This window comes from Agelaius tricolor, unplaced genomic scaffold (genome assembly GCF_023055355.1).
Source record: "Agelaius tricolor isolate 1412-34295 unplaced genomic scaffold, bAgeTri1.0.p SCAF_2, whole genome shotgun sequence".
Classification (NCBI taxonomy): Eukaryota; Metazoa; Chordata; class Aves; order Passeriformes; family Icteridae; genus Agelaius; species Agelaius tricolor.
The window spans coordinates 41,097,839-41,242,017 of NW_027269262.1; the positions used below are offsets into that span (position 1 = coordinate 41,097,839).

The following is a 144,179-nucleotide window of genomic DNA, read 5'->3' on the forward strand; positions in this document are numbered from 1 at the left end:
TTTTTGGAAGATCCCCCTTTTTACCTCTTTTTTTGGCTAGCATTATTTAAATTATTTTTTGACATTATAGCCTAAAACCAATACAAAGACACTAAAATATCTAAGACAGTTTCTTCGCAATGTAAAAATCTACTATTTCCTTAATATCTAGTACAGTAAATTAAAAGGAATATGAATTATCATGGGCACCAGCACTAAGAATAGTTTAAAATCTAAAACACAGAAAGAATTTGAAACCAGCTTAAAAGGGGAATGGTCTTATACAAATAAAAACATAAATTTCTTCTTAAGGATTGTAAAAGAATGCTTTGATAATTTCAAACTTTCAATTTTTTCATTGAGTTTTTAATCAAGGCAATATCTTTCTCGGAATTATTTCAGTTTTAACAATTCTTTTACTGTCAGAAACATATCAGTGAAAAAATTTCCAATCAATCACCTCATAAGCTGTCTTCTAAATGCTAGCATCTAATTTCCCCATAATATGGTGTCCATCAAAAATTTAAATGTCGTTTCTCTCTTTAAATATGGAGCAATTTTTTTTCTAATAAAACTTTCAAGATTAGATGAAGAATCTCTGAAAGAAGATGGTTTGTTCACTTTTCATGGAAGACTCAATCCAAGATTTGGATTGCTGTTTCCTTTGTGACAAGATCCCTATGAAATTTTTGGGTAAAAAAGTACTGCTTTCTTTGATTCTGCCTCTTGACATCATTTCTGGATGGATGGCGGCTTGATCTTCTTTCTGGTTTCTGAAGGTTTGTGGAGTACTTCTGGTAGCACTTTGTTTTCCTAGTCCCTGAGGCAGAATTTCAAAAGTTCTCTCTTCAGAAAAACCTGATGACTTTATCCCATCTCTCCTTCCTGCACAAGAAAGAGGGAAAGGAGAGCAAAAAGTGCAAGTCTTTGCAAGTCTTAGTTCTGTAATCATCTGAGCGACAGCTGATCTTTTTTCTGAAACTGAATTCAGTGGATCTATTTCTATTTTCCTTTTAGCTGATAAAAAGGAAGGGTCATAACTCGTGTGTAGCCTGGCTCCAACTGCAAGAGGAAGTAAAAAGAGATTTGTGAAAAGATGGGCAGCTTCTCTCTACCAGAAGTATTTTGCATACTCATGGAAGCATTAAAATGCTTCTCCTCCTTTCCTCTTCACTCTTGAAAGTGTTCTGAGTAACTGTTAAGATTTTTTTTTACAACTTTTCCACTAGAGGAAAAGCACCACTATCAAGGAAAGAGAAAAAAGAAAATATTTGTCAATAATATTTAGGAAGTAATTTGAATTTTGGGAATTGATCAGACCAGAACATTAAGAAAGTGGACTGAGAACTACAAAATCATCAATCTGAGTTCCTTTACTTGCAATATTCCAAAACTGGGTGGAAAACTGCCCATTTTCTAAGAGTCAATTTCAAGAATACTTCTTAAAAGGACATTGGAGACTGATGTCTGAAAAAAACATGTAATTTTTAAAGTGTTGGCATAGAATTCTTGGGATCTTGACTCTTTTTCTCTTTTTTTTCTTTTTCCTCATTGTTGTGTTGAGAGATAAACTTTATCTAGCCAATATTCTTTGGACTGCTTAGACATTATTTCAAGAAATGCATTATTCCTTTTTTTTCATGCTCTACAAAAAGCAGAAGCAAATATATGTGGACAAACACTTTTTTTTTTGTAATTGACAAAGTAGGAAACATGAACCCTTAAAATTATATTTTTGAAAACCAGCACCAAAATCAGTGGGCAAGATTCAGGTTTACAGAATACAAGCCACCTATATTATCAAGCGCAATTAATTATTTTATTATCTTAGAACATGCGTCTTATTGCATTCATAACAATATTTTAGGTATTGCTTAAATATAAAACAGTTTCCACTTTGAGTGCATAAAGGAAAAGGTTGCTGAATACTGCTGATTCTATGGCAACCAATTTTTCTCTTAATTAAAATGTTTGGATTTAATGTTTTAAAAATACTCTTCACAGAGAGAATACGAGAGCCATGGATGGCATTTCTGCTGAGATACCATGAATAAAAGAATTTTATAAATGCAAAGGAGTATATAGGAATTTATTTTAAAGTCTCCTCTACATTTCTCATAATTGGAATGAAAGTGTTTGGCAATATTATGCTAACTAGTAGGCAATGAGCCACTATGAGATGCCTCTATGATATGATCTGTAGTTCATATTCTGTAGCTTATCTTTCTATGAATATTCCCTGCAGTAAAACCATATGATTCTATTTATCATACAGTAAAATATTAATTAAAAACCCCCTTATATTCTGCTGGTATCCCTCAGTGTAAAATATATTTCTTTTGATTGATTGCTACTGCAAGCCTTGAATTCAGGTTTCATTCTCTCTGTCTGTGCTGATCTCCTTCCTTTTATACGTAGGTGAAGTTCGAACTATTAGCATGACACTGACAAAGATGCTGACATGAGGTGTTTGAAACAAAAGTTTTTGAATTATTAATGAAACTACAAGGACAAAATCAGATGATTCAATGGAAGCTAAGATCTTAAAAAGACCAATAATGGGTACTAAATTTTAATGGAGTTCCTAAGAAACACTGAAATGCACCATTTCATTTGCCGTTAACCTTTTTGATATGCTGCTCTTTGGACTTTAAGATCTTTTATACAGGGTGTCTCTTAGTGATAAGGACAGGTGACTGTTCCATTTAAGTGAACATGCTTAACTCGAACGTGGCAGAGGAATTAAAATCAGTGTGGGCTAAATATGAAGGGATATAGCAGCTTTAGAAGATACCACCAGAGACAGAAAGGGGAAGAAGGAGCTGTGCAAAAATAGATAGCACTTGGTATCCTAAAAAAAAAAAAATTCACTCAGAAACAGAACAAATGTAACTTTAGAGATAATATAGAGGTCTGTATGTCTTCTCTGAAGAGGTGCTAAGAGGATCATTCTTAGAGCTCATCATGCCCAAATAGGTCTAATCCTAATGGAGGAAGGGACCACACAATCTCATGTCACTTGAAGCCTTGAGGATGAGCACTAATCTTATGCTGTGATGCTGTGATGCAGGACCTGGGTCCACTGAATCACTGAATCACAGAATATGCAGAGTTGGAAGGGACCTTCATCGAGTCCAACTCCTGGCCCTGCACAGCACCATCTTCAAGAGTCACACCATATCCCCAGGAATGTTGTCCAAACAATGCTTGAACTGTGCCAGGCTGGTGCTGGGACCACTTCCATGGGGAGCATGTTCCAGTGCCCACCCACCCTATGGGTGAAAAATCTTTTCTTGATATCCATCCTAAACCTCCCCACACAGCATCAGACCATTCCCTCAGGTCCTGTCACTAGCCACCACAGAGAAGAGATGCATCCCCCTCCTCCTCTGCCCCTCATGAGGAAGCTGTAGACTGCACTGAGGTCTCCCTTCAGAGTTCACTTCTTCAAGCTTAACAGTCTAAGTGACCTCAACTGCTCCTCATATGGCTCCCTGTCCAGACCCTTCACCATCCTCATGGCCCTCCTTTAGATATTCTCTAATAGTTTAATATTCTTGTATTTCAGGGTCAAAAACTGCACACAATATTCAAGGCAAGGCTGCTCTAGTGCAGAGCAGAGTGGGACAATCCCTTCCTTATTGCTGGACTTCTCTCTTACTGACTGAATCCAATTTGGTTAAGTTTTTAAAGCAAAACTGTAGGGGTTTTAATGAAGTTTTATAAGTGAAATTAATTATAATTATATAATTATAAATTAATTATTATTATAATTAATATAATATTAATTAATTATAATTATATAATTATAAAAATTAAATTTTTTATATTTTAAGTGTATATATAAGTATATATAAGTGAAATTAATTATAATTATATAATTATAAATTAAATTGTAAAGGATATTTCAACAATTGGTAGAAAAACAAAGAATCTTCACTGCCTGAATTTTCCTGAACAAAAAAACATCTAAAGTTTCTTCTGCTCCTAAGAGACTGTTTTATGGTTCTCTGATTTCTACTGGGAAGTTTGTGAAGTCTGTGATTTTGGGAACTTTTGAGATGTTACATTTCTTAATGAGAAAGGCAAGAAGAACTGACTGATGAGAGACCACTAGGAGGTACCTTACCTGATACTAACCTTTAGCCTTCAAAAATGTACGCACTGCAGGAGAGTTGCTTCTGTTCTTTCAAACCATAGGTGCATATGCATAGCTGTAACCAGAAGCCACAGAAGCAGCTTATTTTCACTTTTTAATCACAGGCTTCAAAAATACCCTATCACCATGGTGTGCTAGAACATTATTCAAAGAATATTTTGTATTCATTCACTTTATATTTGGGTCGCTAACTCCAAAATATTTTTGTCTGTGGTCTTTGGGGAGAGGTTTTAAAACTTCCTTAAAAACATATTTTTTAATTCCTCTAAATCAGTTTGTTGGAGTATGGTGCTAATAATGCCAAGGGTGTTGGTTCAATGCATGTATGGGCCACTCACTTAAGAGCTGGACTCAATGACCTTTGTTGGCCCCTCCTGACTCAGAATATTCTGTGATTCTGTGTCCAGACAACAGTTAGCATTATTCTTTGTTTATTCACCAGGTATTTTAGGACGGTTATTTGTTGTTTTTGTGGTTGTTTTTTGGGGTTTTTTTTCCGTTTGTTTTTTTGGTTGGTGGTTTTGGGATTTTGTGTGTATGTGTGTTTGTTTGTGTGCATGTGTTTATATTCAATTTTTCCTCTTTTCTTCATTTTGAAATACTTTAATGATTCAGAAGATATATTGGAACAGTCTCTGACTAAAATGTTAAGAAATTGTGTTCAATTTTTATTTTCTCCATTCAATAATTTCAGCCTTTCTGCCTTTGGAGAATCATAAACCCTTGACCTATATTTTATATGTATATATATGTATATTTTATATTTTATATATACTTCATAGTCTTGTTGAAGTATATATTGTATATATACTTCATAGTCTTTAAAAAATGTAGTTCTTCAAAAGAGGCAAATAAAATTAAATTTTCTACAGTAGATGTAATTAAGAAGAATCTCAGTTTTGACATGTGTAAAATTTCTTACTCAATATGAATGAGGAGAAATAAGAATAACAAGGAAGAGAGTCTCCGCTGCAGCTGTGTGGGGTGATTGAGAGAAAAATGACTATGAAATGCATTTGGAAACAGGAGTGATCAAAGTGTCTGTTTCCTGAAGTCTCCTCTTCTCTGTGATTCCTTTTTTAACAGTAGATTGCACAGAGCAGCTGGAGACAAGAAGCTCTCTGCTTTGTATTAGTGTATGTATGGATTAGTTAAAATGTATAAAATCAAGAATGCATTCAACAATTAAATTATTTTAATTTTTTTTTTTATCTTTTTAGGAGCACTGAATTGAAGAGTTAAAAATTTATGACTAGATCTGTGTAACTGATACCAGAGGGGAATATGTTAAAAAGGGAGAGGTTATGAGTTCAGAGACTGACTAGAGGAGGGATTCAGTCACAAGTATGAACTTATCTTGGCTGAGGACCACTACCCACCCTGTTCAAGATGTGTCTTGAAAATGTTTTGCTTTTTTTTAAATAATTCTGAACACTTATTAATTAGGAGAGATTTGATAGGAAATCTGTAAAACTTTCTGCTCCAGACCTACCACTGTTAATACTTAAGGTTGGTGGTTTTGGTCAGTAGTCACTTACATAAGTATTTCCTGCCGGAATTTTGATGAATTTTAAAAAGTAACTCTAAACTTTGATTTATAGGTTGGTCCCCAAAGAAGTAAGTAATGTTCTTTCAGTATCTCTAGGGCTTCTAAAGACTTATGCATTCAAGAGAGATTTGATTGCTTGGCAAAGATAATGGTAGAAAGGACTTAAAAAACTTGCAGAAACATGAAGATCAAGGTATAAAAGAGGAAACTTGGTGCAAAACATACCTACTGCATTTTCTTCCTAGTTACAGCACCTTCAAAATTATGAAGTTTCTATGTCTGATGTGAAGAGAAATGAACAGAAAAAATCAATAGCTTGTTAAGAAAATTGTTGGGATGACAGTTAGCTCACAAAAGGATATTTCTTTGTGAAGGATTTTGTGAATGACAGCTGTTCCTCTCACCAGTAACTGATGAAATGGAGGTGACTGCTCACAGAATAGTAATAGCAATATGAGGGGCAAAGGAAGAAATGTGACAAAATGTCCAAGTAATATAATACTTGGCAATAAGAAGAAAAGGATGATAAATATACTAATTGTTGTTCAGATTTTATTTTCTTATGTTACTTTATCAGCAAAATAAAGCAAGGTATAAGATTAAATACCAAATAGAATTCAATTGACTCATTTAAAACTTGAGATAAAAATAAATTCAAAATGATGAAGGGTCATGAGGTTTTTAGAATCAACATTAAATTCACTACTGAACAGAGGCCTGTCTGCATCAAGTTCATTGTAATTCATAGAAGCACAGATAACTTTAGGTTAACACAAAACTCTGAAGCTCACTGAGCCAAGCTTTCCACTGAAAGCAGGGTTAAATTCAAACTGAGATCAAATTGCTTATAGTCTTGTCCACCTGAATTTTGAATAACTATCAATAAAGATAGCTGAGGGACTGGGAGATTCCAAACCTATAAACATGAATTTCAACAGCTTGAGCTAAAAAGCCAATCTTTTGGCAAGTCTTATGTACTTATATATATTCATATTTTTTTCTGAATTGAGGAAGGTTGAGTGTTTAGCCCATATTCACCAGTCTGCTATACCATAAATCATCTTTAAAAGAGATTAGGTTAGCTCCAGCCTGTACTGTGAAATAAAAAGTCTTGTACCATACAACTTGGGCTTGTAATGCTCAGAGTTATGCTGACGAGGGCAACTTTAAGTGTGTCTGTACCTGACACAATATACAAAAGAAATAAAAGCCCGGCAGCATACCAGATGATTGGAGGAAATGTTCTGACTCAGAAGGAAGTTTCAGAAATAAATTAAAGGAATCAAAGGAGAGCAGAAAGTAGTTTACATTTTAAAAGTGAGGAAGACTTGATGAGGCAGCAAATATCCACTAGAGAAAATTCATTGCTCAAATATCTCAAAAAAAGCAAGACATAGAATATAAGGTACTGCTAAGGGATGTTCCATATTCTGATTCCAACACAGGCATAACTTTAACATTAGCAGCAGCTGGGGAAGATATTGTGTATAGAAAGAAAAAATATTATTATTATTATTATTATTATTATTATTATTATTATTAATAACAATAATAATAATAATACTATTATTGAAAGTATTATTAAAACTAAAAGGCTCAATAGGTCTATTCTTTTCATGCTCCATGTATTTTGCCTCATCGTTCCCTAGGGCAGTTCTTAATGTTTCTTAGGTGAAAATCACTCCTCCCTGTTCTGCAGACTAAAATACCTTTCTTACTTCTCCCATGCCTAACATTTTTTTCTGCTTGACAGAAATGAAGTCCAAATGCCCTAAAACCAATAAACAAAAGTTAAATTCAGGGTGCGTTTTGATGTAGGACTTTCCACATTTGTTAGTTCCCAAGGATTGTCATTATCCCAGATCATTTTACTCATCTGGTATATACCAGTGGCCTACTGTATTTACTTACTTACAAAAAGCATTTACTGTAACAGCTGAGGCCCCCAAAACTTGTATGAGGGACCACTCAGAAGAAAAAGCCAGGGATATAAGAAGCCAGGGGAAGGTGTATGAATTCTGGCAGTCACTATCAGCCTGGTCTTAGTTTGAATTCAGATGCAAAGAAGTGGCGGTGGATTCAAAAGTTTAGTTTGCACAAATACACTATTTTTTTAGGTAAGAATATTACTTGTCACTACAGCCTTGTCTCAATTTCATCCACTATGTGTTTTTTGTTCTGAGTTCTCTTCATACATTTTAATTTCAGAATAAATATTTTGATTTTCAGTTGCTAAAATCCTATCTGGGAAACAGAAGAAATGAATAATGGTTTCTGAAAGCAAGGAGGACAGATTTCTTCTTTCTTTTTGCCTTTTGCTTGTATTCTTGAGAAAAAGATCATGTTTGCTATCAAAACTTCATGAAACATACCTTCTCAGAAAGCTTCTGTTTTTCCATATGTGACTTTTCTGGAAGCGGGGATGGCCAGGCTGAGATGATGATCAGAAGCAGCGCTGTCCCTGTTCTGTCTGCATTTGTCCCCAGAGCCTTGGCATTGGGCTCCAACAAGACAGAGGTGCCCAATGCCAGGGGCTGGCACTGCCCCAGTGCCCTCCTGGCTGCCTTCTCCTGGCTGGGGTGGTGGGGTGAGCCCCGGCTGCCAGGCTCTGCTGTTTCATGGCCCCAGCTGCCACAGAGCCCCAACACCCTCCTGCCGAATAATCAGGAATGAAACTGCAGATCATTTTCCACATGTGTTCAGCCTGTGTATGAACTTACCATAGTAGCGTTACAAAAATTAAGTAAACACTGAATACGAGAAAATGAGAGGTCCTTAATTATTTTCAATTCATTTTAATTGCTGACATTTTAAGCAGCAATTTAGATACCTGAGTTCTTCCTTTCCCTGTCTCTGGATGACATTGTGACTTCTGCTAGTTTTTATTGCTTTAGGTTCTCTCAGAGCTGTTTAAAAAAGAAGAGTTTTAACAGGTGAAAAATTTATAATCCATTTTGGTCAAGTGACTACATGGAGACAGGAGACAGCATTTGAAAGCTTAGCAGTTTATTTCAAGGAGGTAAAAGGGATAAAAGGAAGCAGCTCATCAGCAGTAGACTGAAATCCACCTCATCAGTTTTGTGTATTTGTGTTATATATAGCCACTGCTGCCACACACACATCATGCACTGTACAAAAACAACCTTTGGAACCATTTGGACTGATAAAAAGAGAGAGGTTTTTCTGACATAAAAATGGGGTTGGTTGTTTTTTCTTCACTTTGGCTGGTGCTGCTGTTGTTAAAATAGGACAAACATTTTAAGGTAAATCTTATTAAACAAGATGGAAGAAGACCAGCAGCCCAAAGTGACAATAAAAGACATGTGGAATTTTAGATACCATAATCCATTTATAAGTATAGTCATTTTTCAGATGAATATTTCTTAAGATGCCACTTGCAAACACTTGCAAAACTCCCTGCAACTGTCAGCTAGATTTGTCCCTTGTACTTTCCTCTCCTTCACTGTGTAAATGCTGACACCTTGCTCTTTTCTTAAATCCACAAGCCATTAATTACTGACAACTTGCCTTCTGCTTCTGAGGTACCTTAGTGACTATAAGATCTATTCCAAGTTCAAAGTTAACCATCTTATGCGATGTCAGGGGTTTGCTGCTGCTGCAGTTGTTTGCAGATAAATAATTGAAGTGTTCCACCTATCTCATATGAATCAATGTCTCTGTCTTATTCTACCTGTGCAGCTCCACACCACTGACAGACTTCTTGGTGCCAGTGTTTCCAGAATTATAGCCTGCATAGTCATTTTTTATGCACATTAGCCATTATGATCGAAAACTTTGATAATCTGCTTGTTTCCTGTCAAGACATACTGCCAAAAAAAATCGTTCTGTAGCCCTCATGGTCAAAAATCACTAAATGATCAGTGATGTGTTCAATGAAAATGGGAATGAGTCAGATTGATTTTCCTGAAAGGCAGAATTTTTATGTATTATGAATAAATAATTTAAAATTCCTCTAACTTTATCCTGCATTTTAACAATTAAAATATGCTTCCACCAAATGTCCATATTTATAGAAAATGGTTGCATATTGTGCTTAGATAAAGGTGCAGCTGGATCTTTATGAGGTCCCAGTTTTCTATAAATATAAAAATTTAGCAATTATCACTGTTGTGCAGCAGTAATAGGCTCAGCTGGGGAATGCTGCTGCAGTTGTTTCTTTGACTACAAATTTCAGGCTTACAGGTTCTCTCCAGTTTTCATCTGCTTTTTTATTCTACATGGAAAAAAACAGCTTCAGCATATCAGACTTAAACCTGTGCCTGGTCTGTACATCTGGTTGTCAATGGCATCTTCCAAGGCCGTGAAAATGGAGTTATTATGACAGGATCAAGAGACAGACATTATTCAGAACTGAACCACAGATATGTTTAAGCATAAGATAAAACTAAAAACAACAGCACTTGACTCCCTTTCTGCCCTGCCCTCCTCCGTTGTGAATTTCCTAGTTGTTAAAATAAAAAACTGGAATTATCTCTTAACCCTTTCATGCTTTCTTCCTATCTTTGTCTCTTTCCTTTTCTCCTTCCCTATTTTTTATTGAGTAATCAAAGACTGGCTCTGTTTAAACTAATGGCCAGTATGGAAGAATGCTAACTATGCAATGATAGCTAAACTGAACTAATATATAGGAGGCTCCAACTACTTTGAAATTATCTAGACACACAGGCACCTGGTTGCTAACATTCTAAACTGTCACTTGCTAATTAAATGTGAGACTTTCACATACAGACTTCATTTATAGCTTGTAGAGCTTGAACTATGTGACTTGGTAGAAATTGCAGTTATTTCTTGGCTTTTTTAAAAAAATAGGCATTTAATTGAGGTATTTCTTTTTACTTACTCTCACTTTGTATTCCTGGAACCAATATGGAGCTGTTTTGTCTACTTCCAACGTTAAGAGTGCCAGACAGCCCAGTTTTGGAGTGCATCCTCCATGACCTCATACAATTATTCTTACTATAGAATTTACATTATCTGTGCATCTGCCTTTGGAAACAAGATGTCCACAAAAGCTGATTGGAAGAGTGTCCTTTGCTGCCCCTTTGCACTGGCCTTCCAAGCTGGCTGGCAATGCAGAGGAAAACTGCATTTCAAACTGTGAAAGCCATTGTAGATGTATTTCATTCCTCATCCTTTTCTGGTTTTAAAACCAAGAAGTAAATACTACTTTATGAATCTGTGCCTTTGTATCAAAGGCGCAGATTCATAAAGTAGTATTTACTTTTTGTTTTTACTTCTTGGTAGTTACTAAAGTATTTAAAGTAATACTAAAGTAGTATTTACTTCTAGGTAATTTTTTGCAAATTACATTGATAGAGAAATCATGTAACAGCCAAGTCAACCTAACCCCTAAACCTTTACTGAATTCCAGAGAATTTTCAAGGGTTCAAGATCTATGAAGCACAAAAAACCAAAGCAAATTGTATACTCTTGACAGAAGGTATTTGTTCAATTTCTGTTAAAGGAGTAATCTTTGAAACTTGTTCATAGTCTGGCTTCAACTTCTGACAATCTTTCTTCTAAACACCTATGGCTGTAAAGTATTATCTGTGATAAAAAATTTAGGGTCTGCATCCTGATTAGTTTTTTGGGTTTCTTGAGGGAGGGAAGGTGGGTGTGTTTATTTTGTCTGGTTTTGTTTTCAGCTCATACAGAAAGAAAATATGTGATTATATAGAAAATAGAAATGAAACAAAAACAGAGAAGGTAGGACACAATGTCATAACTTAGTAGAAAAATTGTAGCAAACTTTCATGCAGGCCATGTAGAAAAGAAAGATGATTTTATTAAAAATGAAACAAATTGTAAATAAATAAATAAATAAATAAATAAACCCAACTACATTAGTTCACATTGACACCCATGCTCACATACTCACAGGCACCAAGACTTTTGAAGTTTAGCATCCCCTTCAGTGTGCAATGACCAAGGTTCATGTACAGTAGTAGTTGGCCCCAAATGCAGATTCCAAAGAACATCAGCTCATCACCTCTTCAGTTTTTCTTAGGTGAGTGACTTATTTGTCCATTTTTCATGTGTCTGTTGGACTCTTCAGAAATTAATCTCTCCATCTTGTTCAACCTCTAGAGTCCTTCAGAATTTACTCAGATTTTTGTCTGTTGAATGTTTTGAAAATCAATGCTACATGTTATTAGCACATGCTATTCTTATAGGCTTAGTGTTCTGCTTTTTCTTCCATTGCTTCTATAGCAGAAAATTCCTGTTAATTCTTCATTCACACCAATCTTAACGATTTTACTGCAGTTCCATAGAAATGAAAGTTGCAGAACCAATTTCCTCTCAACTATACACATCAACTAATAGATTAAAGTCATCTCTCAAAATGCAATAGCCTGGTTTTTGCACAGTTTGTAAACAAACTATGCCAACAAGTAAGAATTACTGCCTGATCAGATGTGGCAGCTGAGGAATATGCATGAACTCCTAATGGTCCTTGGTTCTCTGATGAGTAAGCTTATCATTACCAAAGAATATCAAGTCTCTGAAGTGAAGTATGTTTATACAGCAATGGGTAGTTTGTTTTGAGGAAAACAAGGTATGCGTGGGATAAAAGGCAGGAAGAACATATATGCCTAGAGATGTGAAAGCACTTTCCATTGTCGTCTTCCAGCTGGGTAGAACAGACTAGGACATACCATCTGCCTTGTGTCCTGGAAATACAATTCCCATCTCAAGCCTAGGAAAGTTTTTTGAGAACCTTTCAGCATATCGTCTACTTGCTAAATTTCTTCTAAACCAATTTTTCACATTTGATTACAGGACCTTTAGTCTGAACTATAGCCATTCTTAACATATTTGTGGAACGTTATCTTATCTATCTCTTAACATACCTCTCCAGATTTTCAAGGTTTCCTTGAATGACAACATCTTCTTATCTAAAATACTGATGTAGTATTAGAAATTATTCACATAAATATATTGTCATTTATCAAAATTAGAGCAGAACCTGGATATTTTATATTTGCTGCAGTTTCATCCAAACTGCAGTTATTACCTCATATGAGTAAGACTGTGTGAGGGAGAAGGAGAACATAAATGATGGATGATTGCTCTCCATTATACTGCTGAAAAGCCATCAGTTACATCCTTCTTTGCTGTACACCTCTACTTTCAATCTGTGAATAAAAAATCTAAGTATGAATGAGAAACACATAGTTGATCTCATCTTGTAAAAGATTTTGTGGGATGATATGGAATAACAAGCATGCAAACCCTGTTGAAATTGCAAACCTGCAGTCTTTCACTGTAAACCTCCTTTTGAGAATGTGACAAATTGATTAGGGTGCAGCAAGATGTACTCAAGGACCATAAAAGATTAACAGATCTTTTAATTAGATGTTGTAGAATCATTCCTAGCATTGCTAGATATTTTAGTCCCCTAGCACTCTAAACAAAGTACTGAGGGGTACATTACAGCACCCCAAAATCACACAGAAGGAGTTTTGCTCTCTAAATATGTGTCTAGGTTTTAAAAAGGACTTCTGCAGAGATGAGTAAGTAGAATTTTATACAGGTATGCTACAAAAATGTAATTTTAAATTGATTTGAATGCATTGGTAATCCATTGGAAAATTTTATACAGTTTGAATATTTTAACACCTGTCTGAATTCATAATTAAAAAATGCTTAACGCTATTGCAAACAGTAGGGGAAAAAAAGTGAGTACTCATGAAAATGCATGTGTTACTTCTTATTCTGTATTTTCTCACTTAAATATTGATCATAAGGAAGGGTCCTCTTCCCTGTCTTTCTTGGTCTGATTCCACACTGCCTTAGGTAATCACTATCTTGTGTGCAAAGAAGTGTGGGTATGATCAGAATAGTAGCATTTTACATGCAAACTGAAAAGCTATAAGAAATTACAGAGGCTTCAGGCAGTAAAAAATTTGGATTCCCTGCCTATGTTGGATTGTGCACTGCTGGCTAGTATCCAGTTTTGCAAAGGTAAAAGATGCACAGAAGATTTATAGACAGCTGTTCTGTCTGGCAGTGAAACTTTAAAACTCTACTTCCTTTTGCTCCTCTTGGTTTCTTACCAACTTATTTTTGTTCTTGTTTTTACTAATATACAGAACCATAGATCACCCTAGAGAAAGCATATATAGAAGTTTGTCAGAAGACTGAACTTACTTTCCTGGCAAACTTATGCTAGCAATAATTAAAAAAGCCTATGTCAAGAAAAAATATCACCTAAAATAGATAACTGCTGCTGTTAGAAAAGTTATGGTTCTGAATGTCTCTTTGCTCTACTCATCCCTTGAAAGTTACACCTGCTTTGGGGAATTACTGTTCAGAAAGGCACATTGTGTTACCTCGGAAACAGCTGCAACTGCATGTGTATATTTAGATAGAAGGTATTTCACTTCCTTCACATTTCTGTCTGATATGCCATTTACTTTGTATTTAAGCTGTTAATGCAGTCAGTCCTTTGCTATCACATCTGCTTTCTTTTAGTCTTAAATCTACCCTGCTGAAAAAGATGATCTTGTAAGTATGTACCTCTGCTGACACATCCACATTTCTGTTATTTCCAAAATTTCTACAGAAGAAAGAGTAAAAGAATGTTATTAACATATTTAGGACCAGAAAGATAAATTCTATGCACCATCTTTAGAGGATTCAATATTTCATTAAGACAGGTCATCTAATAAAATCACACAAGGTGACTTCATTTCCTTTCACTTCACTTCACAATTTAGAACAAGGATACTTGTCTGTAAGACAGATGCTTGGCAGGAATGAAGTATAGCTAGGTACAAAGGAGACTGGAATTATGGAATCTGATCTTTGTTACTGGAATTGAATTGTTGTGTGGCCTTGGGTAAGTCATTTAAATTGTCTGTGCCCTGATTCTTAGTTTCCCATGTCAACAGGGTTTTAATAGCTGGCTAAATGCTACTGAGCTTCAAAAATACTTTGAATTCTTCACACACAGTACATAATATATATCTGAAATATTTTCACTTTAATTATTATTTTTATTCTACACTGACCTTTCCCTAATTAGGGGTAACAGATGCATTGCTGATTTAAATGCAGCGTGATTCCACTGTGAGTGAATCTAATATTTTAAGTCATTCTGCTTTCTGATATGAATGATATTTACTTCAAAAATATGTATTTAATAAAGCTGATATATAAAAATTAATGTTTTAAAACAGATAACAAAAGAACTGAGAAAATACATCCAGCAATTTCCTGCTACTCTCTTGTCATGATAGAGAAGAAAAAGTAGTGGAGAAGAAAAATATTAATAAAAATTATTAGCAGCATACAAGTCTGTTTCAAAACTAGTCTACATTTATTTTTGCATATAAATATAGCAAAACTGTTGATTTAAATTGTGTTTATTCTTTCGGTATTAAACATATGATTTTCTCCTTCCTTAATCTCAATTTACCTTTTTACTTTTATCTAACAAAACCTCTTTTTTTTGTTTTTCCTAATTTCTCTGTTAGAGTCCTGTAAAGAAAAATACTGCACATGTCTTCTGTATTTCTTGCTCTTTTCTGTTCAGTATATATAAATAGAGCAGCGTCAGTCATGAAAACTTAGTGATGAATACTCCTGCATGCAAATATCATGAGGCTACTGCTGCCAGCCTGAGCTGTCTTTTCCCAATTAACTCCTAGGAAAGTGATCTTGAGTGACATACAGTAGAGGAATGATAACAGGTAGCTTCAGATATTCAGCCAGAAATGAGAGAAACTGGAAAAGGTGAGATAAGTTTCAGTAAAGAGAAAAAAAAAAAGAAAATTTAGAGCAGCTTAACTAAAACTAGTGATTTTAGAGATATGTACATTTGCAGTGTTTAAGGCACTCTAGCTTCTAGAATTTTGTTCCTTGCAATGTCAAAATTGTAAATTACAGAATGGTTCTTTATGACCCCAACAAACAACGGTTACACAAAATAGGGTATTACTTTTGTAATCATATAGGGGAAAAAAGTCAATAACATAGCTTAAATGCATAAATAAATGCAAATAAGTAAGGAAAGAGAGCTTGCAGGGGGAAAAAAAGTTCTATAGCAATAGAGGTCAGTGCTTGCCAGTTGTAGATTGAATGGCGTCTTCTTGGACAGACACTGGGAATCCTAAACTTAAAAGTTATAATAGTGTTTTATTTCAACCAACTGAAGATTTCAGTATTTCAACATCAGATCAAAAGCTACAAAAATGCACAGAAATAAAGCTGAGAATATCAAGGACATTGACACTGTCCTAGATTACAGGAAGAATATGAGCATTTGTCAGACGAAACTATCTAGATAAGGATACTAAAAACAAATTGAAACAAATTTCCACTGTTTTCTGACAGTCTTTGATTACTTCCTGATTATTCCTCTAATGATATATGATGATCACTTCAGTATCTTAGTATGAAATACCATGTAAAGACTTGAAAAATTATCAGTAATGCTAGAGCTACTTTTGAACCAGTACTGTAGTCAGTGATCAGTCTCCAAATGCTTTTTGGGAAGAAGAATGAAAGATGGAACACCAAAACAAAAGCAAATTTATTTGTCAGGGATGCAGTCATGGTGACATATAAATTGGATGTAGTACCAAAGAGCAGGGTTGGAATTTTTGATAAATGAAGCCCTTATGTTTATTTCAACAACCTTTGAAAATTTAAATGAGTTGAATACATATAATCTTTCATCATGAGAATTAGGATTTTTATGTAATCCTTTTTTCTCTAATCTTTTCAATTTCAGTGTTAGAGTCAAAATCATTAGAAACACTATCCAAGACCTTACTTAGAAATACTTTTCTGATCGTGATGACATTATTCATGACCACCTCATATCCCTCTGGTCATGCACAGGCATTGTGTTCTAAGGCAGATTTTTATCTTCTTACATCTTCACACTTATAAAGAAGGTAATTTCCACTCCACATTTGGTTTACTATCTCTTCTAACATGAATTTGTAGGGATTTTTCCATTTTCACAGTCATCCTTACCACCTTTTCCTGTATCAAATTCAGGTAAATTTTATGCTTATCAGCTGAGTCATATTGTTTACAATATTTTGAGTAAGATCATGACAATATGTTCCAAAATGGGAGTACTATTTGCCTATGTGTAATGAGAATTTCTTGTTTGATGCACTCCGGGATATTATTATTATTTTCACAACCATGTCACAGTCATCCTGTTACTCACCAATGTATTCAAGTTTTCCTTTCCATTCTTGCATACAATTACATTTATAGGCTCAAATTCTCATTAATCAATGAGAAAAAAATCATAAATCATTTATCTTTAGAATTTGTATTATTTAATTTAATATAATTTCCATTGTTTTAGCTCCCAAGTTCATCCAACTCTTCCACTTACTGATTAGGTCTGGATAACACTTTCTGCTTTCTAACACTTCCACATTTCAGGATGCCCACTTAGTTCCTGCATGAAAATCTCCAATGAAAATATTAAACATATCTACCACAGGAGGAATGGCTGAGGGAAATCATTGTCTCATTTCTTTTGTCTTTTCTTGACATTCTAATGTCTTTTCTTTCTTCCAGTCTGATCTGTTCGACTCAACTTTTGCTGCATTCCTGTTGCCTGGCTATTCATAATTTCTAATGAATATAAGTCTACTTCTCTACAGGGAACTGTATGAAGTGCTTTGTAACTCTAGACACATTGGGATAACTTGTGGGATGACTTGACTATGATGATCTAATAATCAGCTGTCAGAAAATATAAATATATGTGTATTTCCAAAGAATATATATGGAGTGTATCTACTGTGCTAGATAATAATTTTATAGCTTACTCATGGGTCCACAGAGTTACATGGATTTGGCAATTTTTTTCTTGAAAATAAGTTCTAGGCCATTATGCAGCACCGAGGCCTCCTATGTGCATATTTCTGATGTGTTTACAGTGCTGTGTTTCCTTCTCTTCATTCAGAGAACATTTCCGTCATTCATTCACAGTACTGGATTCTCCATTTCAAATCATGATTCTTTAAAGGACTATATTCTTCAAGACAGACACTTCTAAAAGACCATTCTAATTTTTTTATAATTTGAAATCTAAGTTTTTGTTCCCCTTCAGATATCCTTACTTTTGCCACATAATTCTTTTTTGTTTTAATTTTTTTGGCGTGGGTTTTTTAATTATAAGTGGTTGCTATTTTTTTTTTCTGTATACAAGTTACATTGAAAAAAAGAAAGTCTGAGGCAAAATTATTCCTTTGGCAATTGGAATAGATTAACATTGATCTTTCCCTATCTGAGCATGCATTAGTATCACTTTTCTTCTGTTTCCTTTTCCTGCTGACTCTTTTCTATTTTTATCTTTGTCACTGACATATGTAATTTTCTTTAAAAGACTCAGCTTAACTGTATTTTGGCTATCTTCTTTTATTTTCTGTACCTCCTTACAATTTTGTCATAGGAAAATTTATTGGAGAGTGTTTTTCCATAGTTTATCATTGTTTTCCTAATAATTGTTTGGACATTTGTTATGTTTTTTTACATTGGTTTTCTTTTTATTCAGTAAGGCTTGCACTTCTTCCCTATCAGTGCCCTCCTGCTTTGAATGAAAGACCATGCTCAAAGTTACCCCTTTTACAGAAAATAATTATTTGCTCATTCCATTCCAATACTTGTGTTCAAGCCAATCAACATCATGAATTAGAAATAAAAAAGTCAGAGGCTAATTTTTGTCTTACATTTCAATATATCAGATTACTTTCTGTGGCTAACTCTGTTACAAGTATGCTTTCTGATCTAAAAGAATTTATTCCTCTACTTCATTTCAGCATTTGGTAGCGATATCTGCCCTCTCCATGTGCAAGAATATTTTGTCCCTAAAGTTATTATGATATCTATTTTTAAATATATGCCAAGAAAATTAAAGTGTTTCTGACATATTTTACTTGTAATTTCCAGGATTTTATTGAGCTTATTGCATAGTGAGCTTCTGCAATTTCTTATAGGTGAAAGGGAAAAAAAATGAGGAAAAGGGGAGACTCTGGAACTTTATCAAAACCTGGATTTAAAGTCTAGCTAAACACATATCTCTTTTAATGATTACTTTTGACATTATTTGAACATAATTGATAGATGTTTTGAAAGTTGAGCATGGTAGGATATTAAATATCAGAAAGGTTTTATGACTGACATTAACTTGAATTATCTTTGCTTAGTCAACAATCTTCTTCTGTTTCCAATGATAAAAGAAAAATGCTGAATTAACAGTTCATTAACATCTAAAGCTTTCTTATTCTTGCTTTTTGATGGCTAATACAGCTGGTGTGACTTAAAAAAAATGGCCTGAAGGAAACATTTGGTAATCAGATGGACAGAGAGAGGGTATTTTACTCAGTAGGTTGTTTTAGTTCTTTTTGTCTTTATTGAGATTGCTGAAAAAGTTGTTAAATTAATTGTCAGCAGTTATGTAAGGACTTATACTCTATGACCTAATTTCAAAACAAAAGTTATTTGACATAGGGTCCCTGATCATCACCTGAGTGTAATGTAATGTCTTTGAAATATTATTGACTAGCAACTCCTTCTTACTCAAGACTCAGTTCATACAGGTATGAGGTTTCCTTCCTAACTCACTATTAACCTCCTGAGACATGGAGTCCACTGTCTTACTCCATCCTTATGCTATACAGTGTCACAGCTTCTTGAAAAGCTTTTCTTTTAGAATTCATGGAATATGAAAATATTATATTCATAGAATGCACATGCAGAGAAAGAAAACATGAGGAAGTGTGTTGATTTTATGTCTTTTGCCTGCCTTTTATAAAAAGAGGAAAATTTTGACCACATGTAAATAGCGGTAGAGAAATTTGTTGAAGGTAGATCTAGAAGGCAGCACTACCAGAAGTACTGATTACAAAACCCGTCCCTGAAATCCAATTTTGCAACTCAAATAGAGAGAGTGCCACATATATCTTATCTTTTTAGAGACTGAGAAGTTGTATAACAAAACAGATTTATTAAAGGAGAAAAGAAATGAAGGGGAATTAGGAGATGAGAAACAACAGAAGAAAAGTAAAGGAGTATGGTTTTAACAGAAGTCTGTAAAATCATGTGAGAAGTCATTTATTTTCAAGATCCCAACATGGTTAACCTCCATAAAACTAGTGTACTATTGCTGCTAATTGACCTTTAAATTGTATGCTAATACTGTATTTTATGTATATTTTAGAAATAGGAGAAGGCTAAATTTATTTTCTTGGAGACTATAATTTATATATTTATTCTTCCATGTTCAATTACATTTTCTAAAGTGCTCCAAGTTTAATAATTCATATTTAACAGCTCTCAGATGAATACACTCAGTTGTAAACAAGATGTGCTGTTTCTAAGCTGGTTAAAGTTGCATCCTTTTAACCTAACATCATGTCATCTTGTACACAGTCTTCTGCCTGTTAGCTGTAAATAACACTTCTCTATGTCCTTGGACAATATGTATAAAACCCGTAACATTTGCTGTCTGTCTTGTAATGCAAAAGTCAGTAGGATCTCACTTAGAGAAAAAGCATTTAAAAAATAAAAATAACAGGTTGTTTCAGGAGCTATTACAGTTTTATCCTAACCCCAGGTAGTTTGCTAATCTTCTAAACAAGATACTCTGATTCTTCTGTTCATATTGTCAAAAAATTAGATTTTATAGAAGACTAAATAGTAAAAAAAGGGACCTCATTGATGTATGGTTCTTCATCCAGCACATGGAGTGGATTGGTTTAATGCTGTCTGGATTCTGGGTGCCCACAAAAGCTGGGCTACCACTCACCTCCAAAACTGGACAGAGAAAATATAGGAAAAGGTTCATGAGTTAAGGACTGGGATTCACTCACTGGTTACAGTCATGGGCAAAGCAGAATCAGTTTGGGGATATTAATGGAATTTATTGCCTACAAAATCAGAGCAGGATAATCACAAGTAAAACAAATCCTAAAAACACCATTCCCCATCCGTCCCTCCTTCGCAGCTCTACTTCCTCTGACCCAGTGGTGCAAGGAAACAGGTAATGGAGGCTATGGTCAGTTCATCACACGTTGTTTCTGCTGCTTGGGGAGAGGAATCTGTCTCCATAAGCTTCTTCAGTGTAAATCCTTCTCACAGGCTACAGTTCGTCATGAACTGATCAAGAGTGGGTCCCTTTCCACAGGGTGCAGTCCTTCAGGCACACTCTGGTCCAGCATGTATTCCTCACAGGTCACAAGTCTTACCAGGAAATCTCCTATTCCATGGACTGCAGGGAGACAGCTGCTTCACTAAGGTCTTCAGAACAGGCTGCAGGGGAATCTCAGCTTCAGCACCTGGAACAGCTCCTCTTCCTCTTTCTCCAACGATCTTCATTGTCTTCACAGTTGTTCCTCTCACATATTTTCACCCTGCTCCTCTCTGGTCACAACTGTATCTGCACAATAACTTTTTTTCCCTCTAAATACGTTATTACAGAGGAGACATCACCGTTTCTGATTGGCTTGACCTTAGTCAGTGGCACATTCATCTTGGAGCCAGCTGGCATTGGCTTTGATGGACTTAGAGGAAGATTCTGTCAGCTTCTCACAAAAGCAACCCCTATAGGTTCCCTGCTGGTCCCCTACTAAAACCTGGCCAAGCAAACCCAATACACAGAGAAAGAAAAAAAAAAGAGAAAGAAGATATAGATAATTAGAAAATTTAAAATACTTCCCTTTCAAATACTGAAGATTGCCAAGAATTAAGGAGACTTTTAAAATAATTTAGCTTACAGAGTTTTAGTATGAATTGTGCTGATAAAGGTTAATACAGTGCCTTGGTTATTTTTAAATTACACACTGGTAAGATCAATTCCAACACAATAAGAAAATTTCCCAAGGTGAAGTGTATATATGACCCTTTTTTCTCCTATAACTAGATTTCCTAAGGTAGAGACTTTTGTTGCATTCCACTGTCTAAAGGATATTGTCCTCAGATGTCTGGTGTCTGGGGAATTTGGAAGATGAGGGTTCAGTTCTGATCATGGCCCTTAAGAGGTCTTTAGCTGCCCCACTGTTATTGGTCATATGACTAAATACCTCTAAAATTCTAAGGCTGAATACACTGAAAACCATATTGTTCTCTAGGTCAGTTCACTGCTGCTCCAATAGCAAATAAAGCACCAAATAATTTGCCACTATATTGGACAAAATCTGAGTTACCAGAAGGCAAATAAAACAACTACAGTAGTTACAAAAAATCCTCATTGAGAACTTTGAACTCATATCTTATGCTTCTCTGGGTATTGTTTTTATTTTTTTTTCTCTTAAGCATGTTGAAAGCAAACAGTAGAACACATGTTCTGTGAGATCCCATTTAGTTCAGAAAATAATTTTGCTGTCAGAATATTGGCATCCTTTTTAAATTCACTCAGAAAAAACATAAGCAGTCCAGATTTATTGGCCTGAATCTTGATGAATTATTTTACACATTATTTTTGGACAGCATGGTCACCTTTAAATTTAATAATGTGTTAATTTCTTCTGTATCAGTTAGTTTATATAATTTACATTCATCAAAAAATTGCAGAAATAAAGTGATAGACCAAAACCTGTTTTTCTACTGAAGTTGATAAGAGCTTACCTGAACTGCCTCTACTTTGGTTTTCTAACAGAGCGTGATTTTGCTTTTCTAACCTAGTGATTGCTTAGGCACATGGCAGGTTAATCTTAGAGATATCATTTGGTGAGGTAGTCTGTTCAAGGCCATTAGCTTTTCTCACATATTGCTTTGCCAATGAAACTTGCTAGTAAGGGAGCCGTTAATTTGTTTAATTTCTGATTTCCAAAGAGAGGACTGATTTTCAAATTTACAAAGCCATTGGGTTTTCTTATGATTAAATGGCAAGCAAGATTAATTAATCATCCCTCCTCAGATGGAGCTTCCATTTCAATAAAGTTTTTTTATTTTTTAGTCTCATATTAGCTAAACCATAAGGTTTTAAATATAGATGTTTTACTTTAGGATTGGGTATTAACAAGCTTCAGCTGTTGAAATAAGTTAGCTGAGGAGAAAATACATACTCAAAACCTTTCTGGTTACTTGCAAATATGTCTTCTTTCATATTAAAACATCAATCAAGTGTTTGCCTTTACTTCCTTGAATACTGAACAGAAGGCTATGTAGCTTCCTTTTACTTCAGTACAAAGTATACTACTCCTCCAAAATATTTTGTGCCACTATTTCATTGTGGATTTGAGAGAATGCTTTCTTCAATGACAGAATGACTAAGCAAATTAATTTAATGTTTCTTTCTTTTAAACTCTATGAATCATAAAATGTATGAAATTAAAGTATTGGAAGACATTTTATGTGGGGTTTTTTTTTGCTGTTTTTTTTTTTTTTTCCTACAGCATTCCATCCCACTGGTATGACTATCACATTGCATTTGTATGGCCAAATAACTTTCAGGACCTCTTGTTTTTTTTCTGAAGCTTCCTTGCCATCCTATATACAGCATTGAAATTACAGTGCTGCCGATATTGGCTAGGGAACAGTTTACTCCAGACTTATGCCAGGAATGAAATAAACTAACAAAAAATGAACAAACAGTTACATGAATGTTGCCATATAATATTCATTCTGCAAAATATTGAAAGTGCTCTGTTCCTCTTCAGGTCCTTTTGTCAACAGGTGACAAAGATGGATCAAGCAGTGACACAAATCACTGACAAAGCTGGGCAGATAACTAATATCTGATAATAATCTGATATTCCAATTCCAAGACTAACAGTGTCTCTTTTTTTTGACAGTGTCATTGTTATTTGTAGTAAGAATAACATCAGTATTGTTCTGTTTTTATGGCTTAATCAACATCTGGGATCAGTGTATGAACCACCAGGGAATTCACAAAGTTACAACTCTCCTCTAGGAAATACCAGCTAGAGAAAGAGATGAGCAGTGGAAGGATGAAGAGTGAGGCAGCATTGTCATTCACTGTAGGGAAAAGACTGAGGCAAAAATTAAAGAAAACTGGGAAGTTATAAGAGTATGGAAAGAATAGGAGGGGAATGCAGCTGTTCCTTGGATGGAATGAGGTCAACACGCCCGACTTCCCACGCACAATATATGAGAAGGGAGGGATGAAGCTGATAGTAGAGCAGAGTGGAGAAATGGTGACCAAGCTCAGCTGAAGTCCTTGCAGAAGAGGGAACTCAGTGATATTTTTTTTAGATGATAAGCCACATATTAGCTCCCTACCAAGGGAGATGAAAAGAGATGTCGTACTGTTGAACCAGAAACTAGAGTGAAATCATTCTTTTCATATATAATACTGACATCTATCTCCATCCCAAGGTTACCTCAGATGTAATACTGATCCTTACCTCCATCCCAAAGCTACCTGTCTTTGGGATATGAGCACCTCTCTCTGAGCATGATGCATGCCTAGAGTCACTAAAGCTTCACCTAGACACCAAGAAATATTGTAAAAGTAAGTTAGTAACTGGGAGAAGTTAGGGAAGATTCCATAACTGCCAGGATCAACTGAGAAGCCGAACATGTCTTCTCCCCCATGAGGATGTCTATTCGGAAAGAATCATACTCTGTGCACACTGAATAATTATCTCTAGCTAACATTTTTAGGAATTAGAGCTTATCCATATATTGCTTTGAATAAGCTTTTGCAGTCAAATACTATCACCAGCAACCTTTGGACCTTAACCTGTCAGAATTTTCTATTATTTATAATTAATTACATTGTTCTATAAATTGTCCATGTGAGTCCTTCAAGGGTGCTGGCAGTCACTGGCCGTGGGTAACACTCTGGATTGCAGGGACCTGGGAGGGGGTCTCTCTTATGCTGTTGGTGTGTGTCCTTGAAAGAGTTAGTTGAACGGCTGGCCATTCCAGTAAACTGCTCAGTGAAGCCCCCATAATGGGATACTGACAAATTGTTGGCACAAGGATCTTGGCTCTCCTGAGGTCTGGCCCTGACACATAAATCAAGCACAAAGGATTTGAGGAAATCTTCCCTTTCATTCAGCATGGCCTTCCCATACTATCAGTCTTATCTGTCTTGTAGGTGAGGCTGAACTTGCAGACTGCCAGTCAGCCACAGCTTTGGACTGTATTTGCTTTACCTCTTCATGAATGCAAAACAGACCAGAAGACAACATAAATCTTTTCAGTTTCTGATGTTGTGGTTTTTGTAGTACACAAAGCCCAAACTAAAGTAAGACAACTCTTAATACAGATGACCCTAACTGGCTAAATTAGACTGATTAGAATGATTTCCATTGACAGATGCCTCCTGAGTTTCTATCTTGCTTTTAGTTGTAGTCAATTTGGATTTTCATCCATATTCACTACAGGTGTTAAATTTGAAGAGTTTATCCTTTCTGACTTCTCTCCATATATCTACCTGTTCCCAGAAAGACAAGGAGTATGGATTGTTGGTTACCTCTGTTTATTTCCAAGGAACACTGGCTTCTGAATATTTAATAACTCCACATTTTATAGTAGCTATCTGAATTAAAATTCCTTTGTGGGGGTGCTTTGCACGTGAGGCAAGTTGGTCGACATTAATCTCTGAGTCCCAATAAAGTATATTGGGACTCTGCTAAGCTACAGAAAAAAAAAAGTCATACATAATATATTAACCTATTTTTCATGATCAGCTGCTATTAAACATAATTTTTTCATGATGTTTTATTTTGTTATCACATACTAACTTCCACTGAAAGATAAATCAAGTCACAAACTACTAAAAATGGAATGGGAAGAAACATGAACAAATATCCTGACAGAATCAATAGCTGCATCAACATGTTGTATGTCCTGTGAGAGCTTTATTCATGTGTTCCTCACACCTAAAACAGGAAAACTTAATGTCTTGACCAATTGAAAATTTTTTATTAAGCTTGTCACTTATGTGTTTAATCTCTCCCCTTAATAACTCTTTTTTAAAATATTTGAATAAGAAGATGAGGCCAGGTCAAGCATTGCAGACTATTGGAAAACAGTGTTCCATAGGATGGAAACATTATTACCTGAAAGGAAATTGTATTCCAGTAGCAACTGGTAAAACATTATTTTTCACATCATTAGATCATCTATGAAATTAGATCATCTATGAAACATTACAAACACCAAAAAAAGCTTGATACTTTTAACCTCTCTGTCACTTTTTTTTTGCTACAGACCTTTTCTATGATTTAGCAAAATCTGAAGTATCAGCAAAACAAAATATATCCAAACAAGATTAGGGTTAATTTCGATTTTACCTGCAGTCACTGAAGTCAGTAAGGCTACAGATGGTCCCACAGTCTGAGGAAAATATGATAACTTAATTTTGATAGCCTGAAAATTCTGTGTGTTATTTATTTTAATGAGAAACTGTTGCTTTTGTTTTACTTTGGTTTGGTTTTGTTCTCCAGGCAATATTTTACTATTGGTACCTCATCAAATGTAAACCTTTCCTAACACTGTCTGTGTTTAGCATGTGCAGAGAAATTACCTTTATGAGTAAGGGTACAATTCAGTACAGCAAGGTTATGTGCACTATGCTGATAGTAAGTAAGTAGCTTATGCCATTAAAAACATCCTATTAATTAATTGCATTACCATTCTGACATTGTGCCTTCCAAAATGGGAAGGTTAGTAGAAGAGATTATGTAAAAAGAAAAGGTATCCAACTCAAAGCAACAATCTTTTATCCTGATGATGTAAATGATCATTAATCTGCCTCCCCTCTTGAAAGACACCTCTTGAAAGCCATAGGGAGATCTGCCAAGTACTTCAACATGATCCAGATTTTGCCTAGCATTTCGTAGGTGAATCAGTAAACACTTCTTTCTCCATATAATTTCAACAGCCTGATGACAATAATAAAGGATGTTCTGATCATTAAGGAAATAGAAGAACATTAAAATTCAGACTGAATATTCTTGTCAAACTCAAATGGTCTAATATGGCTTGAATATCTGGCTCGATATCACACTCTCTTAATTTATTAGTAGTTAGTCTCAAAGAGAGGAAAAGCTGTGAGTGTATGAGGAATACAAAGGCACAGCAGTAATTCAAACACTGCATTGAATGTCAGGGCACATAGGGGTATTTTGGGCTGTTTTACTTTGCAATTTTTCCTTCTTTTTCTGTGCATCAAGACCATGATATAAATAACTATGATGAAACTGATTTACAGGTAACAAACCCTGACAATTCTAAAATATGATTTCATTAAATGTGTAAAAATTGCTGATAGTAGTGCCAGAATATTTTAAGGTTTTAAGATTAGATCCATGTCATTATTTGAATGGTGCTAATGGCAGCTTAACTATGGAATTTGTGAGTTTATGTTTCAAGAAAATTACAGATTAGTTTCACTGCAGTCTGTTGATCCTCTGTTAATATTTTTCTTCATAGCTTCTTCACATCAAAGAGAGGGAACACCTCAGGACTTTTTTTTTGCTATTAACAGTACAGAAGAAGGTGGGTTTGGAGTCAAAATAGAAGAAAAGTCAGGATATACATGGCCAGTATGGTTTTGACCAAAGACAAACAAACCCAAAATATTTGATGAAAAAGGTCAGCTCATTCAAACGTAAGCATTTCAGCAAGAATACCAATTTTAACATTAACAAAACATAAACAAACAAACCTCACCCCCCAAAACCCCCAAATCACAACAACTTCACAGTCTCAGGTAGAATGACCTAGGCAGTCGAGACATAATCAGAAAAGAGTATTTAAATTGAAGGTAGATGTCTTTTAGCCTTTATGAGGAAGAGACAACATCTAATTACCTGCTGTGTTCAACTTAGATTTGACATGATTTTGCTTTCGTGGAAACTGAAATTCTGACTTTGACTGAGATGCTGGTGAATAGAAGAAGAAAGTAAAATCCTAGATGTTTCCCCTAGTAGTGGTTCAGCATCCATCACAACAGGTTTATGACTTAGTTAATCATCCAATATTAAACTCCATTTAAACCTCACATTATTTCTAGGAATAAGAATTTCAATCTGATACCATCTTTTTTAAAAAATGCACAGAAATCACTGTACTTGCAACTATTCTAGCACCATTTAAACTACTTTGGGTCAAAATATGACACTAATTTGCTTTCATTGTGAGGTCAATATTAAAAGTTTTGCCTGAATCTAAAATTATATTTTTCTTTCTCAGTCATTGATGGGCATAAACAAAGTTTTATGAGAATAAGATTACTTTTGTCCAGATACTCTCTGATTAAAAAAGTATTTTAAAATAAATGGTTTGGGAGTGGAATGTTTAAACATACACATAATTTTAGAAAATATGTGTTTACAAATGAGGAGTGTTTGCAACACACCACTGTGGCTTCAAATGAGATCTTCTTCTGATTTCCAGAAAATTCTTATGCTGATTTCTTCTTTCATTGTGTTTGATCAGATATATAAGGCTTCACATAAAGATTCCATTACAATCTCGTGTCATATAATGATGAGGAAAGTCAAGTTTCTTCAACTGATATATCTTTGTAGGCAATTGTATGGTCTAAGGTTTCATGGATTTTATGTACCATTGGGAAATATTTTTTCTTTCTTTTCTGAGAAAAGGTAAATTATAGTAACAAAGTAGAGCCTATGTTATGTAGATTTTTTTTTCATTCCCTTCATGTGGAAAATAGATGATATTGTGTACTGAGATTCCCCTAGTGCAAAGAACACAAATTAAGGAAGAAACCTATTTTAAAAAATCAGTGAACAATAAAATGCATTTTAGCTGCATTAAAAATGAACTGAAGAATAATTTTTTTTGTGGGAGGAATCATTCTGGGGTGAAAATACATCTTAGGATGCATCTGAAAAATTTAGATGTAGATCTGTTAGACTTAAGGACGGCATAGTTAAAAAGGCAATTTTTAGAGCTCTTGTAGACTTTCCCATTTCTGTCAAATAAAGTGACATTTCTATCTTTAGCAATTCAGTTTTAGAGTCACAGACCAGTAAAAATATACTTGACCCCCTCTACCACTAATGAAGTGAAGACAATGATGCCCCAAAGCAGTATTACTCTATAAATTCTAAAGTAGACAAAAAAAAACTGTATTAAAAAATTAAAATCAGTCACATGATGGACTGCAACCAAGAATTTAATACTAGATTTGATATAGGTAATTGTGTTCACTTTTCAACTCTTTAAGGATCTTAAAAGCCAATATAATTGTACGCTTTATTTATATTTATTTCCTTTTCAGAATGACAAACTATGACTTTTCTTTATATCATACAAGAGTATTTGTCCATAAAAATAAGATGCTGCAATTTTATATTTCATAACATGCTTTCATCCAAAATAAAAAAAATAAAAAAATGTTAGGAATTTTTTTTATTAATTATTGCTAACACCTGAAGTGTAAAGAGGAAAAAAAAATTTAGAAAAGACCTTAACTGAAAAAGGACATTGTGATGAATCCTCCCTCTCCCTTTCAAAACAACAAATAAAAGAGTAAAAAGGAACTTGTTCTGGTTTTTTTGGGGTTTTTTTTCTCCCTTAATTCTTTGAGAGTAGGATAAATTTCAGTTGGTAACATCAAAGTTCATGAGTCCTGCAGTGATTATATTAAGCAGCCATCAGAACTAGGAGGCTTAGGAAGGCCCATGCTATGTCTTAGTGGGAATATAACCTAGAGGAAGTATGCTAAGTTTATTCTTTTGAATAGGCAATGTTAGTCAGAATGTCCATTGTTTGACTCTGTTGAATTCAGTAGATTTCACACGGGTCAAAACAGAGTAAGAAGTCTTCCCCTTAAGTCTTCTTCAAACAGGTTAATTTTATGCAGGAGTATTTTAGTAGCACTCTTAAAACTGTGCACTTTTCAAGATTCTTGGAAATCTCAATCTAAAATAAGCTTATTCCATTGGCATATGGCAGAAGGAAAGACATGTTATTCCACTGAAAGATGAGAGAGACTGCAATGTTTGACCTATTTTTTATCTAGGATTTGTGGCTTCTAGTTAGATACTGAAGCTCTTCAGAAAGTTAAATAAATAAATATGATTGGAAGTATTTTTAAAGGCCTGTTCTAATTAATTTGCCCAAATAACTTCATCACCTTTCCCAGACAGAGAAAATGTTTTTTACATTTTATGGTATTTTGTCAGTAGAATATACTTTATGCCATTCAGCTATGCACCATAAGTAAGACTCAACAAAAGAATTTGAATCAGATTACAAACTGTAAAAACCTGTAGTTGTGGTAAGCTTTGGTGAGCATTATATAGCATGCATATTATAGACACCCTTATGTGTATGCTATAGTAATATCTGTCACCAAATATAGGGGATTTCCACCTTCCTTTCTAACTGCAACAATACAATCAGCAGGGAAGCATGTAGAATGCAACAGCAAACTTAATTAAATTAGAACTGTGCAACAGAAAACATGTATGTGCAGAGCTTTTATGGTATCAGAATAAAGCATATTTTTTTCTGTAGAAAGCATGTAAAAGAAACCCCACCCTAACATAGTTTCCTAATAGTGGAGGTTTTTTGGGTTTTTTACAGATACAGAAAGTAGAAAACCAAGGAAAGTGGGCTGTTTACTCTAAACCACATTTAAATCTCCTGTGAATGTTATGTGCTAAAATCAGAATTTTTGACATCTTAATCTAGATGCATGAAGTATCTTCCCACAAAGAACAAGGAGATTAATGAAAACTGTTCTTTCAGAACCTCTCTGATTTAATATCTGCTTATATTCTGCAGCATATCTTGCTCTCATTAAACTGTGTACACATGGTTCTTTTTTTCCCTATTTTTTAATACTTTTATTGAAAATCTTACATGTATGACTAAAAGTCATGGACGATATCTTTCAGTTCCATTACAAAATCTGTCATATATATATATATATGCCTATATATATATATTTCATACAACTAGAAGCAAATCTACTGAATTATGAAACAATGATTGTCTATTAACATGTAACTCAAGTATGTTGTAGATGATTAAAATTATTTTTCTTTTCTTTTGGAGCTGAAGGCCACTTTCACATAATTAATTGAAAATGCTGGGCTGCAAAAATTAAAGAGCCTTAATGATAATTTCCCATCCCCCAGCCTCACATCACTCATACGTTAGGATTTCAGTACAAGGATCCTTCTCTCAGAAAGAAGTACTTTTAGAGTGAGCATCATCCTCTGTGGAGCACCTTCTGTTCATAAACACAGTTCTGTAAACAATTCAACAATTCAGTGTACCCTTCAGTAATTGCAGGCAGGTCAAGTCATTTCCGGTTCGGTACAAGCAAAAAATTTGCAGGAACAGATTCTAATTCAGGAACTCATCTACATTTTATCTAAAACAAAAAAAAAAATTGAAATAATACCTAAACCCACTATTTAACTTGAATATATGTCTTATTATCTAGTAATAAATCATGAAAGATGAAGTATAAATATTGTCGGAATCATAAAAAAGTTGTCTTATTCTAAGAAATCCTACTTCAAAATCATACAGTATATTAACCAATAATAGCTGTCCTTCTGTTTTGGCACTCCTGAACCAGCATAGAAATTAAGTGTAGTGAGTTAACACCTTGGGGAAATAATACTTATATGCAGCAGGATCTAAAGATGACCTCTGAAGTTAATAGTATTACATTGTTTAACATAAGAAAGAAATAGAAAAATCTTTTACTGTGATTCATCAGCAGCAAAAGAGAAGGGAAGAAGAAGAGTGAGGTGTTTACAGTCTTTGAAGCTTATAGCATGTTTAACCTTGAAAATTAAATCTTGCATTAAGACAATCCCAACTACCTCTGCAGTCTTCTTTCAAAAAATTCAATGTACAAATATCTTCTTTAAATGTCTCAGACTTTGTAATGGCTCAGAAGAACAACTGCACATCCTTGGAGCTGCTCTCCTTTCTGTGGGATGAATGGTGGGTGGCCTTGTTTACTGTAATTTTTCCACTTCCATGCTTCATTTCCTACATTTATCTGAGACTGGAGAAAAATCAGCATGTTCTTACAAGTCTAAAACCATGAGGCAGTAAAATGGACCTGAATTTAGTGGAGATTGGAGTTCCAAAATAAATATAACACTTTATGTCAAACAATGATAAAAAAGGATAAGTTCTCCTGTACAAATCAGAAGAGAGAATAAAAAATAGCAAATAGACAGCAACACCTTTTCTATACCTACATGGGCATCACAAAACTTCCCATCCATAGGACTACACCTCCATATTTATAGTTTTATGTGAATTTTAAGCTACTTTGTAAGTTGACGACACACTGTGGAATTTCTTAGTACAAACAATAATTTCTTGAAAACTACCCAGAAAATTACAGAAATTTCTGATTAAATAGCTCAGAAGAAACACAAAAAATATTTTCTGGGCTTTTGTTTGTTTTCATCAGTCCTTCTGCTTTTGTTCTAGTAAGCTGTATGCACAGAGTAAAGAAAATTTGCTAAAAAAACCTTGTCTGTGTAACTACAATGTACTGTAATATTGAATTGAGTTATATATTTGAAAATATATTTATTCTTAAAACAGGGACTCTGTATTCTCAATATAGCAATACTGTGAAGGCATCTACAGATGCCAGCTCACTGAGGTGACTGTGTAACATACTCTTGAAAATGAGTTGCCTCTGCAGGTATATGAGGGTTGCTATCTATTTGAACGTGTCTGAGCATTTCATTTTATCAAAAATGCCACCAAATGCTCATATTCTGTGTGGTCAGTGCAGTCCCTAGTACAAGTCTAATGAAGATATGTTCCACCAAGGCAAAAACAAAACAAAAAAAAAAAAAAAAAAAAAAACAACCTAAAATTTAAAAAATGGGAAAATATTTACAACTTTCCTCAGTCTGTTAGGTTGAGTTTTCTGTTATAATATTCTTCAGTGCATTTTCAGAGAAAGGTTCCAAGGCTAGGAGTATAAGCATTCTGGCCCGGTCCCATACATATCTGCAAGCCTTTTAAAACGAGGGCCCCAGTCACTGAGGTAATCGTAGTTCTGGTCAGAGTTTGAGCTGATGGAATCTAAAGAACTGAGCGACTCCGCCACCGAGCCGTTCCCCTCAAATGCGTACGTCTGCAGGGAGTCGTAGGGCGGCGCGCAGGGGTCCACGTCAGCTTCTTTTAGTCTTTCCCAGATAAATTCCCTAAAAATGACATTATCTGGGATACTTTTAAAAGTCGGTCTGCTCAAGAACTGAATCTCAGGTGTCACGTCCCTTCTGGTCTTGGTGTCTCGCATGATGTTGAGGTTCCTCAAGGCAGCCATGTCAAAAGCCTCTGTGTCTTCTTCTCCACCACCCTCATCATCATACCTGACAATGTTTTCTCTGATATCTCTCTCTTCATCAAAAATGAGGGGCTCTTTTTTCCGTCGCCTCATGGTGACAATCAGCAAGACGAGAACTGGAACAAAGAAAAGCTAGAGTTTTAGCAGCGCCAAAGTTTTCTCATATTTTTCCTAATGTTGGAAGCACCCATTAATTTATATGACAAAAACCCAAGGAATTTATACAGTTAGATGCAAGAAATTTGTGCAGTTAGATGTGAAACCTAGCAGATTATGAAACAGCTTTTAAACTATAAGCTTTTTAGACCCTAAGAATCTATTTTCCAAATCATTCAGGATTACCGTCTCATTTCTAATTCTAATATCCTATATTGTCTGCTAAGCATAAATTTCAGTTCAGTCTGACTATGAAAATCTCACAGCCAAGAAATTATAATAATTTTTAAAAAAACAAAAAAACTTTTCCTGAACTCTTAAATGACCAAGTGATAAAAGCACATTCATAAGTTGACGGAATAGAATTTAAAAAACATAGTTTGGAAAGTGACGGCATTAAAGTGTATGATCAATATGTGCCAAATAAAAATAAACTTTAAAAATTTTATGTTGGAGAACATCGAATTTTTAAACAATATATAAAATAAGACTGTCTTAGTTCATGGAATAAAACCACTTCTATATAAGATCTCACTTTCCTGAAAAGTGCAAAGTTCTGCACTTGAGATTTATGCCTTACATCTAATGACAACTGCTATGGCTACAGTTTACTGGATGAACCAGAACTACAAATGTAATTGGTTATTCAATTTTAACCCTTAAAGTTTCTTTCAGCTTGAAAGCTAATACTAAACTGCAGTGGCAGCCAAAAGCACTGAAAGAAACTAGCTCAAGTCTCCTCTTGTTCTAATAGAGTTTTGGTAGAGAAACATCACTGGTGACACACAAAATATGGAACAAATACTGTGAATATTGCATCCATCTGTGGGACATGATGGAGTGTGAATCATCCTCCTAGAAAATAATTAATACTATACTGTAGCATCTGGATAACATTTGCTGAGTTAATGACACTCGTAGGAAATCACAGGCATCACTATGATTGAAAAAATAACAGTACGTTGAAAAGTGTCATTCCACATTTAATTAATCTCTTCTGATTTTATGATTATTTTTAATGTTAAGATTATGTTGTTATATGCATCCATAACATTTTCAATCTTTACTTACAATGCCAATTAAATGCTGTAGAAACATATGGAAAAGCAAAAGCTAAAAGGTGATAGAGATAAAATTAGCTTGAGGTTCGCTAGGTAGTCTCAAAAGTGGCCTCCACAAATTGCATGATGTGGGACTAATATTCTTGAAAGCCTTTTCATGGAGCGATCTTAAAATCAGTATCAATTAAGTCATTGTGAGGAATTACTCAATATTAGGATCACTTGGCTAGAATAAACCAGTAAATTGTACGTGCAAGAAAGCTGTATATGTCTACAGATGTTATGGTACTAATTGAATTGGCTAAAGCCAGAGATGCCTTTCTGCACTATTTTTATTTCCCGTTGGAGCCACACATGTCTAAAAATAAAGCTGCAACTATATATTTTTTCCCCTAAAATTTTTGACAAATATATTAGGCAACAATTCTTTCCTCTTTTCTCAGTAGCTACCAAATGCATATCCAATAATCCATCTACTAATAGATATCTCATGACTATATTACTACATAATCAACATCACCCTTTCACATTTTTTGCCCCTGGCATCTACCTGATTCATCCTTTATGTATTGAATTCAGAAGCCACTAGTTTGGGGGATTTTCCTCCAAACAATATTTACATAAGCAGTTTAATAATATGAAATGTTGACCTTTAAAGTGACATTTGTGAAATTTCAAAACATTCTGATATTTGTATAATAAGCTGTAAATTATACAGCAGAGAACATAAAATTGTCATTAGATACAATTGCACTCCACTCTTAATGTTTTCCCTTATTGTAAAAGATATTTTAAAGTGAAATTACCTTGCTGACAGCACAAATAGATATTTCAAACAAGATTTCTATTGACATAACTCCTTAATTACTGTTTTTAACATTTACTGCCACATTTTATTGTCATATAAGTAAGCAGCTAATAATTTACTTTACTCAATAAATGCATTTTTACTCTACTGTCCCTCTTAAAATATTTCATGTTGAAAGTTAAAGACATGCTAATAAGTGTAAAATAAGAAACTTAGTAGGAAGGTCTGCCTAAAGGTACAATAAAAATCAAGATACAGTGAATGTTTTATATAGTGTTCCTTCTATCTCTCACACTTGCTTGAAGCCAAGAAAAATATGGAGTCTTTCTAAAGGTTAAATATTTTAGCATTTAGATAACTTTATAAGATTATTAATTTCTAACCTTTCCAGCAGCCATGAACAATAAAGTTTAACCTCTAAATGAACAAAGCTTTAGCTGCATTGCAGGAGCTGCAGAAGTGAATACAAGCCCTAAACAATTTTCACTGCTATTTAAATAAAATCCAAATGGTTTCGAACTTTTTTTCATTTCTCATTAAGTCATGGTGGGCTTTTATTTCCTACATTTATGACAAAAACAGACATTAAGTCAGTAATTAGGGACTGTCTGAACTTCTAAAAACCTAATTTCATGATTGTTAGAAAAGAAATAATACAGTGGAAAACCTTCAGGCACAAATGAGGGCACTAGATTAGCTCCATACAGATACATCCAGCTCATACTAAGGAGATAAAATGACAGTACAGATTTTGTATGTGATGTAACAAATGAACAAATCAATTGATATTTTAAGCTGCTAATTATAAAGTCCTAATAACCAGAATTAACAAAGACTGATTTAAACTAACCTTTTAATTCTTCTGATTTACCTAAATTTTTAGAAATATTGATTTCCTTTAACAGGTACAGTTGCCAAGCAAAAAAAAATTGTTTGTCTTTATAATAGCTGTGGTAATACACAGTTTTATCCTTGTGTCTAATATACATTAAATGTTTGTAGTTTCAGTACACCCAAACCAGTCTTTAAAAAAAAACACCTTCAAATGCAAGAGTGGATTTTTTCTTTTCAGTGTGCTTTTCAGTCTGCTTTCTGGAATTACCATGAAATTTCCATTTTGGTATGACCTGGTAATAAGTCAGGTTTAGTTCACCGAAACATATTTCTCTGGTTTAGTATTAATTTTTCCTTTTGTACTCAAGGCAACTGCAGCATAATTGTAAGGAAGCCATAAAAGTCAGAGAGGCCCTGAGGGAGAAGACTACATGTAGAGCTATACAGAAAGGCACAGAGCTAAATCACAAGCATTACCATGATTTGTATACACTACACCCCTAAGCCAGGAATTTACTATAGCAATAAGCCACATCAGCTGCGAGCAGATCTGCACACTGGTTTATGCCTTAGATGTGTCATGATTCATAAAGCTGATGATTGGAGATCCCCAGCCATCTAAGCAGCACACTAATAACCTATTTAGTTATACCTTGCAGTTGCCAGTACAGTCAGATAAGGTTTGGGGATTACAGAGGCCAAGACTCAGGAAACTTGAATTTAATTCCCACTTAACAAACTTCGCCTATACCTGTTGTTTAATCAGTTTGGACTGATATTTGCAAAGTGACTGTGACCTTTAAATGCCCATACTGAGTGACCCTAATCAACTCCCTAACTTTCAGAAAACAGCTGCTACATTTCATATTAAACCACTTTCTGGAAGTGTTGCTTTGGGTACCCCTAGTTGAATGTTTTCCCCGAGTTACACATTTATCACTTTTAAAACTGCAAGGCCAAACCCTACACATATTACATAGTCACATTCTGTATATGTTGTACCTATTAAGAGAATAGGATTCTTATCACTAGAACTGCTTCTTGTTTACGAATCACAGTTATGTGTTCTGATTGAATTTGGGTATTTTGATAATGATAACAAATTTGATGTCTTTCAACCGTAAAAAAATGATTCAAAGCTGTATTTTCAAATTTTATTAATGTATTATCCTTGTAAACTCTAGTGCCACACCAATAGGAAGCTTTCTTCAGTCTTCTTAAGAAAATAGGTGACACTAATAGATTACATTCAGAAGTATAAAAGACAATAATTATGAAAAAGTATTGTGACAATATAGCTTTCCATACAAAGAAAATACTTAACTTCTCAAATGTAATTAGGTTATCTAAAGGTGAATATTCTGTTTGTGTGATTTTATTTAAACATTTTATGCTAAACAGTTGTTATAAAAGCAGTTGTTTCTGGAAGATGCTAACTGAAAAACAAATTGCCTTGAATTAAATTACTGTATAATTTTCAGAAAAAGTTAAAAATAATTCTACTTGCTTGCCTCAAAATTATGTGTATTCCAAAATGAATCAAACTACCTTTTTGTATGCTTTTTATGATTTTTTTTTTCTTTCTGCAAAACTTAGCCTTACTGCATAATTGGAAAGCTGTTTAGAGTAATTAAAAAAATGCTGGAATTTTCTTGTGAAATAAAATTTAAAATTTAAACTCCATCAGTCAGTATGAAGACAAAGACTTTGTTTTTAAATGTTTTTAGCTTTTAAAAAATATTTTAGTTTGAAAAAATAGTCTATACCGTGTTATATGCAATTATTGTAAAAAGAGTGTAATTTAATAACGTTCTTTCTTCCTTCTTAGAGTCAGTGAAAACATTGGGCTTATCTAAAATGGGTTACTTGCTTAAGTAAAAGTAGTAACACTAAGAAATCCCACTGAGACAGTCCAGGTCCTGGTAAAGACAAATGGCTATGTATCAGCCATAGGGAGGTATGGGGCAAGATCAAAAAGTATATCATACTATAAGAAAGTAAGACCTGGTTGAGAATTTAGGACCCTGGTGCCAGAATGCATGTATTCATTCCATCTATGCAAATTTCATGCTTTCTCTGCTTTACAACTGGCACCCACATTAGGATGACATTTATTAATGTGACTGGATTTGTACTGCGTGTTAATCTTGGGTTAGGAAAAGATATTGATCCAGTAGACTGTATCCTCTTTTCACTGATAAAATCTTACACAAAATGTGCATCCCTTGTTCCAGCCCTGGAACCATTTGCCAGCAGCTGAAGCCTGTTTTTTATGCTATACTAGTAGATCGTCAGCATTTTTCTCAGGAATTAATTCAAAGGGCAAAAGTAAATTCCTAGCAATACCACCATGCAGCTGGTCCCAGAAAAAATATTCTAGGAGCAAATGAGAGAAGAAGAAAGTCTCTGGGACCAGACGAGCAGCTGGGTTTCATTGGGCATCAGGGATGCTTAGGTACCTCTTCTTTATGGACACTGGCATGCAGCTAAAACGGGATACAGTACCCAAATGCAGTTCTCAATGCCAGGGTTATCATACAAACACAGCCTAACCTGTTCCTGCAGCTTTGAACTGTACTCAAAAGGAACAGTTTAGATTGGAAATGATGGTGGCACATACAAATGTCTTTTTGGATAAACAATGTTGATGCCTTCAGACAGATGACGTTGGAAAACCAAAGTCTTTGACAAATAAAATCAGTGATGTGGTGGTAATATGCAAGCTTTTTCTACCAAACCCTTGTTCAGAATAATTGGAAAAAAAGCTCATTTGTTGGTTTATTTGTTGTATTTGACCCCTGGTGTACCGAGTAGAATAAGCAAGTTATTTGGTGCCAACATGCTTTGTCTCCACTCAATGGTCTTCTCAAAATCCTACTGCTTCTATTTAAGAAAAGTGTATGATCAGACCAAGCTGCATGGTACCTAAAGCAGTTTCCTGTGTAATCTTCAGAAACTAGCTTTTCATGTATAACAAAAATGGTGAGATTTACTTTTTGGATCAAATTAATTGCTATGGTTACAGGACTTTTATTCCCAAGTATATCGAACTTGAAGTTTAAAGCGGGTGTTTTTTCACTGATACTAATGCCAGTTGATATAAGAGAATATTTTTATATCTTTTTGAACTCTAACATTTAGCTTCATGTCCAAATAAAGTTCATTTGTGTACATAAATTGGCTAGAAATGCTACTAGAAAAATGGTATTTAAAAATGTTCATTAAAACTTCTGGCATTTTGGCAATAATTCCCTTCCATTTCTTAAACCTAGGCCTAACCATGTGTTGAGTGAGAATAAAGTCTTATGGTGTTAGATTTTTTATGTCACGTAGATGGAAAACTTTAGAAATGCCACCTCCTATATAGCTATATATATATATATATATATATATATATATAGCTACTGAGTAAGTTGTGCAGAGGTAGGGATTTTTATTACTCTTTAAAAAAGGTATGCAACAGGTTTTTCATTTTGGAGTCCTTTAGAAACATTTTAGCAGAAGGAACATTTCCTTCTAATGGTTTCCAGTGACATGAATCAGAGTATGAAAGAAGACATATCTGTACATGGTAGAAATACTGCCATGGACAGAAGTTTGGACACAAGTCTCTTGATTTGACCTATGCAAATTACTTGGATAACAGTGGCAAATAAAACATCACTGTGATTATACCAACATAAGAAGACTGTGGTCTTCTCCCTTTCCTTAGACTGGTATGTACAGACAGGGAATAGAAAAATCTCTTAATTGATAGCAACACTGATGAAAATTCTTTTGTGCTGAACCGGGTACCTTGTTAACATAAGAATTTTCAGACAGAACCCAAAACTTCACCTTTGCTCACCTTATTCTTCATCTTTATTTCTTGATTTGACCCTTATTTTCCCATTTACTGCTTAATGACTAGGTATTACATGAGAAATGCTAGGCAAACTAGGATGTTGACACTATTCCCCTCTTTTCCACTGCCTTTTATCTATTTGCAGTTTCACTGCTCAACATAAAATCCAGCTGTGCTACCATTTGCAGAAGTAACAAAAGATCACTCTGCAAATGATGGCAATTAATTATGATTCTCATGAGTAAATTGCATCTGTTTTATTTTCTGAATATCTTTTGTTCTCTGCAAATCAGTAAATGTTTAAAAGCAATTATGCCTGTGGAAAAGGGACACACTGATACCAGTTAATGGTGAGTATGCTAAACCAGATGCTTCCATAAACTTCAGTGTCTATTTCTTAAATATTGCATTTGATGCATGTCAAACTTTTTTTTCTTTTACTGTAATTTCTTATATCTGTCCGGAGGCAATTTGATATAGAAACAAATAATCTAAATTGATAATCCCAATCTAAAGGGGTTTTTTGTGCTAATGATACAAAACACTGTTCTTTCTTGAATACTATCTGTGCCTGTTCACAGAAATCAGGGTGGAGGGGAATGTTGAAGCTTATATGCATGTATCTTTTGCCATGATGCACTGAATGGAAAAGAAGGGTAAGAGAAAGAAGACATACCTAGCAGTGTCAAGACACAGGCCAATATTGCTATCAGGGCTCCAGTGCTAAGTCCTGCAGGCAAGATATATGCTTCTGCATTGCATGTCTGAGCAATACCATCTGCATCACAATCACAGACCCTGATGGTGAGAGTATTAGTGCTACTAAGTGAAGGTGATCCACTGTCCACTATGAATATTGGCAAGTAGAAAACAGACTGTTCCTGTCTTCGAAACCCATTTCTTTTGGTTAATACTGTCGCAGTATTATCTAGATAAAGGAATAAAAAGATAAATTATAAAATATGTGACTTTTCTGAAACACAAGCTTATAAATACTATAGCCTTCTACTTAAAGACTTTATAAAAACAATAAAAATATTTCAACAAGTTTACCTTTCCCAGTCATATACTTTTGAAGCTGCAGAGGTAAAATCAACTGAGAAACCACACACAACTAAACAACAACAACAATATATTTTCAACAAAATATATTTCAAAAAAGAAGAGTCCATTTTTTTAATCTAAGCTCACATTTTCACAATCTGGATAGATAGGTGAAGATGAGATAAATGTAAAAAGAAAAAAAAATGCCCTTCAGTTATCAGATTAGGTATCTAAATACATGTTTCCATGTATTTAGAAACATCTATTTTAACTATTTACAGCTACAGATATAATATAATTGGAAGCAATGACCATTTTGTTGGGAGAATAGGTTCTGAAGATTAATGAAATATTTTTTGAATGCAAAAAAATTCCCATCCATGCACAAACAAGGTAATTGGGCATGCAACAAAGAAATGCTGGTGTTATCAGACTCTTCTGAGATTCAAGATAGCTATTATAATCAATTTAAAATGTATAGATTGACAGTGGTCTGAGTTGTGTGATTAAAAAGCCCATGTGTTCAAGAAGATATCTCAAAACTCAGTGTACAGTACAGATTGAGAGCTCCTGAGAGGTAGGGAGTTACATCTCCCAGCATGTATAGAAATGTTCATTCTGTTGATCGATCAATCTATCTATCATCTATCTATCTATCTATCTATCTATCTATCTATCTATCTACTTACCTGTCTATCTATAGACAGACATGTTGGTAGTCAGCAAAGTTATCTTATTGTGTCATCTATTATGATCTATCTGGCAAAATATGCAAACATCTCTTGATATAACATCACATGAGAGATGCATAAAATTAACCAATGTTGAATGAGGCAGGTACTGCTGTGTCTTGTACCTCCACTGATTTTACAGGCATTACAAAAGTCTGGTATTACTCTTATGAAGTTATAAGTTCTTAGGGAAGAGGGTCTCTTCATTAACTACTTTACAGTTTTCATTATGTCAGATTTCTGAACAGTCCTATTCTAATGCACTTTTATTATTTTGATTGTGTTACTGTTAGAATCTTCAGTTTTAAACTGCAAGCTGTTCATATGAAGAAAATTAAGCATTTCATTAACTACATGTAAGGTAAGGCAAGGAAGATCTGCATGAAAGAATTTTATTGGGCCACACATTATACTTAGTGAATATTATTCAAAGTCTGCCTGTACAAACAGTGTCCTTCAGTGTCCATATGTTTGTTTTTCTTGTTTTACTAATAGGATGACTTTGTAGCTCTGGCTAAGTACTGATCCATAAAAGAGCAGTGCAAGAGCAATACCCTGTCTATTTAGTTCTGTTTGCTACAGCTAATAGCTAAACAGCCTGACACGTGCCCAGCTGCTGTACTGTGCAGTGCAACTAATGAGGGCAGTAATTAGAGTGTGTTCTCAGATATTTCAACTAACAGAAATGGGATGTCAGTGTGAGTCTTTGAGGAAACAGTCATAAGAAGTCTGTGCAAATATTATAGGCAGCTTTCATTATCAAAAGCATTCTTCAAGAGGGGACATACTTAGTTATGAAAAGATGTGTTCTTTCTAAAAACCAAACAAAACCTCCACAAATCCCAAAACATCTCCATCTATTGTGCACTCATTTTTTATGCCCTGAGTTATATTAATAAGACATGAATTCCTGGACATTTTTCAGTCACTGCCCCAAGGTAAAATATAATTTAGATAAAAACCCATAAATACATGCAAAAAATGTGAAGAGTGACTGATAGAAAAAAAAGAAAAAGTAAAGATTTAAAGATTTGATGCTGCTCTGCTTGGCTCAAGGCTTTAAATGATTCAAGCAACAGCTTAATTCCTTTGACAAATAGTCTACAGATAAAATTATTTGGCAGGCTGATTGTAGTTTATGTCTTTACCAGAACAGAAGTTTATGTAGGTCATAGAAAGCATGCTGCATTGAAAATGGAAGGTGCTATTGATGAATATTTACCAAATCAAAGTTTTCTTACCTTTGTTGTCCTGCAATGTAAAATTGTGGTTATTTGCTGCCTCTGCTGTTAAACTGAAGTAGAACTGATGGCCATTTGGTGGGTCATCCTTATCAATTGCACTAATTTTTTGGATCACCTGTTTTGAGATACATCAGGGTTTCATTGAAGCATATGTACATGTACATTACATAACCCCTCTGTTACCTACCAAAATATCAACCCTCCCTCAAGGTCTAATCATCTTGGATTTTGGTTTTCTAATCTCCTAGCATGTAGAGACTGTTAATGTGTGACTCAACTCTTTACCTGTACCAAATATTTTGGCCAAAGCAATGATCTGCAGGCTCTGGGAGAAAGTTAGGTCCTGTCATTTGCCAGAGCTTGGAGTAATAAACTACATAGCAGTGGAAGAAGTGTGTCTTCTGGATGGCTCTTAGTGTAATTATCAGTGGCTGTAATCAATGTTGTAAACTTTCACAAGGAAACCATGATGTTTCTGAGCATTCAAATTCATGTACTTTTATTTTTAATATAATGGAAAACAGAAAGGTACATTATATTATTATTGTTTTCTCAAATTTCATTACTAATAGTTCTTAAATTCATTTTCTAAAATTCTGCCAAAATCTACCTCTAAAGAAATTGTCACCACTAGTTAAAAACCACAAAAATTGGAAACTCCAGTTCTCCGGTCTAGTTCTGATCAGAGCACAGGGAAAACAGAAAGGTACAACAATAAGAGCATGCATAGTCTGTGTTTCTCATGAACACAAGGTAATAATCATAGTGGGTTTTTGTCAGAATTTAAGTTATGAGGTGATTTTGAAATGTGCAATAAACATCTACCACAGGAAGGACAATACATTGGGAGAAGGAATAAAAGCACTGGGAGAAGGAATAAAAGCACAAAGTCTTCCTGGAAATATGCAGGATCTTTGCAGGTGCAATATCTACAAGTTTTCTGGAAGTGGGAGGAGAGACTGAGAAAGTACATGCATTTTGTGAGGTCTTCCAAAGCAGAGAGGAAAAGGCCAAATATGAGGGTCAAAGAACTAGTGATAGATTTAGTTAAGTCTAGGACTACTTGGAAGATATTTGTGTACTCATTTTCAGAATGAGTGTGTACTCATTTTCAGAATGGTGGACATTTAATCTCTGAATGACCTTTGTGTTACTGCTTCCAACTTCCCACAAAAATTAAGAGAAAGCATGCGTTCCCAGTATTATTCAAAATTGGGTGAGTTAAGTAAAATGTATTAATTATACAAGTAAGAAAGCCAGAGATTTTAACATGTCTTTCAACCAATATTTTTTATACCTGGATCTTTCCTACTCTTTGAGTGTAGTGTTTATCAGAGCCTCATTCTTACTGTTATAAGAGGATTTTTCTTAAAGCTGGAAGGCTTTCATAAGGAATGGCTGATTATTTGGTAAAAATAAACAAAAAACCTATCAAGACATACCTGACCAGGCTGAGCATTTTCACAGACAGTTGTCTCATACTCCATGGCAAACTCAGGGGCATTGTCATTGATGTCAAGGATTGTGATGGCTACATAGCCTCTCCCAATCTGTGCTGGATTCTCTACAGGAAAAAGTCCAATAAAACAATTAAGAGGAGATCCTTGCAAGTTATTCTGAAGGTCATTATCTTTTTTATTTGCATTCTTCTTTTGGATATGCATGTCAAATCAATTATAATCCCTCCCTCAAATACAAAGGAAGCTCTTGTCTTGATCTTCTGGACCAACATTTACATACTCCATCTGCTTCAATTAATCTAAGATTTTACTCTCAGGATAAACTGGAAATCTTACTCACTAATCACAGCACTGAATCAAATTACATGGAAGGATAAAAGCAAGATGATGTAAAATCATCACCAAGCTAGCCAGACCATCACTATTCATATGGAGAATAGCATGATTATTATAGGTTAAACTTTTTTTTTTTTTCTGAACTTTAGATGGATCAGTCTATTGAGAAGTCAAAACCAGAATTTTATCAGTAAGAGAAAAGAAGAGAGGGCTGCATTCTGAAGCAAATCCCAAAATATTTAAAGTGCACACACAACTAAGTATTTCAATACTGTCATTCACATGTTGAACACCTTAAATATGAATCCCATACTAAACTGGTACACATCTCCAGCTAAACTGAGTATGTTCATTGTCCAGTGTCATACTTTAAATGCTAATTGTATTTTGGACTAAGCATAGGGACATCAGTGAGTCCAATAATTATTTTGCTTCTCTTTCAGAGCAGGGAAAAGAGTTGTTATAATCCTTTTTCACCAAAAGTGATGATATTAATGTTACAGCAGGACAAAATGAAAAACTTTACAAAACTTCAAACATGTATTTATTTTTTAGAGTGTATTGCAGCCACATTTTAATAAATATTTTAAGCATCCAAATGTTAATCACAAGGTGGGGTTTTTTGGCTTTTTTTTTTTATTTCATATGTGAAATGCCAGAGAAGCAAGCCTTTTTGAGACCAAATGTTTCCTCTGCTGAGCTAAGCTTATTGAAAACCAAGCAGAAATAAATATAAATTAAAGCAGTACAAGTTTTTACTTCTGCTCCTAGACCCTCATTTGTTTCAGGTATGCCCCTTGTCTACCTCATCAGTTTTGCTACCACCCAGGAAAAATTTTGTTTTGTGTTTTATGTTTTTAGGCTAAAATACTACTCAGGATAATAGAAGATAGATTCATAGAGACACTACACGATAAAGCTAAACTTTCAAGTTGAATGTTAAATTAAGCTCACTGAAATTAAGAAGTGATGAATTTTACAATAGCAAGCCAGAGAACTGATAACTTTCATTATCACAGCCCAACAGAGTAGTAATAAAGATGAAATTTGAAGATATAAATTCTTTAAATATAAAAGCACTTTACAAAATGTATTCAAAGGAGAACAAGTTTATGTTTGAGCCTGCATTAGAAGAATTCTTGTAGCGATTTGAAACCCTACATTTTTTTAACACTTTTTATCTTACACCAGAAAAAGATACCAATTACAAAATAACTTCTATAGCAGTATCTTAGAGTCAGGAAAATGAATCCACATTAGCATTCACATCCCCTTTTCTTTACAGCTTTTAAGAATGCTGTGGTTGACCAACAGCAATCAACTATGAGTGCCCTCATGGAGATGGGGTAACCATTCTTCTCTATCTTCCATATCACCTTTCCTGTAATGACACTTAGTGTGAGACTGCTGACTTAACATATTTCATCTTCCTTTGTATTTGTCTTTCAGAAGATAAAAGAATATACAAGGTGTGAAGCAAATGAAAGAGCAAACATCTGAACTGTTGTATTTTTATACTTTTATCATATAGATTTCTTTTGCATTAAGCAATATGTTAGTTTTATCTGCCACAGTTTGCAGCTGCCAGAATTTCTCTGAGTGAAGCTCACCAAAACCAAGCCTGAAGCTTTACACACAAACTATTGATAAAAATCTTTCTATGGATACTTACGACTTTCCATGGCCAAAACTGTGATATTATGAACAGCATTAGTTTCCCTGTCCAAAGATTTGGCAGTTGTAATGACTCCACTGTTGGCATCAATATTGAAATATCTCTCCAGATCTGTGTTTCGATCTATAGAATACCTAGGTAAAGGATGAAAGAAACTTTTCATTTATGCTCATTTACTGCTTGTAAAAATATTTCACATTGCTCAGTCCAGTTTCCCTGGGGCACTGAGAGAAGCAAAGCCACTTGCAAAGGTGAGAGAATTACACAGTAACTTGTGCTGAAAATGGCAGGCTACAGTCCCAGAGTGTTGTCCTAAGCGAGGTTATAGGTATTCCTCTGTCTTTTTTTTCTTCCTCTATGCTGTAAAACAAACTCAGAAATTAATCAAATAGCATCCTCCTGAGAGCCAGCTAAGGAGCAGGGGAGTTGGAATTTGCTACAAGGCTGTACCAGCCGGGCACTGATCCCATGGGGCTCGCAGTCTGAGTGCAGAGCTTTCTATCACCAGCACAAGACTCCCTGAGTCACCCAGAGCTGCAGGGGAAGAGTGAAAAAGGGGAGATGATGCAGCCTAGGGTCAACGGGTTGCATGTCATCACTGTCAGTTCACAGTGCTTTACTGTCATTAAACAAGCACAGGCTCATGCCCTGAACTCTTTGGCTTAACACATCCCAATTTGTTTTAGGAAGGGGAGCTCCTTAGGAGCTCCTTAGCAAACTGAAAATAGCATAAGAGAAAAGGTCAAAACACCTGTGGGTGATTTTCTTATATCCCTTTTGAGAGTAAGGGACCGCTCATCAGGCAGATTTAGATTTACAGCTGGAGTATTTTTGACATTAGATTTAGAATTGGGTCAGATCCTTGCACTCTCATTTAGGTCGAGGATGTACTCCAGAGCACCTCCCTACACTCAGGATGAATTGAAACGTCTGAATCGGATCAAGTGTGATCATTGCAATTACTGACACACTGATGATATATTAGGTTATTGATATAATATTAAACAAATTCTTTGAAGAACATGGAAAGAAAGAAATTTGCAAGACAGTTAAAAATGTGACTTCCTAGACACAATGATCTTATGAAACTATGTTTTTTTCTATGTTGCAACATACATCTTCTTTACTGCATTACTGTGTTTTTATGTTTGCCTCCTAACTGTATAATCTAAGTGTAGAGCCTTGTTACATAATTAGAATTGTTTACCTGTATTATATCACAGTGAGAGAGAGAATAACGAGTTGTAACGACAACAGTAATAGCAGTTTTTGTGGATTACTGCTTTCCCTCTTTCACTTTCTCTTTTCTTCTTTCATTTTGTCTTAACTGTAGGCTATTTTTCACTTTATTTCTTGCCAGCACTGTTGTTTATTTGGTCAGCAGTGTTCTACAGCTGCTTTGAGGCTGGCAAGTTTCCCCATGAGACTATACCTGTCACCTCTGCTATGTAGTCAATCTTGGCAGGCCTCACAGCTGAGATTCAATCTCCTGCCAGATTTCCCTTAGAAATCCTTAGATTTCCCAGTTATTAAGACTATTATTATGCAACTTGAAGAGTCAAAGGAGAAGGTGGAGAAAGAGAAGGAGAAGGAGGAGATGGAGAGATGAGAAAGACAAAAAGGAAGAAAGCAGTAAAGGAGGGAGACAATGAGGGAGAGAGGGAAGGGGGCGGAAAAGCAAACAAGTTATATAAATTGGATGATCTCCTTATGAAACAAGGAGAAAAATAATTCTATGCATAGGAAGCAGTTTCCCTTATTTATAAGCATTGTATCCATACTCAAATTCTAAAAAAAATATTTTAAATATATTTAATCCTTTAATTCCTCACAGCCATAGTACTTGAAAATCTTTGAGCTGCAGGGGTTTTAAATCCCTTATTTAAGCTAGTTCAAACATCAATAGTTCTCTGGTCCTTATGAGATAACCTCTTATTTTCAAAATATTTATTATTTTTCCTAGTCCTTGGTATTGTCAAGGTTCTGTGTCTGATCTTGTAATTTCAACATTTTCTGAGTTGTAACAAATCTAGATTTTAATCAGTATAAATATAATCCAATGTTTGGAAGTTGGAATACTTATTTATAGATTAATAGTTTAAACTCCTTAAAGAGATCATGAAAAGTTTTATGCATTAATCCTCCTTAGCAGATTCCAATTTTAGGTGAATCTGTCTCTGATGTATCAGAGCATATGTAGAACAGCTTTAAATTTTATTATCTTTCAGTACCTTTGACCATGTCCATAGCAGGTGCACAAGCACACAGATAAATCCTCACTACTTTTCTTTTTTCCTCTTCCTCAGATTCCAAGAAACTTTGAAGCAGAAGGAATCTTCAAGATATTAGAGGGCGATATTATTATTTTTTATGCTGGAATTGTAAAAATTAACCAGATCAAGGCCAATAAACTCATCTTTATGTTTACAAAGGAGTCTAAGCATTCTGAGCATGGCCTGCATTAATAGAATTATGTTTAAGCCTATTCTAAATGATTCTGGTAACCAGATATTATACACCAGATGCTAACATTAGTGCCAAAAAATACTGACACAGCAAAGATAAATTTCACAAGTAAATCCATGCCAAACATTCATCTAGGACTTATTTATACATGATAGGAATCAGCTATTTTGAATAAGTTGCAAATATATAATGAAGGAGAGAGAACACTTGCATCACCTCTAGGAGTGAAACATATGCTTTACTTTTGCAAAAGATCTCTGCTTTAGAAATTTCACTTGATTCCCAAGTTCATTTTCAATGCATGAAAGGAAAGACTTAACATTATGAAAACAAATACCCACAAAGATCTTTCATATGTATGCCCTAAGTGAGCAATAAAAACAAATGAAACAGTACTAACTTTTAATTGTGTATGAGTTCCTCCCCCTGCAGGTGTTTAAATTCACAGAGTTTCTAAGTTATAACCATTACTCTCTAGATCCTTTGCATGCTCCTTTGAGAATGAATATTACTACTCTGCATAAGAAAAATAACAAGTAGCTCATTATTGTTGTAGTTAAGGTGGTGAGTCTTTGCTCTTGAGCTCTGACCTTAGATACAGGCAAAGATTGAGAATTTGTGTTCTCTTATGGTTTCTCAATGATCTTGTACATTATATTTTGGAAGACTTGCCGGTTTTTCAGACACTGACAACAAAGGAAGAGGGCCTTGACAATTTATGAATTTCCAGTGATCATTCCTCTTCCCATTCAAATGGAAGATATTTGGCTGCAGCAAAATTTACAAAACCAAAACCCTCTAACCATCCTGACTAGACAGGATGCATCTCATCCTGTCCACTTTTCTCATGTAAAAAGTTCTTATGAATGTTTCCAATTTATGTCCTATTACATTCTGATTCTTAGTGCACACAGACTATGAATCATTATTCAAGCATACATGTATAATATAGATATAATTTTTGATCCTGGTTGATTTAAGAGAACATAACTTGCTATAGATAATAATAGGCTCTTCCTAAGCTTAGAGAGTAATAAATATGAGCAATATTTTTAGGTGATTTCTTCCCTTTGGGATTCTGAAGCGATATCTTCTCTTTGTTTCACAGAGATTTCAACTTTTTTTTTTTTCAGAGATTCTGTAGTTCAGGTTATAAAAGTTATGCAAACACACAGAACATCTGAATCTCCCTCTGCAAGGGAATAAAACTTATTAATGACTTCCAGTGCAACCAAAGCCCCTCCCACCACAAGATGAACAACTTCAATGCAAAGGCTGAGTAAATAAGAACTCTTGGAATTACCTGACAGGACTATTTGAGGCATCAGGATCATGGGCTGCTACAGTTCCAATGATTGTTCCAACCTTTGCTGCTTCAGACACCACCATGGAGTACAGACGGGAGGTAAACACAGGTGGCTCATCAACGTCCTCTACAATTATCTTCACTGTTGTCATATCACTGAAGGGCCCCAGGCTCAGGAAACGAGGGTCAACGTGCATATTGGCTGCTTCTATCCTCAAGGTATAGCTTGTCTTGGCTTCAAAATCCAGCTCCTATACAGGCAAAAGTTATTTGGAAATTTTATTATTCAGTGATGTTGACACAAAACTGTTCTGCTTAAAACTTTCAGTAAGTATAAAATGAAAATACCTTTGCCATTTGTATACAACCATCACTTTTGATGACAGACCATAGCTCATGGTTAATTTTTTAGCTTTCTCAAAACACTATTTTCAGTGTCTCACTAGTGAATATTGTGCAATGACTTAAGTCATTAAGATAGTTCTAACTTGTGAGTGAAACAAATTCATAAGATAATTGCAAAACTTTCTGTAACTTCTTTGAGGACCAGATTCTTACTGATTATTTCACTATTGTGAATTAATACTTATTTTTGTCTTATTAATATTTTATCTAAGCTCATGGCAAATAACAGGTGACATACTACCCAGATATAAGAAGTCAATATAATCTTTACAGGTTACTTACAAGTAACCTCATTCAGAAAACTGTGGGTGGGATTCTTTTCTGTCTTAATTTTTTTTTAAATTTATTGGGTTTTGTATAGTATTTGGATTGAATAAACAATCTTTTCTACTGTATCTTATAAATTTGAGTAGAAAATATGGCAATGACCTAAATTACACTGCTTATATCACAATATTTTGTACTGAGATGAAGTCTGGAGATTGTTTTGGTTTGTTTTGCTTATTAAGCAAAATACATGTAATTTTTTGTATCTTCCTTCTACTTTAATTTTCTTCAATGGAAGTTTCTTTTCAAATAAATACTGCCTTAGAATCAAAAACTACCCCCCATTAAAATGAGACATCTGTGATCTGAGGATATTCAGATTCTTCAGAAAGAAGAAAATTTTATTTGAGGAAAGAATAATTTTAGCACAGAGGCCATTACTGAAAGAAAACATAAAGTTAATATTAGAACCTTTTACCCTGTATCTATAGTCTTAGTTTGACAGCTTGCACCAAACATCCAACAAACTATTCCTTTGAAATTCTAAATTTAATCATTGTAAAACAGCAGGAAAATACTGAAGCACTTCTAAAGCTGCAGTCTGGTTACTCAACTATGTCTTCAAACTATAATTCCAAGTGTATAAAACAGATTAAAAATGTTTTTCTGCAGTTCTGCTACTGAATACATCACAGGGATCTGAGATGTGCTTGCAAATTAATCCTCCAGCATCTGCAAAACATTCCAGTATTCACTCAGAGGAGCAGCAGAGGTGAAACACACATCTGTTGACCTACAAGGGCCTAAGTTCTCCATCTAGTTACAGTCGGATAAATCCCAAATGAACATCTTAAAGTCAGCGATTATGTTGATGCGATAATACAGCTGCAAACAGTCTAGATTTAAACATGAAAAATGAACTGCAGCACAACACACTCAGAAAGGCACTGAACTTTTACAAACTCTGTGTGGCAGCAAAAGCTTCTCCAAATGGGAATATTTGTGATCCTCATATTATGCAAGCACTTACTTCTTGCATTGAATCAAGCTGCAATATCCACAGCTCTTGGAAAACAGATATGCTGAAATAGAAAGTTTGTCTGGATATTGCTTCCTGTACTGGATACAACTGGTCAGTATTTTTTAATAAAGCATGTATAATAGGTTTTTTTATTTTCACTTTGGTTTTATATTTAAAGGACAATACACGTGTTATGAAACAATCTCAAAGCCATAATGCAAATGCAATGTGATGTTGGAATGATGAAAATGCCTCAGAAACTTCATTTTTGGTGATAACAACTAGGCAAGTGATACGACCAGATGAGCAGCAAGGTTAAAGAGTGGACAAACTCTTAAGACATCTAAAGGCATTACACTATAAATCAAAAAATTATGACCCGAAAAAACAGCATAATAAATAAAGAAATGATAACCCAAAAAATGTGAAAGGCAAAAGGCTAACATTTGTTGAACTAGGAAAAAAAAAAACAAACAAAAAACCCAAAAAAACCACTAAAACCAAAACTCCCTGTCAAAAAACAAAACCACTGACCCTTCTGCAAACAGTATATTTTCAGTCAGAATGTGCAAAAGTATGTACTGGAGAAAGGAAAGTTAATTTATCCTCATGGCATCTGTTGAAATTGGGTGATTGAGATTACGATGATACCTAATCAAACACATGAAAATTTATCATGACACTGCAGAAAAGATAGCTTCTTCTGATACACTAATGTCAACAGCATAGTCCTTCAAAGTAAAAAGAATTATGAAATTTCTGATTTAATAGACAAAATTTATACCATATATGTAATTGGAAAAATTATATAAATTTTAATTTTATTTTAATAGAATAGTACAACAAAAAATAAATACTCTTCAAATTAATTTTAAGACACTCACATGTCTCTATATTGATTAAGAAAGACTACTTTAGGTCTTTATTAACTGAAATCATAAAGAAGTGTTTTTTCATATGAATTTTTATCATGAAGGAGTGTTAGACTAGTAGTAGGGAATTCACCAAAAATACACATTCATGAGTAAAGTATTTCCTCATAGAAAAGGATGAAAACCTAACAGTGGTGTAGATATGTATTCTAAACAGTCTTACTAAGTGCATGTTCAACCTTCTCTAACACAGCTATGTACATATGAGAAAACCACCATATGGTCCTTAGTGTGATTGTAGCAAAATTCTTCCAGGAAAGCTATCAGCTGGTGAACGCCTGCTTTTCACCAGTCACTAGTAAGGGAATCTCAGTTACTGAAAGAAGTAAACATCTGCTCTTAGCAACATGAATCCTTCTGTAGGATTCCCTCAGGTATATTCTGGTACCCAATGCTGCTGGCAGCATTCAAGATGGATAAAGATCCTTGTTAATGAAAAATAAATAAATAATATTTTAAAATCAAATCTATGTACATATACAGTGGAGATGGTGTTTAGAAGATGGCAATTATGGATGGACAAATGGATTTTACAATATTAAGTGATTTTGTTGCAGTGGCAATAATGTTATTGTCATTTCTTTCTAGCAGAACCTGTCTTCTGTGGGGTGTGGCAATGTATACAAAAGCTACAGTCATCATCCTGAATCTGTTGCTCTGAGATATACAGCCTCAGATCCTGTGGGGAATACAGAGGTATCAATCAGAGTTTGAGGCAGAATATAATCTGGGAAAAACAAACAAAATATCTAAGATATGATTAATGTGCACGAGCTCTTAAACTGGCATAAATATCTCAGCATTTTTTAGATAATATAATGAAGAAATTGCATGCTACACACACTCATGAGAGACAGAGAAAGTGACCTGAAAAGATTTTCTTTTTTTGTTTCTTCTTATCTAATTATCATTGGTGTCTGTTATACAGACATTATTTAAATGGCTTTTGGATCATGCCTTCATTATTTCCTGCTATAACAAAAGCACAATATTCCAGTGATGGAACACCAACTTAAGAGACTGCAAATCACTACAGCAATGGTGAAGGTTAAATGGACAACATATACGTCAGTCCTTCAGTACAGTGAATAGAGCTTAACAACTTCATTAATATCTGTGCATTAGTCTTATCTGATTAGATCCCACGCAGGATCCATATCTTTCCTTTTGTGAGGTCTGTCTCTTTTTTTCTTCTTTTCCTTTTAAGGGGTAAGAATTTTATCCTCTCTGAAGGAAAACAAGTCTTCTATTTTAGAGAGGCTGGATAGAAAGTTATAACTCATAGAAAGCCCATTTTTATAATGCTCATTTTTATTGCATGGTAACTTTGTAATAATGTACTTTTCAGAGGTGAAAATCCCATTTTTAAGCCCAGTTGAGGTTTTATATTGAAAACCGCAGTACATCAAACAAATGCACACAATCTCTCAAAGGAACCTGGGAAGCTTCAAGTTCTTACATTGTAAACTCTGATATAGAATTGAAAGAAAAATTTCTAGCTTAAAAAAAAAAAAGAAATGTTAAAAGTAATGGAAAGATAGCTTTTCACTCAAAAGCTTCTGCATAAACCCTATCCTTCCCCCACCTCCATTTTATAATTGCCAATATTGCTTTTAGAATGAACTCAGGTTTTAAAATAATCTCTTAGCAGTCAAATTCTATGAGAAAGTATGTTACAACAATATTTTACCCTTTAACATGCATACCAGTTAGCAATATTGTGTTGGGACTGTGTATTGAGGGTAGAAATGAAGGCAAAGTGAGCAAGAACTCTGCCATGGGAAATCTTAATGCTTGTCACTTTCTGCAGTAAGACATAGCAACCCTCACTCTACAGAGTATTTAGGGGTCTTTGGTCTTTTTTTTCCCCTCCCTTTAATCCACTAAAATCTCTCCATAGACTTCCAAATGGCTTTTTTTAATGTCTCATTACATTTCAAAAAGTCACATATGATACATAAAATAAAAATATACCTTGCAGCCTTTTTTTATTATTAAATTACTATAATTACCTAAAGTACCAAATATTTGATAAAAGTGTAGGTGGATACAGAGCATCATGTTTTTATCTTTAGATATTTTGCTACTAACCTATTAATATTACTGAAGTCTAACTTGAGCCTGCTACTTTGTGGATAAAGTGAGATCTGTACTTAAATTATGCTTTTTTTAGTACACTATTTCTAGTAATAGTGCTTAGGAAACCGCAAGAAATAAGGGTTTGTATATATACTTTGCCTAGAAAGCAAAGCCAAGACTCCCTTCATGTGTATTGCAATTTGATTCTGTCAAAAATCAACATGAATTCACTTCAAAATTGTATATAGCCTTGCATGGACACTTCAGAATCTGTTGTATTAATTGACTGAATCATCATTTGCTTCCATAAATGTTTCTTTGATTCTAAGATTTTTACTGCAGAGGAAAATCTGACACATTTTTTCAAACTCCAATATATGCAGAAAAATTATGCTTTTTCTCCAAACACCCTCAGCACTGTGAAATTGTGTTATGCAAATGATCAGAGTCTTTACTAACGGAGCATTGATAGCAGTATGTAAATTACAAATGAAACCACAGGAAGGAATTGATCCTACTCTACAGATGGAGAACTGAGTCACAGTGTGAACGAAGAAAAAAATTTGAGATACTTCTAAGAAATATAAATGCCTGATTCCTTTTCATAAACTCTATAGCTCTGATTTTTCTGAAAAGATCACATAAGATGTATGTTTTCCTAAATCCAGCTTAAAGGCAACTTACACATCTAGTTTAGTTTTAGTTTGAAATTGGCCGCCCATGCCTTTGACCTGTGCACTCTTCACTGAGTTAAAAACTGGCCAGGCTCAGAGAGTTGGTAGTGAATGGAGTTACCTTCAGTTGCCATCCAATCACTGGTGTTCCTCAGGGCTCAGCCTTCAGTCCAGTCCTGTTTAATATCTATAAATAATTTCGATAGGGGGATCGAGTGCACCTCAGTAAGTTACAGACAACACTAAGCTGGGTGGGAGCCTTGATCTGCTGGAGGGCAGGAAGGCACTACAGAGGCACCTGCACTGGCTGGATCAATGGGCTGAGGTCAGTTCAACAAAAGTGCAGGGTTCTGCACCTGAGTGACAACAACCCCTGCAGTGCCACAGGCTGGGGGCAGAGTGGCTGGAAAACTGCCCATCAGAAAAGAACCTGAGAATGCTGTTCATGAGCCAGCGTGTGCCCACGTGCCTCAGAAGGCCAATGATGGTATGAAAACCATTGTGTCTGGAGGGACAAGGGCAGCGACTGCCCCCTTGAACTTGGCACGGGTGAGAACACACCTTGAGTCCTGCGTCCAGTTTTGGGCCCCCATTCAGGAGGTGTTGGAGTGCAAGGAGAAGGGCAATGGAGTTGGTGAAGGGTCTAGACAATAAGTCGGGTAAGGAGTGGCTGAAGGAACTGGGGTTCTTAAGCCTGGAGAAAAGGAGGCTCAGAGGCAACATTTTCCACAACCACTTAAAAAGAGATTGTAGTGAGGTGAGGGTCAGCCTCTTCTCCCAGGTAACTAGGGATAGTACAAGACAACACAGACACAAGATGTGACAGGTAAAGGTTCAGGCTGGACATCACAAAGACTGTTTTTCACTGGGACAGTACTTAAGCTTGGAAAAAGACTGCCCAGGGGATCATCATCCCTGGAAGTGTTCAAGAAATGACTGGATGTGCCACTACAGTTTAGCTGACATGGTGGTGTCTTTGATCAAAGACTGGATTTGATGAATTTGAGGTGTCTTCAAACCTTAATGACGCTATCTTTATGATTCTATTCTCTTCTATTCTGTTCTATTTTATGAATTACCACAAAGACTGTACTACAGTGCAGAGATTAGCCAAACTCACATTATTTGCAACATCAGAATTGCAGCATGAGCTGCTCCAAATAGGATAAAAATAAGAAAGATTTCTTCTGTGTCATTTGACAAGTGAGAACTTTTCATTTAATTGTTAGTATTATTTAACACAAGATAAAGCAAGTAAATAAAGAAGTAGGGACTTGAAACTGCTAGGCAACAAATTGTATTAATATAGTAGGTTACAGGAAAAGACCCTTATTAGCTTTCCTACCACTTTCCCACCCCTCGTTTAAGCTGAGAATTTTACTTACGGGTCTCATTTACTTGTTATTTATAACAACTTCTGAAGAAAGAGGAAAGACAAAGAAAAAGAAAGTCAAAGTTTGTCTTCTAGAATTTTTCATATCCTATTTCAGGTAATGAAATAGCTGGAAATAGCCTAAAAATGATTTACACACTTTTATACACCACTGTAGGTACATGCTGGATACATGTTTTGCATATGAAATTGGTTAATGTATTGCAGAAGAGAGTATATTTTTTTTTAGTACCAATAAGTTAGTAAATGCTTCAACACTGTTTTACTAGCTTCTGTCATTAGATGAAATTTGAGCTTCTCGAATCTTAGAGAAACCAATTCTACCCAAACAGAACCTGCTGTCACTATGAAAGCCATAAATAATGAACAAAATTAGTCCTTGTCCCAAATATTTTCAGAATGTTGTGTGTGAGGTTTTTTGTTTATTCGTTTTTGTTTGATTGGTTTATTTGGGTTCAGGTTTTTTTGTTGGGGGTTAGTGTTTTTTTTTTGTTTCGAAGGAACTTAAGCAACTTCCTGAAACACGTGAACTACTCATCTCATTCATTTAATTTTGATTCAAGTATCCTAACTGGGATAAAATAAAATAAGGTGTGATGAGTATGGGAAAGCCCATAGGGCTGCAAAAACTCTACAGGGATAGAAGCATACATGCTTCTTAGTTGTGCTGCATAAGGTGTAGCACAATCCTACTCTTTACTCTTGGAAAGGACAAAGACCAAGTGGATAGAGACACAGAGAAAACATTCTTCCCTTGTCTGCTTCCATATGGTCAAGGGAGTAATTACAAGACTGTCAGACTATTGCCAAAATGTTATTTTGAGCTGAGGTTTAGCCTAATAGTTAATCTACACTGACATTAGGCACTAGGTAGCAACAGTAATAGTATGCTCAGGAACATGTAATCCCCAGTCCTGCCATGGCTGCAAGAACTATGAGCAGGACTGCCGCTACTATCTGGAAAACAGCACTGTTCTCAAAGTGTTAGGAGAAAAATCCAGCCTGAATAAACTGTGCAAGCCAGAGAGATATCTGGGTTTATAGCAAGGCAGAAGAGTTATAAAGGAAGGAATACACTGCATACATTTCAAAGAAAATCACTATTAATAGTAAAAACACAATTTTTTTTTCCACTTGCTCATGATGTTATGAAATCTCTTTGTTGCAGGGTACAGAGAAGAAATGTGTTCAAACAGCATGGAAAACAATCCAAAACAAAAAGTTAAACACACTCAAATCTGTTCACCAGTAATATTGAGATACTCCTAACCATGTAACACTTTTCTCATTCTAATATCATGGTACTTGGTGTCTCTCTGTTTCAAACAAGATCATTTTTCTGCAATTTTTGCTCGTCCCTGGGCATTTTTTTTTAATATTCCATAAAAGGAATACTATGAAATAAAAATAAAAAAGAACATAAAAATCTGTCTTTACATGGTGAGTTCTTAAATCTCAGTACTCTTCCTGCAGTTTTCTTTTCTTTCTTACAAAAACTCTTTTTTTAAATTTAATGCTACTTATGTGTTAAAAGAAGTGTTAGTGTTGAGTGAGGAAGTCAACTTTCAAAGTTGTCTTGAAGTGGTTATCCTTCTAAAAACAGAATGCAAAATCCTCAGCTCGTGTGTGGAACTCAGATAACCAGGTGCCAAACTTTCTCCAACAACACCCAGCACAGAAATGAATGGAGAAGTGCCTTCAGCTGCTCAGTAACTGCTGGTGATTTTCATGCCCAGCCTGCTGAGCTTTATATACAATTGCAGCAGAAGTACGCAAAACTAAAGCACCCATTTGCATTTAGAACCCAAGCGTGCCTTTTCATAAGTCTTTGCCTTGGCACTTTACTGCCTGATGTGTACACAAACGTGATATCTGAGCATATCAATAATCAGAAGTTGAAAAGGATAGGCATGCATTTTGAGGCTGAGCTGTTTCTCAATACCTCAGCTGATTTTAGGGCATGAAAAAAAGAAAGTTGATTGCACTCAGAGGAGTACAGAACATCATGTGCTGGACAGTAAAATTTTTAGGCAGATTTCAGGCTACAAACTTAATTTCTTCCCTGATTTCCTACTAACAAGTGGACATTATCATGCAGGGATAACCTGACTCCATAGTGATCTGGCAGATAAGGCTCAGTGATTGAAACCTACTTAACCCGCATACTCAGTTATTAATAATGGTCTTTAATTCAATTTATTGTCCAGAAGACAGTGCAGTTTCCTGATAGGCACTATGCTTCAGTTCCTCACTTCTAACCTAGACAACGTTCCCTACAAGGCTGGCAGGAAGGAAAGAAGGTGTTTGAGCACTGGGCAATGCACAAGGTTCTCTGGAATCAAAATGAAAAGCTAAGGACATCCTGAGGTTCGGGAGGTGGCCCTCAGTGTGGGAAATCACCTTTGGGAGATTTGGGTTTGGGTCAGGGCAGGGTTTGGGTGAAGGGCAGTCAATTTTCCCCACAGCAGAACAGCACTTGCTTTGCATTGGTAGCTGGAAAGGTATTGACAACGCGCCAGTTTTTGGCTACTGCCAAGCAGCGCTGGCACAGCATCAGTGCTGTCTCTCCAACATTTCCCCCACAGATGGGCAAGATCCTGGGAGGAAGCACAGCCAGAACAGTGGACCCAAATGGACCAAAGAGATGTTCCATGCCGTAGGGCATCTGATATAAAACCTAAGAGAAGGTGGGGGTTGTAGCGTGGGAGTGGGCATTTCTTATTTACAACCTTTGCCTTCTGAAACAACTGCTATTTGAATTGAAGCCCTGCTTCCCAGGAAGCAGACGGGCATTTCCATAAGGAATAAGATCATCTGGTTTTTTGCTTTGCTTGTCATGCATGTGACCTTCAGTTTTGCTTTCATAGACTGCTCCCATCTTGAACCACAAGGTTTTCTCCATCTTATTGTCTCATACTGTCCTGCTGAAGGGGGGTGATAGACTGGCTTGGTGGGCACCTTGCACTAGCCAAGGACTACCTACCACACAGAGGAACAGAAGTCAAAAATAGTAGGAAAATTAGAGAAAAGGTCTCACACTGCAGAGAAAGAAGTCTGAATTCTTGTGTCAAAATATAGCAGTATGTAGGTATAAAAATTATTAGCAGATTAGATCATTTGATCAGGTCAAAAATTTGTACCTTTTGATGTAGTCTAACAGCTATTTCATAGAGCCCTTCTCTGGACAAACATTCAGTAGTGAAAAGTCTGGTTCAGCTCCCCAGCTAAATTATTATAGAAATAACAAATGCCAACTATTTGGTCCACTGTATAGCACTGAAATCAGGATACTCCAGGAACAAATACCATGACTACAAAATCATACTAAAAAAAATGGAAATGAACTCACCAGTTCTTGTATTAGATCACTGAAGACCCTGACTAATTCAGTGTTGCTCATTGTGGCACTGGTAAATGTTCTCCCTCAAGGATAGGCACATTTCTCCCAAATCCTTGCCCAAAAACTTTAAATGAGCAAACTGAAGGAGCCACACTGAATTTGGCTGTTGAACAGAAAGACTACTAACTTTTCATCACTTGTATTTCAAATGTGCTAAACAGAAGTACATTTTGTAAGAAGCCTAAGATGGATGTTTTTTCCTTGAAAAAAAGATTCACATTACACATATTATGATCTTTCAAGGGTGAACATACTTCATTTGTTGTGACATCTATGGATGATTACCAGCTCTCAACAGGTGTTAAGGGCATCAGAGAGTTAGCCCATTGCTTTGCAACATCTTGCACTCTTAACTTCTTTCAAAGAGAAATATAACTGAAGATTTATATTGCTAGAAGAAGAAATTGATACACCAGAGAAGGGAAAAAAACCCCAACACAATGAGACAAAAAAGCACCCGAACTGATAGGTGAAGTTTACAAAGATTAAAGACTATTTAGGAAAAAAAATCTGGTTTGGAATAATAATAAGTACAAATATAGGTCCTTGTTTGGAAACATAGGTACATGTATTCCAAAATGCCAAGTCATTCCCGCATTTTAAGGATATTAGATTGTTGAGGAATCCATTCAGTGTGGGTAGCTGGGTAAGCAGCTGCAGTGGGAGCTGCAGGCTGAGCTCTGGGTGGGAAGCCCAGGCCATGAAATACCACCCTTTGCATAACAAAGGGACTTGCCAAGTATTCACATATTAAGAGTAAGAAATTATATGAGAGATTCTTCTAAGGTGCTGTATTTCTTTTACTGTTCAAAAAATTAAATTTTCTTGAAAAATATTTGAGCACATTTTTTTCTCTTTAAAAGGGTAGTCTAAAATGTGTTGCAGCAATGTCAGAAAGCTTGGTTTTAATAATTTTATATCAACATGAACTTTCAGTTTCATAATGCTTTCTAACTGCACATGTAGAAAGCTATGAAGAAAAAATACTTATTTAAATTTTTCAGGGTTTTTTAAATAATATTTTAAATAATACATGATCTTGTAAACCTACTACTTTTACTGTTATATAACTTAAATTAATAATGTGTGCTTTCTGAATAGTACCACCTCAGCTAAAGACATCCAGATTATTATTTTTAAAGTTAATTTCAGGATCCATTTTTTATTTGGAGCTTCCACTTTTGCTGCAAGATACATTTTCACACTTTCTACTATTTAATACAAAGACAAATGAGACTAAAGTTTAGATTCTCATTCAAATGCCATGCTTTAAAATGTACATGTCACAAAAATACTGGTCTTTTCAACAAAAATGCAGAATATTTTTCAGCATAAGTCTTTAAAAACCTCAAAATCACATAGTCAAGTCAAGATGAAATATACCAATGGAAACATTTACAGCAGACAAGGCTCTTAGAAACAAAAGCCATACTCTCATTACTTACCTGTATCTTGAAGAATTCCAAACAGAACCAGTGGGTAAAATCAGACTCACCTTCTGAATAGTTATGATTCCCTCCTGGGTGTCTTTGTCAACAGAAACTTTGAATACTCCCAAGCCATCACCATCCACAATCTTGTACTCCATTTCAGCATTAGGTCCAACATCTGCATCTGCAGCTTTTATTCTGGCCACCACAGAAGCCACTGGCAAAGACTCAGGGACATTATACTGATATGATCCTGCAAAATTTAAAAATTTAGTTAATTCAGAGTCTTCTGGGACTGAAAGCCAAAAAACAACAAAAAAAAATCTAGCTTTCCTAAATCTACATTCCTTTAAATCCTGTGTCTGAACATTTACTTGGGCTACAAGAAAATATTCTTCAGTTTTGAAACAGAATTGCACTTTTTGCTAGGTTTTCTTTGTGATAGACTCTAAGTACAACAAGCATAACTTCTTCATATGACAAGAGAAGTACAAAGCAAAGATGCAAAAATAAAATTCAAAACTTAAATGCAAATCATGATGTGAGTCCCTGATAATGCAGTTTTAGTTTGTTTACCAGAAAAGAGGAAAGAAAAACAAGTAAGTTAAGTAATATCAATATAAAAACGTATTATTCTATAGTTTATAGTTTGATTAGGCAGTTCACAATCTGAATATCACTAGAAACTAATATATATTAATTTCTTTAACAGTAAGTACACCATCTTGAGAATTCTAGCCTTTTTTATTCAAGCAGAAAATGATATATATGCTGTCAAAAGGGTATCAGAGTGCATTCTGTGGCAAATAACACCCTCACCTTCAAAAACAACCTCAGTTATTCTATTATTATTTCAAGCAGTTGGTGGCTTGAAATAACAGGAAATCTATTATGTACAGATCTATTTTTTCCATCGTTGGAGGTGAGGCTGGAACTGACATGAATATATCCTCCACATTACTTTCTATGTTACCACATTGGTTTTTTTTTTATTAATAAAAAAGCACCCCATACAGAACACTATGAATAAACTGAGCTCTTCTGGTTTGAGCATACAACTGTGTGCTCCTTTCTTTAGGTTAGGATGAGAGCCACTTTGGTCAAACAAATCAAATGGAGGGAAGGTCACTTCCCAGCTCTTTGGTATTTAACTCTTAAGGAAACACTGTAAGCATGTGACAATGCCAAAAGAATGCAAAGGATTAAGTGTCAAATTAAAGAATTGTGATGCCTAACTGGAAAGACCTAAATATCTGTTAGGATATATATTTTTTTTGTCGATTTATTCACAGAGAGGAAGTAAAATACATTAATAAATGTCCCTGCTGCTGTAAGCCATTTCAACTGATCTGGTATGCATGAGGCAAAGAAAAACAATGCTTACTAAATAATAATAATAATAATAATAATAATAATAATAATAATAATAAAGTCTTTCAGTCAGTGTTTAACAAAGAACTTAACATGGAAAATAAGCACTTTTTGTTTAGTAATAGCACAGTGTGTAAAGAAAATAGCAGTGTTTGGGAATAATATTACAAGTCACATATTTACAAAGTAACTTACTGCGTGGGAAGCGGGGCGGGTTGTCATTAACATCAGTCAGGGTGACAGTTACAGATGTGGTCCCTGACAATCCCCCATTCTGCCCAACCATGTCCTTTGCTTGGATAACTAACAGGTACTGGTCCTTGGCTTCTCTGTCCATGTTCGGAAGGGCAGTCTTGATAACGCCTGCAGAAATACAAGGTGTCAAGGATCACACAAACAAAAATATGCTGTTGTAAAAGTTGAGGTTGTCTTTAAAAGGTAACAGCGGATCAGTGATTGCAGCAAGAGTGGAATGACTTAATTCCCACACTAATATAACAGGGTTTGACTAGGAGTTGCACTGACATACCATAAGCTTATTTTAAATAGTCACCAGACCCACCAATTTTTCTTTACTTGGTAATGCCGTGCATGATTGTGTTTTTCAAGTATCTTCTCCCTGAACTAGTCTTCAAAATGTCTTGGGTACCACTTCCTTCCCTGGAAGATGTAATCTTCTGTATTTTATTTCCCACTCTTTTAGAGCTAGGAAGAGCAGAATATTCAGCATTCATTTTTTAAATTCTAAGGTCAAGATTCATTTCACTATCTTTTGGACACTCTTACCAATACTGATAACATGCCACACTTTGCAGATATATGAAATGATCTTATTTTGCCATATATTGGCTTTACCAATATCCACTTCTAAAACACTGGCATAATTAAGAGATTTTTTTATTTAGTAATGAAATACTTAAATATCTGAATTATTTTTGTTATGTCCATTTGATGATCTGCATAATTAATTACTTTGTAATTAATTGACATGAAATGAAAACTAGAAGAAAATTCCATGTTTTATTCTTTCAGCTCTGCTGATATGCATCAAAAAATAAATATGCCTTCTCAAAATATGATGATTTTATGAATATTTCATGCCCAGTACATAATACAGCTGCTAACCCTGATTTCCAGAGAGGCAGCCATTTGCTATTCCAGCACTTAATGTCAGCAGTAAAAGAAACATAAACAAACTAAATAAAGAAGAGGCACATGGGGACACATATCTCTTCATCTGCTATTTGTTGAATGTTAGCTTAGAGTCTTATTTCTTTTTTCCCTTATGAATGTTGGCCTTGCCATTAATCACCTTTGGGTTGAAACATTTATTTCACCAACAGACTGCATGGAACTATTTCACCTGTTTCACAAGATTTGTAAAAATACAATTAATATACAATTTAATAGTGCTATTGTTTCTACTTTGCTTTTCCTGGCATGCTTGTTTTTCTATCATAGTTAAATCACCAGGTAAAGTTACCCAGTCATTTGGAAGCAAACTGTCATGCACACAGGAAATTTGAGTATCACATCCAAGTGATGAAAATGTATGCAAACATTGCAGTGTGAATTCTTCAAGATTTTTATTTAACAGAAACTACCATATTATTTTTCACTGGCTGCCTGTAGCCATCATCACAACATACACATGGAGAGGGAGAAAGAGAAAAAGAGAGAAAATCTATGAATCATACTCATTGGAGGGAAAAGGACAGTCCTATATATCCCTGCTGGGCATGGATCTGCTGCAATATGGAGATAATTATAGTAGTTATTTCTGCAAATTTAGATGTTGCTAAATAGAGTGTGACTTTTTGGTCACAATATTGGGACTCAGGTCTGATTCACATCACAGATTGTTTATAATTTATAAAAGAGTGATATTGTTTCTCTTTTGTCTCAGCTTGATTATATCCAAAATGAAGATTATAACTCTTCTCTTTGTAGGTGTAAGTGAAGGCTCAAGCCTTACTAAATTGAAATGGGCAGAGCAAAAACCTACTTCCCTGCATTATGAAAAATCCAGCAGAATGGGTAATATTTATAAAAACAACAGAAGATTAAAGGTTGAATTTGGTTGTGGCTTAAAAATATTCACAAAATTTCAGGAAAATTATAAAAACAAAATTTCACTACCAATATGCTTTGAAAGTGGCCGCAAAATATTATATCTGATAAGCATAAGAAGCACAGTGTGTCCTTCTTCAAATTAATAAAGAAGGGATTAATTTTCCACAACTAAACTTCACTTTGAAAAGTAGAATGGAGAGTAACTGAGCCTTAAATATATTCTTATGGAACCTGACTACGTGACATTTAGATATTTCTGAAATCTGAAAAAGTGTTCAGTGAATTTTGAAATTTTCACTGATAAGAGAGATGACAATGGGCAGCAGACCAATTAGCTGGTAGATTGAAAAGATAATAAATTCTATTCCAGCAAAGTCTCTTTATGAAAGCTCAGACATGTGGCTTTCATAATGCATTCTAAACAATAAGAGATTAAAATATCAACAAAACCCAAATGTATTCAATTAACAAAAAGGTCGTATTAATAAGTTCCTAGCAAGTTTTAATGCACATTTTCCTTTTTTCTCAGTGTTACTGCAAAGGGTTTATGTAAATTTACCTGTTTTGGGCTCCACAGAGAAGTAAGGCTGTCCTTGCAATATGCTGTAAACCACTCGAGCACTGTTGCCATAAGTAGGATCATCTGCATCAGTGGCTGTCACTTGAACCACAGAGGTACCTGTAAAATGTTTGAGGGACTGTTGCACATGAAAGATAGAAAAATCTGAATTACACTTACTCTATATGCTGTGCCAGTACATATATGGAACAGTGTGAGGTGGCTTTTCACAACTGCTCATCATTTCCAGGCTGACTGTTTACTGTATCAGGTTCTATTTGTAAACTGATAGTATCAGCTACTACAGAATTCCATCTTCCCAAATAGTCACAAGCATTGACTCACAGCAGTAAAAAGCATCTCACTCATTAGCTCCTCCTCTCCATCTCTGCCTTTGCCTGGTGGAGGGTATGTCAGCAAAATTTCAGTAATGATGGTGAAGCCTGAAGTCTTTTTGAGTATGAAATACAGTAGTAGTAGTTTTCCTTTAAGAAAAATCTGCTAGCTGAAATTGTAATAACTCATAAGGAATTCAAACATAAATACATATATATGTTTTACAAATTTTGATAAATGTACACAGAATTATTGTTAGCCTATAAAATTATTTACTGCTTCATAAAGAGATGGCTGAAGAGTTTCTTTCCCAGCTCAGAGAAAACCTGGTGAAAGCGATCTCTAAATTCCTTTAAAAAGCAATAATTTCCCTCAATAATTTGCAATACTAATTTCCTTCAATATATCTGCAATATCAATTGTGGTAATCTATTGTGTAAAGATTCCTGAAGCAAAATATGTCTCTATTTTAACAGGAGTAAGAAAGAAAAATTTCTAACTGGCTAACAAGAAGGATATGTTTTGTAAGGATCTCATTCTGCATCCATCTCCTATTCATTATGTTCTCCATGTCAGTTCCCATTTGTTTTGTTTTAGACAACAGCTTTCATGGTGTATGCTGAGAGCAGAATAAAATAACACTTGGAGCCAGGGCCTTGGCCATGGTCACCATCCTTTGATAGACAGAAAAGATTATTTTTTCTCACTGGCAGATTGTCTGTAACATTCAGACCTTCCATTGAACAGCACAGGGACCCATTTGGAGGTGAGACTGCAAATTAATATTGTATCAATTTGGCAAATGCTCAGTAAAAATCCTCAAGAGAGGATCAGATTGCTTCATAGACTTTATTTATTCACACAATTAGAGAAAAGCATTTTTTAAACACAATGTTCATTTTCTGAAAGGATGTTTTTGACATGTGAAAATGAGACCAGCAAGCCTTGAAATCACTTTTTAAGAACAAACTGCAATAGCATGTGTCCAGGGTGAACTTAAAATAAATAGTATTCTGGTCAGTTTTACTTGGAATTTTCAGGAAATGGGAGAAAGCTCTGAAATTCTTTTTATCTTATATAGTATATCACCCATCCATTTTCCTCATCTTTTCCATTCTCAGTTAAGTAGGACGTCATAAATGGAACCTAGGACTGAAACTTTGGAGAAAGGAATAAGTGCAGCCCTCCATAAAATGGAACAGACTGCAAAGGATGGGTCCTGCTTGAAAGAATTCTGACCAGAAATGATAATTTGTAAAACAAATTTATTGAGGTTATGGCCTAATTAACCCACATTCCTGATCTCTATTCCTGAAGTATCCATGACAAAATAGTATGGTTGCAACTCTATTTAAATGCAATTTTTCTGTCTTGTGACTGGTCTAATATTTTTGGACAGGGAAAAGGTTCTTCCCAACATGAAATTTCACATGCAACTATTAAGTAGATGGAAATTTTAAAAAGAAGATTGCTAAACCATCAAGTCATTTATCAGTTTTGCAACTAAAATACATCCATTTTCTGTTCACCAGTAACTAAGAGCTTTGATTCAGTATGTCAAAGTGATTTTACAGATTACTCTATGATGTAATTTCATACAGGGACCTATTTTAAACTTGCCAAAGTCTATCCAGCTTTTGAGAACAAGGGTATAGTAATGACTGTTTGACATCCTGTGTTCTTTGTGAAAGCCAGGCTTACCACATTTACAAAGTCACTAAGCCCTGCCAATGAAGCTTACAATGTCTGCAAATATTGGCAAAAGTGCTTATAAACCTCTCACACAGTTATGTCTTTTCCCCTGCTCTTGCTGCTTTCAAGGGCCCCAGACCAATACAAGATCAAAGAAATTACAAGCTCTGCAATCTCAGCACAGACATTTTCAAAATGCTGCAAGTTTAGAAGAGCTTGTTTGCTGTAAAAATCTATTGATGTAGCAAACAAACCCTCTACATTTCAGGAGATGAATAAAGTCATTATCTGAATTTGATTGTGTCTCTCCTAAAACACATGGATCCTTCAGAAAAGGGTGGGTTTTAAGTAGAAATTCTAACATTGAATCTTTCTGTGATAATTCCATTTAAATGTAATCAGTAACTAAAAAACAATGATACTTTTCCAGTCCCTCTGTGCTAATCAACTTCTTCTAAACATCAGTGGGGGAAAGATCTAAAACTAAAACCCATTATATTGTCATTATTTCTTTGTTAATTGCACACACACACACAAAAAAAAAGAGCTTTTGAAGCCCCATGTTGAGAGGGAGATTTCTGCACACCGTTTTTTTCAAGAATATGCAAGATAACAGAAGGTATTCTAATTATATGAAAAGTCCTATGTGTCGGAAATCTGTTCCACAGAAACAAAATGCACAGAAAGATCAGTATTTGTGGATTTCCAGAGATTTTTTCCAGAAGAAACAGATTGCTCTTGAAGAACAGGAATTCCTTCAGAGTAGGATAACTGCCATGTACTGCTGTTCTAATCTTTCTGCAATGGATTGATGTCAAACTAAGATACTTACTTCCCTTTTGAAAAAACCCAAATCATAAAGTTGTGGGGATACTTATGGATAGTCAATAAATCTAAAAGTGAGGACAAATGGGTAGTTGCCTTGTAGTTCCAAGTACATCACCTTAGAAGAGTTTGTTTTCCTGCACTGAAATTGTCTTCCTTGTGTCTGTGAATGCTCTGCCTCACCCTCCAGCAGAGACAATCAGCTGCCATACCTGCATCCAAGGTTAGGACTTACAGCTAACAGGGACAGTCAGCAAATGCTACCATACCTTTACTCCATCCAACAAAATGAGTGTTCCAGTAAATCTAATTTAGTCACCATTGTTCAGAGCCCTGGAGTGCAACTGTAGAGAGGACACTGACCCTACCCGAAACTTTCATTAGTGTCTTAATATAAACTGCGGCTTTGCAACTATAACTTAAAATATTACTTACAGATATTACTTACAAAATATTACTTTGTGTATTTTGTATGGGTTGAAAAAATAAGCATGCGTTATTTATTTTAAAAATAGCTTTCTTTTTAAAGTATGGATTCCTCAAAAAATATTTTTCTCTACAGCTATGTCTTTTTGACAAAACTCGGATATCAGTTCATCAAAAGGAATTCTACATGTAGCAACATCATAAACTTTTTCAACAATTGTAGCAAGTACTGAGAAAAAATCTGTGCTGCTTATCGAAGTGCTCCACATAATTCTTTTCTTGATAGTAGTTAGTTACAGACTTAATTCTGTGTGACTGGTACAGATTCCTGGTTTTATATTCAATAATTTTTAAGATCATTTGTAACATAATGTTTACTAGATATTGATAGAGGTTACTAAATTACAGTTATCTCAGAACCTGACCTATAAACTTTGATATTAAGGTAAAAGGATGGGAGGATATTTGCAGAGAGGATCTTGCATTTAGAATGGTATTTGTACTTAAATTTAGCCAAGTCAAGATTCAACAATGTTCCTGACACTGCAGAGATTAACCTTTTCTGTGATAGGAAGAGAAAAAGCTAAACTGGTTGCTGAAAATTGAGTTGGAGATCCTTCAACTCAATTTCCATTGGGAAATCCAATGGATCCATTTTGAATCTCTAAGTGCATTATTTTAGAAACCCCTATGGAGCTTTTTAGAAAGCTTGCTAGTAATTTGCAGGATATTTTATGCAAATTTTGAAATAATGTTTTATGAGAAATGATTCCGTGACTTCTGTTTTAATATCATTCAAGATGAGATCATTCAAAATAAAACTGGTTTCTAAAACTAGCATTATTTAACAAATGCATAATTTTTAAACTGCACAAACTCTCATCAATTGAATTGTGGCCACATTAACAAATTGAAAATAGACCTTTAAGGCAGTCAGTTATTAAAAATATTAATTTATATCAATTAATGATGTTCACTATGTCTAAATCACAAAACCATTCCATGATGGCATCACATCTCTACATGGTATCAGCTGCTACTAAAAACATTAAACACCTTTACTATCAAGTTATCCAGAATTCCTGCATGATCCTTATATACAACAATCCAGACTGGTTCTGCTTGGTACCTTCTGGTATTTCTATGCTTCCACCACCAGGTCTCACCCACAACTGATGCAGCAATCCTTCCAGAGCCTTTCCCCTCCAGGAATGTGAAAGGGAAGAGTCAGAACCCTCTTCAGCTCCTCCCTCCCCTCCCACAGCCTCGTTATGTTGTCTTCACTTGGAGAAAAAACGCAAGAATGGTCCCAGCTAAGCAGCAAGATCAGACAAAGGGAAGCAGAGGTGGCTTGTGCTTGGAGAGAGACACTTCATGCAGGCTCTCAAGGCCCACTACACACTGTATCAAAGATATAAGCCTGATACGGTGCTTTTGCTTTCTTTACGTTGTTAGATAATTCAGATATTTCTATCCATCTCAGTCAGGGGTAATAAATGGCAAGAGAGATATTTGTTGTGCTGGGTAAAAAGCAAAACCGTTGATATGGCTGGAGAGCAGAGAAGATTAAACAAACCAAAATTATGTTGAGCATGGGAATTCTCATCCCTACTTCCCTCGGTTATAACTCAAACAGATCAGTATCCTTTTGTTTGAAATATAATGCTGCTCAGTTCTTTAAGTGCCCGACACACTTTTAAAAAATATGACAAAAACAAATCCTTATGATTTTCAGATAAGCCATATCTTTGGGGGTTTTGCCATTAATAGATTTATAAGCCATCAAGATATTTACTCTGTTCAGGATAATCAATATAATTGGGCCTGACCCAAATATAATTTAAACCTGACCTGAAGTCATTTCAAATAAAAGAAGAAATTGACTTCAATTAGCCTTAGATAATGTCCAAAAATATTTGTCAAATAAAATACAGAACCATTATAGTTGCATAACCAGTCTGTAGGTTAAAGGTTATAGTTTTCCTAGCTTTATAGTTAATTTCGGTTATAATCCTGTGATCTCTTTCATTTCCTTTAATACTCAATCAAAAATCCTTGTCATGGATACAATTTTAAACAAAATAGGAGAGACATACTTTGTCTCTCCTTAATATTTCATGGATGCTCTAGGTGATTAATTAAAAATTATATTATATGAATAAAGTATGAATTGCTGTAACTATGTAAGACAAAATGTGACAAAGTGCGACAAAGTGTGACAAAGGAATTTCATGTTAATCCTTAACTCTATAACAATGCAGTATTTGCTAGGTGTGTAATACTAACCATGAAGATGTTTAAAATGTGCAGTTTCAGGAAGTTCATGAATCTGAAACCACCCTTAGTTGACACAAATTTCAGAGAGTGCACTAGTCTCAGTTGATAATTTTACATAATACTTACCCAAATCGAAAATACATTTGGTGTTGCACAGTACATGTGGGAGAAAATATCTTTTACTCCTTTATGATGTAAACATTCAACAAAATATGCAAAGCAGCTCATTTTGAAAAATAGTCCTTATATTCTCCACTGCACACAGTGCACTCCCCCACAGATTGATTTCCAATATATTTTTGGAACAAATGAGGCATAGGTAGGAGTAGAGGCATGGATTTGTACGTGTAAGTAAACCTCATATATCTGTAGAAGTTGTCTGTACATCAATATGCCAGTGCAAGAAAAGACAGAGGGGAGAAATGCAAAAGTGAAATATGGAGATAATTTCTTTTCAGGTCATAAGACAAAAGTGAAAAAAAATTCTAATAGTTGCTGCATACTACACCTTTCTTTAATAATCTTATTCTAAAGTAAAAGGGGATCTTATTTAAAAAAAAACAAAACATATGTTTTAACACAAAATGTTTTTGAAGTGTATTATTTAGGTTTTACAGTCTTAAATTATCTGTTGTCTAGATTTTTTCAAAGTTCAGTTAGTTCCTAACAACATATCACAACTTCATCTCCTCCCTGTAACTCTGCAAAAGCTGTGGTGTCTGTCTTTCTTCCAAGGCTAGTATTGCCTCTCAGCCATCCACAGAGTGCTCTAGTGACTATGAGCAAATACCAAGTATCAATGAGAAATAGTGTCTATGCTCACTGCTTAGTAAAATAAATGTATAGAAAACTCATTAGCATATATTAGATATATATATATATATGTATTATTATATTAGCATATCTTCTATTGACTCCTAAGCTGAGTTACAAATATATAAGCAATGTTTGCTACTGATTGCTGCAGGGCACTTAAGTAGGAAAGATTCTTTTTCTCTCTAGCTCCAATTTAGATGCATTGTTAAACATTCAAAAACACAGGAGATCATACTGAGGAAATTATAGCAAATTTTATGCCCAGCTTTACTGTAAGAGTACCCTATTTTAATACAGTTTAGAATCAGTTAAACAAAGAAAATCCTTATTTTAATCACCACAGAACTCTCTCAGGTTGAAGTGGGCCTTCCCATATACATACTGGTAGTAAAGTAGGGGTTTTTTTTGTTTTCTTTTGGTTTGTTTGTTTCCTTTTTTTCTTCTTGTTTTTGTTTGGTTGGTTGGTCAGGTTTTTTTGTGCTTGCATTTATAATTTCATCTTAAAGTGACATCTACTGAAACATCTCTGGGCCAAACCTTAATCTGGTCTGAAAGAGTCAGCTTTCAAAGGAACAGTGGCACCTGACAATGGATGAGCATTTGGTCACTTTATAAGGAAGAGACAGTGGATTTGATTTCTAAATTCTTCCCTAATTCAAATTCAGGAAAAATCAGCATTTCTTAGTTTCCAAAAAAGGGTCTGAAGCCTCTAAGACCCCTTCTTCTCTGATTTCAGTAGAACTTCAAACTATCTCAAGTTATACCCCAGTTCCTGCTGCTTGCCTATATTCCCCAGAAAATGGGATTTCAGTATAAGAAAAAAATATCCAACGAACTATTACTAAAATGTGCAAAACTTACAAAAAAGATTATGCTATTCAGTAGCAGGAACTTGAAGAGTTTGTTATGAAAAGACCTTATCTGAATGAAATTATAAATTATAACCTCTAAGTACCATAACATAGGTGTGAAACTTATTACTGTTAATGGGAATTATAAAACAAAGCCTCTGGGCCCTGGAATGAGAAATGCACTATAAAATGGTTATCTGAATCCTTGCATAGCTATTTGAGTTTCACAACATTTTTGAAAGGGTAAATACTTAATCTAGCATGTTATTTCCAGTTTAGTCTTGAAATATCTAACTGTTGCAGGTGCCTCATAGATAATTAAGTAGCTTAGTGCGAAACAGTAAAAAATAATGAAACTTTTAAAAAGGCAATAGGAACAAATTTCCCACAACACCAACAGTGTATTTTGCACTTACCCACAGGAGACATCTCAGGAACTCCAGCAGTGTAGGGACCATCCAGAAATTTTGGCTCATTGTCATTGATGTCCTGAATCTTAATGACGAACTCAGACTCTGGCTCCACGGGTCTATTAGTCAGCCTATCTAGAGCTTGTGCTCGGAGCGTGTAGTAGGCCTGCTCCTCTCGATCCAGCCTCTTTGTAGCATGAATATCCCCCGTGTTCTCATCAATAATGAAAATGGAACTTGCCCCTTCGCCTGACAAGATGTATTTGATGGAACCATCTCCTTTATCAACATCAGAGTGAAGCTGGTGAAAAATTGATGAGAGATGAGATTAACTTACAAGAGAGTCAGTGGCATGGAGATATGTAAAAAAAAAAATTCCTGTGTTGAGCAGTAGTACATGAAATTTTATTGTTCCTGGAAATATAAGCTGAATGTTTATCACAAACAGCATGTGTGTGACCATTAGAATCTGTAAATTTGCTCCTTTAAGCACAAAAACTTCATTCTTTCCTGAAAAAAAATCTCACTCTTCTCATGCCAGATTTTTACATGGGCAAACACATGCACACATATGATCATAACCATGACTTTATTCCTATCTGAATTTAACCACATTACTCACTTCAGCTTATAATCCTTCTGAAGGGTGAGACTTCAAACAAATGGCAGTATAAACTTCATGTCAGTGTGTGTTTGCTCTTGTGTGTATTTATGTATTTTCTCAGTGTTTACTGCAGAGAGCAGTAAACTCTGTCAAATATTCCTCATGAGGGAAAGCAGCAGGTACTGATCTCTTCACTCTCATGACCAGTGACAGAATTCAAGAGAATGTCATGAAGCTAAGTTAGGGGAGGTTTAGGTTGGATAGCTGGCAAGTTTTCCAATAAGAGGGTGGTTGGGCACTGGAACAGGCTCCCCAGGCAAGTGGTCACAGCGCCAAGCCTGACAGAGTTCAAGAAATGTTGAATTGGACAATGCTCTCAGGCACTTGGTGTTTCTCTTGTGGTTTCCTTGCAAGGCCATGGGTTGGACTTGGTTATCTTGATGGATCCCTTCCAGCTCAGCATATTCTATGATTCTATAAAAGGAGGTAAAATGTGCTGGTTGATAAATTGCTTGCTACTATCTGATGGGCCTGTAACTTCAATTCTTCATTTCCATATCTTCCTTTTCATTATCTAATTACAGAAAAATGCAGACTCTGAGAAAGACCAAGGTGTCCTGGCACTTTTGGAAGCACACAGCATTGAAAGCCAGGTGCAGTTTCCCTAGGACTACTTGTAGTAGGCACACAAGAAATATACTTCAGCAGGTCAAAATGTATCTTCCATTAGAAAGGCAAGATAGGTTTACAGAAAGAATTTTTTTTTTTCATCACTCAAGGTATTTTAACTTACAGACCAGAATTCCACAGGTTTTCTACCTCTTTTATGTTCACCAAGTTTCATCTTCCTGTTACAGAAAGACTCAAACACCTCTTACATACTTCTCAAACTTGCATCAAGACTGTAATTGATCTGGATATCATGTTATAGTAACATGCACATATCATATATTTAATACTGTACAGTAAGTGAAAAGAGTATCAGTAAAATTTAAAGTACTTCCTTGCTTGTTAAAAGTGGATTAATTTGTAAATAGCTGAAGACAGTGTTAAATATGCTTGGGTTTTTCTATCTCATATATTCTTTGTGCCTGCCCGAATTCCATGTTATCTTGAGTTTGGAGATACATTCACTGTCATCACCGTCATCACAATTTCTATCACTAACTTTTTTTCTCTCTGTTAGGAGTATCACTACGACACTATTCACTCCCCAAATACATGTAGAAAATTGTTGTCTTGGGCATGACTTAGCACAGCTGCAAAATATTTTCCTATTTCAGCAGGAAAGTATTCATGCTCAGTTTTGAATTTTTCAGCTGGATAAAAAGCTGCCTATTTCTTACACATTATTTCACTTACACTGTTTGGACATCACATACTTATGCAATTACAGTGCACTCCTCTCTTTTAAGACAGAAATGGAATCCAGAGCTTTGGACTGGATTAGAAAAACAGAACTAAAGTATCTAAATCAGATTAGCTACATTATTTTGAAATATGATTTACCCTTATTCTCCTGCTACCTAAATCCAGACACACCTAAACAAGCCTAAGATTTCTTTGGTGGAGTTCCACAAACATTTAAAGCCCAACATCTCTGCACACTCAGGAATAAACCATGCTGACACTGTGAGCAGGCCAAGGTTAAATTGTATCTCACATTCAGGCTCTTTTGAGATCCACAGCACTGAGTATTCCTCAGTCCCAGTGGCTGGGGTTTATTGAACAAACGATACCTCTGTTCAACTCACACATCTGACAGCTGGCGCTTTCAATGCTTTTTCAAACTTGACTGGAAATATCCATCTTCCCTACAAAGGAGCAGTGGCCTGTGCAAGTAAGAATCTGTCTAACTTGTCTTTGATTTTGTTTGACCTTTTTTTTCCTTCCTCTTTCTTTCTCTAATACCTGCTTCAGGGTGCATATGTCTCCTGTGTGCTACAGAGGAACTGTCTGTGTTTCCCTACATAGCCAGAATCCTACAGTCTAGACTGACATGCTGAATATCACATTTCACAAGAACTGAGGTTATGGGATACAAGAAATCCATGCCCTTATCTTAAGTGATTCTGTTTTCTCCATACACCATATTCTAGCTGCTCTTTCTGGGTTGGCTGAGATTCTCACATTATCCCTGTAAAGGCTGTTCCCCCTTTTCTGGCATAACTTAGGATGGATGCTGGATGAGAGAAAAGCAGAGGACACCAGCATACCCAGCATTTCATCAGGCAGAGCAGTTTTCTGAATGTTAGAGATGTACAAGTAAATCTCTTCAAGCAGAGAAAGGAAAGTTTCCACATCTCAGTTGCCGAGAGCAGCACAGCGCTGTCCTATGGGGATGGAGCTGAGCCCATCAGCCCACCACAGTGCTCTCAAACTGCAGGGCTGCACAGCCTACCTTTTACCTTGTATCTACATCCAGCCCTATCCTAAATAACTCACCAGCACTGCTTTGAAAAAAATAAAAAAGAGACCTTCAGGGGAGAGACCAGTAAATCCTTGAAGATGCACTGAGCAAGGCTTTCACATCCAGGGAAAGGAGAAATTCTGAAGCTTCAGCATTTCCCATTTGCTCACTCAGTGGCTTACTGATTAACAACACATTGTTCTTTAAGGACTTCCACTTTGAGGTCCATAAATCTCCTCATGGATTTCACTACAGTGGCTGGTGACCTGGAGTGAAATGCTGAGCAGAAGCCACTTTTTGGAATGATGCCTTGGTAAGAAAACTGCTACCACATGGATTAGTAAAGTGATTAGTGAGGACCTTTGTTATTCCAAGGTTAAGGCTCTGGAACTGCAAACTTCTTTGCATATTTTAATAAAACTTTGTTCTACTAAGCATTTAAAAACTGTTCTGGCCCATGCTCAAATTAGTAATGTACCATTCTCTACCTACTTAACCCCAGGAAGGTGATATAGCTCAAGATTTAGTTTATCTTTGGCACTAGGGAACAATCAATTCAGTGTAAAGCACTCTAAAGAGATTTTTCAAACACTTTTATATGCTTTTTAGAGGAGATCTGAGAAAACTTAAAAGCACAGTACAAGAGAACAATGCAAACAATTGCTGAAAATATTGAGAATTTTGATGCAGTTTTCATGTCACTTATATTCCGGTTTCACACAATATAATTCTTCCATACAGTGATCTTCAAAGTCATTAATGCAGAGACTTCAATGCTTTGCAACTATGAACAAAATTTTTGAATTTGAATGTCCTGCATCATATTCAGCTCTGCTACAACCAAACATGACTGCAAACTACCTGTGGTTCCAGCTATTTAATTCAACATTTTAGGAAGTGAGAATTACAATTTTCCATATAACGCTGGCTTTAGAAAACACTTTGTACATTTTTTGTTGTTGTCAGGTTTTCTTGTTTACTTTTGTTGCTGTTTTCAGGTATTCTTTGCCCCATTTTTAATAGAAGATATACGTTCAGTAATAAGATCTGGGATTTTTATTTGTTCTTGTTATTAATTTGGCAACAATTATATAGGATGATATTAGTCCTCAGAACAGTAGTACTTTGGAGGAAGATTCCGGGAAGCATCTCTGGCTGTGCCATCTGCTAGCTTGTCTTTCACTCCTCCCACTTTCTACAGGGCCATTCTAGTAGGGGACAGAACCATGTTCAATCTATATATGCACATGGGGACTATGACTTCAGAAGTAGAGAGGCTCAGGACAAAGTCACTTTCAAATTGTTGTGTCAAGAGACATGGAGGATTCAAGGATTCACAGGGTAAACCTTATTTGGTTCCATTCTGGGTTATTCCAGACAATTCCTCTTTCAGAATCAGTTTGCCATAGATATTGTAAATAAAACACCTTGTTTTCAGAAAGAGGAATGATAGAGACAGTTCTAAGCTTCCAATCCATTTCATTCATTGCCATCTCCACACAATATCCATGATGGTGACTCTCCAGTTTGCCTTGCCTTTCAGCTTGGCTTATTTTCAGTATAAGATTCATGAGCCAATTCTTGTATGCTGATCCTATAGCTTTTTTGTTACATACTGCATATATTTAACATGAAGATCCCAAGAGTTCTGGATTTGGGTGATCCCTGCATATACAAGAGTACATGAGAACAGGAAAGCGAAGCAACAATCCTCTAGAGAGAGATGATGTATTATTTGACAGGAGGATAACTTTGGATGTGCTAGGAAAGTTATCAGAGAGCAAACAGATCTAATAATAAAAGCCACAAAAGCCTTGTTGAGGCAGAGGGACAATGTACATAAAAAGTGAACTTTTTCTTGTTCTTTAGAAGATAATTTAGTGTTGACTCTGAACTCAAGCTAAAAAAGCACTTAATCTCTTTAGGCTCTCAGTTTTAGAAAATACTTGCTGAATATGTGTGACAGCAGGAAGCAGTCAACTTCACTAAAGAGCAAAGGTGTTATTACCTTAACTCTTATAATAAACCCAATTTTTTCTCAGATTTTTTTGTCTCTACAGCAATATAGCTTACTCTAGTGTCTCCTCTAATGCATTTATGTCTATGTGGACTTTTAGGCTGGTAATTATTCTAGGGAAACCTAAATAAAAGTTTTTTTCAAAATACCCAATACTCAACAGTTTCTAGTATTGCCTATTTTAAAATCTGTACAACTAAAGATGATACCCTTTAGTATCACTTGCCATTAAAGTAATAAAGCAATATTTCCAATAGAGAAGGAGACTAATTTTTCTCAGTAAGGAGAGATATTGCACTGAAGTATTAAAATCATTTAAAGTACTAAAAGCAGCTTATCTGGCCACTACTCATCTCTTCTATGTCTGAATGGGAGGTTTACTCTTTTTCTGATTTTCAGTTCAAGCTCCTTTAAAGCAGGTGAAATGTTCATATGCCTCTCTTTTCTGATTTATCTTCCTTAAAGATCTGTCTTTGCTTTTGCTTCTCTCTGTGCTAGCATGGTTAATGATTCATTACAGAGGTTATAGATTATTGGTGAAGAAGAAAATCGAAGGGAGAACATGAGGACCTGATGGTTTTTTGACACTAGCAGAATGACAGAAGCAATGGAGATAAAGAGATGGACAGGGGAAACATCAGATGCTTCAATACAATCTAGCTTCATTGCTCTCTAAGACCATAGGAAATGTGTCCTCCTTTGCAGAACTGAAATGTTTTCTCAAGGAGGATTTGCCTTGTCTGCACCCCTTCCTTTCTCTCTATGAAAGTAACTAGAAAGGGAGGAGAGGAATGAAAACTGCCTCCTCCTCATGCCCTGTGCAGCATCCATCATTATTTGTGATATGGAACTGTCATGACTTTGTTCCTGCCTCCTCACAAAATGCAAGGAGGCAGTAAGCATCAAAAACAACGAGGAAAAAAAGAACTCCAAACCAGAAGCAATCTTCTTGTCCATTTTATAACCACAATTTACTATCACAAAACAACTGAGAACAGATTGTGGGAAGAATAAACTTTTCTTCATTCCACCTTCTCCCCTTCATCCTTCTGGGAAGACTTAAAAAGAGTATATAAAGATTAAGTATGTAATTTCTAAAAGGCAAAAGAAAGCTGGTGATTTGAAACAAAACCACCATTTTTCCACTTCTATTAATTTTGGTCATCACAACAGCCAGGTTCTTAAAGCTGCCGTTCTCGGATTTTCTTGGAGTCAATATTTACTATGGTTACACATACAAAGTTTTCAAATCCCTTTTCCCCTTAGATTATCATTGTTAGTATGTGTTTTGTGATGACTCATAAAGTACTAGATATTTATAGGGGTTTTATCTCCTTTTATTTTTCTTTTCTTTTAATGTAACTATATTTATCAACTATCAGGATAACTAAGGGTTCAGTGCTGGTGCTTTGGAATAATTTCAATGCAAATAATAGCTAATATTTAAAATTTAACCTAGATGATGTAGTTAACATTTCAGTAAAATCTAATGTGCACACATACCACGTTTCTGCAATGTCTAAGGGCTTCACAAACACATTAGCTACTAATAGGATCATTGTTTTCAGAAGGAGCCATGAAACTATCATTCTTGTAAACCAAAACCATATTTCAGTATCAAAAGCCTAAGACATCTTTTTAAATTTATCTTTCAGTCTGATTACAGAAGTCATGAGGGAAAGAAAAAGATTCCTCAACATTTTATTGATGTCAGCAAAGGCCTGTGATTCATATAATTGACTTTATACCCAGGCACCAGTGAAAGTATTATTCAGGAGGTAATGATTTTCTTATAAAAGTCTATTCTCCAAGAAATGTTGAGAAAGTGATAAAGGAGCTCCTGGAGGGCTTTTGTTTGCTTTTGGTTTTATTAATTTATGTAAAACTATAGTATAGGCCTAGGCTCAGAAAGAAATATGCTGGTCTACATTCTGTGCTTTCAGCGCAACAGATAATACTGAGGACAAGAGATCAAGTCAATATAATCGGCTATAGCCAAAACTCCAACACGTTTAATTAGAGTTTGAACAGAAGGAATCTGCTTGTAATGCTGCCAGAGTTTCCTTGTTTCAGCAATGTTGTCAGCATAGTAGGGAACCAGCACAGACAACGGTGTCACTGTGGCACAATTTGCCATGTTGACATACTGGCAATCTCATGCACTGTTTTGCTGCCTTCAGACTTGCTCTTTGTCAGGCAAGTGCAGAGACAGTCACAAGGGAATACAACAAGGTCTCATGCTGCAGACCACAGTATAACCACGTTATATTTATCTAACACACGGAGTTGTGTTGCTAAAAATCTGGTCAGCCCAGACAAGACCTCTCTTCTGACTTGATTTAAAATATCCCAAACAGTGTCTGGAGTGCTCAGAGCTGACTAAAGACCTAAGAACTTCTGAGATAATTGAGGTCCAGGACATTTCAGAGATCTCTTCCCATTCAGCACTGACCCTACAGACTGCCTGAACCCAGACTGCCTCTGAATCATATTTTGTTTTGACACAGGTAATACTAGAGTCCTATGAATGACCACAAGGCAGACATATATCTGCCCAGGATCACCACAAATGCAATGAGGTCATCAAAAACTACCTATCAAATGAACACATTTCCTATTAAAGGTAAAACCAAGGCACATCCCTTTGGGAGTATCAGTTTTCTTCCCACAGATTGTCCTCAATAGTCCTCCTGCAGGCAAAATGTAGGACATTTGGTGTAATTTGAACCTTCAAGACCTTCATAATTCAACAGTATATAAAACTAGTGAGGATAAAGCTTTGTGTACAATCAAGGTATTCAGTCATTTTTAAGAAAGCAGAGGATGAGGCAAAATAAATACAAATGTTTAAGGAGAAAGAGGGGGGGGGGGAAAATAAATAAATAAATAAACAAATAAAAGGTAAAAATATTCACAAACCAAAAGCCAAAGTGAATGAGAACATGGATACATCTGAAGTGCAAGAATAGTACTTCAGAGTAATGTTGTATAACTTTACCAGCATCTTCTTTTCATACACTGCTTAATGCAACAGCAATTTTAAAAAAATGATTACCTGGAACTGATCAAGTGTCATTTTACTGAGGATGTGCAATACCACTACTCCAAGTGTACAGAAAATAAAACAAAAACAAAAAAAAAGGAGATAAAAAAAAAGAAAGAAATTGAAATTTAAATTGCCCTTGATTTCAAAGTCCTGAGATCAGAGGAGAAAACAAAATAAACATGATTAATGGGCTGGGAGAGTAGCATAACTGTCAGCTAACTTTGAGTGAACTAGGTATTTTTCTTTAGAAAAACAATCCTCAAACAATCATAATTCCACTGTTAATTCAGTTTTTGAACTCCTTTTTTGCTACAGAATGCATGTTTCTTGCCTAAGAAACTAAAATAGTAAGAATTTGTATTAATTTACTTATGCTCTTCCATCATCACACTTGGAATAAGCAGTTAGGTTTTACTATTCCCTCCTTCCTCTGTATTGTTTCCAAAATAAACTTTCAGAGATACTGGTGGAAGAGTTTAGTTAAAGCCCTTATGCAGCCCTTATACTTCTAAATGGTAGATCAGTGCTTCAGGAGGATAATAATCTTATCACCTCAGCCACATGAAGTGAAGTGAACATTTAATTTTGCCAACCTTTCGAAAATGGGGGTTAAAGAGGAAAAGGAACAGTGAAACTTCATTTCCTTGATGGCTACTGTTCAAACAAAATTCAAATTAGAAGTACTAAAATTCTAAATCTTTCACTTCCTAATATTCCAGTTAGCATCTAAGTAAGCCCTAAAGGCTTCTAGGTTGAAGACAAAGTTCAGAAGAATAGTCCCCCTAGGAATAACTGATACTGTCATCTAAAGGCTAGTGAGTTGAATAATTAATAGGAAATACTGAAAACTTGATGTGATAACAGCATCCATGTCACATTTCTATGATATTTTTTTCTCTTAATAATACTCAACTGTGTCTGTAGTGCTCTCTCTCCTCGTGTATACTCACACAATGTAGCTCTTTATATAGACAGAGATTGTATATCTATACAAACATTTAAGTGTGTGTATGTACATGTACACATGTGTATACACACAGAGGTACCCTTCCCCTCTTCTGTCCTTTTCCAGTCTCTGCAGCTGCTGTAGTCACAAATCTGTGCCTTTTCCACTCCCCAGTTTTAATAAGAACATAAAATGCCCTGTGGCAACAGGGAATTGTGCAGCCAGCCCATTAAGTTTACTGCAGCTACAGGAGGAACTCAGAAGCAGCTGCTGCTGTGGATGGAGCTGAGTGGGCATATGTAGCTGGCTGAGTATTCTTGAGGAGTTTTAATGGGCCATCATCATGACATGTCACTCCCCAAAATGACTGTTTGTCATTCACTCTCTTAAAAAGACAGTTTGGCAGCTTTGGGAGGTAAAAACCATCTGCATACTGTGCATCATCATGTACTAATTGCATAATATTTATTGGGGGTGGGGGGACCGCAATACTGTATTGTAGCACCACCAAGAGCCTATAGATAACATAACACGTTCATAACAAGAAGTGCAAACAGAGAGACCTGCTTTCCCCTCACGCACAGGCTTCAAACTTTTCAGAAATTGGATTCCTAGAATGGAAAGAACCCACACTGTTTGCAGACAACATGCACATTGGAATCCTTACAGAGCTGTTCAATATTCAGCATTGCGTGGGGTTTTTGGTTCAGTTGATTTCTCTTTTTTTTTTTTGGTGGTGGTGTTTGTTTTCTTCCCCACCCTACTCTCAGTCTATCGGTATTTATTCCTAGGAGTACTCATTCTAAACATCTCAGTAAAAAAACAGCATCATTGAAAAACCAACATAGAATGGATTTGCCATCTTACTTTTTATATAAAACCAGCTGTTTTTATGCAAATTGATTTAATTTTTGCTTAAAGACACCAATGACTTAAACCTCATTTATACAAGTGCCTAATACAATTAAGTTATGTGAAAATACCACTGCAGTGAAACTATTTACAAATTCCTGAACCTTTACTCTTACTAGCTCTATTTTGGGTCTTACTTCTTCTCCAGGAAAGGGCCTAAGTTCACTTCCATACATGCCAACAGCATTTCCACATGATCCATATCTATTCATAGTGCACCAAACAACTTGCTGTTATATACTAAAGCGACGGATTTGCTGGTCCAGTGGCTTGATTTATTTTGTTGCCAAGAATCACTGAAGCTGTAAGACAAAATTCCCTTAAAGTCACTACACTCTATTTCAGCAGTATAATAAAAATAAACTTGTTTCAAGGATGTTCCCTTCCTGCTTTCTCCACATATGACTTCTACAAACATGTTCAGGATTTAGAAATGTAGCATGGCAAACAAATACCAAAGTTCTCAGCATACTTCATAGAAGAATATCTCTGGTCTAGCAGATGTTCATGGGCTTGAAAAGTTTATGTATGTTTAGCAGCTTGCAGAAAGAGAACCTTCAAGAAACTTCTCTCATTCTTCTTCTCAAATTACTTCCTCACTATATGTGAAACAATTTCTGTTTGCCCAATATTAACACACATACAGTGAAGTACTGTTTCTTGAGCATGTGTTTTTGTGGAATGAAACACATACATAGGTGCACAAATATATAAATTTATAGTGATATGAATATTTTCCCTTCTTATACCACTGTACATACTTCTATTAGTTATTTCAGTACAGATTATTTATTTTTTTAGTTAGTTAGTTAGTTATTATGACCAGACAATGCATGCATGCAGTATCCCTTATATCACAGAAAGAAGGGAAAGATAGTAAATGAAACAAAAAAAGCAGTAACAGAATTTATGTACCTTCAATAATGAAAAATTAATGCTTTTACTTTTTTATCTCTCCTTGAAAACAGAAATAAGACATTAGAATACAAATATGGTAATTGGAAAGTGGTTTCTCCCATAATGCTTTTTCTACTCAGCCATAATAATTTGGGACTAGGATTTCAACCATGGAAAATGAGAGCACATTAGAGGATCTATTTTTTCATCTCTAACTCAGTAATCTATAGAATTATCTGCAACAGCACTGCACAGGAAAAATAATCATAGACCTTTCTTGTTTGACTACCATATCAAAAATACCAAATTTACAAACAAAAATTCATTTGGTATTAAAGTATTTTCTGAGATAAGATATGTACTTATACTGAATGTATTTATTTTAGCTTGGAAATTATACCTCCCATATTGTCTCTTCTTTGTCAAACTACTGATCTATAGTTCAGAGTGATTATCCTCTTTCTGCTTCAACTATCCGAAATAGCTTGCAGCATTGCTTCGCTGATAATGATTTTTCTCGTAGGAACCTGCTTCCAAAGAACATTAGTACCAAGGAATAGACACCCAGAGGGTGTAGAGCTTTCTTCATTTGTTTTCGTTTTGGTTTTATGTTGTATCAATTCCTCACATTTAATTTGCTTTTGAAAGTTTAATGCTACTAAAGATCGACTCATAATCTTACCTTGTGTGTTAGTATGGAAGTGCTGACACACTGAGAGACTGGAAGACAATGGTAAAATACCTAACTGTAAAGCAGTGTAAGTAACTAGGGTTAAGTGTCTGGAGAAGTTTATAAAGTACTGGATTACATAAGAGAGTATGATCTGATCATTTTAATGGTTAAAGACTTGCAATAGAGAAAAAACGTAGTTAATTCGGTCCACATACTCACTAATCTTTAATTTCCTGAAAACAACTATGGACTTGTTAATTAATATTAAAAAAACCTGTCAGAACAAAACAGAATTTACATGTTGGTCTAAATACTAATTTTAATTTTTAACAAAAATGATAGTACAAATGTCAGAGTAACAGTGCTTTTTATTGAGTTTTCTTCTTAAAAAACTAAATTCCTATTGTCTTTCTTTATAAAATCCTGTATGCTTGAATGCAATACTTGATGCTGACTTTCAGGAAGATATATAGTCCAATTTAAATTGACAATTCTCCATATGAATAAATTGGTTATATGTTATAAAGTATTTCACACCACCCAGGTATTTCCCAAAGCATTTTCACAAATCTAATCCATAGGTCCTCTCACTAAAATCAATGGGACTACTCCTAGACCTAAAGTGCAAAATTAGGATTTTGACACAATGCCCACATTGAATATAATTAATACCTTGGAAGGCATGTTGTGGAGAAAGTCACAAGTGCCCAGAGCTGACAGAGGGTCAAGGAAAAAAGTCAGTAACAGAGAATTTAAACAAAAAATTTTACTATAGCATTTTAAAATGAGTGAATTGTTGCATATGAAAAGGGCAGAAATGAACATCTATAGTAAAGCATTATCGTTTCCCTGCTAGTATGACAATGTAAGATGAAAAACCAGTGCATGGCCAAATAAAGTGGAGAGTATTAGATACCTTCATGTAGACACTTGTGTTGTAAAATGAATTCAGGTAAAAAAAGAGCAAAATAATCCCTTGGTTAATTTGTTATCATAAACCACAGGTTACCATTGCTAGTGTGTTTACATTTCATTTAGAATCTCTTTTAGAGTCTGGCTTGATAAACACCCTAATATTTCTGTTAATGCTTTCCATTAACTACTGTGACCCCTTTCTAACTGTGCAGTAAATATAAAAGTAAAGGTAAAACACTGAATGCAAATAAAGCGCTCTTTTTTTCAGCAGACTAGAGGGAAATTTTTATTTTCTTTCCCCTACTATTATGTATTTCACTGAAGGTAGCTTATCATATTGAATTTTACCCAAAAATATTTCTCAAGTCCATCCATCCACCCATACATATATATTGGCTTGTAATTCACAGCTCATTGTTCAAAATTCACTTCAAAACCTGGGTAAATTTAACCTGGTGCTACCATCACATTAAACCTGGTTTAGAATTTTCTGAGTTAGGAAATCATCCTTATCCATGTGGAACATGTCAGGACTTGCTTAACAGTCATGAAAGCTAGTACTAAGCATATGTCTAATATCTTTCTGAAACAACCCCTTAACCCCTGCTCTAAGAAGAAGGTTGCTTTAATGAACATGTGTGTCACATATGCCTAATTATAAGAAGCAGCATTGAAAGATTAAGAGATTTCCTTACATAAATTCACACAGTAGCTGTTCAGTATTCAGAACAAGCTGAAGCAGAGTATGCACAGTAAATATGGACACTTGAAAGTCTACTTGAAACTGTTCAGATCATTTAAAGTGATCTTTTGGGCATAGATACTTTAAGAAGTTTGATTTCTCCCTAGGTTTTTTTTTTTTTAACCATTCAAACTTGCAGGCCTGCAAGGATTTTCAGATATAACCAGGCTGATCTCAAGATAGTAATTCATATCTTGATAGGCATTTAAATTCCACAGGATTAAGGGCTGGGAAATAAATATTTTTAATGCCCAGGTTTTCTATTTGTTTTTCAGAAAATATTTGAGGGGGAGGATAATGCCTTATTCAAACCCATAAAAAACTGCCTTAACATGAACAATACTAGGTTAATTGTAAATCCTCCCAGCTTAGAAGGATTTTAACAGTTCTATGTAAAAGGCAGTGCTCTCCTAGTGCCTTTTTCTATGCTGGCGTTTACAACAAGCATTTAACAAAGAAAATGTCATCAAATTTCTCTGCAGTCATTATACCTTGTTTCCTTAAATCATATTTTGCCATTTCAGATGATGAGAGAAGATATTTATGAGGTAAGATTGAACTTCACTTGTATTTAAAAAACCAAACAATCAAGGATATAAGATTTGCCATATACAACAATAATGCTGAGATTTTTTCCTCTGTTTTCACCATTACATATTCTTACTGTATTTCTTAATGATTGCCATTAAATGCTGGTGATACAGGCAATGTATGTGCCACTAAGAAACGAATTCTGAGAAAATAGTGAAATGGAAGGTGTTATTTTACACTGCTCATATATATTTGCTGAATCTACCTTAACATTCAAATTATGCACACCTGTTTCTAATTCTGTAAGCTATTTGGACTCTACTGAAAATTTTAGTTTCTTCTTTCAAAACTGATTTCTGAGGCTTTTAGTGTTTCACATATATTGAGAATTTTCCATTTCCATAGAGACCCCTCTGATTATCTATGACAACAGGTCCTTTTGACACTATAAAGGACATTTAAAAGGTTACATAATTCAAATTCTTACATCGTCTCTAAAGAAATTACAGCACTCTTACCTAATGATCACTTTCTTGTTGACCCCCTTCTGAGAGAGCTTTGGTTCAATGAAAATAGTGCAGTGAGCTACTTATGAGAATACTCCCTGCTTCTGAAACATTGTGGTGAACACGAAGGTACAGGAGTTACCAGAATTGTGCATTCTGTTAGCTGCAAACAAGATCAGTCATCTGAATTTACTCGCCTCTACCTCAAATGTTGCAACTCAAATGGCTGCTACTATTTTCTCTGTCATATTTCTGGTGTACCATCAAGCATCTCCATAAGGGATCTCTTATTATAGTATCTGATACATTTTATAACTAAATCTGAAAACAATTAATTACTCTTAGAGATTAAAGTTTAAATCACTATAATACTTGCCCCCAGCATCCAGGACTGATCTTTGCTAAGTTTCACTTGACACAGCATGTAAACTTCTCTACCAGATTGTCTGAGCGCTCTCAAAGCTAATTGATCCAATTTGCATGTCTCATCCTGGCAAAATTGTGCATCATTTCTATCCTCTTGGACTAAGTGATCACAATCTAATCACTTTGTCTACAAAACAGATGCAAAGTTTCCAGCTCCCTTGCATGCATCCATATTAAAGCAAGTCTAATTCGACAAACAATCTGATCTTTTTGTATTTTTATAGGATTACTGTCTCACTGATAGGCCTTCTGTCACCAATTGCAATGTTCAGAACTTTATACTCAAGGCATTTCCAATCTTGTCTCATACCTTCTGTGTGGTCCATTAAAATGAGCATTTCATTTAAGGAAGTCCCCTTAGGGAAGTTCTATAAAGCTTGGTGTAAATCAGCACAGCTCCGTGCACTGAAAAAAAGGTACAATTTCTATTAATTGAGGATCCTGTATCTTTAAGGGGAAAAATAATTAATTATATCCCTATTAATTGGCCTCTGAGCCTTCTACACTAATAGATAGTGCCAAATCTTTGTACTTGTTAAAAGGAAAATGTTATTTTCAGTAAATATTAATTAATATGAATTGCTTCTGCACATGAAAATATTTATTTATGTTATTTTGCTGTACATTGTCCCTTCAAATCTACACAAGTTGTCATATAAACACAATAGCATTTTAGTAGATAGTTATGTTATTCACAAATATCTGAAAGTTACCTTGTGAAAATAGCCCAAATAAGAGTTTCTGCAAAGAAAAGTCACAAGCAGATTAGTCAAATTAATGAAATATCTACACACTTCAAATCACTAAAATCAAACTTTCTGAAGTGGACAGAAAGTTCTATTTCCTAATCTCACTAGTAATTCACTAATAGAATTCATATTCTCTGCCTGTCTCTAGTTTATATACAAGCTCAAAGGTTGCTGTGTTTCTTCAGCCACACTCTTACCACATATTCCAATCTGCTGAATTCATTGCCCAATAGTACCCCTGCTCTTCTGGGAGTTTGTATCAGGCATATTTTTTTCTTACATACATCCTTTTCATCACTTCTTCCACTTTTCTGCTCTCCATTAATGTCCATTCATAATTGCCCAATAAAATTCATGAGAAGGCAAAGAGATTGTTCAGAGATTTTTAAAAATTGTTTTGTTTTCAGTGAAGAATACATGAGAAACTCTAAAGCATGTTGTTCACAGAAGTCATCAATCACTGGTGGTCAGTGTTCATGACAGCTCATGATAAGGAATACCCTTCAGTTTGCTCTGCAGCTACTTTTAAAACTTGTGGAAGACTAGAAGGTAAAACCAGAGCCTATATAAGAGACCAAAGAAACTAGAATACACTATTAAATTCTGTAATAAATTTTGACAAAGGTAAAGCATGCCAGATCACTTGTAAAACCATGCTTTTGTGTCCATATATACACAAAAATAGCGGTACAAGTGGAAGGATAGTAGCTCACCAGCAAATCTAGTGAATTCAATATTAACTGGTAAAAAACAAAACTAATTAATCAACCAAGCCAATTTAATAATTAAAAAATGCATTGGGACAGCAAAAAGACCTCCTATTAGTATGCAGTATGATAAAAAGTAATAGCATGAAACCAGCAATTCCTTTCTTTGTCTTGCGTTTCAGACCCAGTGGATAGGTCATATTCAAGCTGATCATATTGCACTCTTGGTTGAGTCTTTGCCCTGGTTACAAAAGCAAGTAAAGCCCTGCTATCTTCAGATTCTGTTCTAATTTTAAAAATGTAGGGCCCCATAGCTTACAATAGGATTTTGCAGGTGCAAGTCAGTGAAACATAACAAACAAGTCTGAGGGTGACACTCAGTTTGCTGTCTTTCAGCTGTGTTAGCTCAGCAGGACTAATGGCAATAATAAGTGAGAAAAAAATTATCACTGGAACAGGCGGGTGTGACTCACACATAGAATTCATCTACTGAGTAACACAGTATAATTTTATGCAGTCTCTTTTAAGAGCAAATTTTCTGCTAGTCTGTAAACCATCAGACACATATTAAACCATCATATTGTTTGTATGAGTTTCCAAGCCTATGTGAAGACTCAGAGCCCTGAGCAGCCTTTGCCATGTGACAACCTACTGCTTTTTCTGACACTCCACCCTGAAGGTATTTAAATACTGAGATAAAAGATTTAACAATGCTTTTGTTGAGCCCAAACTTACAGGAAAACATCAGGGAGGGCCTATTGATTACTGAGACACACAATTTAGGAATATATAAAGAAAAACTCTTACCTTGCCTTACAAGACATCATTTATAAAGTGATGTTATCCTCTGCCAAACATTATTAAATAGTACCTTTGATGTTTAAGAAAATCTACCTTATTTTATTGCACTAGTTCTGTTGTAAACCAAAGATGCATTTTGATTTTGAGCATACACTGAATGTACTGCTCATCCTCAGTTGTATCCATATTTTCACCAGATTCAAGTTACTATGGAAGAAAAAGCATCTGGTTTCACTCCATGACTTTCTACAATGTCACACATACAATTTCTGCTGAAGTTCTCTTATCAGTAAAGGTTATTTACAGGTACAGGAATGTTTGATTCCAGGAAAATTTGTGATATTGCAGATCATTTTGTTCACTCTAATAAATTTAACTCTTCTAACCTTGAAGGTGAAAGTCTCCCCTTTATCCTGCTACTTATTTTACAAATTTTCCAAAAAATATAATCTGAGACAAAAATTGTTAGCACATCCTGCTAAAGCCTCAAACTGTGTTCCAAAATGATATTTGCATTTTCAGTATAATACAAAGCATGCATCAAAGAATCAGAACTGGAAGACTGGCCACTGTCTAAAACACATATGACAACATAATTTCAGAAGCAAAGCTAAATATCTTCCCTTTTTAATATGGTATATAGATACAGACCCTTATATCTTTAAATCAGAAGGATCTGTCATCAGGGTGGACGTCTTAATCTTTCCATCTTCCTCACAGTCTCATTTTCTGCTTGGCAGGTATTTTGGAAGCCTGACAAAGCACCTGGGCCCTCAGTCTGTATCATCCCACACTTAAAGCAGTCATTGACTTCACTTTGTACTTCTAGAAGTAAAATTGCCAAAAAAAAAAAAAATCCAGAAAGATGACTTTGTCATCAGACTAGCAGAATGGACCATCATTGTCTACCCATCTCTGCTTACTAAAATAAGAGATGAATGGAAATTGTTGAATGTGATACTGTGACTTAGATAGTATGGAACAGCATCTAATTTTGACAGGACATTGAAATTAGTCTGCATGAAAAAAATCTCATGCAGCCTGCAAACAGATGGAAGGAATTATAGGCACATGAAATGATCTATGTCAAAATACCATTCTAGAAGGAAAGGTGCCTACTAAAGTTCTGAAAACCATGGATGACATTATTTCATCCCTTTAGCACCCAAGAAAAAATTGCTTTGTAAGGTGCGAGCTGCCTTCTTAAATGGTACACCAGAGAACTCATAATTTTGATTTTTGGCTCTTAATTTGGAAACAGTCTGGACATGGTCCAGTTACTTCTCTGACAGCTGCACATATTTGCATCCTTCCATCCGTCTGTTGAGAGCTCAGACTTGCTTGGACTCCTCCAGAACTTCATGTTGTTTTTTACTTATCCATGCTTTATCTTGACCCAGTAATTCTTGGAACCTCTATGTATAGAATGCTATCCTGTCTTGTCCTGGGCTGTTTGGCACTCTGCTGTTTATGTTTTAGGCTTTTTTTGAACAAATTCCAAATTCTCTAGCCCTCTCCAGTTATGTTTTAAAATAAATATTTACATCTTTCATTTTCTATTCATTGCTTCCTTAGTCTCATTAAAGAAGCATAAAAACTTGTTCTACTAGGTTTTTGTCTTGATGATATTTGCTTTTGATGTCTCGTATCACAGATTACCTTGCTGCACACAGCGTTTTCCTCTTTTGATTAAAAATGAACTTTACTTACCTTTTTTGTCTCTTTCAAATACATCTGCTAGTTAACAGACCTACTCCCCTGTATATTTCTAAAACCTGGCCACCTGCCCTCCTTTTCCATCTGTGATAACATAACCAAGTCAGGTCTGCTTTCTAGAACCCATGGGGTGGATTGAGGTGACCTAAACCAATGTGTGATCCATACAGATGCATATAGCTTCTCTAGCAAAGAGCATAGGGAATCAAGACCTACGCTTAAGGTGATCCTCACTTCAATCCCTGTCCTCATTTAAAAGACCATCTCTATCCATGTGGATGACAACAAGGGGATCAGGAGTAGTCAGCAGGAATTCACTAATGCTAAGTCACACTGGACCAACCTGATTGCCTTCTGCAATGAAACTGCTTGGAGGGATAGAGGCAGTAGATATTTTCTACTTTGACTTCAGCAAGGTTTTCAGCACTGTCTCCCTCAACATCTTTACAGGCAAATTCAGGAAGTGTGGGTTGAATGAGTGCACGGTGAGGATGACTGAGAACTGGCCGAACCAGGGGGTTGCAGTCAGTGGCACAGGGTGTAGTTGGAGACCTGTCATGAGTGGTGTCTCCAAAGGTTCAAAATTATGCCCAGTATTTAACTTATTGATCAATGCCTTGGATGGAGGGCCAGATGTCTCCTCAATAAGTTCCCTGATGACACAAAGCCAGGAGGAGTGGCCAATATCCCAGAAGGCTGGGCAGCCCTTCTGAGGGACCTTGACAGGTGGGAGAGACGAACAGAGAGGAACTGTCTGCAATTCCACAAAGGCAAGTCCAGGGACCTGCCCCTGGAGAAGAATAACCCCATGGATCAGGACAGATGGGCGTGACCTGCTAGAAGGCAGCTCTTTGGAGAAGAACCCGGGGATCCTGGTAGACAACAAAATGTCCATGGGCCAGTGTGTTCTTGTGGGCAAGACAGCCAGTGGGATCCTGGGGTGCATTAGGAACAGCATTGCCAGCTGGTCAAGGAAGGTGATCTACTCTACTTAGCCCAGGTGAGGCACATCTGGAGTGCTGGGTCCAGTTCTGGACTCCTCTGTACACAAGAGAGCTCCTGGAGCTCCATGGAACTCCTGGAACAGGTCGATGAGAAGGCAACAAAGATGCCAATGGGACTGGAGCTTCTTTCTTACAAGGACAGGCTGAGGGAGCTGGGCCTGTTCAGCCTCAAGAAGAAACAACTGAAAGGGGTCCTCACCAATGTCTTGAAGATTCTAAAGAGAGGTGCCAAGAAGATGGAGCCAGACTCTTCGCCAAGCAATAGAACAAGACACAACAGGCAGAGACAGATTGCACAGAAAGGTCCACCTGAACACAAGGAAGAATGTTTTTATTGTGCAGGTGACCGCATACTGGAATGGGCTACCCACAGAAGTTGTGGAGTCTCCCTCACTAAAAATATTCAAGAGCTGTCTGGACACAATCCTATGCCATGTGCTCTGGGATGACCCTGCTTGACCAGGGAGGTTGGACCAGACAACCCACTGTGTTCCCTCCTAACCTGAGCCATTCTGTGATTAGACTGTTATACCTTAATCTAAATTTATTTTCTCATTGATTTCAGTTTTACATCAGACTCCAAAGTGATAAAAACAAAGTAAAATGCTTCATCATGTCCCTTCCCATCTCACACTTACTCTTTGGCATACTTTTTCTTCTCTTTAACTTTTTCAATCTCTATTTTCCCAAACTAAAACTAGGCTAGAATTTTTACACTTTCCTTGAATCTTAAAATAAATCTAAATTAAATAAATATGTCAGATAAGCAGGAACTATTCCTCAATGTGAGGTCTCTCCATTGCTTCCTAGACATAGATACCCACTTGTGTATATGCTTCATCAGTGCTATCATTCTAATTCCTGCATGTTTGCTTCATAAAACCTTGTTTGACATGGCTTCACTTGGTTTGTCAGTACAACAAATGGAAACATTTCAAACAACTATTATTTCCATTGCTTTGGGACTGATACTGGCTTAGAAGTATGCTTGATTCAGCATAAAGATAAAAAAAAAATAAAAGCAATAAACTTTAAGATTCTCAGCATGGTAGTGGACATGAATTTGCAAAGAAAGAAACAAACATGAGTAGGGCAAGTTGAATCTTACAACGAGAAAGGAAGTAACAGTTTCACTTGGCTTTTTTCCTGTTTAGATGAAGCAACAATAGAGTGCTTTTGTTCACAGCTTTTCACTGTCAAGAAGAAATTCAAAAAAAGGAGGGGATGAATGAAAGAGCAATATGGATGAACACAAGACTATAGTGTAGACTCAAAAGGAAAACCTTTTAAAAGTATTGCTTGGTTAAGCAACAGCTAAGTGCTAAAGGGTGAAAGATGATAGGAAGGATAACAGTCTAGAAATACATGAAGATTATGAACATCCAGGAGCAAGTGGAATTATTTAAACAGTTTTTAATATGTAGACTATGTAGAATTACAGCCCTGCCAGTTAAAAAAGAGACATAAAAACATGCCAAGCACTTTTCCAAATGCCTGCTCTGCCCATATAATGAGTATAGATTGTGTAAGAAAGACAAGTTAAGTATTTTGCTAATTTATGGCATAACGTTTATACCATGATTATGGAAACTTAAGAAATGACCATCTGCTTTTCCCAGCTGTGTCTGGAAACTTTTCATTGTTACAGGATAACAAGGTAAAATTCACATAATACAGCACCTGCCTACCTTGTAAGGAAAATGAATTGCCTGATTGCCTAGTCAGCAGGGTAACAATTTGGTACCTCAGTATGAAGTGTTTAAGCAGCTTATCATCCTTACACATGAACAATCCAACTACCAGATTTTCCATATTTTGGAAGCATTTCAAATGAAAAACAACTTTTTGAGTTCAATTCTTCTCACACATACTCCACAACCACAGAACTGCATGTCTTGTTAAACCTTAAGTTAATTTCTCATGATTTACAGAAACGGGAAAACTAAATGAAACAGTATGACTCTGGCAATGTTTTGTGGAATTCATGCAGAAAAATCTTACATCACCTAGAAAATGACATTACATTTCTTTCTTTCTACTCAAAGAGGGCCTAAGAATTTTCTGTGTTGTAGGTAGAATATTATGTAAGTGTCCTTTGTTGTTCTTAGCGTATACCTTTTGACCCACACACAATGTCACAACACACCCTTGGTGGTTGGTGCTATAGGAACATTAGAGTACTATATGAATGGAAGCCACTATTTCTTCCCTCTAAAATGTGGAATATGTTCATATATGTTGCAAATCAATCTTCAGTATTCCTCTTTCACTAACCTACAGAATAAAATATCAGTTAAAAATTCAATTTTGAAATGACCAGATATTTGTATTGCAACATTAATACTCTCAAATGGTCTCCAAGGGTGAATAAAACTCATCTGAAGATTTTGGACTAAGTCTTCAGTTACTCTATGAACAGCATAATTTAATAATCCAAACATATTAAAAAACTTTTTGCCTTCTTCTTGAATGTTTAGAATTAGCTTCTTCTCCCAGGGGAGGACTCTGAAAAAGACAGCTTGAGACCAAGTCAGTAAGGCATTTTTTGTGTTTCCTGATACATGAGTAATGGCGCATGAACTTCTGTATGCAAAAGAGCTGTATCTCTCTTGGCATTCCTATTTATCTGGAAGAAAAAATAAGGCTTATTCTTTGCTATGTTTATGACTTGTACTGTGCTTACTGCCATACTATGTGCTTTACACCTACATAAATAACAATATTACTTTTGCAACAGCACAAGGCTGTAACATCACCAAATATTTTTACACTGACAGAACTGTTAATGGTAGTATTTTTTTTCAAGAACATCTGGAAGAAATAATATTAAATATATTCTTCAACTTTATGAACCTGTTTACTGATTTTGGTGATCAGTATCTGTTGACAATGAGCTTCTTCACTGGCTAAGTTTACACTTGCCTGGAAAGGTTAAAAGGGTTCCCGTTTATACATTGAGCTCAAATGAATTATAGTTAGGTGTTCACAACATTTATTTATATCAAGTGAACAACACCCATGCCTATTTTTAACTGGCTAATTCTCCTTCTTATAACCTTGAAGTTACAAAAGATTAAGCATTATGACATCCTCAAACTTCTGCTCTTGGTATAAGCTGGTACTCATACCATGACCATGGTTTGAACAGTTGGGACAGAATTAGAGTTCTCCTAGAGCACACACTCCACTGCCTTTTCTAAGAGCTACTTGTCTCTAATTTACATGACAGTAAGTATCTCTTCCAGTGCAAAAGTGACAGAGAAGATGCTGGTAGCATAAGATAGGTAATAGTTATTCTAAAAGAACTGAGCAACTTAGTGTATTAACATATTTCTTCTCTCAGCAGCTCCACCATTAGCACTTTGCTCAGTTATCTCTTCCAAGGGAACGCATAGTGTTGAGATAATAAGGTAACACTGAAGAGATTTCCAGTACTTATCATCAGTGCATTTCTGTAAAAGCCAGCTTATTGCATGCAAAGGAACCATTCCCTGATTTTTTTTTCAGAATCCTTAAATATATTGTCCCAGGTCCTCCCTTTAAGTGGTTAAAGTTAGCACTGAAACATTGACATATGTACACAGGTGCTGTTTTATTAAGTGATTATTGGGGGAAAAAAAAAGAGGAGCCAGGAAATTAAGAAATGCAGTATAATATTTAAAAACAAATGTGAAGCAAAGAAGAAATTCAGCAGTAGAGTTATGGCAAGGCAGTAACAGACCTGGCAGCACTTTTAGATGGTGACACGTGGAAAATACTTAATACATGAAATGAATGCCCAATGAGTCTGCAGACAGACACTTATGGCTAACAGAAGATGTATAAATGAAAAAAGGCAGCATGAAAAAGGTAGTGTGACAGCAGGCTACAAGATGTAAAACTATAAAGCATATGCAGTCTGATATTTTGAAAGCAATTGGAAAACATCCTCTATCTTTTCTGGTCTGAAAGAAGATGTAGCCTTGTACTAACATAGATATTAAACAGATCTGCACTTAAAAGTTTCAAAAAACTTGTCATCTATAAATACTGGGAAGTAAAGGCAGGAAAGAGCTCTCAATTATATGTTCATAATGTTTTAAAATGTTGCATGAATCTCATTTTCAGAAAAGAAATATTCTATCTCATCAAAAACAGCACTAGTGACCCACTGTTCTCAAACTATTTTCAGATGTTGATTAACACTGTAGTTCTCTGAATTCTGTCACTGCTTCTTAGTCTGCTATTAGTTCTTGCCTTATAAGACCACTGCCTCAGAGCAGGGGTTGTGTTTGCTTGCATTTTAGATAGGAAAATAATTCATGAATGGACTTACTTCGTCTTAGAACAATGCAAATACTCACAGTCCCTGATAGCCAGGGTTTTACAGTACTGTATTTCTAATGCCATTAACACAGAACTGTGAGACACGAGGACGGACATAAAACTGGATGCTGGATGACAGCCAATAACAAGAACTAAGGGACCAAGTACAATCTCTGAAGACAAAAAGGAGAAGGAATGTCAGCTGAAGCAGCATCAGCTTGACTGACATCAGAGCTTCAAATCTCATTCTTTCCTGAAGATAAGGCATTTTCTGATAACCAGCCAAGCATACAGGAGCCTCTCATCTACATATAATTGCAAAATTAGCTTTTACTGTTGCTTTTCTATTTTGTCAGAGACTCATAAAATTTAGTTTTAAATAATGCCCAAAAGACATCCAGAGCAGGGCACTACAGGTAGAGCCTCTCATTCTGCTAAAATACAGAAATGGTATTACAGGATTACATAAATAGCATGGCTATGCCATTGAACAAAAAAATTGCCATGAGGGCTGCCTAATTTACTGATGTTGTCATCACCTTCACTAACCTTCCTCTTCTGTAATGGCACATGTTAAGGATCAATGTTCTATATTATAGAAAGAGATCAAAAAGCTACATGTTCTGGTTCAGTATCCAACCATAAGTCTCTCAACTCTATTATCACTGTTAATAATGAAATTAAATATAAATTGTCTTTTAGTGCTTGGGCTTGTGAAATTGTCATCACTTTAAATCCCTGGCATAAAAACTTCTCTAGTATCCATTCAGCTATGAGAGAAGAGGACTTCCAGTAAAAAGGGAGAGAAGAAATTACACTGTAGCTGTTCAGGCTGATAAAATCAACCAGGAAAAGGCAGCAGATTTTAGGTTATCCTTTTGGATAATTCTTCCTGTGTGCCCTAATCTCACCACTGTCCCCAGAGACACTTTAGCCCTGCATGATAAAGAGGGAACATTTGGATTGTCAGTTATCTCTCAGTTATTCAGGGTAATCCACATAAATTATAGCATGGAAATAGTACACAAAGCCCACAGTGACTACCCAGTGAAGAAAAGTGTGTGATACTGGGACTGGACAGAACAAGTTGAGACATTAAAGTCATACATGTGCAGTACAACTGAAGCATCACTTCCCCAAGACCTACTCAATACATAAAGCAAGTAAGCAGGACTTAATTATTTTGTCTGTTCATTTGTTCTACTTGCAGCACTTGTGGTAGGAAAATACTTGACAAGAATGGCTTGTCCCATTTTACTTAAAAGGTCAACTGCTATCAATTTTCATAGCACAGAAAAGCAAAGAGTTCCTGAGATGGATAAATATCAGAAATACAGCAGATTTTCTTTTTCTCTTCTGTAAATGGTCTTCTGGGAGTATATAAAACAACAGTGCTTCAAAGATTATAATAAAAGTAAAGATAACACAAATAGAAAGTGAGGAAAAAATAAAACAAAGGGGAAGTTTCTTTCTGAGTTATTATGCTGTCCATTTTACTCACAGAGGCCAGAAAGACACATGAAAAATAGCTGGCCTGAGTTTGGTGTGTTTGAATGGTTTTTTTTTTCAAAACTTCTTGGGGTGGAAAATAAACAAAAATCTGCAGAGCTATGGGTACTCTCAGCCAGGAGCTTACTTGCAGAACAGGCATGAACATTTACCTTGCACAGGATGCTTAGAGAGAAAAACCAACAAACCAGACTGAAGCTGAGCAGAGAGCCTTAGTCCCTCTGGATGCCTCTAGAAGCAGCAGGAGGGTCAGATCCCTCCAGGGAACTGCACCTGACTAATCTCCTTCTTCACTATGTGCAAGTGAGGCAGCCCAGTCCTTTTTACCTATATTTAGCCTTTGTAATATCACCCCATACCCTCTCCATTCCCCAAAATGCCAGTAATATTCCCACAGTTCAGTCTGAGTTTGACTGAGGGGCCAGCACCTCCACAGTACTCACTGCCTTAAAGTATTTTAGCAAAGACACTTATTATCCAGCTCAGTCAAAATTTGTCAGCCACATCTGAAATTGTTAGGCTATGTTTCTATGAAAAGAGCCCTACTGCTGACTGCATCTGTATGGCCTGAGACAAGGTCACACCACAGATAAATATAGTATGTGAGTAATTCTGTCACCTCATTGAAATATTCACCAGCACCTTTGAAAAACAAAGCATTAATCTAAAACCTCAGTATCCTCTCCTATCCAGCCTCCTTCCCTCCAAAATGAGGAGACTGGAAAAAAACTACCCACTCTCTATGCTAATAATAACATAAACTTGTTATATGGGTGCTTTAAAAACCCATCCTTCCTGTTAGTTCTCTTAAAACTTGTAGAACCTGCAAATCCTCTTATATGACAAATTTTTTTAGGAAAAGCTTAACTTCATTTCTTTTTTCACATGCATCCCATTCTGTACTACTCCAGGAAATAATAATGCAAATATTAGCTTTTATGCACTTTTGTCCAAATTGAATCCAACAGGTTTATTTACCTTAAAACAGTCAGAAGAGGCAAGTAAAATTGTGTTGGAAGGCAATGACTGTGAGATCTAGGAAACTATGGGCTCTTAGTTCACTCATTTAACCTTTTCTTGCTTTTACAATCTAGAAAATGCAGGTTAGGACTTACACTTTACTTTCTCTTACATTATAAATAAAAAACAACACTCAGGGCATCCTATGAGTTCAAAGCATTATTTTTGAGAATTACCAATGAGCCTTTCAAAGTTACATACTAATTTATTGGGTTTGTGCTCAGTCAAAAGTCTCTGGGTTTTATTTTCCTTCCTTCATATGTAAGTGAGACCTCAAGGGAAGATTTCAATTCAGCAAAAAGCTTGAAATTGCCCTGTAACTATACCTAAATTTAGAGCCATTGGAAAAGGAGAGTTGGTTTGGATCCTAAAGAAAACAGTGAAGCCAGCTATCAATCAGCATCTCACATGGAGTTCAAAGACCTTTTTCGCTTCTTCAGGTTTGTTTGTGGCCTCTTTTGTTTGTTTGGGATTTTTTAAACTTTTTAATGAGAAAAATGAAATTATTACTGGCAGAGATTTTGTGTCATTATAATGCTTTTGATGAGACTGATACTCTTGCAGCAGAAAACAGATTAAAACAAATAATAATAAAAAAACCCCAACCCATCAGACCAAAAAAAACCCCAAACCCTGGATGTCTGATAGTTATATAACAAAACCAAAAAAGGACCAACAAAATGTTCAAGTTCTACTTTTACTATACCCCTCTTTGCCAACGTGTACCCATGGAAACTTCAATTACAAGACCATATGCAACTTTTCAAATATTCAACATAATAGCAGATTCAACAAAATTTTTCCTAATTTTAGGTGTTTATGTTTCAAATCACTTAAAACTGCTCTATACTATTTTTTTTTCCAAATAGATTCCATTACCATAATTTACAAGGAAAATACAGAGTCAGGCATTTTACAAAAACATTACCAAGCAGTAGTAAACATTTTCCAGAAAACAGAAGCCAGCTATGCTTCTAGCTCAATAAGCATCACAGTTAACTGCCTCACCTCCTACATGGCATGTCTGGAGGAGAACAGTGCCTATCCAAACAGTTTAATGCGTTAAACAGTTAAATGCTTCAGCCCTTCAAGTGAACATAACATGTGCTGTGCTGACCGACAGAAAAGAATTGTATATGGTTCAGTCCACAATCTGATTACATGTTAAGCACCTCCCAAGAAGCGCTCGAAATTACATCCAAGATGATTAAAATTCATATCATAGAGAGGAAGGACCTAAATTTTAAAAGAAGAGAATAAAAAAAGGCACCAAACTTCTGTCACCTCTGACTCCTATTAGAGTGAAATTAATGGAACTCCTCCAGAGGTTTCTCCAGAGTCACATGAGAAACAGGCCCTACTGCCTTAATAAAAAAATACATATGCATTTAGGAAAACGAAAAAATCAAGAAGGAAGGCTGCAGTATAGATGCTCAGGTATAGATGTGAAGCCTTGTTAAACAAACATGAAAACACTGAAAAATTAAGGGAAGGACTTGTTTTACTGAGATGAATAGGAATCCTACTACATTATTTACAAGGAATAGGATTTTACCCAGCATGATCATGTAATTAAAGTGTCAGCAGGCAGACACCCAGGAGGACAGAGCTAGTGCTGAACATGGAATTAACATTGGTATTTCACAACTCTTGAATGATTTGCCATGTAACCCTAACATCCCCCAAATGCTGCCTTCCAACCAGAATTGCCTAGGGCTTTGTAAAATTGAATAGTGGCAAGGAGACAGTATTCCCCATTACAACTCCATTTGCTTGAGTGTTTCTGAAGCCTTTTTATCTCACAGCCCTTAAAAGCTGGAGGAAGGTCCCTCCTTCCTGGATGTGCACTAAGATTGGCACCCTGCAAAGCATCCTGAACACAAGGCAGCGCAGGGCTGAAGCAGAGCACTCTGCAGAGTCTGGTTCCTGCTTCCACTTCATTTGATGAGAAAAGTGAGTTATGAGAGCTTCTTGCTTGCTGCAGCTTCCTCACCAAGGGAAAAAAAAAAAAAAAAGGAAAAAAGGAAAAAAAAATCCATCCTTCCTATCCAAATCTCGGTCTCTTCTGTCCCTACCTGCCTGCAAAGAATTTGAATCAAGAGCAACAATGTTTTTAAGAGAAGAGGGGGAGGAAGGTGACTGCTGCTCACTTCAGCCACACTTGTAGTGGTGTACACATAATATATTAAGACACAGAAAGAAATTCTCTTCTTCACCTTTTTGCTCCCCTGTGTGGGAATGTGGCTTCGGTCATGACTGCACCTCAGGAGTCACACAGTGAAAAGCCTCTACAGTGAAAAGGTTAGGAACTGGGCACATCTTATCTTACAAGATGCTCAGCAAGGACTGTGTTTCCAGGAAGATGGGCTTCTTTTTGTAAGTGAAATTTTTTATCTGCTTTTCCTACAAAATGGATTGCTGGTACAAATTCCTGAGCCAACAATTCATACTGCTGATACAAAAGCAGACTGGGCACAGAATGTTTCAGGGGGGAAAAAAAAAAGGTTGTGTTTTGGAAGATATCTGCTTGTGAATGCTAGGACTCTTGCAAAGGACGGGAAAGAGCAGACTGTGAAGCTAAAAATAACCACATGCATGCAAATATCATGTACTACAGCACTACCACAGCATTTTTGGCCATAATATAGCAATCGACTGAATATGAGAATTACTACAGATCAAAACTAGTCTTCACTCAAGTATTTCAAGACGCTTCTTTTCAGGAGAGAAATTCAAATTTGCAAGCCACACTTCTTTTTTTATCAATAGGAAAGAATGCCAAATAGGCCATTTCCAGAGCCACAAGAGAAACTCCAACCTGGGGACAAATTTGCCTAAAAGACAAACCCACACAGGCAACCAGCAGCTGTGTGGCATCAGAATGGATACTGCTACATAAAGTAAAACTTTACCAAAACTTTCAAGACCACTGTAATGTCACCACAAGATGACATTTCTGATTCTAGTACACCTTTCTTAAGGGTTCAATTATGCAAAGTACCAGTCCCAATTCAGAAAAGCACCTAAACACAACGATAGCTGCAATCATGAAAGCAGTTCCCTATTTAACTTGATTATTCCGTTGGCATGATTAAATTCTAAGTGCTTAACTGCATTAACACAAACATCAAGGTTTTGTCTCAGTAGGATGAATTAAGTAAGCTGAAATTCATTGCACTGGTATATTTGAAGCAGTGGATTTCATATTACTTCATCTCTTTTTCTGTAAGCATGCTGTTGTGCCAAAAGCTGTCACTCCCTTGTTTTCTATGCATTTGCTGTATTTTAATGAGAAACTCTATTTATTGATTCTGATATTACCGAGAAAATGGGTTTTCCTTTCAATAAGATGATTACACATAAATGTTACAGAGAAACACAAGAGGGGGTTTTGTTTTGTGGGCTTTTTTTTTCCCCTGCATAATTGCTGAAGGCAGCGTATTACCCACTAGCACAAGGCAGTAAATGAGCTAAGTCCCGGATTCACAGCTGTGCTCAGTGTGCTCCATGTGCAGCGGCAGGCGCTCAGAAAGAACCATTTGGGATGCCTTGATGTAAAAGGGCTGGCTCTCTACTGGACCCGTGCCCATCACAGACGAGGTAAAGCCACAAGGCTGTGCTGTGCACAGAGGACAGCGAGGCCCCCAAGGTGACAATCTGCCAGCCAGGCAATGTCAAAGAAAAGCAGTAATGCAAACATGCCCTCCTTTTCACTCATCACACCCACAGACGCCTGATTCTTTCTCTCTGGCTTTCAGTAGTGCTGAGTTTTAGGGAGCAAACAACATAATACAGAACTTCTTTTCTGGGACTAGCTGTTAACTCTTAAAAAAGATTACTCATTGTTATGTTCCTCTGTTTTAAAACCTAGTATAAGTAATAAATATTTTCTTCCTATCAGTGGTGGCAAAACACTTTCATTACTGTACTCTGTTAAACAAGCAGTGCTAATATGTAGAGCTCTTAAAGAAAATTGCAACAGGAACCTTGAATTCCTACGAGAATGCAATGTGTTGCTGTTCTGGGCTAACAGAATTACAATTTTTAGATTTCATCATATAAACACATCAAAAAGCAAGCATCTGCACCCTCCAAAGTTTATTTCAATCCCCTACCTTTCCTACATAGAGTGGGTCTGTACCCATGTATTCCTCCAGCACAAAGAACTGATTCCACACCCAGCTGCGTTTGGTTCTCGTCCTCCCTGATTGAAAATAGGGCTTTGACCTGGACCTTGTGATCTCTGCTTGATTCATCCCAGAAAGACATAGGAAAAGAGCTAGTATCTGAAGAAAATGGCAAAACTCCACTTTGCCCAACTTCATCTTTTTTTTTTTTTTTTTTTCTCCTCGGTGAAAGAAAAAACCTTGACCAAAGCAGGCACAATTCCAGTTGTCTCAGTAGCTCTAGCCTCCGGCAGGGTGTCAGCTGGGAGTCCAGAGATAATAATCTGCAGAGTGGCTGATTGGAAGATGTCACCACTGCTGAACAGCCTTCACCAAAGAAACGATGCAACGGGTACCTATCCAGGAAAAAGACAAGAACTGTTGTCAGAATTCAAATTTTTTTTAGAGAATGCAAATTCTTTGCAGTTTTCACATCATGCATGGAAACTGTTTATTCATTATTTTTCTCCTCATCAACACCAATGAGTTTACATAAATCTCTCTGAGTTTATAGCAAACTTCTTGGATGGCATTACTACTGCTGATACAACTGTGTTTATAGCCATAAAGTTTTCTCCTAAATGTTCTCTTAATATGTAAATAAAATGTTCTCTGGGTTTTTTTTTTCCAGTATAAATGCTAAAATTGTTCCTCTTTAAAATAATCAAAGTAAGTGTAGTTATTATTTGCAGTCATTTGGTTTGATATTTTCTCTTCTGCCTGCTATGGTCTGCTTTACTTGCCATTACTATGATATAATTACAAACCAGCTAGAGGCACCAAGTTGTAATAATGGCAGGGATCTATCCTAGATTAACTCTCTCCCATATAACTCAAAAGTAAAATGAAGGAGCATAAGATGAATCGGAACAATTTGATTGATTCTTAGTCACAGTTGGCCAGATGCTATGCTTGGTTCTGATCTGAACCTGACCTGGTAAAAAGCCTTGAGTCTCCCCACTCAATTTCACTACATTCCTAAAGCAAATGTCAGGCACTGTAAGAAACATGTTAGACTACTTTATATGTAGTTATAAGTAAGAAATATGCCAGACTATTTATAAAGAAATATGCCCAGAAAGATCAGAAGATAATGTCATTTTGTAGTTTCAATGAAACCTTGATTTAATTACAAATTATTTTCCAGAATTAAAAAATGTAAATCAGTTTTTATTTAAAAATTTTAACATTTCATAACTCATAAGACTTACTAATAAAAAAACCATATTTTTAGAAAGAGAAACTTCAATACTTAAACAAGACTGTTTTCTGCTTTTTATGACTGTGAGCCTCCTCTGCCCATGTAAAAATGTATACTTAGCATAATGTTTTTAAAAGTACAAATTCTGTCAGTCAGAACCAAACATAGCTTCGCCTTTTAGAAGAATCACCAGATAAGCAAAGCTGTCTCCTAAATAGACATCCTCCTTGTCCAAGTGAGCAATAAGGGAGACAAGAAGCATTTATGAAGTGCCAAACATGAAGTGGAAATAAGGATGAAATTAAAATAGATAACGGCATTAATTTGGAGTGAACTGCTGCTACTTAGGAAGCCACGGAAGAAAGAAGATTTCATCCTTTATACTTTTAATTAATCTAAAAAGGCTAGACATTAAATCACATACACATTAAACACTCTGGACTGATTATCATAGTCCTACCCATTACTACTAAAACTGAGTGAAATGTGATATCCACTATCTGTTTTCAGTATGTCAGGCTCTTTCAGCTGCAGAACGCCTATGCATTGTGCTGCCAAAGGTACCTAGAGGGCAGAAACATGAAACAAATAAAAAGCGCTTCTGATTACAGACTGTATTTAAAGCCTTTTTATTGTAATCCCTTCTGTGGTACTGCCCTGCACCAGAAAGGCTTTGCTTAGAGGCTGGTGGGATAAACCACAAACCCACTGAGCGTGTTTGCTAAGCAGAAGCAATTTGAAGGCTTCCAAATAGGAAAATCCAGTGTCTCCCTACAGGCAAAATGAAAAGAATAGGCAAGCCTTACTTAAAGACTCTAATTTTGAAAACATGATGCTACAGTTATAAGACGTCACTTCAACATGGACCAAAATTCTTGTCACAGCAGGATTAACAAGCAGGTGTCATCCTAGTTAGAGGAGCCTAGTTTGAAATGATTAATCCCAACTAGTCATAACTCAGTTTTGATCTGGCCCTTTGGGTAAATCATGACCATATGACAGTAATTACTGAGAGGGCTGCCAATGAGTGTTAAGGAAGTAGCTGTGCTTTCCCTGTGATATGTTCATTTCCTACTGCTCTGTTCTGCTACGGTAAGTGTTGTTTGTAGTAGAGGCTGTTTATGCATCCTTGATTTCCCCTCTCTGTGTCTAAGTTACATCATGTTAAAGACATCTGATATTGATAAACTGTCAGTTTATTTCAAAGAGGCAGCAGATTGTTATTTAACAGAGATAAAAATACAAAATGGATTTTCTTAAGAAATGTCAGTAAAACATTTACAATATGTTAGAGTCTTTTCACTAAGCCATTTGAAATGTCTTGTTCTTGCTCAAAACAGACATTTCAAACCTAGAATTGCTCTAACCTTTATCTCGAACAGTGTTCTCTTATATCCATTCTGTTACACCTGCAGGAAAGTATGAAAGCCACCATATGGAGTGTCATGGTCCCCAGCCACACTCCACAGCACAGAACTGAAAAACGCACCCAAAATACCAACTGAAAAACAGTCCATATGCTAGACAGCACAATCTGATGGAAAGCAGAATACTCACACCTCCTAGAAAAAAAACATTGTTGTGGTTTACTCATTCTCAAATACTTTCACCACACAGACTCCAAAATTCCAATTATTTTTATTCAGCTGTGTGGCAGCACTTTCTGCTCTGAAACACTCTTCCCTCCCTTTTTTCTCTTCTTCAGGATAAGTCTTCCTATTCCTCTTAAAGCCCTTTTTTTAAGGTTTTTATTTATAGTTCTTCCAGCACACTGCCTTTTATATCTGATATCTCCAAAAGCAGAAGTCTCTTTATATTTAAAAATAATTTCCGTTTTGGGAAGAATTCTTTATTAAATTGCATTTCATTACCTTTCTTACTGAGATGGATGGATGGATGGATGGATGGATGGATAGATAGATAGATAGATAGATAGATAGATAGATAGATAGTTTTATAGAGATTTTTTGTGTTAATTTTGTCCAAGCATAACTAGCACTTCAACATCACCTGTTCTATGATGTCCATAAGTATCAAGTCCACAAGACCACGTAAGCAATGTCACAGCATTCATAAAATTGAAAACTAAGAGGTACTGTTGGTGTTTTTTTTCTTCATTAAGTCACAGCTCGAGATTTCAGGGTAGCACTTGCAGCAGTGGATAAAACTAAAACTGACAGTGACAGAGGGTATTCAGTGCTCTGATTCCAGTGTCTTCACTGTCATCTGTGTTTACTGACTTGAGTGTGATGGCAAAACTGACCTGCAACCACTTTGTACTTTTTGTTTAAAGATGCTCTTTTAGGAAACGCTATCTCTTTCTGCACAAACAAGATTCAGAATATAAAAAACTGAGAAATATTTACACTTTTGATAGCATAAGTACCCTAGAATAAAAGTGTACCTTTACATCTTGTTTCTGATCTCCCAAATGCTACTGCCCTCCCCAAACAGGGGTAAACCAAAGCATATCTCCTCATTCACACTTTCCAACCTAAAAAGTAACTTAGGCCTTTAAAAATAAAATTTTCTGCTAGTGTATTTAAAGCATTAAGCTCTAGCTTTCATATCTAAGCTTGTTTTCCCCATTTGCTTTATATGTAGTCCTGGCAATAACAAATATGAAAAATACAAAGTAATAGAACTGGTGTGTAATTTGGAGAGTATGTTATGTGATCTGGACAGTGCAGGTAGCATGTCTGAACTAAGCAGTAAGATGCTGCCCAAGTGAACAGCTGTGAGAATCAAAAAAACCAACAAAACCCAAACATCTAAACAAAAAAAATCATTTATGTTCTTAAATAGCTGGCTGATATATAAAACCTCAGACTGAAGAATACACATTTGAAAAAACATAATAACCTTTTCATTCCAGATACATCATAAACCTTACATTTTCTCCCATCTGCTGTAAAAAATTAAACTATATTTAAGCCACAGTCTACTGGTATACACTGTTAAACTGAAAAATGTTACTACTCTACATTCCCAAAACAATCTGCTAATGTCAAAAAGACACTATTATGCACTGTCTCCAAGGGCCAATCTTGATTTGTTGAAAACATTCACATCATGAATAAGATCCTCAACTTAAAGGAAAAGTCCCCCTCACTGCAAGCAATTAAGGGTAATTTACACCCACTGAAAATCTCTCTGAATATTTTGCTTCACTCCATAATTTCTAAAACAACTCATCAAGTCTAGCGTTCGTTGTTTGTGTGTCACAATAAGCACCAGCAGATAAGGACAAGTTTTCAGTCTCAGAGATATCATCATGGAAGCCCTCCTTCCCCACATCTGAGATTTCCCCAGCCCTGTAGGGCAATTTGCTGGATGCTCTTGAGATCATCTTTGCACCACCTAACCTTTGCAGCCAAAATGCAAATTCCTGCAGACTTCTGCTCGCACATTGCTACCAGTGTCACAGTGCCAGCTTAATCTATGAACCATATCATTTTCCTGTCAACCTCTTCAACCCAACTGAGGATTTTGTCCTTCAGCATATTTTGTCCTCAAGTGTTTCTAACGTGTAAAATGCTTCGGGAAGAAGTGGAAATCCAAACCCTTTTCCATTACTAAACTCCACCAGTCTGGATTGCATTACTCTAGTTTGAAATCTCTGTCAGCAACGCATTGGAGTTGTAACTGAAGAGTTTACCAGTCCTATTTTATTGCCTTTTCTTCCCTCATCCTCCCCCCTGCCCCATTATTGTCCTTTCATCAAATTTCTTCAATTTTTGATACCATTGCAAACTTTACTGAGGTCCAAAATATGGACGTCACTGACTGAGCAGCCACCACCTGCTAATAAATCTTGCATTAGTGTGGTCAACAATGCATAGTTATCCCATGGGGTTTTTTGTTTTTTCTCTACTTTAGTCATACAGTAAAATCAGAGCCACGGTGTTGAAATAATTCCAAGGGTGACTGTTGCCACTGGATCTTGAACCATGATCCCTTAAACAAAGTAGAACCAGCAGGTGAGCCCCCTGACAGCTGGACTGCCCTCACTGAAATATTTATGTGTTGACATTCAATTTTACAATGTCCATTGGACAGGGTGTTACAGTTAGTGGCAGAGAAAATTCCCCTTTGTTACAAGTCTGCAGCTCCTCCATGTCACACATCCTAAATATTACAGGAGACTCCTCCACAGGCACATGAACAGGAATGTGATCCTTGAGACAAAAAGGTTTTGAGAAGATAACATGTCTAATTACGGTGTAAATTGCAATGTCTGGTTATCACTTTTTTCAGAGAAAGAAAAAAAGAAAAGGAGGGTGCCTTGGAGCAAGCGAGGTGGGGACCCTGTGATGAAATGAAGCTCTGCAAGTCAAGGCAGTATGATGAAACCTATTAACTCCCTGTGCCAGATGACATTACAACTACAGACCACAACCTCCTGCCGCTAACTGGCCTAAATATTCACATGGGAGATCTGTAAATGTAGTGCACATCCTGCAGTCTGCATCTGGTTATCAAGCAAAAAACTATCACTGCCCCAAACATATGGCACTGTTACACTAAACTGGCTCCAATACCCTCTGACTCAGGTGAAAGGACCTGATGAGACGATAGAAAAACACAAGGTACACTGCAATAAATTATATGGCTTTAAAAATATCATAAATAAAACCAGGCAACAGCTTTTGGTCTTTTACACTGCTCTGCAGTTGATCATAAGATTGCACGTGTCTAGAGTGCTAAATTATTTGGGTTCTTGGTAAGTTTGTTTTCTTCCCCATGCAAAATTAGCAGAAGAAAGATCTTTTTTTCTTATATAATTTTCTCCATGTGAAAGGGTTTTATTGGTTTTTCACCTTGCCATGGTGCATTTGAAAGATCTAAGCTGCTGGGAAGGATTATGCTAATTTGATCGGTTATTGAAAAGAAGCACCAGCAGTATTTGTGGATCTGGGACCAATCAAGGCAAATATTTAAATTTCCACAAGCTCAATTTTTGCAGCCTCATTTCAGCTGAAGAACGTCACATAATACCTAGGGATGACTTTCTTGCAGAACTGCTGAATTCCCAGAGGAGGCACTCCTGCATTACTGCTTAGAGTTAAGCCTGGTTTGACAGGAAGAACTGAAGTAACCATCTATTTTATGCACCCTTCCTCAGATAGAATTTAATGATTTTTATAGCCAGAGAAAACAATACCCAGTAGTAGCATGAAAGCGTACATGAAAAAAAATGTGTGCGATAAACTAAAGGAAAAGGAATGGCTCAAGAAAGGCCTTCATTGAAGAACCGCTGAACACATCAGACACTGAAGTCAATAGACTGAAAACACTCACAAAAACTTACTAGACATCACTAGGACTGACTCCCAAGCAGTTTCTTCATCTGTAAACCAGTTGAAGTTTGAAATATTTTCTATTTTCATCACACATGGGAGTCAATTTGTGAGTTGAATCCCTTTGAGAAAAGGCTTAGCCAGGTTTATAGCAAAGTAGGAATTTAAGTTGGAGTAGAACAATATAAGGTCTTGGATTAGTAATGATTTTCTTCAGTCAAGTCTCTGACTGCTGAAGAAACACAGAAAAATGTGGGAACGTGTCCGTACACACAGTCATACATGAAAAGGACAGGCGAAAATCTATGTGGATATTATATCCATTCTTCTCATCAGAAAATTCACAGTTAATCTCGTGCTGTACAAATGCTTTACAATTACACTCTTACATGAAAACATAAGAATATTTTGCTACTAAATCAATAGCAAATAATCAATAGTGCCTTGCTATTTAAATCAATGAAAGTAGACTTAGGAGAGTTGTGAGGCTGTCATCTGACTTTTAACACTATTCTAATGACCCATATCAGCCTTTAATTACAGTAAAGTCTCCCATTATAAGGGTGAAATGTTTCTTGATTAAAATTGTAATCTTTAATGGCTTTTTGCAAGAAAATCAGCTATATTACTGATGTTTGTATTTTCACTCACATTAACTGACACACATTTCTAACATGCAGTGGTAGCTCAGATTATTACCTTTGATATATTTCTAATATTCCTGGTAGTTTTAAACCTTTATTGAGTACTCAAACCCTAGATATTGCACATACTTAATATTACAAGCTGTCAGAGCTAGGCCCTCCCTTACTGTGGATTTTACTGCAATTGTTTTTTGAATTTTACTTAGCCTTTCTTCATGACCCTAAAATAAATGTGTGTCTAGATGTCTAGATTAGATCCCCTGGTAGTTGCAAACTGAAAAGCTATAAAATTGTGTAAAAGGACTTAAAAATAATAGCACATTTGGTCCCTGGATAGCTCTTTTGGGTTTGTTAAGTGGGTTTTGTGTTCTTTTTTTTCTCCAAAGGTGGTAACACACCCGTTGCACTGAACTAGCTCTAATGAGGCACAATCGTACCATTCCCAAATATCCTCACTTCACTTTTGCATTGTTAAAACTGATACAATGCTGCTGAGAATAAAATCAGCATCACTTTATAGCTGATCTTTATCTCTTGACCTGTTGTACCTTCAGAAGCTACAGGGTAAGCAAACTTAATTTAGTTATGCAACTTTCATGCTGCTGCCCATCTGAACAGCTCTGCACCTGGGGTTGTGTAGACCCACCTTTCTCAGAAACAAAGTACATAGCTTTCACCAGTAACAATTCCCTTCAAACTCAAATAATGCAACACAGAAACAATTAGTAGATATAATAAAGATAGAGAAGTAAAGTCACGCATCAACGCCAAGGAGAGACTGCTTCAGAAACAGGCATGCTCAAGAGTTTGGCTCTTTTATGCATTTATTTATTTGTCCTAGAAAAGCAATTTATTTTCTGCAAAGCTGCACAAACACCTATGTTTTAGCTGAAAAATTGCAAGTCAGTATGTCTTGTTAGAGAGACTATGAAGTATACTCTGCCCTTTCAAGTCTCTGGTTTGGCTTGAGCAAGTTATCTATCAGAACATAAGGTTTTATCCTTGCAAGGGGAAAAGATTAAAGTATCAGCATTTCAGTTCCCAGAACCAGAGCACATCACAATTATCCATCTCCTAGCCTTTCCCACATCCCAGGGAAGGCATCGTTTGTAGAATCTTGGCTCACCTGAACTACTTCACCTTTTGAAAGCAGTATAAAGGCTAAACTGTATCTCAAAAAGGGTTATTTTTTGCCTCCATTAGCAACTAGAAGTCTGAGGATCCAGATGACAAACCTCTTGCTACTGGTGTACACAGCCTATTGTAGGAGAGCAGGACATGCCCGTGTGTGGATATGTGGATGGATTGGGGGACAGGGCGGAGGGGGAAGGGTCAGCATCAGCCAAGCACTGCAGAGCTAGCCTTACCAGCTGAATACTAATCAAAGAAACAGCTCCCATAATTTCAACATTTGCAAACTCTAGAACATCTTTGACATAGAAGGACAAAAGCTCTGGGAAATAACTCAGGAAATTTCATTGTCTCTATAATATTTTGCACTGTAGCATCACTGCCAGACTTGGAGCCCGAGCAAGACACCCGCTTTGGCTTGGCAGAAAGGACTGAGACAGTCAGGACTTGGGGTTGCCTATATTTTGCAGAAGTCTGTGGTCCTCCCTTCCCCCATCCCACATCCCCGCTTGTCTGTGAGACTTCTCCAAAGAGTCAAGAGTGATGCTATTGTTCTCTTATTTCTCAGAAGGTGCACACGCACCTACAGTCCCAGTGCTCTCACTTTCCACGGTTTGCCCACCACACCTGGTTCTGGGCGCTCCCGCGGCCGGTCCCGGCCGCCCCCAGCCCGGGGAACGCCAAACTTACGGCCGCGGCCGCGCCGCCCCCGGCGGCTCCGCAGAGCCGCGGCTCCGCTCCGGGCAGGAGCCGCTCCGGGGCGAGCGGGTGCGCAGGAACAGCGCACAGCCCTTTCCTGCAACTGCTCCGACCGCCCTCTGCCTACACGGGAGGGGAACGGAAAGGGGAAGGAAGGCAAGGAAAGGCACAGGTGCAGCCGACACTTACCTGCTCCCCCTCTCCCTCGGCTGCCCAGCGTGGTGAGTATTTTAATTCCAAGGGCTGGCGGTGCCTCCGCGGCGAAGTGCTGGCGGGATGCTCCCAAGAACGGGGGGGCGGGCGGCGGGCGGCGGGGCGCCCACCGGGCATGGGGGCTGCGCGCCCTCCCGCGCACTCGCCCGCACCCGCGGAGACGGGAATGGGAGCGCTGCCGCTGCTCCGCTCCTCCTCCTCCTCCACGGCACGGCGCGGCACTGCACAGGCAGCCGCTGGGCACACGATGGGAGAAGTGGGTGCCGGTGCCAAGCCCAGCTCCGACTGGGTGCGGATCGTGGCTGCGGGAGGAGGAGGAAGAAGAGGGAGGGAAGGAGCGGGGAGGGAGGGAGAAATCAGAGGAGGTGGGGATGCTGCTCTGGGCAGGGGATATCACGGCTCGGTGGCTGGAGCCGGCTGCCAGCTCCGTCCGAGGGCGCGCGGAGGCGGCACAGGGACTCTTTGTACCTCCCGAAGACCCAGCGGTGGCTATTGAAGCGGGATCCAGGGAGCAAGCAGCCTGCCCGGCCCCACTACCCCCCCAACCCCCGCCTCTTCTCCTCCTCCTCCTCCTTGACAGGATATACAGATGGAGTCCTTTGGATAAAAATCAGGAGCCGGGCTAGGGGGTGGGGCGGGAACCAATCTCTCTCCCTATTTGCATTTGAAACAGGGAGTTGAGGGAGAGACTTCAAGGTTTTTTTTTTTTTTTTTTTAATTCTTTCCCCCCCTCACAACCCACCACGCAATTTGTCCTACAAGCTTCGACTGAGCTTTCGAGGCGTGGAGACAAAGTCGCAAAACTAAACCGAACTTGCGGAGTCCCTGCTTCAAGCCTTTGCCCTTTCAGCCTGCCCAGCCTGCCGCTTGTGAAACCCACGCTCCCTGCCCCGGCCCGTCCTCCTGCCCGGCGTGGGGCAGCCGCGGGGCCGCGCCGGGGTCCCCGTCCCTCTCCTGGTCCCCGGGCAGAGCACGGAGCCACCACCGATCTGCTCGGGGGACTTAAAACCTCGCAGCCCTGCTGCCCTCTGTCTCCCTAGAGCTGCTGTCACGCCTCCCTGGCTGCTGTTTATACCCGGGGTGGTGGTGAGCAGGGAGAAGAGGATTAAAAAAAGTAAAAAAATACGTTGAATAACTGAACCGGGTGCTTTCCCAGAATAAAGGGTGGAGAGAGCGGGGTGTGCGCACCGGCAGCAGGAGAAGGCTCGGTGTCACGCTGGGGCTGGTGCCCGGCAGCACCCACGCAGAGCCCGCAACCCCGGAGCTGCTCGGGGCAGCCGCTCTGGGAAATGAGTACCTGCTTTGTTCGGACGCGGTCCGGCTGGGAAAGCGGCAGCACAAACTTTCTGCCTCCTTCCAGCACTGCTGAAGCCGTTTGGGTCTGCAGAACGAAACAGATCTACAACTGAAACGTGATCAGCCAGGAGTCAGCACGCCTCCTAGAAAAAAAAAAAAAAAATGCAGAGGTTCCAAATGTTGGCAGAGCTGCTGAACTGACATTTTTCACGGACAAAAATATTTTTAACATATACTGTTTTTAGAACAATGGACTGTACCAAGGGCAACTGTAAGAAATGCACCTTGGCCAATGACTTTTGGTTTATATTTACCAGAAAAGCATTTTCAACATGATATAAACAAGCTAATCATGTGAATATATAATTACTTTTCATTCCTACTATACATTATGCTATGAAGTGTGCTGTCAACACTAATAAAGTAATGTGCAGATAAAGTCACTTCAATAAGAAAAAAGAAGCAACAAAACAATTGGTTTGGATCACAAAGGTTTTTTAAAAATAATTTTATTTCTCAATTAGTTTATAGTCTTTGAATACACAATTGCAGCATGCATAACTCTTTTAATAAATGTAATATGTAACTGCTATTTCTTGTCTTTAAGCTTCACTTTCAGATGTGATTTCCAATGTCACCCTTCTAATCAGAGGGAGGCAATTCAACATGGCATTTGTGAACTGAAGTAGTGGTTTAAAGAGAGCAACTAGAAGCAATCTACATTCTCCAAGTTGTGGAGCGTCTGAGTGCATGGTTCCAACTTAATAAGATGTATTCAGGCAAGAAAATCCTGAAACATGATTGCACACAGTTGCTTAAGATTGTAATTAAGGATTCGCCTTTCCTTTGTTCTTCTTCCCCCAATCCCTAATTCATCTTTTACAAGTTAATCAAAATAAGACTCTCTGCACTGATCCTTAGAGGACAAGGTTCAAGGACAGATTATCTTTTTCCTATCATGAAATATCATAAATACCTCTGCTTTATCTTATTTCAAATTCATTCAGAGATGTAACCATGAAAATTTATCTTTTTACCACTTAATTCAGTAGCTACGACGTCAATGATGAAAACAGAACAGTTAAAAACAGAGAAAAAAAATCTTTGTTTGCAAAGAGGATGGCATAAAAAAAGAATCTACAAGAGGTCCTGAGCTTCATAAACTTCAGCAAATATCCTCAAACTTTTTATTTGCTCTTCAGGTTCAAAATAGGGACTAAGTAGTTTTACAGTCACTTAAAATCATTATAAAGGAAGGACTCTTTCTTATTAATTTTGATTCTGATCCAGATATTACTAATGGAAAAATAGAATAGTCAATTATCACCCAATTAAAAAGCTTTCATGTGTAGCTTCACAGAGTATTTCATGACTTTCTTCCTAACAGACCTCTCTCAAGGATGTGCTTTATGTTCCAAAAATCTAGTCCCTCAAGCAAAACCTTTCATTAAACTGTGTGTCAGTGAAAACATCTGAACTTATTTTTACACTGTTGAAAATAGGATAGATATTTTTGTCTTATTATTTTTCTAAATGCTTATGTTGTCATATCAAAATAAAATGTATGAAACCCTTTGACTTTCATGGGAGTAAAACAGTGACTCCAAGCAAAATATGTGACGAAGCAGACCAATTTAATTTCATTGCACAGGCAGAATAAAATATAAAGAAGCAATTATTCTTAGTCACTTTTGGCAATCTACCATTTTTAGTAACATAAGCAAATGTATATTTTTTAATACATTTTGTTCTTAACTGTCTTGATTGTGGGTTTTTGCCAATGACTCAGTCCATTCCAAAGCATTGAATGGATCATTTTGGCAGGAATCCACACCTACAGCACTGTTGCATTTCTTTCTAATATGTTGCATAGTGTGTTTACCCACTCTGAGACATATAGGTGTAGCACTTCCAGAGGAAAGTCTACAGAACAAACCTTGGACCATGCGAGACTGTGTCTTAGGTAGGTGCTGTACAGAGTAACTGCAGGCATCAAAACACATTGATACTGGCACCTTTCCCATCTTTTCACTTCTAGAACTATCACGCCTCTTCGCATTACAAGTCACGTTGCTGTTTTGTGGAGTGGATCCATAGGCAGATTTAGGACCACGAAACCTGAAACTGCATGTCCTGAAGCATGCTCTTAAATACTTCTTAGACAGTGAGAGCTTTGGTGGCCTCTGCTTATGGAGGATGTGGACCAGAAACGCAAAACAAATTTGTTTAGTGGTTGTATTCAGTCCCCTGAGCCTCTGACTGTCTCTCTATATTAACATTTCTATCTGTACACTCATTATACACATTCTGAAAAAGAGCAGTGTCAGGTAACTGCTACCTGGGTCCTGGTAATTCACTGTGTGGGAAGAAGCAAGTTCCATTATGCACTTAGCAATAGCTTGTAGAGTTCCATCAATATGAAAATGTAGTACGCTAAGATGCAAAATGTTAACTTTTCTTTTTCTTAAAAATTTATGTGGATATTGGTCTTTCATAAAGCAAGCAGGAGAGTTTGCAGTTTAGTATCTTTTTCTATAAATAGCAGAAGGCAAAAAAACAAAGCCTTCAATTGAAATTGCAGACACTCACAGCCTTTGACAAGATATTTAACAGAAGGATGTCTCTGTCTTTCTGTGTCCTCACAGGTTTATTTTCCTATTTAAAGTTTGACATTTTTGAGACAATTACAATGTTGTCTATATTCTAAGAGTGTTTTCAACCCAATGTAGAACCACAGGGGACATGCTAACAATAGCAATAACAATAGCAAGTTCAACTACCTGTTCTTTAGAATATATTTTGCAGAATATCCTCTTAAGATGTGTCAGTCAAAGTGACATAATAATATGAACTAAATTATAGTAAGTAGTAGTGGTGATTCGATTGGGGAATTTATGAGGTCACTTTGGGTATCCACAACCACCCATTCTGCTTAGGAAGTGTTACCTTATCAATTAAACATTACTGTCATGTCTCCATCTGTCCCTCTTTGGCACCTCTCTATCCTCCCTTGAGTTTCCACAGTCTTTTGATGATGTTTTTGGTCCACATATACTGGCAAATCTGAGTAACTGATATATTTGCAAGAGTGGTATTCTTCAAAAGTAAATCTAGTAATCTAAGGCAATGTAACTGTACAAGTAATAAGTCGTCAAAGTTGCCTGAGGTAATAAAAGTGAATGCAATTAAAAATGGAGTTGATGTTGTCAGGAATAACAGAGAATAGCAAAAAAGGGAGTTGTAGGAAGGGAACTTGTAAAGTTAAAAAACTCTAATCTAAGTTTGTTTAATCATAAGGAAGCTGCAAAATTAAAAGATTCTACTATTGAGGGTAATTTATTAGTCACACACCAGTAAGAACAGCACAAGAATAAACCAATTAAAAAAGAAAAACATGGCAAAAAATTTGAAAATGTCACAGGATGATGGCAAATGGCAGGTAGGCTGTCAGAAGACTGAAAAGAGAAATGGAGAATTTCATTATGGCCGCACAGGAATGGGCTATTTGTACAAGCAAGGATAGATGGCTTAAAAGAGCACTAAGACCAGAATGGAGGCTGTGTGGCCAGGCTCCAGATGCTATTCATCATATTATAAGTGGATGTACCAAGCTGGCCAGCACTGAGATACAATACAGAGTGACAAAGCTGGCAGTGTGGTGCAGTGAGTCCTCTGCAAGAAGTATGGACTACCAATAAAGGAATAAAAAAGAAATCAGCAGCAGACAATGAAAGGTGCTAATAATAAAAGGATGAATGTTATTTTAAAATATTAGAATTAAATAAAAAAGGGGGGCTAAGAATAAGAGATAGGAAATGGGATGAGATGGGAGGCAGAATCATTAAAAAACTACTTTATTCTGATTCATTCAAGAATGTTGTCCAAACAAAAAATGATCAAAAATTCAGTCAGGGGAGGAGCAGAAGAGAATCCAGTTTCTGGATTGTCTAGATGGAGAAGAGCATGCAAAATGCCAACTACTTTTGTGCCCTTGGACTTGCACTAACATTGAAATGCTGCTAAGTTAAACAGCAACTTTCTATCAGGTGTCATGTAACTGCTTTTACAAGCATCTCTTGATGACAAAAATCATTCAAATTGTGTTCAAAAAAGAACATGAGTCTCAGATTGATGTGTCATGACGAAAAGATCCTGCTGGTGGAGAAGAAGCATCACTGCTTAGAATCAGCATTCCTCTCTTTTTTTTTTTGATGTATGCTGAAAAAAATAGGTTAGATGCATTTCTTCTGTATATTAAGGTAAATTCTGCCAGGCATTCATACTGTGGTACAACTGATGTAATTTTTTTCAGATGAATTGTGATGGAGAATCACAATTTGTCTGATTCTATGAAAAGCTTTACATAGTGAGTCCAATTGACTTCAGGGAGTTTTGCATGCTTCAGGGAGATTGCTACTGTGTAGCTTCCATCAGAAAATATGCAGCTAAGTTACTTGTGAAAAATGCCAATATATACACAATTAAACCAGTAACTTCCCATACGTAGAAGGATGTCTATCTTCAGGTCAAACCCTATACTCTACATTAACTATGCAAAATTAATGTGAATAATTCCTCCACTGACCTCTAAACCCAAACCAGGTTTCAGTATTCCAGTGTGATTTGTCAAGACAAGCTTGAACACTTGCACAAACAAAATGAGTGATTACAGCTGCAATTTTAGACGTCTTTTCTGAATAAATGGCCTGAATTATGTATTCTTCTGCATCATAACTGGTATTCAAGATGCTCATAACCTTCCCTGTGTGAGAACTTCAGCTTAGTAAGCAACTTTTTTATTATTATTTGTAGGTTTTTCCCCTGACCACAGCAAAAATTGGACAAGCACTCTCTCTTTCAGAAAAACCCTCCCAAAACTGGAGACAAAAAAAAGGCAAAAAGTCCCTAACAACCCCAAAACACATTTTCAAAATGTAGAGTATTATAAGCACAAGAAACACTAAAAGCAAGGAGCATGCTGATGACCCTTCCTTTTCCTCTTCAAGCAATCCAACTTTTCAAGTCTGGATGTTAAACAAAATGCTAATCTCCTATACCTGAATATTTATGTAGAAAGAATTCTACACCAGCATGTAAGCAGTTGTATAGGAAGCAGATGGAAATGTCTTCTAAGTGAGTTAAAGAAAAAAATGTCACTATCTTCATCATCCTGAACTGCCCACTCTCAAAATTACTTGGTGTGAGTGCTGAAGGAGACATAATTTCATATGTCAATTTTCCACCCAGCTAATGTATCCATCAAATTTTTTATTCCTTAGGAATGACAACTTAGACATTACTTTTATACTTAAAATGTTAAAAACCTTATAAATCCTTTAATCCTGTCCAGCTTCTACCTTTCCTTGGGATAGATTCTGTATTCATTAAAATAAGTGGGAAAACATTGTTTAGGCAATGAGACAAAAATAAGTTTTATGAAAAACATAAGTTATTGTTGGTTTAAAAACTAGCTCAGAATATGAAGCACAACATTTTGTACCACTCCTGCAGAAAGTGGTGGAAATCTTTACAAGTCCCAAATGGCGGAGATGAAGATGCAAGTCCCAAAGCATTACACCAATGGTTGCGCTGCAAGAACAAAACCAGAACCTGATCAATCCTTATTTCCTTCTACTTCTTCCCACGGCTATATGTGTAAGGGGAAAAAAACTGCCAAGGGCAAATGAAAGAAAATAGCAGTTCTCTGGAACTTGCTTCCTCCCACACTTAGCAGGTTAGTAATGCCCTAGCACCACAAGTAATTCATTCAATCCCCTTCCCTCTCTTATCATTTTTCCTCCAATCTGCCCCTTGGAGACATCAGTGCTGGTCACTGGGATGCTGTGCCTAGTCATTCAGCAACACTGACCTTGGTGTTCCCAGCCCTGCAAGCCTTGCTTTTTCAAAAGTACTGCTTTTGTTTTCCTCTGAGTCACTGAAGTTTCTCATATATATTTCTGTTGGGAACTTTCTGGGACAAGGGGTTTTTTAGGTCAGTCAAGGGAAACAGAGCACAAGCACCTTTATCTCAGTGTGAAGTACTACCGTACAGATAGATACTGATAATTTACTACGCACATGAGTATAATACACATGAGTAAGCTACTCTAAGACATCCCATGTCATGAAGCTTGTGCTCATCCACAGATATTCATCTTGCTTTGAATTTAATGAGCATGGCCTGATTAAAACAAAATTCAGTAAAACTGGAAACTCCCCAGTATTTCTCCTTGAGGATTCTAGCAATATCCTTTGTGTCTACAAACATGTACTTACATCAAGCTTCATTGCAAATATATGCAATTGAATAACCCTACTAGACTTCCTCTGAGTAGCTTTTATTTAATTTAGTGTGATTATCCTCAAAATAGGGGAAGACTGATAAGAATGACTTCATGTATGGGAAGCAATCTACATCCTCTGTCTCAAGGCAAACAAAAGAATAGGTGCCTTTTGAGCAGCAGATGCCTGCAGGAGGATAATATACCCACCAGTTACTCAGCTGCTTCATCTGTCATTTTTATGAAGGCATGTCATGGATGGACAGAGCAAAATTGCCTGTGAAAAGCTATGTGAGGAAAAAAGGGAGAGAGAAACAGGTACCTGCCTCTTCCTAAGTGCTGGATGAAATTAATGTTTAGGAGGGAGGGGGGGAGAGCACACAGGAAAACAAACATAAGAAATAACTTCGTAAAATATCTCTTCATACAATATCAGTCATCTCAATAGAGCTAAAATGCTGCAGTTGCTCCACTGCTATTACTAGTTACTTTAAAAGATAAATTGATGTGGAAATTAGAAAGTAACAGATGTGAAGCAATCTTAAGCATAAATTCCTTCAGACTTCTATTAACTGTGGTTAAGATTTTGGTCATCAAACACCATTTAGTTCAGACAATAAAAGCAAAGAAAGGAAAATTTAACTGTTCTTCAGTGTTGTAGGCCCACTGAGCTCTATAATTTGCTGAAGATTTGTTTTCTGACACTTTCACCCAAAAAGGGAGGAGTGGGGGAGGGAGTAGAGAAGTATTTCTCCAAAAGCATTCTGACCCACAAAAAGACCCAACTGTATGTGTTGGGAAACATGTCCAAACACTTCTCCATTTAAGCCTTTCTTCTCTTTCAGTAAAGTGTCAGTAGCTCTTTGAATAGCTATTGGCCTTGGCCAAGACCCTAGTGAAAGGCAACAGATGTTGCTAAGATTGCACCCAGGCTATCCTCTATCCTGTCTCATTTCTGAAAGGGAAAAAGAGAGAAAGGGAGAAGAAAACTTGCATTAAATCACTGGACCATTTTGTTCTTCAGCAAATCTGTTTGCACATGCTCGACTGGCCTCGCCGAAAAGGCTGAGCCTTTTGCATTCAGCCTGAGGTCAGTCTTAATGCTCTGTTCAGTGGTCCACACTCCTTTCACTGGGAGCAGCTGCCTCTGATTGCTAGAACAAATTGAGGTGATTCAGGCCACCAGCAGGGCCACAGTACAAGTGTTTTTCACCAGAAAGGGAGGGAAAGCCTTAGAACAGGACCAACTGGGGCTGTCCACAATAAACCGTAGGATTAATTTGATACAGTCAATATTAAGACATGCTCTTGCTGAAAAGTGGGCCATAGTGACATAAACTACAAGACAGCTGGACTGAAAGAAGAGGGAACAAAGTGGTGTTCAAACATTTATTAAGTTACACCTAATTATTTAATTGGGGAACATTTAAAATGGTAATACTGTCAGTTCGGGCTTGGGAATGACTTGCTGTTTAACCCCTGGCAGAATATTCTTGACATAAGTGGGATTCAAGATCAGTTGCACCATCATCCTCCTCACAATATTGTTTGAAACATTAAATGCAAGTTCTCTAAACTATTTCTGTGATCAGTTTAAAGAGAAGAATAATCGACAGCACTATTTAATACCAAAATTATAAACCTGTTTCAGTGACTGGAAGGGGCTACATAGCTGTTATCAAAAGGGGGAAAAAAGAAAAAAATAAAACAGAGCAAAAAAAAGATTTGGTATTTACCTCTTTTAAAATTCTTTCCCATCTATGAAAGGAGATAATAGCACAGAACAGGCACTAGCAGGGAAAGGTGAAGGCAAAACCCTCTCCCTCTCCCTTGTGCAGGCAAGCTCCTGCATTACTTGCTTCAGTCCCAGCTATGAGATCACAATATCTTCTGCTGTGTGAAGGATCAGGCCAGCAGCTTTTCGAGTCTGAAGCCAAGCAAAACAATTCAGTACTGCATTAAGGCACAACATCAAGCACTTATCACTTCAAAAGGAAGCGTGCTTTGATGCCTCTGAAAGGAAAGCAAAATCTCTACAGATAGGTAATTTTACCAGACTGGTCAAAAAAAAATGACTGCTAATGTTAATTCATAAAACTGTGGATTTAAGATCAGGGGAAATTAGGAATTACAGCGTTTAGTCTGGCTCTGCATTTAGATGGAATGGCTGGGTATAGCACACGGCCTTTGAAGTAGAGTTATCCAAGAGGTAGCTTAGTAAGCTGAAGAAGAAAGATCTTACTATTTACTTAATTAGCAGATATAGAAACAGAATTTAAGGGAAAATATATGCAAAATCCCTGCCTTCTAACTCAAAAAAATTGAGATGTAGAAAAGCGTCCAAATAGTATACTAGAATCTGTGATAGAGGACTGCACAAAAACAAAATGAAATTTAAAATATCTTTTAACTACTTGACTTATGGACCAAAAACAGAGATACATCTCAATCTTCCTTTATTAGAATTTCATCCTATTACTTGCCACTGTTATCTCATAGAAAAATAGAAAAAAAGAGAGCTGCATGTTCAAAGAAAAGTTTTGAAAGAAGATCAGGAGGAGTTGTATCTTCAACAGAAAATTCACTTCTTTTATTCTCCTTAAAAACATTAAGTACGTAAATATATATATATAATGAAATCTTCATAGCACTTCTTAAAATTTTCTTTTCTTTGAGGCATTGCATATAATGAGTGTATGAGCTTGAAATAGCTGCATCTGAAAACTCATTCCCAACTGTAATATGTGGTTTTCAGCTAGGCAAGGGGTGGAATTGTGTGTTTCACTGCCACTGACAACAAAGCCAGCTGAGACATTCCTCTTCTCATTCCTTCCTACCCCCGGCGCTGGCATTCACACATGTGATGTCACCCCAGCTGAACAGAGAGTAAGTCTACAAAATAGATCAGCTCAATTATTCAAGTTAAATCAAGCTACAAAAAAAGAGAATTTTTCAATTAATTTTGTTTAACATGTATTGCTTCCCTGATCAGCTTCACAGCATGAATCCATATGTAACTGTGCAGAACAAAGAGTAGGGAAGAGAGGGCAGGAGCAAACAAATTAAACTTATACTTCCAGTTTCCTTTAGAAACTTTCCAAAGATTCTTTCTTTGGGAAGCATAATGTAAAAGGTATTTGGGTATAACTGCTGTTTTATTGTCTGGATTTGGTCTCATTCTTCTAGTTGAGTATATGCTCTTCTGGTTTTTTCTTCTGGTCTTTTTCCAAGCCTCTGCCAAGTCAGAGTTTCCTGACATACAGATATCAAATGAGAATGGGAAAGGAATTGAACCTTACCAAGGTCTTCTGTGCCAAGTTCTGGAGATGAAAATGGAGCCTTCTGGGATTAATCTGACAAGAAAGATCAGAGTCACTTCAGCATGCTTCTGCCTACACTTGCCAGATTTATACAGCATGTGAGCAGGAATGTATGACTGACAGTGTCAAGCACTGCTGTGGAGAGCAGTAGAAAGGGTATGGGCATTTGCCAGTTGTCAGTCTGATGTGATACTGGCTTTTATAAGATAGGCACCAGGGTATAGAAATGGACTAGATTCGTGTTTGATAGAAGCAAATTCTCATTTGGGCTTCAACACAGTTTCTTCTTGTGCATAAAAGAAAATAAAATAATAGTGAGTGCGCAAGTGCTTGTGTCTGCCCTTTCTGGACAGCACATCCTATTTTAAAAAATAATATCAATTTATTTATTTATTTTGAGGGTACAGGTGTCAGCATTCAGGTGTGCACATTGTTTTGGTGACATACAAAAGAGTTATATACACACATGTGTGTGTAGCCTAAACCTACAATACTCAAGCCCTCAGAATTTAAACAGATAAGCTACTAGAAAAAAGAAATTTTAAAGACCTCCTCATTAGAGAGAATTCATGGATGGTATTGCTATGCCAAGTTTTAATAAAGTTACCATCCTTATCATATTAGTTGTTCTCCAGGCACTTTCAATACTGAAAGGGACTGGGAAGAACCATACAGGTCTGAGTTCCTGTATGTGTATGCCTCCTAATTAGTAGCACTGACCAAAGGTCTCTAAGAGTCTCTGATTAATACAACATGAAAAGGAAAAAAAGCTAGAAAGCTTAGTGTTACAGAGATTTTTACATTCGTAAAGGGTTAGTACTACTTGGGATACTTAACAAAATACATAATAGAAGCAGGCAGGCAATATAACTGATTTAGAATTTCAAGAGCCTTTTGAAAGATTTCTTCTTTTGAGGATATTAAGCAATGAGAGGGGATGATGCACAGTCATGTCATGGATTAAAAAACTAATTAGAAGACAGAACACAGAGTAGGAATGTATTCCAGCTCACAACCCAGAAGTGAGTGATTGTTTTTACACAGCAGTGCCAGAGCAAACCTTATTTGCACAAAACTGCACTCATTGTTCGCCAGTACCCTTATAAATTAAAGAAAAAATAAATCAAAACACTATTTCAAAACTTCCTTTCCTTTCTCACTGCAAGTGACATAGAGTGATCTTCAATGTCCAAAGGATACCATGAATTTTAGTTTTGTTCTTAAATAGTTTACTGGAAGAAAGAGGTAAAAAGGAAATCTCAAGACTGGCATAGTGTTTCTTTTTCTACCTGAAGAAAACTGTTGAAAACTGAAGGGAAGTGTTCAGCTCTGAAGTGGCTTCTTTCTCTGCAGAGAACTACACTGGTGGTAGTGGCATGCAAGATGATGACCTGACCAATTTCTTGTTTACATGCAGTACCAACATTTGGCATGTTGGCAATTCCAGGGCTGTCAAGAAGACTAGACAGCAGTACAGAGATTTCTCCCACTGTGGATCCACAGGAACACTTCAGGGCAAATTATGCCCATTTTATCCCTTTCTAGCCCTTCATGGCGCTCCCTTCAGTAGTGACTATTTGCTAACCAGGACCCCTGGCACCATTAGCATTTGGCCATGCTGAAGGGATGGGTGATCCTCGTAATGCCACACTGGCTGCAGAGGATAGCCTAGCAAGAACTCATTACCTCAGTTTAGTTCACAAGCCTCACTCTGTTTGGTCCTTGAGGCCACAAACTGCAGGTAGGTGCCTAATGAAGTGAGGAGCCTAAGGTAAGGAACTTCTCTACAGAGTAAAAAGCTTTTTACTGAACAGGGATCTGCTATCCTCCTTCTTTTTAAAACTGAACAGAACCTGATAAGAGATACAGTGAATATAGACTGAAATGTTAACAAATTAGGAGCATAATCAAGGATTTTGCAATCACTTCAGCCACGTTTTTGCTCATTCTGGCTTGTGCAGTATCATTTTAGTCTCTTGCCAGTATCTTTAACATCTATCAAAAATTATCCAAATGAAAGACAAAACAAAAGATTATGCAGAGTTTTGATCTTGATTTAGTTTTAAACCCAGAATAAAGAAATGATTTATGGGTGAGAGGATTAACATAAACACAAAGTTACACTGCACTGTAATCCCCTGATAGAGAAATAAAACATCAGAGAAATAGAGTCAGAACATGGATGAAAAAGAATTGACTGAAAATAAAATCATGAATAACAGAGGTAATGAAGGTGTTAGGAGATGAAAAGGAGCTAATGTTTGCACACAGCATTTTTATTTGAGAAACCCTTGCACAATTGTAAGAGTTAGGGCAGCCCACTGGTTCACTCAATTGCTTCCTTGTACAACTGCCAAAAACCTTTCTTCACCCACATCTACTTGGAGAACTTAGCCTTTTTTTGCACACAATACATAAGTAATATATTTTTGTACATAGAGACATTGAAGTGCTTCATGATTCAGGGTTGAATCTCTGGTTGCAACCAAAAAATATCAAAAGTGGAGGCAGACTATGTGATATGAAGTGCCTGTGGAGAGGGCTCCAGAACTTCAAAGCACCTGACACTGGCCACTTTCTCAGATAGTTATTCTGCTCAAGACAGGCTTTGGATCTGAATCAATATCACAATTCCAGTGTAATAATAGCGTAAGGTGGTCACAGAACTAGTCACAATTTTGCAGAAACACTTCTAAGTATATATAGTGTGAACATGGAGTTCCTGTCTTTACCTTTCTAGAGCAATTCAATGATGTGCTCTTTCACACAAGTTTTACCCAGGATGGAATGCTGTATCTATTACTGAATAGGTTTAAGTGGTGTGTTTTGAAAGTGGGAAACAGCTAAAGGAGTTGCATGATATTATGGTAAAAATAAGTCTGGCATTATGTAATGCCATGCATTCTCAAAGCACTTTGTAAGCATGAACTAATTAATACTTAATAGAGTATGCATTAACATAATTTTCTATTTGTAAATTACCCTTGACTATTTTACTTGAACAGACAAGAAAAAAACAATGCTAATAATTTCCTATAAAACCCTTTTAAGGTCTTCACCTTCCTTTTTGATGGGATTAAATCACCAACAACTTAAAATAAAAGCATTTCACTGTTGTTGAATTTAAATGTAGTTCTTGGCAGCCAAAATGGTACCCTCATCAGTTCTAAAACCTGACAGTCATGTTATTTTTTTTTCATTATTTTTCTTCTTTTTTATTTATCATATTTTGATATTTGCCTAATCCATACTTATGGATCCATATGTATGGTTTTGTATCAATGTGTATGTGCATGTGTATATATATATATATACACCTATATATATATATATAAATATGGATTGTTCCTTCACTATTTAATCAAAGCTCTCACTGAAGAGGCAGAAAGAATTTTATTAGCCACAGACTGAAGATTACTATGCAGATTTCTCCCCAAGATGAAGTGTTTCATTAAGTAATACTCCTCAACTTCCCCAGGCTGCATGGCTTGAAAATGTCACTGAGTTGAATATCACAAAAAAAACAATATCACAAAAAACCAAGAACAAGCTCACTTCCATGGCAGAATTTTTCATTATTATACTAATTTACATTCAGTATATTTTGACTTCACTCCATACCTTATGAAGTATAGTGAGACTAAGTCACTCTGAGAGAATACGCTTCTTAATATACTTGAACTGTGGTTTTGGACCTCTTTTTGCTATTTTCAGTTCAGAGTAAAACACTGCTCTCAGTTTGACTAGACTGAAAGTATAGTTTTGGATACAATTTGGATACTTTTATATTAGGAGGCAATTACAAAGAGGATGTAACTATGTACCAGCTTAGAAACCTCCAAACCATTTTGTGCTCTTACCTAGAGCATACAAAAGTGTTTGAATATTGTTTCAAATGACAAATTTATAGAGAAATTCCACTTTAAAAGGCAACTCCCAAAAAAGCCCCCTACAGTAAAAGGTATATGAAGTGTTAGTTAATAAATATTTCAGTACTCTGATGTAACAAAATAAAACTGATAAAATTTGTCACTTTAGAATTTTGCCACTGTAGAATAGCTGAGGGTTACACAGGTTGACTGACATTCTCATCAGACACAGTGCACTCACAGAATAACTGCAGAGGAAATTTTCTATAGATTCCCATCCAAATATATTTGGCCCTTAGCAGTTCAATTATTTGATCCAACAGCAGTCCTTATATTTTGAAAAAGGAAAAAAAGGAGAAAATTAAGTGAAAAGAGGGCTATAACTTAACAGAATGAATCTATAAAAGAAGAACAGGAATAAGTCATAGTTCAATTATGCTGCAGTCTGTTGAAAGTCTTAACATATAAAGCATAAGCCATGAAAACTTGCATATCCAATTAAATGCATTTAGACTGAGTTTTGGGTTTCTTTTCTTGAAACTAAATTCTGAATTTAGCTTTGGTCACCCAAAAATATTTATGACATCCTGAAATCTTTATATAGAGAGAGATTAAGAAAACTTATTTGTATGAAGTGGAGAAAGAGAAAATACTTTTAGAGTTTTTTAACTTCAATTGTTATTTTCAATTGATAAAAGTATCCCCCTTGAAAAAACATGAACAGTATTTTTCTAGTTGTTTTATGTTCAGTAAATACAGCAGTAAATACAGAAAAGGACTCAAAGAGCACACAAACTAAATTCATTTTTAAGAAATATCATGGCTATACAGAGCCACTTTGTCTCAGGCATGATTTGTAATTAAAGAGATTATGGCAAAGGGCATCCCACTACTGCTTGTTACAATGCTTTAAAAAAATATATTTCAAAAGAGCATTTATTCTCAAATGAAAAGAAGAATGACGAAAAAAAATGATGTCTGGTGAGGTTACTACTTTCTTAGAAGCATGAAGGAATTGAACTGGATATCCAATGTCCTCTATACTTTCAAAAATTATAGTCATCTATCAGACACTGAAATGTATAAAAAACAATTAAATCACTTATCTATACTATTGTAATTTGGAATGAAGAAACCTTGAGTAAAAATACATAGTACTGTCTTGAAAAAATAAAAGAATATTTTAATACAGTATGCATACAGCCCAAAGAAATCTGTGTTTATAAGTATTGATAAAAGGAAGGAAGGAAGGAAGGAAGGAAGGAAGGAAGGAAGGAAGGAAGGAAGGAAGGAAGGAAGGAAGGAAGGAAGGATGGATTATTTATTGTGTAGCAATAAAGTCCTTTAATATCTACAGTGAATTTTTAATTCCCTGGGTAAAAAGTGATAATCATTGTAAACTATGAATACAAAGACCTCAGCATTGGGGCTGGCTGGAATGAGCATTACAGTATTACAGCTGCAAATGTGTGCTACAATTGTGATTTCTAAAACTAATTTTAACTATGTGAAACACTGAACTGATTTGTTAAATCTGAACCTCTGTCCCTAGCACAGCTGTTCATACTTAGATGAGCTTGTTGACAGTAAGAATGCCAATACTGTAAGATTTACAGATTCATAAAGATGTAGATGATACTTCATTTCTTAAAATAAAAATACCTCATTCATTCTACCTTTAGTTCTGACAGTAGATTCTATACATCTGGGGAATACATTGCACACTTTGCTATCAAATTTTGGAATGCAAATACACATTGAAAATTAGGAGAGTAAGAAAATGAAAAATTCAGTTAGTTGCTTGGTTCATCACCAGTAATTCTGAGATGTAATCAGAAACCAAAATGCAGAGTCACTTTTCAAGTCAGTTTACTTAGTTTAGAAGAAGAAATGCATCAAACTGATCTGCTTGGATGTTACAAGTTAAATCAATAACCCTACACTTCAGAATTAATGTAGATGCTGAATCAACACATGGCCTTTTAAAATGAGTGTAAAAGGGTTAAATTGCGATACGTTATAAATATCTAAATGCATTAACTAGCCTGCACATAGAGCTTCTCAAATGAATGAGTGGTATGCAGTTTGTATGTTGAAATAATTCTGCAAATAATGCAAGTCCTCTGAAATCATACTATTTTTAATTGTAGAGCATCTCAATTTAGACATTTAATGTTTCAAATTTCTTTTTTTATTTTTTAATATTAGCCTCTTTTTCTTATTTAGAGAGATCCTCTAATTCACTCTGGGTAGTTGTTTGTATAACTGATGAACAATCTCTCAAAACATAAAATGTTCTTCTGGGCAGAGATCCCAGGTAAGGAATCACAGGAACTGAAGGATCCAATGACTAATAGAAAACCGTGTTTCAAGTCATCCATGGGGTCAGTTGTCTGTGGCACAGCACTGAAGATTGATTCCAATAAAATGTATTCTCCACTCAGTTCTCGTTTGCTTGAGCCTGAGAATCAGGATTTCAGCTCCATAAATTTATCGAATCTCCTTTTTTTTACATAAGCTGCATTTAACCTGGCCTTGGTTTTCTTTAGAGGTTGCTCAATAACTGATTTGCCCTTCACTTTTGTTTTGACCTCTATTTCATGTTGATTTGGGGGCATTTTGGTGACAAATTCACAGCAACACTTTCTTTGCAGCAGCTTGCCCTGTAGCTGAACTCAGTGGAGAGAAAGCACAGGGTACAGGGCGGATATTCTTGCCCTTTTAAAGTACATCTAAACAACTTTGAAATAGATTTAAAGCCCATGCCACAATTTCTTGGGCACATTAACCAGGACCGCCCTTGCTAATGTGAAATATAAATGACAACAAAAAGAAGTGGCAAAAAAGGGGAACACAAGCCCCCCCAGGTAAAAAAACAAAACAAAAACAACAAAAAAAGTGTCACTAAAATCTCCTATCTGCTGAAAAAATACTAGCTTGTGTAGAATATTACTTACCTTAGTTTTCACGAAACCATCAAAAGTTGCATCACTGGGCACGAGGCAGGTGTATTGAATTTTCATGGCCAGGTTTTCGTATGGGTGGGGGGAATACAGGGTGGCATCTGTGAGAAGCTGCCAGAAGCTTCCTCCATCTCCAGCAGGGACAATGCCAGCTGGCTTCAAGATGGAAGTGCCACTGGCCAAGACAGGGACAATTAGAAATGGTGGTAATTCCTCCGTGATAACATATTTAAGATAAAGAAAATAAAAAAGTTATTGCACAGATCTAGCTGTGGCCAGAAAAGAGTGGAGTAAGAATATGTGAAAGGAACAACTCTGTAGACACCAAGGTCAGCGGAAAAGGAAGGGCAGGAGCTGAGATTCCCCTGCAGCCTGTGGGACAGACCATGGTAAAGCAGCTGAGCCCCTGCAGGCCATGGAAGACCATGGGGATGAAGAGACTTGCCTGCAGCCCCTGAAGGACAGCAACACTGGAGCAGAGGAAGCCTGAGGGGAGGCTGTGACCCCATGTTGGAGCAAGCTTCTGGCAGGGACCTGCAGACCTGTGGAGAGAAGAGCCCACCCTAGATCAGGTTTCCTGGTAGTAATTGTGACGCTGTGGGGGACCCAGGGCAAAGCAGCCTGTTCCTGAAGGACTACACCCCATGGACTTGCAGTGCAGCAGTTCATGGAGAATGGTTACCCACAGGATAAATTCAAGTTGGAATTCATGGAGAACTATATCCCATGGGAGGACCCCATGCTGGAGCAGCAGAAAGATTCCTCTCCCTGAGCAGAGACAGAAACAACACGTCATGAACTGACTATGCCCCCCATTCCCGGTCTCCCTGCACTTCTTGGGGGAGGAGAGCTGGGAAGAAAGGTGGGATGCAAGAATGTCACATTCACATTTTCTGAAAAATCCCTTCACCCACGCTTTCTCTCCTGGGAAGCTGAGAAGCCTCAGAGAAAAGGAAAACAACAATTGTCTGATTTGCCTCTCCTGTATTTTGCTCCATTGGAATGTGTTTGGAGATTGTTTACCAAAAGGTGGTTGCTTCATTGATTTCATGTGAATTGTTTTGACTCAATGGCCAATCAGGATCAAGCTGTGTCGTGGCTCAGTAAAGAGTAATGAGTTTCCCTTATTATCTTTTTAGCCTTCTCTAAGTATCCTTTCTGTATTCCTTAGTATAGTTTAGTTTAGTGTTCTTTAATATAATATAGTATCATAAAATAATAAATTAGCCCTCTGAGATCATGGAGTCAGATTCATCGTTCCTTCCTTCCTCCATCTGGGGGCAATCCAAATACAAGAAGAAGGGTGTTTTTTAGGTCTTATTTTACTTCTCATTATCCTGCTCTGATTTTGTTAGTAATAAATTCAATTAACATCTCTCATTCAGGTCTGTTTTGCCCATGATGGTGTTTGGTGAGTGATTTCTCCTAGTTCTTATCTCAATCTATAAACCCTCAGTTACATTTCTTTCCCCAGCTCCACTTAGAAAGGGGAGTGATAGAAAAGCTTTGGTGGGTGTCCAGCATTCAGGCAGGGTGAACCCTCTGCAGCAGGGAAACCCCAGCTCTGTTTCAATAATTATTTCAGAAGTTCATGATCTTCCTCTGGTTTGTGATGCCTTTCCACCCATTTGGCTACCATTTAGGTCTCCTTTTTAAAAAGTTTTTTAAAAAGTTTTACCAAAGAAAAGTTTTAGGAAATAATATCTGAAGAAGACTGAGCAACTTTCTTCACATCATCAAAATCTAATCAGTTTAACTGTGTGGGTCTACGACTGAGATATGGATGCAATCCTTTATTCCAGAGAAAGAATTTCAAAGTAGAAAATGTCCTTCATCAAAACTTTGTATTTTAGCAAGTTTGTTTTAAATCAAGAGTGTACCTGAGGGCTTGTCCTTTCTGGGCTGTCCAACATGTTGTTATATTTCACCCTTAAAAACATTTTCTATTGAATTTGTGATTAACCCTAGAACTTTCATGCAGTGACTCTCTAATTCATCTAAATAGTGAAAGGATGACTATCCTTTTTTCCACAAGTGTTCTTTTTGAGATAGAGTGGCCACAGGCCTGTCAGAGGGGACTCTCTTTAATAGTGATCTTTAGTCATTTAACAAGACACTTGAAAATCAGTATCACTTAAAAAACCCCAACAAGTTGTGTTTAATATTAATGATGAATATTAACATGATTTCTTTCAGTAATTCCTCCCACATAAAAATTTCTAGAATTCAATTAGCTGTACTTGAAGAACAGAACTTTCTCAACAGAACTTGCTTGTCTTCTGTAGGACCATGTAAACTATTTTGGCACAAAGAATTGTTTTTCACAAGTCTGCTCTGAGATGCAGATTCATTTATAGACTTCAGAAAATAAAAAAGATGCTTTCCACTTGTGTGAAACTTTCTACCTGAGGCTCGGAAAGTACTTCCTGATGCTTTTATTTCACAATCTTTGCAATACAGAATAACATTGTTATGATTTACAGATGGAGAAATTTAGGGAAAAAATCTTTGATAATTTATATGCTAGAAGTCCTTAGCAGAAATATACACTGGACAATGGAGTATATTATTAATAAACATATAAGCTAGGACCATGCAAGTTAATTTCCATGTAGTTATTAACAAAACTTACAGTTTTTTTTATGTTTGGTCTGGAAAATTTAGACATGTCTTTGAGCATACAAAAAAAATATTTGTCTGATACATCCTGGACCCAGCATTGCAGCTAATAGTACACAACATTTCTCTCTTCATCTTCCCAGAAGTGAGAGCAGGGTCCCAGGAGGGCCAGTGGGCATCTGCTGGGAGTTCCCACTCACTTTAGATCCAAGAAATCTCTGGCTAGTGCGTTGGTTGCTTGGTTGCTGTATGTTGTCAAAAAACAGTAGCCTTATTGTTTAGAGTATGATGTGGTCAAGTTTTGCTGAACCTTAATAAATAAGTAGAGGAGGAAAATACATCTCAGGCTGCATTTTCACTCATATTCAGAGGACTGCATGATGAGCCAGAGTGGATCAGAGCAGGCTAACACATGTGACATAATCCAGACAACTTATCTAGTTGCATGGCTTTAAGTGTAAGTTGGGACATTATTTTGAAACACATGTGTCCTAGATCTATGGATTAACAGATTGTAATTTTTTTTTTTTTATTTTGCCTCAAGAAAGAAAAATACTGCTGTGAAGGCATGCCAAAGGAGGAAACCTTGTGCTAATGTAAGATTTCAAACATGTTGGTGTCTATTCTGGAAAATTCCAATGAATTCAGTAACATTATTCTGCTGTCATACTATCTAATTGAGTCTAGTGTTATTCTTGAATTTCTCTGGTATCTCCCCAAACAAAAGAAAGCTTAAAATATTTGGCAGTGTTCTTTAAGAGTAGTATACTGCAATGTATTTTCCCTAATACAGAAAGGACTAATTCACATGCAATGCACCAGCACACTATATTTCACATTCCCACTCAGAAATGTACACATGTACTCACTCTCACAAGAGTATACAGTAGCTGCAGTCAGATTTATGTCTCTGTGGAGCAATTTGAAAGAGTGTGATCCAGAAACTAAGCTGAACATTAAGCCTGGAGGAGCTGTTAAGCAACAAGGCTTTGCTGATTAAAACATGAACTTTATTTTAGTTTATTTAATTCATTTTGTATTTGGGTGTTTTATGTTAATTAGTTCTTATGCAATTTTTATTAAATTTACTTTAGGCCCTAAATGAATATTTCAAGTTGCTATTGATAATTGTTTATTGACTATGGAACCCACATTGAATGTATTTCCACGTTTAATTCTTGACACAATAATGAAAAATAAGAGTTTCTCTATGGTCAAAGACAAGGATAGAAATTCAGGAGCTATAAATATAAAGAGAAATCTACAGTGTACTCTCTGCATAGGCTGGAAAGCTATAACTTCTTTAGACTGGGATGATGGCTGATTTTTGGAAGAGTAGTAAGCCATAGCCCTTCAATGCCTGGAAGGAGATACCTTAGAAGACCTTGTTGGAGGATGCTCAAGCCAATAGTAGGCCCTTAAAATGAAACAATTTGAAAGACTGCTTTGTACTATAGGGAAGGATAGGGAGAGTTACCTGGAGAAAAACCCAAAACTTGTATTTCAATCTCTTCATTTGTATTTGTTCAGGGCTGCCTGCATGTTTGAAGTGCTTCAGATTCTCTAATGCCTTACGAAACAGATTCAGTTCTGGTATAAGCAGATACAGTTTGACTGGCAGTTGTACTACAACACTGGGTAATCTTTTAAGTAATAAGTACTATCAGTAATGACATTATTAAAAAGCACTACTATCTAAGCTTTGCAGTGCAAAGCAGAGTGGAAAGATGATCTTGTTGTTACAGAAGTTATTAGTTCGATATCCAATATCTAGGTTTATTTATTTATACACTTACTTAGCAAGCCAGGGGTAGTGTCTTCACATTTCAGTAAATGCCCTTTCTGCAAAACTACATAACTTGTTGAGATTAATTTTTCTGTTTCTATGTTTAGCGTAACCATGACAGGACAATTAAATGGTATTTTGAGATATTAGCAGAGGTTTTTTGTTTGCCCTGTTGATATCCCCTGAAACAGTCTAAGTAGTTTGAGTACTGTTATCTGTTACTATGCTTGCTTTCCCTCAAGTAATTTTAGAATTTTTTAAAAAATGCAAAGCTGGCAACAGCAGACAATAAAATTCATTTATACACAGGCTAGGAACCTCAAGAAAGTGATGTGCATTAGACCCTTTCACATCTGGAAATTTCTGCAAGGTAGTTCAGCTCTTCAGTGTCTTCTCTCTTAAAGCCACTTAAATATAGTAACATCTGTTCTAATGGTTTTTGCTGATTGGTATGCTGATGAACAGGAAATGGGCTGAAATCAGCACTTTGTTTGTAGGCCAAGCACTGCAAGTAGAAATAAGTCCAGGTAGTCAGCTACTCTAAAAAGAATCAGGTGAAACAGTCCTCTCCAGGGGCAGAAGGACTTGCAGCCCCAGCAGATGGCTGCTTTACTCACAAGAAGTAGCTCAAATCGGGATGTTTGCAGAAAGATGTGAGGTCAATGAAAAATGGTGCCAACCACTGTGTTAAATGACCGAGGAAGTATAATGGCTTTTATCACCTTGCTTCAGTCTTTTTGCTAAAAAAGAGATGGTGTTCTTTTCTTCCTGCAGAAATTGGTACTGTCCTGTCCACTGACCCTTTGACACAAGTGATAACAGTTACCAAGTTCATAAATGTGAGAGATCTTCTGGAGTTATAGATGGATACAGCCATGAAAACGTAGGAAGATGAACAGGAAAAAAAAATTATGGTCTTCTCTAAACAGAAAGGGCAATATTCTATCTTGGAGTTGGTGCTTCAACTTCTACACGCAGAACAGCTCTTTTGGCTAATTTACAAAATGGTGGTAGTGTTACAAAGGCAAGAGGGATTCTTTTGTTATTCATTTTCTGATCACTCTTCAGGAACACATCTGGGAAAAAAATTCTTAGAAAAGCCTGTAATACTTGCTCCATTCTTCCTTATGTCTTCCATTTTAGGGGCTTGCTGAAGTCAAGCCAACAGTTTTCCTTCCCACAGAAAAATATGAAAAGGACAGCAGTGCTATGGGAAGAAACCTCTTCAAGGACCTTCAGCAGAGCAATTACTTTATGGCAGAAAACAGATGGCAGATCTGAGTACTGGTAAAAGGATGTGCAAGAAGTTAATCTCATACACACTCTGATTTTTTCTTTTTTTTTTTTCACTCAGCTACTGGCTTCTCTCCTGTGCTTCTGGTACACTGGCTGAACATGGATGACTGATGAGATGGATAACCTGAGTCCTATTCCCTCATTAGTGTTACTAACTGCAAGAGGAAAAAATGCTGGTTTGTGCTAAAATCATGTTAATCATTAAAAATTTGTAAGTTTTTTAAATGATCTCAAGCTATTAAACTGAGAAATAGGAAAAATGCAATTTGTTTAAATACTACTCAGTGAAAAATAGTGCTAAAATCCTACTTAACATTATTATCTGATAAGGCTTTATTCATCTGACTATGCTGCACAAAGGCAAAAGATAAGCAGCATGTACTTTAGATGCTTGTAGTCTCCTGAAGAAAAGGCCTTTGCCATTCTACAGTAGGGGTTTAAATGTTTATTTTATGTGTGAGTGTAAATCCTCCCTGGAAAAAGCACTGGGGATGATGGAAGATTATAGGGTGCGATTTACTCACATCCATATCCTGAGACACAAAATGCCTTGAAATGGTCCTCTGTGTAATCTGATGTAAATTATCATGGAAGTAATAAAAGTAATGAAGAATGTGTACTGTTTCATAAGTAGAAGCTGATATTTTGCATATCTGAGAATCTACTGGCAAAAAATTCATGTTTTGATTGCACTGCTGTTTCCAACAAATCATCCAAGGGTGTTTTGGTTGGGTTTTTTTGTTCTGTTTTTAATGATGTGCACTTTTGCCCCACCCAGTGGCCTTTACCTAAATTGCCAGCTCTGCTTGTTTTTTGGAGGCGTTTTCTCCCCTCTGCCACAGTCTACAGGGTGGATCTGCCACTGAAACCTGAACAAAAGCAGCATCTGTCCCCTGTTGCTACCCTGAGTATATTAGGCTATCATTATCTGCAATGACACTACCATCTGTAATGTGCTCTGGGGCAAACACAGGCACTGCCAGTAGCTTCAGCACTACAGGCAGATGCTTCATCATGCAAGAAGATACATGAAGCCAAAATATGCTGTACATGAATTCAAGTAGTTGAGAAAGGAGAGAGAAGGAGAGGGAAACAAGGAAATAAATGTTGTTCATGTGCCTCATCAACAAAGACAGAAACAAGGAAGCATAGGCTAGGTCAGGTACATTACTCAGTCTAAATGAATAACAGGTATAAAAAAAGAGACTCATTTTATTGCACTAGGAAAGAGTCTATAACTTTTTATGGACTTTTATGTCTTCCCTCTTTTCACAAAGAACTTACAAAAAATTGGTTTCAAATTTAAGTAATAAATAGAAATTTGGGGATTTTTCTTCAAAATTCCTGTGCTCATCTGTAACAGAAAACAAAACACACACATTGAGACAGAAAATGAAGACACAAAAAGTAGTCTGTTCTTTCTTTTCTTGTATATTTGTGATTTTCTTCTCTATAGATCTCAGAACTTTTATGTAGAGCTCCATCTTCTTCTCTCTGAACCAATGTCTCTGTCATCAAGTTCTCAAGGAAACAACTCTCTCCCTAGACCTTGTTGCCAGATGCAAAGGCACAAGCGCAAGACAGAAAAATAAATCTTTTCAAAAGCCACAAGCATTCTGGCCAATCCTCTTTTACACTGTCTTTAAAGTGTGGAATGCAAAATCCTGTATTGGAACCAGTCTCCTGATTTGTCTGCCTGCAAGACATACATTCAAAGAACACAGTTCTCTTTTTATTATAAACAAGATGATTACTGAATATGTGCATTGTATGTCTATTACAACACTTGCTGGGTCTCTTGGCCAAGACTTGACTTTCAGCATCATCTGTCTTGTATTCATACAGCAAAAGAGGCCCACTATCAAGAAAAAAATGCACTTTCCTTCCAGAATGAAATGCCTCTACAACAGCTACTTCAGTACTCTGCCAAGATGTTAAAAACATCGATTTCCAGCAGTCCCCTTATACATGAGGAGCATCAGATCTGCATTTTGGTATCACTTTGCCCCTTCCCCTCTATCTCCCTTCCCCCACGTGTGGTCTCGGAAATTTACTCTGGCCATTCCAGAAATGGACTGCATTGCTCCAGGCAAAAATCCATCTCCTGAAACATGCAAAACGCACACGCTCTTACATGACCGTACACAGCACATATACAAATCAGCAATGTTTTCCCCACTATTTCATCTGCTCTATTAAAAAAAAAACCAAAACATTAGTCATCAAGGCCTGTATTATTTTCACAGAAGTAGAGAAAAATATTTTCTATTAATGTGTTGAATTAACTAGCTTTAATGACAGTTAGGTACAGAAGAGAGAACTGTAATAATTCAGTGTTGAACAGAAAAAAACCCTGAAGGATTCTGGCTTCCTAATGCACAAATTGTTGTACGTCACCCTCCAGTCACTCCTTTATTGAACCACAAGGACACTGTCTCGTTGCAGGAGGGAAGGCATGAAATGTTACCTTTGTATGAGGTGGTCCAGTGCTGCCTGTATCAAGATTAAGTAGGTCATTTATAAGAGCCCAAGCACACACACTGTATTTTGCAGTAAGAGTTTGGAATTTAACAGACAAGCAGCCATCCAGGCAGCAGCAGTGATCACATTGTATATGACACAATATTTTTCTCAGAGACTCTGCTTCCAAATAAGAACAAAGTATCTTTAACATGTCTAGAGGGAAAATGGTGCTTTTACTATGTTTTTTCATATGGTAAAGGTTCTGTAGGTACTCTACACTTCATCACCAGAAATCTATTTTCTGGGCATTTTTACAGGCTTGCTAGAGCATTCCATATATTGTTGCTTCTTTTCTAAAAGGACTCTAAGTAAAAATACAGTCCCAAAGAGTTAAACCAATTGAAGCTATTCTAAACTTGCCACATTTGTCTAGGAGAAGTTTCAGGGGGGTTGTCAATTTTAATTAGAAATGGTAAACGATTGTGCACAATGCAGCAGATTATCAGGGCTACTTGTTAATTTATAAAAGGCTGGCTAAGCTTCAGAGTGAAGCTAGTGTCCAAATTAGCAAATCTGACAGTTTATGCTCACAAAAATAATTGCTTTTTCCTCCTTTCTTTTGCAGATTGTGTTCTTTGAGGAAAAAAAAAAAGCTTATCGATCTCTAGCTAATTTCTGTGAATTAAACCTGTGTTCAAAATAATAAAACTAAGTAAAAATGCCATGCCCTTTCATAAGCCTTATCTGTTTTTAACATTTCTAATTTTTTATTTTAAATCCATGATACACCTTTTTCTGGAGTATGTAGCATTTTTTCACATCAGAAGGTCATTTATTGTGAATTCTGAAAACAGGTTGAACTGAAAAAAAAAATTAAAAAAATCTATGCATGGATGGAAAGAGAGGGAGGAAAAGTCCATACCTTTTCTATTAGGACTGTCTGTCATGAAAGACAGATCTTTCAGCACTTCAGCAGTGAGGCAGAAGCCATGTCTTCCTCCACCAGTGAGGCCTGAGGAAAACTAACCTGGCACTGGACATGCACAAAATTGAAACTTGGGTGTCTGCATCCTCCCACATCACCCTTGGATGATCTTCAGTGTTGTTTAGACTTGACTTGTGAGACAATTCTGATTTCATGGTAATGTGCTGATTTTCTTTCCTGTAGAGCTAACTCTGGAGACAATACAAAGTCTTGATTAAAGTTAATCCAAAGAAAGATAGGGATGAAATTCTCAAATTATAAAAGTCTCAAAATGCTAATCCATGACACACTAGTGATTTAATAACCCTACTGGTGGTCATGGGAGAGAGTCCTTCTTTTAATCTTCAAACATTACCTTATGCTCAAACACAGTTAGGAAAACACTGTGTAAGAAGCAAACTATATTTTCAAGTAAAGCAAAATAGATTTCAGGAAAATCTTTTAGAAATGTATGATCTGAACCTTGACTAGAAGTAGGTCTTAAGATGCTGTAAGCAGTTATAACTATCCAAATTCTTGGATTCATTTTTGTTGTTTGTGAAACAAAGGTTTTCCAAGCTGCACAATTGCATGTAGCCTCAAGCTTTATAGATAGTGCACTATTAAAAAAAAAAAAAAAGGAGAAGAAATGAAAGAATTTAACATGTTAACATCCTGCACTTTGAAAAGACAAGTGAATCAATGATGCTCTGATTCTGAGAAAAAAAAATTCTCAAGGATAAAATGTGAACAGAAGATAAAATCCAATTTCTGTGTATCAAGTCCAGCCTCTCTACTGATTATCTGGGTTGCATTGGCACCTGAAGGGCACAATAAGCTCAAAAATGTACCAAGCATACATCTTCCCTCTGCAGTCATGTAGTCATCTTCTATCTAGCGCATGATCAACAAGCAGGTGGTCTATTGAGGTGAAATGATTCCCCATACATCTCAAGGGGGGCAGAGAAAGGTATGGTGAAGAGATATTTTTTGTTTTCTCCCTGTTTTCCACCTTCCCTGCCTCCCTCCTCCTTCCCTGCTTTTCCTACTCTCTCTCTTTCTCATATAGTGTGTTGACTGTCAAAACAGCGTATCTGCACTAATATATTCCATCAAGAAATAATCTCTTGCAAAGTACCTTATTAAAGAGTAAACCTGTATAATGATTAATTTCATTAAGCAACATTCTTCCCTGAAGGCTCCTGTTTGTAATGAAATCTTCAGACAATCACCACCTAGGGAAGCAATATATCTGCTAAGAGCATTGCAAAATAATTATCAAATGACAAAATAGGACATACCAACCTTTTTAAATGATTGAGTAATAATACTCTAAAGAACACCACCCCACCTCCTCACCCTCCTTTTTTTTTGAATCTACATTCAAGCCATGCCTACAAGCAAGTTTACACTGCATACTGCAAAATGACCACTAATTTAACTAAAATTTCACAATACCAAAACTCTCTCACTAGATCACACTGACAACATGCAGAACAAACACAGTGAACATTAGAGAATCCTTAATTTTAAAATACTGCCATACATTGCATATTCCAGAACTGAGTATATTCAGTAGGGATACTTACTTACTGTATCTCTATATGTCACAGTGATTTAATGAAATCCTGAATGTTTTGTTTACAGATTTTACCAAATGTAGGAAATAAGAAAACTGCCCAACACACACAAGAAATAGGGTTTCCTTAAAACCATAATTTAGAGACCTGATTAAAGCTCTTTGTGGAATCTGTAATAAGGAGCTTGTTTATACATATTTATTGAATAAAAACATTTAGATGCCAAGACTCAAAAAAAACTTATTTCAAATTAGAATAAGCTTCATTTAGGAGCACAAGATTAAGTTTACAGTGGACAAAGTGTTTTTTTCTTTTCTCTACACAGACAGCTATTTTGTATTGACAATAAGCTATACTGAAGAGGCCTTGCTCTCAAGGAATAAAGAATATCGGCATTGTGCACACATTCTTGTGCAGAATATTTACATTTGCCTACAAGAGTTTAGACTCCAGTAAATAAGGATTATGCGGTGGATCTGCCCTTACAAAGGTTTGCTTACTGTGTGAAAAAGCTTGCTTCCTCTATTGCTCCCTTTATTCCTGATTTTCTTTTCATTTCTCAAGAACTTGGAGATAAAACATGTTTTGAACCCTTTTTCGATGAAGTTGCCTCATATGCACAATTCACCGTGTACCTCAACCTCTGCATTTTGCTAGTTTGTTCTAATTTATTTAAATGTAAGCATCTTTCAGCACAGCTTTGTTCTGTTCTATTTTAAAATGATTGCAAAGATATTAAATTTTCAGGATAGTGTATTAGCTCAAACTACAGAATGGGCATTCTAGTAGAAAAAAATCTGATTATTTAGCAATGCAACTCATACTTCTAGTATTCTGCACAGAACAGATGATGTAATCCCAATTTCCCTACTGTTGCAACTATCTGAGCTAGGAGTTGAAGAAAAGGAAGATAAGCAGGAGGGAAGTGTGTCTATCGTGATGGTTTTTTTTCCAATTATCTTGTTTCATGTTTCAAATAAAATTATCAACTTCAGGAAAGTAATGGTTTTCATTATTTTTTTCATGGTTTTGAGAAAACAGGATTCTTTTTTTCTTAGTAGATAGCAGTTTTTTAGCATTTAAAAAGTTGCAAAATATTTGCAATTTACTGTCTATTATATGCAACATAATTTATTCAGTAATTAAAATGCAGTAATTGCCATTATGAGTTCAATATTTGCTCACAATTGTTGCATGTTGGTATCAGAGACAATTTGAAATTACACTTTCCCTACCATGGGAAGGTATGGCCTCATTCATATCCCATGCAGAGCACTGCATTAACCACCAGTGACACTCTCATTAACTCCTGGATCTTTAGAGCTATATTTGGTATGCTGTGTAGGATCATCTTTCATGCGTACTCTCACCATTCTGTGTAGATACATTCATCTTTTACCTTTCATTTCCCCTTTTTCATCATTTCCAAATGATGGGGCTAAATGGAAGCCATCTCAATGAAGGATACAGTTATCACTCCTTAGCACTGCCTCAAGTACCTGAGATTTTCACATGATTTCTGTAATCCTTGGATGGATACAGATCAGATTTGTTTCCAGGTTCACACTCCTGCCATTACAGCAGAAAGATGACTTAATTGCTGTAGTAATTTACTTCCTTACTTTTAATATATAGCAGAGTATTCCCAGAAAATGGTTAGTATCAAAACTAAAAGTCTTCCCTAATCTGTTTCAGGCACCAGTTTCTGCTTTGAAATCTGTCTTGCATATGTCCTGCCCAGGGATTCAGACATCTGTCAGCTGCTGGTGATGACCACACTCCAGCCCAGTCCAGACCCCTGAGGTGGCAATTCCCTGGAATAGGCTGGACTGGCAGAACCCACAGCAGCCCTGGGTTCTCTAGCACAGTGGGGCTCTGGGCTTGCTTGGACTTCTGATCAAAACTGCAGCGCAGCAGCATGGGGAAAGAGAAAATGTGCCCTTACAAGCAGGTCTTTTTCCTAGCTTTTGAAGGAAACAGGCAGTTAAAATGACTTTTGTTAAAAGCGTCTGTACTGAGTTTGCATGGCAAGGTTTTGTTAATGGCAGTGGGGTGCTACTACAGTGGTGGCTTCCATGGGAGTTCTTCTAGAAGCTTCCCTCATGACAGACAAAGCCAATGCCAGCTGGGTCTACCACTGGACAAGCACAAGCCCAACAGCAACGTTGTTAGCACCTGTGGGATAACACAGTTAAGGGGGGAGAAAAAAAGCACTTCAACAGTTCCATTTAGATGGATGAGTGAGACTATGGGAGAGAAAGACATGAAGGCCACCAAAGAAAGAGAGGGAGGAGGTGCTGTACCTTGAAAATAAAGTATCTTGCAATTGTCTGCACTGAGCATGGAAGGAGAAATCCAGGTCCCAGAATGAGAGTCCTGCTGAAAATTGCAGCACTCTACACCCCAAACCCACTGTGATTGTGCTCTACCTGCCCACTCACTCTCCTCTCTGCTCCATTAAATTCAATTTCAGCCTATTAAGCTCAAGAGTCAAGAAAAAGAACTTTAAAGAAAGTTACTTAATATTAATTTGAACTCCAAAGTATTCCAGTAAAGGGGGAAAAAATCAATGCTGTTAAGATGTGCAATATTTTACATAAGGTTGGAGGAATAATGAAAAAAAAAGTTCAATATCTTATTTTGAAAACCTGTAAAATCTGTTAAATGAACTGTTTGGTAAATATATTCATAGGTCTTCCAAACAAGCCCACAAAATAATTCATTACAGATCTTTTAAAATACTATATACAAAATATGAGAAAATATATTACATTTAT

The 144,179-nt window shown here is 36.3% G+C and overlaps 1 protein-coding gene and 1 long non-coding RNA gene across 2 annotated transcripts; one reads left to right on the plus strand and one right to left on the minus strand.

Moving 5' to 3' along the window:
* Positions 1-19,937: 19,937 nt before the first annotated feature.
* On the minus strand, positions 19,938-113,506 carry LOC139605236 (cadherin-7). Its single transcript, XM_071456582.1, has 12 exons — positions 112,942-113,506; positions 103,727-104,133; positions 73,182-73,476; positions 65,543-65,662; positions 63,106-63,273; positions 61,605-61,792; positions 49,936-50,189; positions 46,164-46,300; positions 44,138-44,259; positions 42,693-42,810; positions 40,353-40,604; positions 19,938-33,089 (listed from the first exon to the last, which is right to left on the minus strand). Exons 2-12 carry the CDS (start codon positions 103,934-103,936, stop codon positions 32,596-32,598), a joined length of 2,358 nt encoding a protein of 785 aa, XP_071312683.1. The 5' UTR covers positions 103,937-104,133; positions 112,942-113,506; the 3' UTR covers positions 19,938-32,595.
* LOC139605247 (uncharacterized) lies at positions 112,769-115,618 on the plus strand. Its single transcript, XR_011684297.1, has 2 exons — positions 112,769-112,973; positions 114,122-115,618. It is a non-coding gene; the product is annotated as an uncharacterized lncRNA (long non-coding RNA).
* Positions 115,619-144,179: the final 28,561 nt, after the last annotated feature.

Excerpts from the sequence above, each read along its gene's own strand:
- LOC139605236 (XM_071456582.1), bottom strand. The coding sequence starts at position 103,936 with ATGAAGTTGGGCAAAGTGGAGTTTTGCCATTTTCTTCAGATACTAGCT. Across the intron at positions 73,477-103,726 it reads ACCCACTCTATGTAGGAAAG|CTTCACTCTGATGTTGATAA; the intron begins GTAGGGGATTGA and ends ATTTTTCACCAG. Across the intron at positions 40,605-42,692 it reads TACATTGCAGGACAACAAAG|ATAATACTGCGACAGTATTA; the intron begins GTAAGAAAACTT and ends TCCTTTATCTAG.